General features: G+C 49.2%; 5 protein-coding genes across 8 annotated transcripts; 3 read left to right on the forward strand and 2 right to left on the reverse strand.

Annotated features, from left to right (window-relative positions):
• Positions 1-544: 544 nt before the first annotated feature.
• POLD3 (DNA polymerase delta 3, accessory subunit) lies at positions 545-27,491 on the reverse strand. 2 transcript variants are annotated; one of them, XM_080363436.1, is made up of 11 exons: positions 27,436-27,491; positions 25,686-25,788; positions 23,284-23,323; positions 21,405-21,537; positions 17,590-17,857; positions 16,376-16,448; positions 14,106-14,268; positions 12,738-12,850; positions 6,855-6,949; positions 5,958-6,039; positions 545-1,600 (listed from the first exon to the last, which is right to left on the reverse strand). In XM_080363436.1, exons 2-11 carry the CDS (start codon positions 25,785-25,787, stop codon positions 1,395-1,397), a joined length of 1,275 nt encoding a protein of 424 aa, XP_080219562.1. In that variant the 5' UTR covers position 25,788; positions 27,436-27,491; the 3' UTR covers positions 545-1,394. The 2 variants fall into 2 exon arrangements, with proteins under 2 accessions (XP_080219562.1, XP_080219561.1); XM_080363435.1 differs by having other exon boundaries at positions 6,855-6,952.
• A 19,134-nt stretch (positions 27,492-46,625) lies between these two features.
• LIPT2 (lipoyl(octanoyl) transferase 2) lies at positions 46,626-48,929 on the forward strand (the record flags this gene model as incomplete). Its single annotated transcript, XM_080338727.1, has 2 exons — positions 46,626-47,103; positions 48,634-48,929. The coding sequence occupies 2 exons, from the start codon at positions 46,626-46,628 to the stop codon at positions 48,927-48,929; spliced, it is 774 nt and encodes a 257-aa protein (XP_080194853.1).
• Positions 48,930-51,434: 2,505 nt separating this feature from the next.
• Positions 51,435-51,752, forward strand: KCNE3 (potassium voltage-gated channel subfamily E regulatory subunit 3; the record flags this gene model as incomplete). The annotated part of the gene is made up of 1 exon (XM_080363963.1): positions 51,435-51,752. The coding sequence occupies one exon, from the start codon at positions 51,435-51,437 to the stop codon at positions 51,750-51,752; it is 318 nt and encodes a 105-aa protein (XP_080220089.1).
• An 11,990-nt stretch (positions 51,753-63,742) lies between these two features.
• PGM2L1 (phosphoglucomutase 2 like 1) lies at positions 63,743-109,762 on the forward strand. Of its 3 annotated transcripts, none has more exons than XM_080348088.1 (15): positions 64,001-64,091; positions 76,819-76,952; positions 78,560-78,727; positions 84,821-84,927; positions 86,554-86,638; positions 88,302-88,385; positions 89,744-89,937; positions 90,945-91,134; positions 94,436-94,533; positions 95,297-95,477; positions 97,738-97,831; positions 98,246-98,375; positions 100,676-100,865; positions 101,340-101,473; positions 106,112-109,762. In XM_080348088.1, exons 3-15 carry the CDS (start codon positions 78,674-78,676, stop codon positions 106,212-106,214), a joined length of 1,644 nt encoding a protein of 547 aa, XP_080204214.1. In that variant the 5' UTR covers positions 64,001-64,091; positions 76,819-76,952; positions 78,560-78,673; the 3' UTR covers positions 106,215-109,762. The 3 variants fall into 3 exon arrangements, with proteins under 3 accessions (XP_080204212.1, XP_080204214.1, XP_080204213.1); XM_080348087.1 differs by lacking the exon at positions 64,001-64,091 and adding an exon at positions 66,595-66,626 and having other exon boundaries at positions 76,819-76,966; XM_080348086.1 differs by lacking the exon at positions 76,819-76,952 and having other exon boundaries at positions 63,743-64,091.
• Positions 109,763-118,240: 8,478 nt separating this feature from the next.
• Positions 118,241-119,314, reverse strand: TPBGL (trophoblast glycoprotein like; the record flags this gene model as incomplete). Its single annotated transcript, XM_080351038.1, has 1 exon — positions 118,241-119,314. The coding sequence occupies one exon, from the start codon at positions 119,312-119,314 to the stop codon at positions 118,241-118,243; it is 1,074 nt and encodes a 357-aa protein (XP_080207164.1).
• Between the last annotated feature and the right edge of the window lie 22,531 nt (positions 119,315-141,845).

Here is a 141,845-nt window from a genome sequence, read left to right on the forward strand (position 1 = left end):
GGTCAGAATGATGTGTAAATACACTTGGTTGGTCCTTCAGCCGGTCATGGGTCGGAACGCTTTCAGCAGGGTGCTTGAAGATGTTTGTTTGTTCCTTGGTTCACACTCTTTAGGCTTTATCTACCTTACAAACACTTTATAAACCACTATGTATATACATATCCATACGTACATTGGCCTAACATCAAGCAGAAACAACCAGTGATGGTGCCGGTTGCCCATTTGGGAGCTCTCACCAGGCCAAGCTTCAGAAATGCTCAGCATCTGTCCTCTGGAAAAAAACCAGACCTTTTGTATCTATATATCTACCAAATTTAGCACCAGAACACCAGGAGGAATCCAAAACGATGTCTCATTTCTGATTAACAGGATCTCAGTGCCTTATTAACCTCCAAAACCCAGTTCCCTGCAGCAGGAGGATGACGAGATGTCCTAGAAAACAACTCTTGCCTGCTTTGTGCCTGTAAAAACCAACTTCAGGCAAAGCAAAACCTTCGAAACCAAAAAGCGGCGTGAAATTCATCACAGATAACGACAGCCGGTACCTGACCGGTGTTATCAGAAGTGCTCTCTAATTACCGTTCCCTTTGACTCATTAACTTAAGGATACAGTTGCTTTCCCAATCACGGCAAAGCCTCCCCCCAGTTACACTGGAGCCAACTGTGTGGGAAGCCTCAAAGATGATTTTTTTGCAAAGACAGAGCACCAACAGCGTCCCAATCTATGATTAGGCATCACAGCCATTTACAGAGGATATGTTCAAGGATGAAAAGTGTCAGAGAATTTTATATGCGCTGCTTTGTCCAAAAAAGAGATTATGAAAGGCAGAGTAAAAACTATTTATCGGTCTTTGGGGGAAAATGAAGTTTATTTCATTCAGTTAAAGCTGAAGCAGATGTTCAGTATTTGTGCTTGTGCCTGAAGACCTGCTACATTACAGCTTCGGACCAACCTGAACGTTTGGATCAAGCTGGAGAGCTGGGGTGTAAAAAAGAGGGGAAAATAAAAAGAGGGGGGAAAAAAAAAAGCCACAACTCAACTCCTAATTCAGTTCACCTACTACTTGTGGAACCCTTCAGCGCCAAACAGGTGAAGGTGATATTAAAACTATAAAGATTTGGGTGAATAGATTAACAGTCTGTCAAGAGTTCCTCTAGATTTTGTTTCTAGTTGTCGACTCCCAGACTGTTTAGTAAAGAAAATTGAAATTATTGCAGTAACAAATAAAACTTTTCTCCGATACAAAAAAACTAGTCCAGAGGGCTTACTTACACAGTAAGCAAGATATCTTACGTAACTGAAGGTTGCGTGGTGTTCTCCTCAACGCAGCAGCTTGCAGAAAGCCACACACAACCAGTTAACGCTCCCAAGAGGACTGGGAGAAGGTCTCAGTTCATTTCTTCTGAAAAAAGCCCATGATGGAGACCTGTTTGTTGGCTCTGTTGGCACCGCTCGGTCCTTTCTTCAGGTTCTTCTTTTCTTCCTTCGGTTCTTTCTTCGCAGGCAGCGCGGGTTGTTTCTGTGGAGGTGGTGGCTTGGACTTGGTGAAGTCGTCCTCGCTGTCTGTACAGGATTCGCTCTCGTAAACCTTCTCAGTCACTGGTTAAAAGAGAAGAAGAGAAGAGATGATGATGGTTTACCAAAAATCAGAGACCTCCCCGCTGCAGCCTTCCCTCTGCATTTCTGGAAATGAGCATTTTGGGTTCAAGGAGCACGTGTCACGTACAGGAATTCAGTCCGTTGCTCAAGGTTATGCAGTAGATCCAGATAACTGGACTTGTTTTCCATACACTGAGTCAAACTGCCGCCCCTCTATTTTAAGTGTTAGATGGCAGGTTAATGACTCAGGAGCTTTAATGTCATCCAGTTCTTTCAAAATGGCTTGTTGCCTCCACACATTTGTTTGCACACCTCAATATCATAGAATAACTTTGGCTGGAAAAGATCCTCAAGATCATTGAGTCCATCTCTACCTCATGTTCCTGAGAACCTCATGTCCGTGTGTCCAACCCTCCAGGGATGATGACTCCAGCACTGCCCTGGGCAGCCTGTTCCAATGCCCCACAGCCCTTTGGGGAACAAATTGGTCCCCACATCCAACCTCAACCTCCCCTGGCGCAACTTGAGGCCGTTTCCTCTGCTCCTGGCGCTTGTTCCTGGGGAGCAGAGCCCGAACCCCCTGGCTCCAAGCTCCTTTCAGGCAGTTCAGAGATCAGAAGGTCTCCCCTCAGCTCCTGTTCTCCAGCTGAACCCCCCAGGTCCCTCAGCCGCTCCCATCACACTTGTGCTCCAGCCCCTCACCAGCTCCGTTCCCTTCTCTCCACTCGCTCCAGCACCTCAAGGCCTTTCTTGGTGTGAGGGGCCCAAAACTGCCTCCAGAATTCAAGGTTTGGCCTCCCCAGGTCCCAGCACAGGGACGGTCACTGCCCTGGGCCTGCTGGCCACACCAGTGCTGGTACCAGCCAGGATGCTGGTGGCCTCTTGGCCACCTGGGCACACGCTGGCTCATGTTCAGCCGCTGGCACCAACACCCCCAGCTCCTTTTCCGCCGGGCACTTTCCAGCCGCTCTTCCCCGAGCCTGTAGCGCTGCCTGGGGTTGCTGTGACCCCAGGGCAGGACCCGGCACTTGGCCTTGGTGAACCTCAGACAATTGGCCTCAGCCCATCGATCCAGCCTCAAACATCAGCAGCCCAAGGTTCCCCACTGCAAAGGGCTCCTGAGAGACCAGTTCCTTTTCCAAACCTATTTGAGTGTTGCCTTTTTCTAGAAATAAAGACCCAACTGCGCTGACAACCTTGCAGAGGCTGCCACGCAGCTACCAGAAGGTGATGAATCTGAACAAGATCAGAATCTGCGGTTTAGCATTAGATGCTGGAATGCCTATTTTAAGGTTAAAACCCACCATTCTGACTTGGCCTCATTTCCGCAGGGGTCAAAGTAATCATATTATCCTGAAATCCAGACAAGACAACGCAGAGACAGACCCAGTATTTGCTCACCAGCATCATCAGACAGCGGGGAATGAAGAGGCAAACGAAGCACAGAAATGAGAGAAGGAGCACAAAACCTCAAGGACAGCTTCTTTCTATACAGGTGGGCAAGCAGGGCAAATATAAAGACACCTCTTAAAAACCAAAACTAAAACAATAGCCCAAACCTGCGACTGAAATCAAGGACTGAATGGGATTGCCAGCTCACTGCTGCCAGCGTCCGGTGATGGAAATCTAAGGGATATAAAACAACGCTCACGGAAATTAAACTGGAGTCAGTTCCGCTGATGAAAGCCATCGTTAGATACTAGTAAATGTTGTTGTATCAGCTTTCCCAGCAGCGCTCTGGTATTCTTCTAGTAAGCCATTTTTCTTTAGCAACTTTATTCTTTTAAACAGATGTCCTAACTTCCCGTCTTCTGGGAAATTGGCTTTCGCTTGCATTAATGCATCAAATTAAATAAGGTTTTCCACGTAACCAGAGACAGGGAAGAGGAATGGTATGAAAATCCTGCTCCGCGGATGCTCGACAGGGACTGTAAATCCAAACTAAACTCCCTTCGGAGGCCACTGGCTTTTCAGTCAGCAGCTTTAACAGACCACTGGCAACCTACTGAGCTTCAAAAAGCCATCACCCCTGTCAGGAATTGTTGGTAACGTGCACTTAATCCTCTCCGACTGCAAGATAACGCAGCTTAGATCAGCTTTGTTTTATTCAGATTTCAGCCTAACTTAAAAATTCTGTATTTGCAGCAACTATGGGGATACGGATAGTTACTGATGCTCAGCTCGCAGCCAGACTCAGTCAAGATAGCTTGAATTATGTGAGCTCTAACTTAAACCGGTGCTGCAAGATTAATTTACCAACAATATACAATCTATATTTTAATATACAAGTTCATCTGCATCCCTTCAAGCTCTAGCGCCTTTCTGCCTCGCGTTTTTTAGCTTAAACCTCAGTAATTCCCCTTTGCTATAGATTAAGAGCAGGCACTGATTGAGTCCCAGTTGACACGGGGTGACGTGCCTTGTGCTTAACTCCACCGGTACATTAATTGCTCAATTTCCCTTGGGGCTAATCCCTAAATTAGTTGTGCTTTTTGACACCAATTCCTTGCTATTGCAGCGATTGTGAAAATCAGCGCTTAAAATCACAGCGAAATATAAAGTACAGCCTAATCTTAATGTTAGGATTTAACATCTCTACAACCCAGTCCTTGTTTAAAAAAAACAAAGACAGCAGGGAGAGGGGCGAAAAAAAACCCCCATATTTCAAATAGTAACAACAATTGACGTTAGCTTGGAAGATTTGCAACTTATTTAGCCTAGGAGTGATTGGGCCTGTGCATGGAAAGGGTGGGGAAGGTGGGGAGAGGTGAGAAACTGGACAATAACCAGATATAAAAATCTGTGCAACAGGCTGGTGGGTTTTTAGTATAGAAAGCAGCATCTCCCTGCCCAGTTGCCCAGTATCCCAGCTCCATCCCTCCCCTCTTTCCTAGAAGATCTGTCTCCCAAAGGCACAACACTTCCCTTTTCATAATATGGTGATGGGTATGAATTACAAAACCAAAGGTCTGGGTTTCACAAGAGATTATTAAACCCCTTGAGCACGGGGAGAAGAGAAACAAAGAGGATTTTCCCAGCCCTGGTCCGTTTGGAAAAGGCTGAACAGAAAGAGAAGAGCTGGAAGCTGAACCCGGAACAGTCGTTTCTGAGAGCTCTGGACACAGACCTTGTTCAACTCAACTCCCCAGCTAATGCCTCTTTTTTTGTTCCATTTTCCTTCCAAGTGTTTAATGGCTCTATCTGGGATGGAAGAGAGCAAAACACCCCATAACGTAACCAGCCAAAGCAGTCAATAACTTCGTGCAAGCCCAATTCTTTGACAAAAATCCAGTATTTGAGATTTCAGTGACTAGCGCAGCCAGTTGCTGAGTGCTATTTCTTTAAAGGAGACACACAACGTTAATATGAAACATAAGATAAAACTACGCGGGCAGGTGCAAACAGGCACGAGCTGACTCACGGCCAGGCAGCTCCAAATCTGGGCCAAGCGAACAAACCTGTGTCTATCGACGCTTACAAACCTGCAGAGCGGCAACAGATCTTCTCTGAGAACTGGCTGAGCTCCCTCGACATGACTCAGATCAGCAAGGCTGGAGAGCATTAAGCATCCCGTAACAATTGAGCTGACAACAGCGTTACGAAAAGAAAGCATCCCACCCTCTTAAATTTTTTAAGAACTTCAAGGAAAACAATAAAGAACAATATTCTGAAGGCCTGCAGCTCTACTTCAATGTCAGGACCCAGAGGAGGATACAAGGAAATTGGTGTTATGCAGCTTTCTCCATGTCACAGGAGGAAGCAGCGTCCAGTCAGGCTGGAATTCAAAGCCTCTGGCTCTTGGTCCTTCTGTAGAGACTCTTTTCCCCCCCTGAAAGCAGAGCCGTCCTTATCAAAACCAGAAACCCTCTCAAGGATTTAATCCCCGATTGATTCCTTGTTAATTCAGGCTAAAGTTTATATTAACATATAATCAAGCTCTGCTGCAAAGCTCTGGATTTCTCCCCACAAGAAGAAGGAAACAAACCCACTAAAAACCAACCAAACGGTTAATTCCAGCCAGGATTTCTCTCCAAAACTAGATCTCTCGCTGCATCATCTTTAAAAGCTCCTATCTTTGGAGAGGAGAGAAAAATGAAGGAGGTGCTCATGCTGGCAGGAGGGAAGAGAGAAGATCTGAAAGAAAATCTGTGAATAATCAAAAAACAATAAGGATTCAGCTACAGCCCCACGACTCCCAGGCCGACAAAGGGCAGGAACCTCTATCTGGGAGCACGAGTTGAAGGGGAATAAGAAAGTGAACGTCTTTCTAAGCCTGAGAGAAGTCAGCCTGTAAAAATCTTTAACGCTTTTTCAATGAATTCAGTTCCACTGAGGTGTGGGAGGCAGCCAGTCTTACCCATGCAGCCTTCTTCTTCGTCAATAAACATTTTGGATTTCAGCACGCGCTTCCGTTTCCTCTTCCTCCCTCCAGCTGAAACCTGAAGGACATTGTAGTATTGTAAACCAATCAAGAATTAAGGCCCCGGGCACGTCTGCAGGTCATAAAAGCATCAGCCCCAGGAGTGAAATCTGGTCTGACTAATGAAGCGAAGCACGATTTGATAATTAACGCTGTCCCTCCTCAGGATATCCTAGTCTCGTTTTTCGCTAATGCCACAATTCTCCCCGTTCTACTGGGACAAATCTCAGAGAGATTTACACAACGTAGAGGAGACAGCGCAGGGAGCACGTTTCTTTTCCGCAACATTTTGAAATGCGTTTAAGCGACGTGAGAAGGTGGCACCGGGATCTTCCCGTCGTACTTCTGAAGAACGAGGAAATAACAAGGTGCTTAAGACATCGGAGCTCCCGCTGCGACAAACGGCTGCGCTTTCAGCACAACTACGTGTATTTTCTCAGTTCAGAGGTTAATTCTTGCCAACCACAGCCCACCTCCCTTACGCAGCAGCTTCGCTGCGATGTGAGGTTGAATACCACGGGTCTCTGGTTTCATTTCTGGCCCCGAGGCCGAGATTCAGAGGGAAGAGCACTCAAGTATGAGCCACAGTTCATAAGAACCATTAGAAAGGGAAAAGAGAAGAAAACCGAAAGCGGCGCTACATCGGCAGAAAACCAAGAGTTTAAATAACCATCTAGAAAATGAATGAATTGGTGAATATGGTGGGTTTTTTCAAGCAGGATGACGTGACGGGCTTGAGAGGCAAACAGGACGGGCCCCTTCGCATCTGAAAAGGGGCTGGACGATCCCCATGGAGTCAGATAAAACCAGCTCATCACCCCAATACGCTCTTACCTCTGTGGGTACAGGCTCCAGTTCAGCTTTCAGAGCAGGTACAGAAGGTGGAGATGGAGCTTTTTCTTCTTCAGGTGTGGGAGATGGGGGAATATCTGCTAAAAAGATGAACATCGTGATAGCACGTGGCCTAACACCCCCTTTTCTCTCAAATAATTTCACTTAACTCTGAGCCATTGCTTGTAGCCTGTATTTAGATGAAGGTTTACAAGTTCTCCCTCAGATTTGTTTAATTCAAGCCAGGACAAACCGTCCGAAGCCGTCGGCGTCCAGCCAGCCAGCTCAGCCCATGCTAAGGTGCTATGTGCTGCAGTTCCCGGAGGAAGGAGGTTGGGATAGGATGGGATAAATGCTTTTGGGATCTTTTGGTAAGCCAAAAATCAGTTCCACCAAAGGAAACTTCAAGAATGGGCACAGAAACTGGCACGTTTCAGCCATATATTTCACAGAGAAGGACTGTGATTTGTTTAGAAATTGAAAGAGTTGGAGTTGAAGAGTACATATTCCCCAAAAATAGGATGACCTTGGTTTCTCTACCTCTCTCCCATAGTTTAACAGGTGGTGTCACATATCCCAAACAACCAATGCTATTAGCTTGAAACTACCTTAATCTAATAATTAAGCGCAATATACTCTTACCCACCCTAAAAGATTGTTAATGGACGCTGTGGTGCTTCATTTGAAAAACAAACCACCCCAAAACACTCAGCCCATCATTTATGTTCTCTCTTGGGTGCAACGACATAGACAGCAGAATCATTTCGATGCCAAGCTTGACTGAAACGCTCAAGGCCACCTTCACAAATTTATACAGAGCAAAAATCAGCTCTGGAAACTCTACTGGAGATGTCAAACAGACCAGCGGGGTTTGTAGACGTGAGAGAAGGCCGGGGTTGTTCTTCCTGTGGCAGAAAATCAATGCAGGGCAAGAGGAGAAGGAGCAGCACCTCGCACCGCACAGCAGGCACTGTGACTCATTTAAACGGCTTTAAGGAATCCTCTCCAAGTCCAAGCGAGAAACGCTGCCACGCAAAAGTCCCCAAATGTTGGAGGAGAGCTGGGAATGCAGGAGAAAAACTCCTCGGCTGACCTGTTGCTTAACAATAACAACGATGCCGCCTGCTTGGCTTCTCCTCCCGGCTGCGCTGGCCGCTGCGCCGCGTTCATCCTGTCATTGTAACATGAATTCTGGATCTGTAGCTGTCCCAACCGATTAGGTCAGGATTAAGAGTTATGACTATGCCAGGCATGGGGCCAACTGACCTTCGTAGGTTAAGAAGGGCTCAAGTGAAACAGTGGTTGGCTGCCAAGGCTAAATAATAAATTACATTCTTCAAACAAGGGCTCAGCCTCCTAACTACTTCAGTAAGCGAGGCACAGAAATGCAAACAGAGTGGGGTAACGCGACTCGGTATTTCACCTTGCTCCGAAAAGCTGGGTCTGGCAGCCACGCAGAGATTAAAACCCAACGAAAGACCTGGTCTAAGGTGTTAATTGCCGGGGCAGCCGCGACCGCGACGAACTCAAAGTTCTCAATATTTAACGCGGTCTCGCGGCGAGCGCGGGCTGAAGCGCTCACACATGGCACGGCACTTCGGATTACACAGGCCGCTCACATCCATTTGAAAAGACTTTTAAGATAACACAGGCTCAGCGGGTTGAAAAGCAACCTGGTGAAGAACAGCCGTATTTTCAGCTTGTTTGGGGGAAATCATAGAATCATTTTGGTTGGAAAAGACCTCTAAGATCGTTTCTTCAGCCTTCTTCAAATGAGTTCTCCCGGTTTTTGGCAGGCAGAAAACACCTTCTCCCCACGTCAGAGTGTTTCGGACTAACAGCAAGTTGCATTTCTATTACTTTATTATCCTCTTCAGGCCAACACAGCCCTCTGACATGTGAAACTCCTGAGTCAACCTCTAGTTGCTGCCCACAGTTTACTCAACAGCAACAGCTGCATGAAATGGATACAGGAGTTGGGCAATTGGATGTACCGAAGATGTAAATCCTGGCTTTGTTCGGGTTTGCTCTGACCCTGCCTGGAAAAGAAAACTGTGAGAAGCTTTAGTGCTTCTGCGAAACCGATAGAGGTTTTTAGGTTACAGTGCCACTGAAATCACCCTCCAAAGTGGCTGTAAAACACTTGTCAACACCGTGAAACGCTGCCTGTGTTGGTATAAGTGAAGCTGCCAAAACCTCCTGTCCTCTGTGGACACACTTGTGTAGTTTATTCTGGCACTGGAAGCAAAACAACCTGCAGTGACTAAGGCACCCTCATACCAATATAACTTTTTAATGAAAAATCATTTAAATGGAGAGGATTGTGCCTTATGCCCTCTCTGGATTTTCAGCTCGGTACAATGTGCTGACGCTCATGTAAGAAGAGCTTATTTTGGGCTCACTTCAGTACATTAAGAGCAGACGAATATGGAACGACGCAAAAAGACCCGCCCTGACATAAGAGCGCTCCGCATCGGTCGGACAGACCTAATTTCAAAGCCACAAAATGTCGCTAAGTCTGCTTGAAAACAAATAAAATAAAATCAAAAAAAGGCAGCGGTTTTACCAGCAGCTGCCCAGGTGGAGCCCCGTCTGAACGCCGTTTAATCACAGCGACGGCCGCGGACAAGCGTCCCCTTGTACCTGCGGCTGTGCCCGCAGGGAAGTTTAGCGCCGTGCCTCTTCCAGCACCTTGAGCAGAGGTCAACCGGGTTAGCGTGAGCTGAACCATCAGCCTTTGATACCTGCAGCATCACATATTGCATATTGAAATCTTACCCCTCGATCACCTGAGGGGGAATTATGGTGGTGGATGAGCTGTGCCCTGTCTGGCTGTGATTTCCAAATGCTGGGGAGCACACGGTGCCTTCTTCCCTGCTCCCAAGCGTGGAAAAATGTCACTCCAGGCCCCACTTTGCTCACCGATGCTGATTAAGACTGCCCCTGCTCACCGGAGAAACACCTTTCCAAGGATAAACGCTCTCAAAGTCCAGCTGCTGTACATTCTTGCTAAAATTATTTTCTATATCCAGCTTATATTCTTATACGTCAATATCAATATAACATCGCCAGGTTGAATTTGGTATATTTCAAATAATTCAAATCTACCTTCTTTTATCGGGTTGGATTTTGAAGGGGCAAGCAGCAGAACCAGACAGCTGAACACAGACCTCATCAGGATGGTTTGTACAGCAATTAGCTTAAAAAAGAAGCAGGGAGAAGCTCTCTGGATTCTAATCTTTCCCTTATGGAAGAGGGAATAGAACTAATATACAGATTTGTAGACACAAGCTATAATTTGCAGAAATTTATCATTCTAATACAAAATACAAAGTTCTCAACATGATGGAAAAAACAATGAGGATGCAGGAGGAGCAACAGTGACAAGAAAATTCTCCAAACAGAAAGTCAAGCTTCTGTGTACATCTCCAGTAGGTTAGATAGGGGTAAACCAAAAACCAATCCACCTCACGGACAAGTGGGTAGGTTTTTTCAGTTATTTTTAATGTCTAAAACTACTGAGAATGAGGATAGCAAGACAATTGGGCCCCAACCTGACCAGAGGACCAGACACATGGTTTCTGATTTGAAATCCAGCAAGGCCAAGTGCAAGGGGGTCGGGGCAAACACCGATGTCAATCTAGGCTGGGGATGGAGGGATGGAGAGCAGCCCCCAGGAGGAGGACTCGTGGTGCTGGGGGGTGAAAGATTGGCCATGAGCCGGCAACGTGCGCTTGCAGCCCAGAAATCCACCCGTGTCCTGGGCTGCATCCCCAGCAGCGTGAGCAGCAGGTGCAGGGAGGGGATTCTGCCCCTCTGCTCCGCTCTGGTGAGACCCCCCTGCAGTGCTGGTCCAGCTCTGGGTCCTCAGCACAGGACACACATGGACCTGCTGGAGAGGGGCCAGAGGAGCCCCAGAAATGATGCGAGGCTGGAACAGCTCTGCTGGGGGACAGGCTGAGAGAGTTGGGGTGTTCAGCTGGAGAACAGAAGCTCTGAGGAGACCTTAGTGCAGCCTTTCCAGACTTAAATGGGGCAAGAAGAAAGATGAGGATGAGCAGGGCCTGTTGCGATAGGACAAGGGGTGATAGTGTTAAAGTAAAGGAGGGAGATTCAGGCCAGACATGAGGAAGAAGTTGTTTGTGCTGAGGGTGGTAAGAGCCTGGCCCAGGTTGGCTGGACGGGGCTCTGAGCAACCTGAGCTGGTGAAGATGTCCCTGCTCATGGCAGGGGGGGCACTGGGGGAGCTGAGAAGGTCCCTTCCCACCCAAACCTTCCTGTGATTCTATGACACGCAGCAAGCAGAAGTTTGCACTACTCTCTCTATAGAAAGTGCTCCTCAATTTATCAGTCTTATCACACTGCTCTTAGTCTCAGGAGATTAAAAGGCCTCTAACAGAGATAGAGAAGGAAAACAGACCATGTGGCCACCTCTCGGTTGCTGTGTGCTCAGAGCACTGTCACACACACACGCTTTGGGGTCCGCAAGTCACGGCAGCGCCGGGAAAGCCAGAAGCAAGAAGCCTGAAACACAGGGCTCATTCCTGCCTGCTCTCGTTAGCAGAGAACGGACGAGTCGAGAGATTCCAGCCCAGCAAGGAGCTGTGCTTCAAGTGGCTAAACAGCCTGATTTCAATCTGTCCTCTTCAGAGCAAAACAACGCAGCTTGTCAGTAGGCTGAGTGATGAGCAAATGGAAAGACCTGATAATAGCTTACAAACATTTCACGAAATAAATACCAAAGAGTGTGGGGATATGTATTTTTTTTTTTTATTATGGCCAAACAAGTAGCTGCACACAGGAATGTGATGAAATTAAGGCTGATCATGAAGAACAGCTTCCTGAGAGATTTATCATCCTGGGCAATAGCCTGAGCAGCAGTGATGGATGCCTGATGACAGAGATCACTTGAAATTAAGCTGGGCAGACGAGAAGCTATGAAAATAGGCCCAAGGTGGCATGGCGACTGCGGAGATACCCAACAATATCCGTCTCTCTAATTTGTATTACAGATTCTCTTCAGTTCACGGTTGTTTCTCATGTGCCAGCCGCACTAAACAAGCAAACAGCTCCAGTTGTCCTGCTGGAGTTCACCTCCTCACTAATACATCCCATTTACTGCTTCACCTTTTTTTCACTGGAGCTCTACACCAAACCGGTGGTTTCAATTATCTGTTCATAACCATTTCCAAATTCTTTTCCTGATCAGCTTGTTGGATGGCTGCTCCATCTCGCACATACTCCCTAGCTTGATCCCCACTCATTTTCCAGTTATCTATATTGAACGGCATTTGTCGCCTCAATTATCCAAATTCTTTGGAATCCGGCCCTGCTGTTCCTCATTATAAGCCCGAATCTTGCGACGTTCTGGGCACCCTGCTCCTATCAAAGTCAACAGCCACCGAGGAGACGCAGAGTCGCATCAGATATGTTTTGCCTCCAATTCCTCTATTATTATTATGATTTTTTGGAAGTCTTGCCTCCAATGTTTGTCTTCCAAATCATTTCTATAAACAGACAGAATAAAGATACTAAAAACGACCCTGGGAGGTGGGGGGAGGTCACTTTGCGAGTGTTTACTCACCAAATAAACTGGTTATGACCAGTCCTACAGTTCTGGAAGGCGCGATATCTTTCGTAAGAGATTGGAGAACCTCCTTCCCACACAGCAGTGGGACTTGGCGAGGAGACAGACAGATCTGAGCTGAGACCCACTGACCGAGACATCTCCACTTGCAGCACAAGATAAGCACAACACTCAAGGCATCTGCATGGTCTTTAGGCCTCTAAACTATCCCCTCGATTGTTGACCAACAGCCTTGGATAATAATATTGTCAAAACCAGGCCCCTAAACAATGCCCTTGGGTGTTTAAACATCTTTTTACCTTCCTCGTCGCTGCTGTCAGACTCAAGTTGTCTGATTCGCTTCCTCTTCTTCTTTAGATTTTCAGGTTCTCTTTCTTCCTCGTTATCCGACTTGTCCACCCTCTTCATTTTACTGCCATTAAAAAAAGAGAAGAAAGGGAATGAACACGTATTATCTCTTGTGTGCGTGTGAAAGCATCAGGTACGCTTAGGCAAATATGTTCCTGATAGAAGCACCGCTAGCAAGGAAATAAACTACTACTTAAAAACACGAGAGCATCACGTACACTGACGGACACTCACCTATACAATCGTGCATTTTCAAGCTTCTCATCCGAAACAAGAAGGATTTCTTCAGCCCCTTTGCAGCTCGACATTTTGCCCAGTACCTCACCTAAGCTTGGCCACAGCCACCTGGCAAGAGCCCATTTCTGATCTTGTCTCTATAGCTCAGGCTCCCAAACACTCGTGTCCCCAACAGCATCGCTCAGAAGCTCTTTTGACAGGCTGCTCGCCACTGACTGACTATGAGGTAGTGTCTCAGAATCCTGGAGCCATTTTTTTTTTAAGACTACTGGAAAAATAAAAGAGCTTCTTTCTTTTTCATGTTGGCGAGACGCGGCAGACTAACAAGCCTGGAGGCTAAAGGCCCACGTATCCTCATCGAGCTGGTACAGCCCAAGCGGCCTTCCCAACACCACGCTGCCAACACGCAGCCTCCTTGGCTTTTTGAACGAGACTATCAATAAGACGAGCGACTGCGACGGTGGGCTGGGCGGTGCGCTTACCTATTTAGTTAGAAACAGATTGAGACCACCCAATTAATTACTCACAGGCCACCAGAGAGCCATCAGGCTGTAACGATTTTTTGTCTCTGTCAGTTTGGGTTGGATTAAACACAAAGGATTGAACTTGAAATTTACTCGGAGTCTCAGCCCAAAGTAAACCGGCCGCATTGAAAGCAGTGGTACATGAGTGATGGAAGCAACAAGTAGAACTTTGTGTGCTGGAAGCTGTGTACATATAAGCTGGGGAATATACTACCATCCCTGGAGTATAGGTGCTCCTGCCAGCCCCCACAGATCGCCTGCGGGGTCTACGCTAAGTCTGCTCGCAGCGGGAGGTTGTCTCATGGAAAGCCACCCCCTCTAACCTGGACCGTGTCCCTTCCCCTTTGCAGTGGCACAAATGGCCCCGAGGCACCCACAGCGCTAAATGGGAAAGAAATAGTAGGAAAGAATTCTAAAGAGAGATCATTTTAGCCAGGTTTCATGCAGTTTAGTAGCTAGAAATGGGAGGGGAGCCAGCATGGTGTGACCAGCCAGCTCCACACAGGCCACCACCAACCAGCAGGTTAAGAGACAGGGACCCTGAACGGTGTCACCCACCTTTTTTTGTCCTTTTGTTGACTTTTAACAGGCTCTGTTTTCTTCCCAGGTTTCTCTACTGCAACATTAGAGGATGACTCTGGTTCTGCTACAGGAACTGAAGGCTTGACTGCTTCTTTCTCCTCCTTTGGCTGCTCAGGAACAGAGTTGACTTTGAGTTTATCTGTGAATAAACCATTAAAAAAGAACAAAGCCAGAGACATTCAGTACAACTTACAAAGGAGTCGGCTAAAAACACCATGCACCAAGAATACAGAAAGCACTACAGATGATGTGTAAAAACATGAGGGATCTAGACTGACCAAGGGCATGCTTAAAACACCAAGTCCATCTTAACAGTCAGTTTATCCCTTCTAAATCAAGCATGAAAGAGCTCAGAAACAAAAGAATCAGGACTGAAGAAGAGCAACGTGCAGCCTTCATCCTGTATGATTTTAAAGCCCATGATTAGCGTTTTCATTAACGTAGCAGCTTCTTGTCCCAGCCCAATGTGATCAAGAACCAGCCTCTTTCACCTATACGGTACCACACAGAAGGACAATTCTGCTTCAAATCCTTAATCTAGTGCCATAGAAGAGAGAGCGGGTGGGAGCGTACAGATAAATAGTATGTTTCTCAACCTGATGGATGGTGCTGTTAGCACACACTTAATCACAGCCTGTGAGCTTCATTCAGCACATTCTGTCGCAGAAGAGAGGGACACACAAGTTAGAAACCTGCATCATCCCAAGTACAAGATGCCCCAGTGAAGAAGAAAAATATCCAAGAATGAGATCAACTAACTTGTCAATAGAAACAGAGGCTATTGAGAAGGCTAAAACTTCATACCAACATCTTTCCAGCTTGGAGAACAGGCCAGCTGCTTCGCTGAGCAAGGGAAAACATCTCAGATCTAAGAACGTGATCGACAGCTCTTATTTATGAGCAACAGCAGAGAGCCGAAGGACCTAATTACGGTTAACTGGGGGCTTTGAGGCACTGGTGAAATCCTTGAAGCCAGAAGAGATGTACAACATGTAGGGAATGAATCTGACTCGTGGAATCATCTTTATCTCTTCCATACACGTAACCATTTCCAGTTCTCGGTTTGCTCCTTCCCTGCAGCCACCACACGAGTCTCCTTGAAAAGCTCCTCGACAGGACTCGGCAGAGAAGAGAATCCCACTGGAAATTGTTGAAATCCAACTGCAAAGCTTTCCCCATCACCATGGGGTTAATTTGACCTTCCCCGGGTCTTCAGAATAATAAACTTTAGTCTAGGGCTCTTCTCAGATCTTAAGAATTTTCTTTAATTGTAGTAACTGTGCTTCGGCTTGTGAAGCTTCGGCTCAGTGTGCTCAGCTCCCTCAGTCTCATCAAAACAGGAACTCAAAGCCGTTTTGTGTGCTCGGCGTTGGAACCGTACGCTGCAAACTCCGACAGATGGTTGTTAGAAACTGAATTGTGTTGTTTACTCTCTCCCCGTAACTCTTCTTTGACTCCTCTCGTACTCGCTATTATAAGAAGAGCTTTGAAGAAAGCCCTCCAGTCCTTTTCCAATGTCTGTTTAAAAGCTTCGCTGTATTTTCTTTAGACTTGGCTAATTTAGGTCAGAAGGGACCTCCAGAGGCCACCGACTCCAACCCCCTGCTCAAAGGCGAAGGTCGCCCCTCATTTTTTATCCCTCAATTATTAGCTCTTCAGTTCTCAGTGAAGAAATTAACCCTAAATCTAACTAGAGACTCCTCGGTGATTTGTGATGAAAAGCAAGCATCATTAACACGCTCTGCGTAACGGCTTTTGGCAAACGTTTTCCCAATAAGCTGATCTTCCAGCCAGAAGTACTCACTTGAAATCAGATTTCTTCTGCACTAAAAATCCTTCCTGGGTTAGTCTGCACAAATATGTCATTTTAATTGATCTCCGTCCAGCAAGCTTTTTGTCCGAAAAATTCCACTTACGACTTAATTTTTGCCTTAAGAGCTGCAGAGAGAAACATTAACCCCTTTGAGTCCAAAAGAGGAGAAGAATAGTATAAGAAAAGAGGGGATTTAAGGAAAATCCGAGAAGTTTGGTGGGGCAGGAGTGGGAAGAGTTCTGCTCCTTTCTGTTTATGCCTCTCGCAGCTGTATAAGATACTTGATATCACTGATTTTACTTTAATTGCTACTTACATTTCCAATATTTCCAATCTCCCTTAGGATTTGTATTTATCGTTTGAAAAGCTCCAGCAGGCTGGGCCCTGACCACAATGGTTTTCGCAACACAGACGCGTGTTATAAAGCACTTACTCATGGCAGCTTTGCCAAAGAAGTTGTTCATGATGCTGCTCTTTGCTGGTGGTTTGCTGCTTGCTGCCGACACCTAGAAGCAAACAGAGGAGAAACCACAGGAATTATTCATGCCACGCTGCTTCTAGACAAGTAAAATAACCACAGAGAATCTGTTGACTACTCAATGTCTTAAACTGCAGCGTCTGTTCAGGAGAATTTGAAGATATTAGTACATGCAAAGGGTCGAAATAAGTTAATTCTGCCTTCAAATCTAACTTGGGTCACATTCCCATCTGATGGCTGACAGTGCGACTGAAATAAGTGCTTGGGACTTGGGTTAGTTCCCAGTAAAGAACTGTTCTGGGTTCAACTGTTCAGTGCTTCAATTCACAGTAACCGACAGGGGAAAGAACACAGATCGGCCAAACCATGAGGACTTTATCCAGCTCCTCTGGCACGTACGCTGGGCTGCCGAGCATTTGCAAAACATATCGCTGCGCTATCCCGCTAATGCAGCCACCACCACAGTGAAAAATCACACACACGCAAAAAACACCTACGTTTGGCCTCCTAATCCCATTTATTTTCACGCAAAAAAAAAAAAAACCCAACAGGCAACTAAACCACTAAAGTTCTCAAAACACTCTGACAGGAATATTTCACCAGTTCTAAATTCACTACAAAAATCAGGAAAGTGAACCAAAATGTATTCGGCTGTTGTAAAAAAGCCAAACCACACGCAGGGAATGTTACCATTTTAATACCCATTTACTGGCCGCGTCGCTTTAAAAACAATTATACCAATTAAAATTAAAATGTAATCCTACCCTGGAGAAAAAAAAAGCAGCAGTTGAGAAGATAAACAGTTTAGTCTGCACAGGTCAAGCTCTGAAACTCCCCTCACAGACCAAGTTTAAACACCTTGATACTTTTAAGACCTGGACTTCTCCCATTTCACTTATTGCTCAAAACAAATCCTTTTAAGCACAATGGAGAGAGCAAGATCCTCAACCGGTGTATATATTGGCGTAACCGAAGACAATGGAACAATTGTCTCAATAATGCAGCTATGCCGGTTTGTACTGGAGATCTGGCTCAACGAGGAACGTCGAAGTTATGGCAAACCTGCTTTTTTTGATATATGGAGAGCGTAGCACAATATATTTTTGCCCAAATGACCGACAGAAGCCACGACTGCACTATACGGTTAAATTAACCCAGAGGGAACTTACACCTGGGGCCTCCTTAGACTCCGTTTTAGTCTCTTTATTTGCGTCGTGGCCTTTGGAAGCCGCTTTGGCTGCAAACATCTCCATGATCCCTTTGGGCTGCTGCAAGGTCTGTTTAGCGGCCGAGGGAGCGTGGCCATTGACCACGGGTGCGCTGACAGCGCCGGCGTCACTCGGCGCCTGGGACCCGGCCTGCGCGGACGTGCTCTGCGCTTGAGGGACCTCGGCCGGCGCCCTGGGGACGGCAGCGGCGCACCGGATGGCGCTGAACCTGTGTGAGGAAGCGGAAAATCTCATTAGCCTTTTCACTTAGTTCTCACCTTGGTTTCTACACCTTGATTCTCTCTGGTCTTGTGTTCTCCTGTTATGAACCTGTCAGCGAGAACCAAGAGCATCCAAATGTGAAGCATGCTGTGCAGATTTTGGGGTGGGGGGAGATAGAATAGATGGCATTTTATTCCTAAACGGGTTACGCTCTCTAAAGCGTGCGGCATAAATTCTATGCTGTCTGACGTTCTGAAGCATTTACAACTTTCAGATGCTTTGACAGAATCCGCTGCTGCTGCAATCGCACCAGGCAGGTGAGTAAATCACAGCTGAAACCGAACCACTTAAACGGCTCAGGAAATACCCACAGTATCCAGACTTAACTATATAAAGTCATTTCTATGTAATCACTGGTAGATAAAGATGAATCTCAGCTTGTAACAGTCTGAAACGTGATTGTTTGGGGATACAGAGATATAAGAAACTATGTGCTCACAGTTCCAATACAATTCCCTGACAGTCAGGAATAGCAGGACCCAAAAATAACCGAACTCCGCTCCCCACTGTGCAAATCACAGGCGAGGCTTTCCAGATTTCCTACAGGAATCCCACAGAAGAGCACAGACTCACGCCTTCCAACCCGCCGAGTTACACAGCGTATTTTTATTTGCATCACAAATAAACCAGAAATAAACCAGCCTTCTGCCAATTAATTTCTGCGCCTCGGCATTAGCAGCTCACATGCACAATTCGCTTCTACTCAGATCAGGAACTGTAATGTATGAACAAAACAGCTCTACAGCATTTCTAGGCTGCAGCAGCAATCTCTTGACATTCAAACCTTTAAAGGAAGGAAAGATGTTGAAGATATTCCTGCTTACTTTTCTACTTTTAATCTGTTTTCAGCAGAGCCAACACTGCGCTCTGAACAGCTTTGACTCCGACTCCACACACACCAAGAACCCGCCAGATTACAAATAACGTTGTATCGTCAATGGTTGTATTGATTGTGCAGCAAACATCTGAACCTCACACATCGCAGGCGCTTGAGAAGCTGGCTCGTCTCAAAGCTCCTGTGTGACTATAGCTCGTGGGCTTGATCCAAAATTCACTAAATAATCGCTGAAAAAACAAGCCATGTTTGGACTGTGCTCCGCAAGCAAGGAGCCGCTTCCGCTTGGAAAGCTGACACGAGCAACACGCATTCAATCTGATTATTTAACTTAGTACAACATCTAGCTACCTCCACCATCCTCACTGCATAACAGGTCCTACATGAAGACAGAAGAGAATAAAGATCCTTGCTCCAGAGCTTGTGAGATATATGGACTGCAAAGGAAGCATAAGAAGCCAGTAGGTTCTTTCTGCAATGAAGATGCACGTCTGTCTTTTCTAGGTGCTGCAGGAACCGTGTCTCAAGCATAAAAAAAGATTCACGCCGTTGCAGAGGCAATATGGTCAGTGTGAATTTAGTTCAGCCAGGTCTCAAGTGAAGAAGCTGAATTATTCTTAGCTTGCTTGGGAAATTCTGCTCCAAAGCCAGGCAGGGATTCATACATGGGCTGCAGAAAGCTATGTCAAAAACGGAATTGTCAAAACCTTCTGGATGTACAAGTTGCAAAGGAGACGCCTCTGAGACACAAACATCACCATGCAGGGGTGCCTGAAAGTAAATAGACTGGAACGAGGCAACTGCAGCCAAGCCCAAGGAACGCGTCTTCATCGGGACAGAGTTTTCCAGCACTTCCCAGGCTACTGATATTCACATTTGAAACACACGGCTTCTAGGACATTTATTTTCAACGTTTTGAAGACGGCTACATTTCTACTTGCAAATTCTATACTCTATGACACAACATTCAGGCATGCCACTTCTAAACCAGATTGGTCATGGCACTGTACGTGCTGATTACATCACGCTGAAGCTGTCGCGGTGGAAACACATATAAATGAGAAGCCACAGCTGCCAGGCTCTGTTCAGGAGGAGAGATAGTGACCCCTGGGGACTGAAGGACCTCTGCAGCCCAGAAATCCACCCGTGTCCTGGGCTGCATCCCCAGCAGCGTGAGCAGCAGGTGCAGGGAGGGGATTCTGCCCCTCTGCTCCGCTCTGGTGAGACCCCCCTGCAGTGCTGGTCCAGCTCTGGGTCCTCAGCACAGGACACACATGGACCTGTTGGAGAGGGGCCAGAGGAGCCACAGGAATGATGTGAGACTAGAACAGCTCTGCTGGGGACAGGCTGAGAGAGTTGGGGTGTTCAGCTGGAGAACAGAAGCTCCAAGGAGACCTTAGTGTGGCCTTAAAAGGGGCCAAGAAGAAAGATGGGGACAGACTTCTGAGCAGGGCCTGTTGTGATAGGACAAAGGGCGATGGTTTTAAACTAAAGGAGGGAGATTCAGGTCAGACATGAGGAAGAAATTGTTGCCCTGAGGGTGGTGAGAGCCTGTCCCAGGTTGGCCAGAGAGGTGGTGGATGAACCATCCCTGGAGACATCCCAGGCCAGGCTGGACGGGGCTCTGAGCACCCTGAGCTGGTGAACATGTCCCTGCTCATGGCAGGGGTGGCATTGGGGGAGCTGGGAAGGTCCTTCCAACCCAAACTATTCAATGATTGCACGATTCTATGAACGAACTTGGTTTGCAGGTAAGGCCTGGGGTCAACACAAGGGTGGGAAGAAATAATACATGGGTGAGACAGGAAAGAGGGAAAATTTGCAATATGGAAAGGGAATGGTCCAAGGGGAAAGATCCTGTTAGAAAATAACATGGCTAATTAGTACATGGACAGAATAGGCTAAACTGGCAACCATCATCCTCCCAAACACCTGCAGCTGGTGGTGCCTCAGCTCTGGTTTTGCCACCACCGGAGCTTTCCTGGCTCCCCCCTTCCTCAGCACAGCAATAAATCCAAACTTGCTTTGGACTGGATGAGCTGTGAAGGTCCCTTCCTACCCAAACTATCCTATGATTCTATGAATTCCAGAACAACCTTTCTGTAGTTCAACCAAGAAGGACGCTTCTGCTGCTTGGTCTATTTTGTATGGTTCCCCTACACCTCAGGCTCTCATCTTATATACGGAGAATGAATTCCTCTAGAGGAGGCCAGTGAATAAAGACATGGTCACACAAAGAAAGCAAGCTCACGTTAGTGCTTTACTAGGCATATCACTCATGTTTTTCTAAGTCGGTTTCAATTTAGTCCTCCTGTGTGACTGAGAACCGGATAAAAATGGTTATGATTAAGTGTGGCCTGGAAATGAGAAAAAGGTTTCTAGCCATCAGAAAAGGAAGGTGCTGGAACCGTTTGCTCATTGGTGTAACGGAGCAAGTGAACCAGCCATCAGCTGGAAATAGCTCCGCTTACAAAAGAATCACAAAATGTGCTGTCTGGGGACTGGTCTGGCATGGCTTAGTAGGTATCTTTTCCTAACTTCCTAGAAATCCAGGCATTTCTGGTAACCGTTGACTTCTACTGAAGCGCATTATGTAGCAACATCTCAATCTCAAATCACAAACCTTAAGAATTAAAAAATAAGCCAAAATGCAACTCACTTGCTGCAGTTGTGCAGGTTTGTTTTGACAATGTCATAGTCCGTGTTGTAGAGCGGCGCGCTGTCCTTGAGCAAGGCTTTCTGAACGCTGTAGACGTGCACGCTGGCTATTGTGGCCAGTTTGGACTTCATTGCTGCGGGGGGTGAAAAAAAGGAGGAGAAAAAGTCCTATGTTAGTAGAGCCTTGACAGAATCTGGTGACAATTTTAAGTAGGAGGCTCTGTAAAAAGGATGGAGAAGGACTGACAGACCGCTTGACAGCAAGGACCTGAAAATACTACTAATAAAAAAGTCTAAATCATAGAATCATTTCAGTTGGAAGAGACTCTCAGGATCATCGAGTCCAACCATAACCTCACACTATGAAGTCCATGTCTCTGAGAACCTCATCTCTGCATCTTTTAAACCTCTTCAGGGATGGTGACTCCACCTGGGCAGCCTGTTCCAATGCCCAACAGCCCTTTGGGGAAGAAACTGTTCCCAAGATCCAACTGCACCTTATTCAAGTGCTCACTGATTGTAAATTCAAGGTAACAGACCCCACAAGCCTCTCAAACGTGTTTTCCACTGTACACATTTGAGTCTTACACAAATTAAGAGCAAGTTGTGCGTTTACCTTCAAAATATCTAATGTTTGGGCTCCAGAATATCTATAAAACTACCTAAAACTAAGGAAGAAAATAGACGGTGGTAACTCGGCCCTGCTGGAACCGCTCTCTGCCATTAAGGTAGCGTCCGCTGTACCAGCTACTGTCACAGCATGTTCTCCAGCAGCCTGCTGGAATCAATGTTTTGTCTCTTGGATGCTATTTAGACCATTATCCCCTTGAGATGAGGGCTGGTTTTTTAGGAATTCTTTGTTCATTGCTTATATTGTTCCCTGCACACAGCCCTGGCCTGTGACAGAGCTTCTAGGCACTGTAAAAACACACACAGGAATCATTTCTCAGGGCCAGGCCTGGACTGCGCAGCCCTGCTCCCATCACCAATCTTGGCCTCTTCCAAATGTAAGTCATACCTTTGGCCTGGCTTCTCATCCAAAAAACATGCATGGCTCTTTTCCGCGCAGCAAAACAGAACATTACGCAGCGCACGCAGTCCAACAAACACGACAGATAGTAGTCGCGCTGTTGGGCAATTTACTACCCCGAGGAAGACAACTTGAGCTAGAAATCAAATTCAGATCTCAAAAAGGAAAATATCGCAAATCCTCTGAGCAAAGTCGGATCATTCGGATGGATATTTAAGGCCACAGATGCCACAGTAAGTTTTCAGACACCAAAGGCGTTATTTGAAAGCGATGAAGAGCCTTTAGTTGTGTTTCAATTGCTACGGATCAGATCTCATCAGCAGGACCAGGCGTGGAAAGAGAAGTACATTATAGTTGTGGGGTTTTTCACCTTCACTATCAAAGCAAATACCCCAAACAAAAGCCACAATGTTCTTGTGGGACATTTAACTAAGATTCAAGTCACTCAGAGCAAGCAAAGGCATTTAAAGTTGCATTTAACCAATAACCAGAACGATCTGCTTCAGCATCTGTGGGAGCCTGAGGGCTCACGATTGTTCTAAAAGTTCTAAAGCTACTCAGATATTGTTGCCCTTAAGGAGAAGCCGCGGCAGGGAGGTGGAAAAGAATCGCTGACCGAAATATTCAACAGTAAAAAATCCCAGACGCAAGCTGCAAGTCTCAAGTTAAACAGCCGTTGGCTCAGATATTCAATGTTCTGAGAAAAAGCTGGTACAAAAAGTACACACCTGAGCCCAAGAGCCTGACCGGGCACTTACGTGCAGATGGCAAGTTCTGAGCTTTACTCATTTTGCTGTTATTTCAAAGCAAAAAGAAGTTAGAAACCACATCATTTTCAGGATCTGCTTACCTTCCAGCTTATCCTCTCTCACTACTGCAACCTTGTGGCACTGTAAAAAAGAAATGGCACTCTTAAAATCTGAATCTGTTGCACGCAAGACCAATATTTTCCATTATCTATTGAATAAGAAAGTCTAACGATTCGAACTGCAGCTTTATATTGGTGCCTTTAAACAGTTTTTGAAGCTCTTTTAAACCAGTTTTTAAAGGTCTGTCTTCCTACTTTTCCAATAGACTGTGTCACAGGTCACTACAGCGCTAAAAAAACCCTCTGCCCTCCATTCCTGACACTGGGAGATGAGACATGGATGAAATGAGGATTAAACAGCCATGCAATATAGTGGAAAAAAGCAAAATAAGGCAGCTGATATGGAGAGTAGCCAAAGAAATAGAGTGAATGAAAATCCAGCTATTAATTTAGTGTTTAATTGATACCACAGACAGTAATAGGCAAGAAAATGTAGGCAACCTGAAACTGTAAATGACCATTGAGAGTCTCGGTCCCTCACCGAGGCGGATAAAAAATTGCAATTAAGAGCGTGCAGCACTTAAAACACAATGGGAGTTATTTGTGACCAATTTCTACCCCCATTTCCCTACAGATCAGTCTTGCAGCTGAATACCCAGCCTGTGGCTACATCTACTGACAGCAGCCAGTAGTGCAGGGTTACCGGCAAGCACAGGGTTGTATTAAAAGTACGATATTTAATATGAAAAAATGTAAAAAAGAGTGACCTTTATATGTTTACCTTGGTAGAACTTGTTTTAAAAATATACAAGCTGCTAAGAGTTAAAAAAATTATTATTTGTTCCTATGTAGGAATTCACTTATTTGTTTTAAACACATTCCAGTAAATTTAAATACTACAGGAAGCGTTGACAAACTTCTGAGTGGTTCTAGTGCGTCAAGAGATGTTACTAATACCTTGGGGAAAACCTGTTAAACTCAATGTGACGCTATCTGTACAGCTTTAAATAAATATATTCCATTATACAGAACTAACGCAATAAATTATTACCTTCGATTTCAGGCAGATTTGGAGATTTAAAGAGAATATTGTATGCATGTGAAGCAGTTTATGAGTGAGGAAAGCCAAAAGGTGGTGGGGTTCCCAAGACTGGGGAAGGGACTTGAACACAAGCCCTATGGGGAGAGGCTGAGGGAGCTGGGCTTGTTTAGTCTGGAGAAGAGGAGGCTTAGAGGGGAGCTCAGCACTCTCTAGAACTACCTGAAGGGCAGTTCTAGCCAGGTGGGGATTGGGCTCTTCTCCAGGCAGTCAGCAATAGGAAAAGGGGCCATGGGCTTCAACTCTGCCAGGGGGAAATTTAGGCTGGAGATTAGAAAGCAATTCTGTGCAGAGAGAGTGGTCAGGCATTGGAATGGCTGCCCAGGGAGGTGCTGGACTCACCGGCCCTGGAGGTTTTTAACCTGAGATTGGACATGGCACTTAGTGCCATGATCTAGTCAATGGGCTGGAGTTGGACCAAGGGTTGGACTTGATGATCTCTGAGGTCTTTTCCAACCCAGTCCATTCTGTGACTCTTGTTGGTTGGTTAGTTTTGTTTTTTCGATTTGTGTGTGTGTGTGTTTCCCCAATCTACAAAAAAAAACGCCAGGACATCCTGAAAAGCACTAATTCTAAATTAAGACTGTGGATTGTAATTGGTACTAGGCTATTTGAATCTATGAATAGCTAAATTTGTATCTAGATATTTGTATATAAATATGGATACTTAGTGGAACGTCAAAGGCATTTAGTGCTTGGCTACGAAATTCTTCTGAAAGCAAAGAGAAACGGGCACTCCGTTTGTTCATCTTTTAAAACCCTCTGGGGTGCCCGTCTGAAATTGTCGATTATATTCTCGACAATCTGACAAGGAGCTACGAGAAAAAAATAAATACATTAAGTAGCTATTCCTTTGCTTAATAAGTCGAAGCATTTTAAACATAAAATACTGTTAATAGATGTCTGTTCCTCTTTTATACCAGGATAAACAAGCTGCTTTAATTAACAAGAACTATCCAACTATTTATTATATGTATTACTATTGCAGCTGAATTCCAAGCTCTCTACTCCATGGCAGATCCTTGGAAATGGATTAGCTGATTTCACAAAGGTCCCTCCAGACTGTTGTATTTATTGGTGTCCAATAGTGACAGCATTGAGAGACGACTGGTAAGGGGATTTAAGTTAATTAAATAAAAACCCTGGTGAGTTATTCAGCGCTGTATTATCAAATGATGTCCAACCGCTCTTTCCTCCCCATCATTCATATGCTTATTTTGTACATGTACAGAAGACTTAGCCCACTGGAAAATGAGAGATAGCTCAGCTTTTGACCAAAAGATCACCAAAAAAAAAACAGACAGAAGGCACAAGAACAAAGAGAAAAGAGAAATAAAACACTCACTGTGTGTCCATTCTGGACGAGGCTTCCTGCTACTAAGTAGGTGACGTGAAGCTGAGCTCCCGAGTTCTCCTTTCGTTTCCTTTCTACATAATCGTACAGCATCCTGCACAAAAGAAACCAGCGTTAATCACCTGGAAGGAAATAACCCTTCACCACCCCTTCCGTGAAGCTGACATGAAGAGAGCAAATACAGTCACATTTCACATAGGCACAGTTATCCTAACCAGGATTAATCTTGCCGAGACACCTTTCTCCTCTGCCACTTTGAAGAATCTCAGTCAAATAACTAGAGAAACCACAGGTGGAAAGAACACAAGTCCTCAAAGCTTTAACAGTTGGTTGCAGGTGGTCTCACATCCTCTGAGTGGTTTGTTCCAACGTCTCCGCTCAAGAAAGGCTGTTTCCTCTCATTAAAACCCAGCGTTCTGAAACACCCGAGAGAGGAACTGGTGATTTTGGGCAAATAATCGCGTTGCCAGGTGTATATATACGATCCCAGCTACATCCACTGATGCGGAGATCAGAAATGGGAGGAAAGAGCAGGATTAGGGGTGATGAGATTGAGCTGACACTGCAGCTTTCAGCTCCCACTGATTTATCGCGAGTCTCCCGTGTAACTGCACAGAGACGCTACCGCACACCCCACGAGGATGTTCTCTGCTACAAATACTTGAAGATCCTCATGGTGATGGAGACAGGCAGCGATTACTGTGCTACCCCAGGCAGCACAACTCACTAAACTAATCCATTTGCCTTATCTCCAGCTTCTAGAAGAGAGTTTTAAGCGCAAAGAGGCCATAGGAGTTCTCCATCTCCAGTTTGTGTTTGAAGGGTATGAGAAGGTGCCTCGGTTTCACCTGGGCCACCTTCTTCACAGCTAAAAGGTCTCTGGCTCCTTCTAGTTTGTTGTATGACCAGAATTGTTCCCAGTCAGGTCTACACCATCACTGAAGCACCCTCTGATCTACACAGAGAAAATTTTGGTATTATGGGACATAACACCCTCATAGAGCCTTCAAATCTTATGCTCAACTCTACTTTGTAGTGTAGCAACAGCCCCAGAATCCTTGGGAGCTTGTTGTCTTTAAAAGGCTACAGTAATTTTTATTCTTGAAAATACAGCAAGACACTGTTATACATTTAAACTGTTTGGAGAAATAAAAATGTGACAACACAACTGACCTCCCTGTCATTCAAATATTTACCTGTGCCCATCAAGCCTGGTAAGCAGGTATTAATAAATACGCAGCAGGGTGATCAGAGTGGCTGAGAATTTGCCATGCACATGAGATGTTCTGCATTTTCCTGACTCTGCTCTCAGCAATATCCTCGGATAATGCACGGCATCCTAAGCTGGCCTATGCAGCAACAGATTCTCACAGAGACACAGCTCTGCAGGGCTGGAGCCAAGTTCGGAAGAGACATTCACATTTTAGGAGCTATGGAATAACGCTGAAACATCTACTCTGACCTAAGTACTTAGAGAATCATAGAATAATTTTGTTTGGAAGAGAGCTTTACGATCATTGAGTCTGTATAAAGCAGCACAAGGTGTCGAGCTGAGCGCTGCACAGTCACATCACAGTCAAGGCATGATTTGTCTACACATTGAATAACATAACCAGCTGTACCTGAGGATTTGTAAATATTTCCAGAGAGGTAATTTTAATACAGTAACCACAATAATAAAAGTGGTAATTAACAAGGCTTTGCCGCAAAACAAAAGTTTGTGGGATGCATAAATACCTACTGTTTAGCCTGGTTGACATGAACTCCCAGAGTATAGCTGAGCCATTTGTATGTTACCTGCAACAAGAAAAAAAAGCAAACCAACACTTTAGTAGGAAAACTTTGGTGTTTTGACTTGTTTCACCTTCCATCCTCCGCTTGTTTCATGGGTAAATCAAACTCTTTAGACCCTCAGCAAAACCTATTAGAAGTGAAAGCACACGGACACGCACCCACCTGAGGAGACTGAATTCCTGAAACCTGAACAAATGACCTACCCTGAAAGGTGTGGTTTTGGAAACGCCTTCTTGAAGTGTCATTACATAAATAAAAACCATTCAAAACGCAAACAAACCAGCACAATCTTTAATGGTGAGAAGCTCTTACTGCTCTCCCAAACAACTACCACATATTTACTGGATTTCTGACACTCTTGGCTCTCATGGGGATCTCTGGCTACAACATAAATCCAACAGCATGAGGCTACAGCTCTAAACCCAGCCCTCTTGCTGTATTATTTAGGCAAGGTGTGTGTTTTATACCTGTTTTTCCTCCTGCTCTGCCTTTTCAAACTAACCCTCAGGCCTCTCCTCCCTCATACACAATTAAATTGTCATTAGTCTAACAGCTTACTGAAATAAATTACAACAACGTAGGCAGCGCACATTGATACAACCACTTCGACACGACCAACTTTACTGTATCACTTTCTAGGCAAAAATAATCTTCATTTTGAAAGAAACACAGACACACATGCCTACCGTTTTTCTAAATTGTCCTAAAAAATAGCCAGGCTTTGAGAAGCAACAATCAATAAGTAGTAATTTGAGTTCTAAGCTGAAATAGTGGCACAAACTGCCTCAAACTTTCATGGGGAAGAACTCATTGTTTCATCCACTTTTGTCATTTATGCCTTGAGTTAAAACGCTGCTGTCACTACGGTGGGTTTTGTGGGGTTTTTTGTTTGTTTGGGTATTGGTTTGGGTGTTTTTTTGTTTGTTTTTTTTTAGGAAAAACAGCTCACCTATTGGGGAGTATAAGGAATTTGGGGAGAGCTGTCTTTCCCATCATATAAACAATGCAACCACCAATTCTCTTCAGAGGTATTAAATTAATTTAAAGGCACAGAGCGGGGGAAAAATCCTGACAAGAAAGTCACCTCTTGTCCAGCTTGACAAAAACCTGTATTAACTCTACCTTGCGACCTGTGGAAAAGCAAACGCTGCAAAACCAGCAAGGCACCAAACGTACACCCTGGAGATGAGTAAAACTTGAGTAAACAAGGCGGTTGCAGCTGCGGAAACCTCTTTTACTCTGCGACTGCCGAGGGGGGGCTGAGCACCCACGCGTGTCCCGCAAGTGGGTGACACTGGGGGGGCCTGAACCGGTGTCACCTCAGCCTTGATTCCAGCACCCCCAGAGCCGGGGTTGGGGCCCAGCCTGAGGGGGTCACCCAAAAATACATGTTGGCCCCCCACCCCAACGGCAACCACGCTGGTGGGGAGGGTAGGAAGTGTGTGGGGTCGCTGCCTCACGGAGGGGGCCGCGCAACCGTGGCAGCCTCCCGCCCCCCCCACCCCGCTGGCGGGACTCACGATGCGGTTCTGATCGGTGACGAACTCGTCGATGTTCTCGAGGTAGAGCTCGTCCTCCATGGCGGGGCGGGGCGGGGCGGGCAGGGCCGCGCAGGCCGCGGGCAGGAGGAGCCGCCGCCGTTCCCGCGCAGCTCAAGGCCGCGGCCGCCTCCCCGCTGCCATGGCAACGCGCACACACACGCGGGCGGAGGCTACGGGGGCCGCGCGGGGACAAAAAGGGGCGGGTTGGGGTGAAGAGGAGCCGCGCGGTCCCTGTGCCCGCCCGCTCCGGGCAGGCCACGCCCCGCCCAGGCGGCGCTCGCCGTCACCTCACATGTCCCCACGGGTTGACCTGACATATCCCCACGTTGTTCACTCACAAACAGATGCCATCCCTTCACATGTCCCCACGCCGTTCCCTCACAGACCCATGGCCCCGTGCTGTCACAGAATCACAGGATCCCAGAATGTGAGGGGTCGGAAGGGCCCTGGAAAGCTCATGCAGTGCAATCCCCCCATGGAGCAGGAACACCCAGATGAGGTTACACAGGAAGGTGTCCAGGCGGGTTGGAATGTCTGCACAGAAGGAGACTCCACAACCCCCTGGGCAGCCTGGGCCAGGCTCTGCCACCCTCACCCCAAACAAGTTGCTTCTCACATTTAAGTGGACCCTCTTGTGTTCCAGTTTGTACCCATTGCCCCTTGTCCTACCATTGATTGTCACTGAGAAGAGCCTGGCTCCATCCTCCTGACACTCACCCTTCATATATTTATAACCATTAATGAGGTCACCCCTCAGTGTCCTCTTGTCCAGCTCCAGAGCCCCAGCTCCCTCAGCCTTTCCTCACACGGGAGATGCTCCACTCCCTGCAGCATCTTGGTGGCTGCGCTGGACTCTCTCCAGCAGTTCCCTGTCCTGCTGGAACTGAGGGGCCACAACTGGACACAATACTCCAGATGTGGTCTCTATCCCCTCACATGTCCCCATGCCATCCCCTCAGACACCCACGGCCCCATACTGTCCCCTCACATGTCCCCATGCTGTCCACTCACAGCCCCACGCCATTCCTTCACACAACCCTACACCATCGCTTCACATGTCCCCACTCCCTCACACATCCTGATGCCATCCCTTCATAGACCCACAGCCCCACACCATCCCCTCACAGACAGGCGGCCCCACGCCATTCCCTCATGTCTCCACGCTGTCCCTTCACATGTCCCCACATTGTCCCCTCACACATCCTCACACCATCCCCTCACAGATCTCTGCCTCCATGCCATGCTCTCACATGTCCCCATGCTCTCCTGTCACAGACCCACAGCCCCACGCTGTCCCCTCACATGTCCCCACACCAGCCTGTCACAGACCCATGTCCCCACACTGGACCCTCACAGATCACTGCTGCCATCTATGTCCTCACGTTCTCCTCTTCACCCACAGCCCCATGCCATCCCTCAAATGTCCCTACACCATTCCCCCACAGCCCCATGTCCCCACACTGTTCCATCACACATCCTCATGCCATCCCCACAGACCAATGGCCTCATGCCACCCTCTCAAATGTCTCCATGCCCTTCTCTCACAGACCCACAGCTCCAAGCTGTTCCCTCACATGCCCCCATGTTCTACCTTCACGACTCCACGCTGTTCCCTCACAGACCCATGTCCCCATGCTCTGCTCTCACTGACTCACAGCCCCATGCCATTCCCTCACATGTCCCCATATCATCCCCTCACATCTCCACACCGTCCCTTCAAATTCCCCCCCCATTGTCCCCTCACATGTCCCCATGTTCTACCCTCACATGTCCCCATGCTGTCCCCTCACAGATCGCTGCCCCCATGCCATCCCCTCACTCGTCCCCATGCTCCTCTCACTGACCCACGGCCCCACGCCATTCCCTCACGTGTCCCCACATCATCCCCTCACAGACCCATGTCCCCATGCCCTCCTCTCATACATCTTCATGCTGTTCCCTCACAGACCCCTGTCCCCACACTGTCCCCTCACACATTCTCACACTGCCCCCTCATAGCCCCCTGTCCCCATGCCCTCCTCTCATACATCTTCATGCTGTTCCCTCACAGCCCCCTGTCGCCATGCCCTCCTCTCATACACCTTCATCTTCATGTTGTTCCCTCACAGCCCCATGTCCCCACACTGTCCCCTCACATGTCCCCACGCTGTCCCATCACAGATCCACAGCCTTCCCTCCAATCCTTAATTCCAAGTCCTTAATTCCCAATCCCATCCCATTTGCATCCTTTTTCTAATGCAGCTGAGGACTCCATTGATATATCTATATTGTTTTCTAAATACTTTTCCACTATAAAGTTAATTTAAAATCTATTAGGTGGTTTTGAGGGTGATTTTTTTTCTTGTTTTCCTTCTAGTGTGGATTACACTAAATTTTATCTGCCATGTTTCTCATTTACCTGTCCTGGCTGGGTCCTTGCTGGGAATGGGATATCGAGCATCTCCCACCCTTCCCAGACCTCATCAACCCAAATCCCTCTGTCTCTGGATGACTCGCTTCATTCTACTGGCAGCTTGGTAAAAGCAACACAAAATAAATACGTTTTCTACATCTAACACTGCCACAAAATCCGTTTCTGTGGGAGAGAACTGATGCGTGTTTCCTCTGCTCTCTTCATTTTCAGGTGGGCTGCAGCGCTGAGCTGAAAAATGCACTTGTAGGGTCAGAAGTGGGTTCCTCTGATGAAGAGATCACTGAAACGTTACGTTTATGAGCGTATAGGTGTGTTCCCAATTTATGTATTGTCTCCAGGAGCAATGGCTTTGGGAAACTGAGATCTCTGTAAGCAGGGGCTGAACAACCTGTCAGGAGAATTTAAAGTGAAATTTGGGTGTATGAGATGAATGTGTTCACATATTGGTCCTGTAATGGAGAAGTGGAGAGACAGATTTTGCTGGTTTGCAAGGAAAGATCACAAAATGAGCTTTAATATCTCAAGGGATTGATCTTCCTCTGGGTACCCAAGGTCATGACACCAGCCTTAACGTTAATGATACTGCGAATTACACATTTAATTAGCAAGAGCCTTTCACTCCCTGAAGTCAGAGATACTCTTTCTGGTTTCAAAAGGAGCAGAAGAAAGGTCAAAATCATTACCCGCATACCACAATGATTCTTTTGCAGATTCTGGGACTTGCTGGTTGTTCTTGACGTCTCCGGTTCTGCCCGCAGCTGGTGAAGAGTCATGCAATTTCATCTTTGTGAATCAAGTCCTTGGGCAAAACACGTTCCTGTCCAGCAGCACTTGAAATATAGTGGCTGATAAGTGAAAGAAATGAAAAATCAGCAGGAAAAAAAGGTGCATAATTATCCCTCCACCCCCGTGTGTCACTCCGGGCTAATTGCAAAATTAGAGTCTGGGGTCTCCCCGTTCTTCATCCATCTCTTAATTTTCATCAGGTGGGCCGCCAATTAAAGCTCTGACCTACCGTCGCTGTTTTGCGCCTGCAACTGGAGAAAATAAGTTCTCAGCAAACAAAAATACCCCATTCTTGTTGGAGGCCGTTCTGTTCCTTTCCTTATCTCCAGGGATGCAGCTCCCATTATCTCCCAGCCTGAAGACTCTGAGGTCTTTTTCACTTACCGAAGTACTTACTTCACTTAACTTTATCTTAAAGGAGCAAAAAGTTCGGAGGTTCACAGCTTGCAGAAGTTGCTCCAAGCAAACATTATTCTATACAAGCAGTTTCCAACCAAGTTCTACAAGAAGCAGGACACAACAAGCTCAGGCAGCCTATTCCCTGACACCTTCTCAGCAAGAATACGTACGTTTTAAATTAAATTTGAATAGAAGGAAAAACAGGAACAAGAGAAATAATCTCATTGTAATGCAGCAAACTGACAGACGCTGACAAATACACATCTGGGATTTCTCTTGCACAACTGGAGATATTTGAAGTGCTTCCAGGGGGCAGCTCTTTGAACCTATTTAAGACACCTCTTTGGATATGAATATTAACCCCTGGAGGAGCCTGTTTTTCTTCAATACCTAGAAAATTAGCGTAGCGCAATAATCTTAGCTTTTTAGACATCTAACCTTATACTTGCTTAAAGTAGGGTGTATGAATCCTAACACAGCAACTGAAAATACTGTGAGACAATTCCCTTAAAAGGTCTTAGAATTCTCTTTCTTTTTGGATGTGCAATACTCTCATATGTAGCTCTGAGAAATAGGACATTAAACCTCTGTTCCCCTTTGAAGAAGTAGAGAAATTATGTGATTTGTCCAAGAACCTTTCAATACTCCCAGGTGTAAAGCCCAAGTATCCTGACTCCAAAATGTTAATTTTTTTCAAAGCACTATAAAGGATTCGCTTGTAAGTGACAAAATGTCTTGCATTTAGAGCTGCCCGCAGCCAAAACCATCAGGACCGGCAGAAGCTGAGCCAGAGCACTCACAATAATCCCAGAATCCCAGAATGTCAGGGGTTGAAGGGACCTGGAAAGCTCATGCAGTGCAATCCCCCCATGGAGCAGGAACACCCAGATGAGGTTACACAGGAAGGTGTCCAGGCAGGTTGGAATGTCTGCACAGAAGGAGACTCCACAACCCCCTGGGCAGCCTGGGCCAGGCTCTGCCACCCTCATCAGGAACAAGTTGCTTCTCAGATTTAAGTGGAACCTCCTGTGTTCCAGTTTGAACCCATTACCCCTTGTCCTATCACTGGTTGTCACCGAGAAGAGCCTGGCTCCATCCTCCTGACACTCACCCTTTAGATATCTGTCAACATGAATGAGTCCCCCCTCAGTGTCCTCTTGTCCAGCTCCAGAGCCCCAGCTCCCTCAGCCTTTCCTCACACGGGAGATGCTCCACTCCCTTCAGCATCTTGGTGGCTGCGCTGGACTCTCTGCAGCAGTTCCCTGTCCTGCTGGAACTAAGGGGCCACAACTGGACACAAGATTCCAGGTGTGGTCTCCCCAGGGCAGAGCAGAGGGGCAGGAGAACCTCTCTGACCTACTGACCACCCCCTTCTAACCCACCCCAGGTACCATTGGCTTCCTGGCCACAAGGGCCCAGTGCTGGCTCATGGTCACCCTGCTGTCCCCAGGACCCCCAGGTCCCTTTCCCCTACACTGCTCTCCAACAGCTCGTTCCCCAACTCACACTGGAACCTGGGGTTGTTGCTGCCCAGATCCAAGACTCTACACTTGCCCTTGTTCTAGTTCATTACATTTCTCCCCGCCCAACTCTCAGCCTGTCCAGGTCTCTGATGGCAGCACAGCCTCTGGCGTGTCAGCCACTCCTCCCAGCTTGGTATCACCAGCAAACTTGCTGACAGTCACTCTATTCCCTCATCCAAATCATTGATGAATATATTGAATAACAGCGGCCCCAGCACTGCCCCTGAGGCACTGCACTAGATCCAGGCCTCAACTGGACTCTGCCCCATTGACCACGACTCTCTGGCTTCTTCCCTTCAGCCAGTTCACAGTCACCTCACTACCCGATCGTCCAGACCGCACTCCCTCAGTTCAGCTGTGAGGATGCTGTGGGACACTGTGTCAAATGCCTCACTCAAGTCAAGGCAGACCATGTCCACTGCTCTGCCATCATCCATCCATCTTGTAATGTCCTCATAAAAAGCCATGAGTTTGGTGAAGCCAATATATATGGAGATACGGAGCCTCCCCCTCCGCCTTTCTGCCACCAAGACGAATTACAAATAACAAGGTGGAATTAGCGGCATCTTTTCAGTAGGAAACTTGTCAAGGCAATGACTCCTTCCTTAATTATAGAAAATGAAAAAGCATAGCTGGAAGACCAAACACCATCAGAAAAACAGCGGGAATTAGAATAAGAGAATCATAGAATCATTTATGTTGGAAAAGACCTTTAAAATCACCGAGGAAACCTAAGAAGATAGATTTCCCTATAGGCTTGCAAGGGGCACACTCAGTACAAAGTCCATAAATTGTTATCATGCAGACAACTGCATTTGAGACAGATGCATGTTTTTGCGTGGCTTAATTGGCTTTTCTATTATATTTTCTACGTGTGTTCACAATAAAAATATCTTGAGATGCTCAAGGAATGAGGCAGCAATAATGGCAACAAGGGAGAAGCATTTAAGAAACTACTAAGACAAGTTTCAGTTGGAAGAAGGATATATGAACAGGAACACGTCTCCGCTTGACAACCAGTGTAGAACAGCAGCGTGAGTGTTGACAGCCCGTTGCTGTTGGTCTTAATCAGCCAAATCACCCCCAGCACCGTTTGTTGTGTCTCCACTGTGGACACAGAGAGTTTTAGACACCCAGCAAATGTGGAGGCACCTGAATTTAATGTCTTGATGTGGAGCTGGTTCCCAGTCCGCTCACGTGGTTTGTGGTGTGTCACAGTGCAACGTATCTTCATGACGGGAAATCATAGAACAGAATCATAGAATTAGTTTGATTGGAAGAGACCTTCAAGATCATTGAATCCAACCCACCTCTGGCACTCTGGTATGGAACTTCATCTATGTGTATTTTCAACCCCTCCAGGGATGGTGACTCCAGCACTGCCCTGGGCAGCCTGTTCCAATGCCCCACAGCCCTTTGGGGAAGAAATTGTTCCCCACATCCAACCTCAACCTCCCCTGGCGCAACTTGAGGCCGTTTCCTCTGCTTCTGGCGCTTGTTCCTGGGGAGCAGAGCCCGACCCCCCTGGCTCCAAGCTCCTTTCAGGCAGGTCAGAGATCAGAAGGTCTCCCCTCAGCTCCTGTTCTCCAGCTGAACCCCCCAGGTCCCTCAGCCGCTCCCATCACACTTGTGCTCCAGCCCCTCACCAGCTCCATTCCCTTCTCTCCACTCAGACAGATTCACTTTTATACCCTGCACGGTCCTTTTTGCCCAGATTCCTTGTACTTTTGTATCAAGAATCCATTCTCAAAACCAAAAATGCCAAGTTTAAGCAGTGCATATAGTAGAAAAAGGCATGTGTAGCCATCTGGGAATGCAACAAGCCAGAAGAATTTAATCTCTGCTGCTCCCAATTACATGTTATCACGTCCAAACAAAGATAACTGGCATGAACATCTTTGAAAGCGTCATGACAAATTTCCCGCATTGAGTCACTCTAGTTACTGACATTCCTAACTTCAGCTTATTAACTAACACCCACATCTCATATTCCGAGCATGTTCTCGGGGCTGTTTGCACGGGGAGATTGATGGCATAATTCCCCTATGGACTCCTGTTCTTGATATCTTTTATTTCGCGATAATTAGTGTGCCTCAGTGTGGAGTATTTGACATTTATTCAACAGCAGGACGGGCACAGAAGGAGCTGAGGCAGAACAGCTTGTTTTCTAGCAGCTCTGCGGATCTGTTTCCACAAGCAGATGGGCTATTAAAGAAGATAAACAAGAGTAACCGCTAGGAAATAATGAAAATCCTCTGAAGAATGGCTACTGATAAAGTAGAGATGGGAATGTGCAGGAAAGCATCTCCCCAAAATCGAGGGCAGTGCATGACTACAGCATCCCGGACACAAGACGGGAAGGAGATATTGGGAGAAAAATCCTTAGTGTCAGCTCAACCACGTTACATACAGAGCCCAGGGTGAGAAAATGGGCCCGGAGGAGTGGCTGACACGCCAGAGGCTGTGCTGCCATCAGAGATCTAGACAGGCTGGAGAGCTGGGCGGGGAGAAATGTAATGAACTAGAACAAGGGCAAGTGTAGAGTCTTGGATCTGGGCAGGAACAACTCCAGGTTCCAGTGTAAGTTGGGAACGAGCTGTTGGAGAGCAGTGTAGGGGAAAGGGACCTGGGGGTCCTGGAGACAGCAGGGTGACCATGAGCCAGCACTGGGCCCTTGTGGCCAGGAAGCCAATGGTACCTGGGGTGGGTTAGAAGGGAGTGGTCAGTAGGTCAGAGAGGTTCTCCTGCCCCTCTGCTCTGCCCTGGGGAGACCACACCTGGAATCTTGTGTCCAGTTGTGGCCCCTCAGTTCCAGCAGGACAGGGAACTGCTGGAGAGAGTCCAGCGCAGCCACCAAGATGCTGAAGGGAGTGGAGCATCTCCCGTATGAGGAAAGGCTGAGGGAGCTGGGGCTCTGAAGCTGGACAAGAGGACACTGAGGGGGGACTCATTCCTGGGGATCAATATGGAAAGAGTGAGTGTCAGGAAGATGGAGCCAGGCTCTTCTTGGTGACAACCAATGATAGGACAAGGGGCAATGGGTTCAAACTGGAACACAGGAGGTTCCACTTAAATATGAGAAGCAACTTGTTCCTGGTGAGGGTGTCAGAGCCTGGCCCAGGCTGCCCAGGGGGTTGTGGAGTCTCCTTCTGTGCAGACATTCCAACCCGCCTGGACACCTTCCTGTGTAACCTCATCTGGGTGTTCCTGCTCCATGGGGGGATTGCACTGGATGAGCTTTCCAGGTCCCTTCAAACCCTGACATTCTGGGATTCTGTGATTCCGTTCCTTCCCTCCTCCAAATCTTATAAAACGTTTGACAAATAATAAGGAAATTTAAGCTATCTCTTGCACTACCTGATCTGAGCTCTGGGAACAGGCTGAAGACGGGTTCTTTGATGTCTCCATACTCCTTTACTCAGCTGCTACTGAGATTCACCTTCCAAAAAAGGTTGGTTAGTAAATTTGGGGGAAAACAACCCATAACAGAGTTGAAAAAGAAACAGCAATTCCGAAAAAACACCCACGACAGTCGTGAGAGGGGTGATGTACGCCGACAGAGCTTGCAAATGGCCAAATATCAATGAGAGCCGATGCGGCTTGTGAGCATAATGACCGCCTATGGAGATGTGGGCACCGTATTGCCAAAATCCCCTTTTCTCATGCAATTCCCCATCCGCGTCAGCAGGTGACAGTTGGGCACCGCGCTTGCCTGGCAGCCCTGGAGCTGCACAGCAAAACAAACCAGGTTTTGCTGCTCGTTCCAGCCCGTGTCCCACTGCCCACCGACTCCTCCTCGCCGCCAGCGCCACCATTTGTGCAGCCACACTGTGAACTGCATCCGGAAAACCAAATCACAGAATGATTTTGGTTGGAAAAGCCCCTCAAGATCATCGAGTCCAACCGTTCCCCCACCCCTGGCACTGCCCCATGTCCTGAGAACCTCATGTCCGTCTGTCCAACCCTCCAGGGATGGTGACTCCAGCACTGCCCTGGGCAGCCTGTTCCAATGCCCCACAGCCCTTTGGGGAAGAAATTGTTCCCACATCCAACCTCAACCTCCCCTGGCGCAACTTGAGGCCGTTTCCTCTGCTCCTGGCGCTTGTTCCTGGGGAGCAGAGCCCGACCCCCCTGGCTCCAAGCTCCTTTCAGGCAGTTCAGAGATCACAAGGTCTCCCCTCAGCTCCTGTTCTCCAGCTGAACCCCCCAGCTCCCTCAGCCGCTCCATCACACTTGTGCTCCAGCCCCTCACCAGCTCCGTTCCCTTCTCTCCACTCGCTCCAGCACCTCAAGGCCTTTCTTGTGAGGTGATCCCACCACCCCTCTGGCCGCCATTTTGTGTTTTAAGGTGATTTTGGTCCCCCTGGGGCCGCTGTTTTGAGCCTTGGTGTGAGGGTCCAAAACTGCCCCCAGGATTGGCGGTTTGTCCTCCCCAGGTCCCAGCACAGGGACGGTCACTGCCCTGGGCCTGCTGGCCACACCAGTGCTGGTACCAGCCAGGATGCTGGTGGCCTCTTGGCCACCTGTGCACACGCTGGCTCATGTTCAGCCGCTGGCACCAACACCCCCAGCTCCTTTTCCGCCGGGCACTTTCCAGCCGCTCTTCCCCGAGCCTGTAGCGCTGCCTGGGGTTGCTGTGACCCCAGAGCAGGACCCGGCACTTGGCCTTGCTGAACCTCAGACAGTTAAGCTGAGCAAGCTAAAAAATAACCAATTGTGAAGAAATACCTGAGTTTTGGGTGGACAGACCTGTGTGATCCCAGAAGCAATCGCGCCCTTGCACAGCTCCAACAGGCGTAAAATCCCAAAGCAGAACTGCAGGCTGGGGAGGTCACACAGTGATGCCACCCAACAACAACCACATTTATCAGTTCACCTTCCTCTGGGCGAATTCACTCGCTGCATGAGAACTCCAGGAGGATACAGACCCTCACTTAAATGCAACATCTTTTTACCTGGCAAAGGTTGGGGAAGGAAACAAGTGTTAAACAACTGCAGGTGACGCACGTGGCTGCACGGTCTGCCGGAGTGTTCCCCACGCTCACAACAACCGCGTCACTCTGCTGGCATCGGCTTTGTTTTGCTGGTAACAAAATCATACACATCCTCTTCCTCCTGCAGTTCCATGCACTCTCTTGTCCTCTCTTTTTCTTCCTTTCACTGTAGCTGTTCTCACTCTGCCACTTTTTTGCTCCTGGCTTGACATTTGTGTTGGTTTTATGGAAGGAGTGTGTAGGTCTTAATCCATCACTCATAATTTTAGATCATTCTGAAAGGCTCTTTTCATCTTTTGTTTCTTCCTCCTTCAAGTTTCCTGCTTTGAGATTTCTGAATGATTTCCTTTACACTTTCCATGTTCAGGGTACAGTGTTTGTTTTGGTATTGCAGATTGGCTTGAGGGTAAAAATGAGATTATTGAAGTTCTTAACCAAGGATTTATTTTCTGCTTATGAAAATGCCATGGGATCCGGTTCTGATGTCACCCAAACCTGCTTTGTATTCTGAGGGAACTAGATGGGCATAAATTAGAACAAGAGAGGTTTAGACGGGACATAAGGAGAAGCTTTTTGTCCATGTGGATGGTTGAGCAGCGGGACGGAACCCTGGGCAGGTTGAGCATAGATGTTCTTGGAGGTTTCACAGAATCCCAGAGTGTCAGGGGTTGAAGGGACCTGGAAAGCTCATCCAGTGCAATCCCCCCATGGAGCAGGAACACCCAGATGAGGTTACACAGGAAGGTGTCCAGGCAAGTTGGAATGTCTGCACAGAAGGAGACTCCACAACCCCCTGGGCAGCCTGGGCCAGGCTCTGCCACACTCATTGGGAACAAGTTGCTTCTCAGATTTAAGTGGAACCTCCTGTGTTCCAGTTTGCACCCATTACCCCTTGTCCTACCATTGATTGTCACCGAGAAGAGCCTGGCTCCATCCTCCTGACACTCACCCTTTCCATATTGATCCCCAGGAATGAGTCCCCCCTCAGTGTCCTCTTGTCCAGCTCCAGAGCCCCAGCTCCCTCAGCCTTTCCTCACACGGGAGATGCTCCACTCCCTTCAGCATCTTGGTGGCTGCGCTGGACTCTCTCCAGCAGTTCCCTGTCCTGCTGGAACTGAGGGGCCACAACTGGACACAAGATTCCAGGTGTGGTCTCCCCAGGGCAGAGCAGAGGGGCAGGAGAACCTCTCTGACCTACTGACCACCCCCTTCTAACCCACCCCAGGTCCCATTGGCTTCCTGGCCACAAGGGCCCAGTGCTGGATCATGGTCACCCTGCTGTCCCCAGGACCCCCAGGTCCCTTTCCCCTACTCTGCTCTCTACGCTGACCTCAGAGCTGCTACTGCTTTGAGCAGGAGGTTGGACCCGAATCCTCCCAGTGTCCTTTCTAACCTGAATTATGACCCTACGAACCTCTGTGGTACTCGCTTTGCAGCATGGAAATGAGAGAAGCAGCAGGTATCCAATATGGACAAAAAGAGGAGAAAGGATAGGACCCTCATTAATGCCTGGACATGTATTCTTTTGAGTTTAAAAAGGCTTTAAAGATACCGAGCACTGATAAACAACGTTCTTTCCATTCAGAATCTAAAAGCATTTAACAAATAAACGCAAGCATAATCATTCCCACCTCACACATGAATAAAGGAGACGCACAAAGCTTAATTAATGCCCAAAATCTGTGCAGCAAACGATGTGTAGGGCTAAGAAAATGACTCCTAACTAGTCTCCTGCCTAATCTGGGTCGCAGATTGCCAGAGCTCATACGTCTCCTGGCTACAACTGTCACAAACCGATGTGTGGCATTAAAAAAGGAGAGGATGTCTGAGATGTCATCTCAAACCGGGTTCCCTTATTGCAGCTGCAGCTCCTGGATGGACACATAACGGGTTCATCTCCTTGTCACCGAAAGCAAAAGCACCAGCATCCCTGACAGCGGGAATTAAAGATTTTCCCACTCTGGTGTCTGCAATAAGCCCTTTTAAAAGACACGACGGGTTCAAAGTAGAAATAGCTTCTCTTTGGAGATTAATCGCTGAGAAACATTCTGAACTGGCAGGTTTTTGGCAGCAGAAAGAGAAGACAGAAGGAATAGCGATTTTTACCATCCCAACTGTCACTTTTCACATTTCTTTGCACAGAGCACGAAGAGAACAGGATCAAACCAAAGGCAGCTCAAAATTCATGTTGGATAAAGATAAAAATGAAGATGCTGGGAGTGGGGTGGGAAGAACTTCACCCATCAGGATGGAGGCACCGAGCTCTGGAAAGGCCGTACTAATGTCTCCCTTGAGCTTCTGTTCTCCAGCTGAACACCCCAACTCTCTCACCTGTCCCCCAGCAGAGCTGTTCCAACCTCGTATCATTCCTGTGGCTCCTCTGGCCCCTCTCCAGCAGGTCCATGTGTGTCCTGTGCTGAGGAACCCCAGGATCCTTCTTAAAAACAAGCTGAGATGAGTGTTTAACCCAACCAGGATGGTTTTGGCTGGTCTGTGAAGTTGGGCTGGATGACCAGAGGACAGGGTGACCTCTGGCAGGGTGACTGGCCAGCAGTTGAGGACAAACCAGATACAAGAGCATCTTCAACAGGGCCAGTGAAAGCCAAACGATGCACCCGAGCCTTGTGAGTGGAAACACCAGCTCCCAGCATCACGGGAAGCTCAGAGAAGCAGAGTTGCCCTCTACATCAACTCCGAGATGGGTCAAAAGATGACGACCAGCACCAAGAGCAGCAGAAACTCACACCAGCTCTGACCCCATGGCCTCACACGTGCGTCTCTTTGTTTTTCTTCGCCTTTGTCGCAGTCTTGGGATGGTGTTTCTTGGAGTTGATGAAGAGATCAGGGGAGTCAGGAGAGGTTCTGGCTCTGGGTCTGAGATCCTGCCTGAAAGAACTGGCGATCTCAACCCAACTCGTTCCCTCCCAGCACCATCAGGGACAGATTTATTATGGAATATGATGTCATGGAGATGTTTGCCCTTCCGAAGAACTGCAGGACAGGCAGCTGCTGCTTGGACTGGGGGTCCTGGTGGACAGCAGGATGAGCATGAGCCAGCACTGGGCCCTTGTGGCCAGGAAGGTCAATGGTACCTGGGGTGTATTACAAGGAGGGTGGTTAGTAGATCGAGAGAGGTTCTCCTTCCCCTCTACTCCGCCCTGGGGAGACCACACCTGGAGTATTGTGTCCAGTTTTGGGCCCCTCAGTTCCAGCAGGACAGGGAACTGCTGGAGAGGGTCCAGCGTAAGGCAACAAAGATGATTAAGGGAGTGGAGCATCTACCTTATGAAGAAAGGCTGAGGGAGCTGGGGCTCTTTAGTTTGGAGAAGAGGAGACTGAGAGGTGACCTTATTAATGCTTATGAATATATAAAGGGTGAGTGCCATGAGGATGGAGCAGGCTCTTCTTGGGGGCAAACAATGATAGGACAAGAGGTAATGGGATCAAGCTGGAACACAAGAGGTTCCACTTAAATTTGAGAAGAAACTTGTTCCTGGTGAGGGTGTCAGAGCCTGGCCCAGGCTGCCCAGGGGGGTTGTGGAGTCTCGTTCTTTGGAGACATTCAAAACACACCTGGACATGTTCCTGTGCGACCTCATCTGGGCGTTCCTGCTCCAGCAGGGGGATTGGACTGGATGATCTTCTGAGGTCCCTTCCAATCCCAAACATACTGTGATACTGTGATATTGTGACTTGGGCGATGCCGGTGTCTCGTGTGAAGAGGTTGGTTGCCCATTCCAAGGCATCGCCCAGGAACCTGCGGAAAAAAACATCAAGGAAAAATAAATCAATAACTTAAGGCTTCCCAGCACCACCCCCAGGGAAACCCACAGTACAGTTTGCTTGAATAAAGGAGAAATTACTTTGTCACCTCTCTGTGACACCCCAACCTTGCCAAAACCAACAGGAATTTTGTCCCGGACTTCCCTGCAGCCAAGATATTGCCCTTGGCATCCGTTTGTGGCTCCCTGCGAGCTGTGATGGTCCCTCTTGCCAGGCACCTGTTCCACGGCCGCCACCTTTGTCCTCCCCTCCCCTTCCTGCTATTAAAGCCCTGACTTGCTTCAGCTCCAAAGTTCCCCGAGGGAGCCTCTCGTGCCGGAAAAATGAGGTTTGCAATCAAAGGAATTGGTGAGAATTCAAGAAACTCGGCTAACGTTGAAGGTACCGAAAGGAAAAGGTACGAGGGAACAGTAAATTATCCTACCACGAAGAAAAATAACAACAAAAAGGATATTTAAACACCAACAGAAGGATAAAACATGAGCCATCCGTGGCTTCCGTCCATACAAATTTCCTCCCTGCTTCAAAAGCAGGATATCGACAGTAAATACCCCGACGACGCAACCGCGCTGGTCTCCGCCGGCTTATTGACGAGGATCCCGGGCCTGTTACACACAGCTCTCCCCATCTTACGCAGGCAGCGCCGCCGCCAGCCAAAAAGGAAGAGCGTTTGGCTTTGATCTCCAGCAAGAAGTTGATGTTTAATCATAAAAAAAAGAAAGGAAATAACTTGATATACACACATAATGTTGATGCAAAATATAAGTCTCTCCTGCCAAGGGCAGAGACCCCGAGCAACTTCTCTGGGATGGGTGGTCGAGGTGATGATGGCACCCAAAGTGAGATGGTCCTGCTCCAAATACACCATGACCTCGTGAAGTTTAGGGTGGTTTTTCCCCATTTGTTTTTTCCCCAGGTTGTTATTAACTTTATAAACCATCACAGTACTCGTTCCTGTATATCAAGAAAACGAGTAAACACAGGGAAGCACTTCCCCTCCTTGCAAATACCCGCACAGAGGTCCAGGCCATTGAATGACAGTGGAATGACCTGCAGCGACCGAGGGTAGATTACCAGCGAGCCGTATTTTGGCTAAAAACAAGTTTATTAACACAGTCGATAGCCCTATAAAATCAAAACATACTTTCACACGCTTAATCCGGTCGCTAAGTCGCAAGGACTGCGGGTTGGGAACGGTTTGCTGCGGTTTTAATGGTTGACTCATTAGTGGTGCCACCAGACTGGCGTATTTTTGACATTTGTAATAAAATGTTAAGGTGGGAATGTCTTATCGCTTTCAAAGCCGCAGGGTGACTAATTGCAGCGCAGATCAGCGGTACAATAACTCTTTACAATCCATGACCTTGAGGTGCCACCCTGTGCCTTACACCCCTCTCCAGGCCCTGTCCCCTATCTCTAACCTCTGTCCCCAGGCATGATCCCCTGTCCCCAACCTCCTGTCCCCTGTCTTTTATCCCCCACCACAGACCCCATCCCTGATACCCTGTCTCAGGCCATGTCCCATGTCCCCAGGCACTGTCCTCCATCCCCTGGCCACAACCAACCATCCCCTGTCCCCCTGTTCTCCATCTCTGTCCCCATCCCCTGTCCTCCATCTCTGTTCCCAACGTCCTCCATCTCTGTCCCCACCATCCTCCATCTCTGTCCCCACCATCCTCCATCTCTGTCCCTACTGTCCTCCAACCTCTGTATCTGTCACCTCTCCCCCTGTCCTGCATCTCTGTCCCTATCCCCTGCTCCTCAGTGTTTGGCCCTGTCCTCTACCCTCTGTCCCCATTCCCTATTCCCCCATTTCTGTCCCCTGTCCTCCATCCTCTGTCCCTATCCCTCATCCCTGTCCCCTATCCTCCATCTGTCCTTTGTCCCCATCCCTGTCCCCTCCATCCCTGTCCCTTCTCCCCCAACTCTGTCCCCATCCCCTCATCCCTGTTCCCTATCTCTGCCCCTTGTCCCCATCCCCTGTCCTCCATCTCTGTCCCTTCTCCCCTAACCCTCATCCCTGTCCCCTGTCTGACATCCACCTGTCTCCTATGCCCCTATCCCTGTCTCCATCCCCTTGTCCCCATCCCTTATCTCCCCATCCATGTCCCCTGTTCTCCATCTGTCCCCTTTCCCCATCTCGTCCTCCATCTCTGTCCCCTCTGTCTTCCGTCCTGTTCCTGTCCCCTATCCTCAATCTCTGTCCCCTCTCCCCTGTCTCCTATCCCCCATCCCTGTCCCCATCCCCCACCCCTGTCCCTTCTCCTCCATCTGTCCTGTCTCTATCCCTGTCCCCTCTCGTCCATCTCTGTCCCCATCCCCATGCCTGTCCCCAGCCCCCCATCCCTGTCCTCTCTCTTCCATCTCTGTCCCCATCCTGTGCCTGTCTTGTCCTCCATGTCTGTCCTTCTCCTCTATCCACATCCCCCCATCCCTGTCCCCTGTCCTCCAGCCCCCTGTCCCCATCCACCATGCCTGCCCCTATCCCCTATCTCTGTCCCCACTACCCTGTCCCCTATCTCTATCCTCTGTCCCCCTCTCCCCATTCCTTATCCCCCACATCCCTATCCCCTGTCCTACATTTGTCTCCATCCTCCTCTCCCCATCCTGTCTCCTCCATCCCTGTCCCTTGTCCCCCATCTATGTGCCCAACCCCATCCCCCATTTCTGTCCCCATTCCACATCCCTGTCCCCATCTCTGCCCCCATCCCTGTCCTCCATCTCTATCCTCTGTCCCCTATCTCTGTCTCCATCCCCCTCTCCCGATCCTCTGTCCCCATCCCTGTGCCTTGTCCCAATCTCTGTCCCCATCCCTGCCCCTTGTCCCCATCTCTGTCCCCTGTACCCCATCTCTGTCTCCATCCCCCTCTCCCCGTCCTCTGTCCCCTCTGTCCCTGTCCCTTGTTTCACATCTCTGTCCCCATTCCACATCCCTGTCCCCACTCCACATCCCTGTCCCCATCCCTGTCCCAATTCCACATCCCTGTCCCCATCTCTGTCCACTGTCCTGCATCTCCGTCCCAATTCCACATCCCTGTCCTCTCTCTGTCCTCCATCTCTGCCCCCATTCCACATCCCTGTCCCCATCCCTGTCCACTGTCCCCATCCCTGTCCTCATCTCTGTCCCCATCTCTGTCCCCTGTCCTCAGTCCCCACCTCTGTCCCATTCCACATCCCTGTCCACATCCCTGTCCTCTGTCCCCATCCCTGTCCTCATCTCTGTCCCCATCTCTGTCTCCTGTCCCCATCCCTGTCTCCTGTCCCCATCCCTGTCCCCATCTCTGTCCCCTATCCCTGTCCCCTGTCCCCATCCCTGTCCCCATCTCTGTCCCGTCCCCTGTCCCCATCTCTGTCCCATTCCACATCCCTGTCCACATTCCTGTCCCCATCCCTGTCCCCATCCCTGTCCCCATCTCTGTCTCCCATCCCTGTCCCCTGTCCCCATCTCTGTCCCCATCCCTGTCCCCATCTCTGTCCCCTGTCCCCAGTCCCCATGTCTGTCCCATTCCACATCCCTGTCCCCTGTCCCCTCTCCTCCATCCTGTCCCCCGTACGCGTCCCCTTTTTCCCGCTCCCGCCGCCCCCCCGCCGATCTCCGCCCCGCCCGCTCCCTCCCGGCGGCCCCGGCGGCCGCGGCCTAACCCGCTCCCTTCCCCCTCGTCCCGGTGCCGGCGCCCCGTTCCCCGTTCCCCGCCGCCATGTCCCGGGCGCCGGTGCGGGTGCTGCGCCTGGGGCTGTGTCCGTACCCCGAGGCGCTGCGGGTGCAGGAGCGCTGCGTGGCGGCGGCGCGGGCGGCGCGGCCCGGGCCCGTCCCCGCTGCCCCCCCCGCTGCCACCGCCGGGGAGAGCGTGGTGCTGAGCGAACCGGCGGCGCCCGTGTACGTGTGGGGGCTGCGGGGCGCCCCGGAGGCGGAGGCGGCGGCGCGGCTGCGGGCGCGGGGCGCGGGGCTGCTGGCGGCGCGGCGGGGCGGCCACATCACGTTCCACGGGCCCGGGCAGCTCCTCGCCTTCCCGGTTCTCGACCTGCGGCGCCGCCGCCTCCCGTTGCGGGGCTACGTGGCGGCGCTGGAGGCGCTGGTGGTGCGGATGTGCCGCCGCTTCGGCCTGGCGGCCGCCCGCGCCCTCCCGCCGCCCTTCACCGGCGTCTGGATGGGCGACAGCAAAGTGTGCGCCATCGGTGAGCGCGGCGGGGGGACACGCACCGCGTGGGTGACATGCACCGGGGGGAACATGCACCAGGGGTGCGCACTGGGGGGTGATACACCGCGTGGGTGACATGGACCGGGTGGGCGTGCACCGGGTGGGTGACATGGACCGGGAGGGGAACATGCACCGGACAGGGGGCGGGGACATGCACCAGGGGTGCGCACTGGGGGTCATGCACTGGGCGGTGACATGTACCAGGGGTGTGCACTGGGAGTCATGCACTGGGGGGGGGTGGTATGTACCAGGGTGGGGGGCATGCACTGGGGGAGGAAAGCAGTGGGGGGACATGCACTGGGTGGCAGGGGTGCACCCGGCGAGGGGACATGCACCGTGGAGGTGACATGTACCGGAGTGGGGGGCATGCATTGGGGAAGGAATGCAGTGGGGGGACATGCACCAGGGGTGTGCACTGGGGGGGTGACATGTACCAGGGTGGGGGGCATGCACTGGGTGGGGACACACACACCGGGGATGTGCACTGGGGGGGTCATGCACCATGGAGGTGACATGTACCAGAGTGGGGGGCATGCATTGGGGAAGGAATGCAGTGGGGGGACATGCACCAGGGGTGTGCACTGGGGGTCATGCACTGGGAGGGTGACATGTACCAGAGGAAGCGGGGGACATGCACAGGGGGAAATGCACAGGTGGGAGGGGGGTGCACGGGGGTAACATGCACCGGATGGGGGTGACATGGGTGACATGCAGCAGCGATGTGCACTGGGGGTCATGCACTGGGGTGATATGCACCAGGGGTGACATGCATGGGAGGGACATGCACCGGAGTGGGGATAGCATGCAGCGGGGGGGCATGCAGTGAGGCAGGGCATGCACCGGGGGGAAAGCACCAGGGGATGCTGTGCACCATGGGGGACATGCACTGGAAAAGGTGACACAGTGGTAAGGGGCATGCAGCAGGGGTAGCATGCACCGAGGGATGGCATGCATGAGGGGACATGCACTGGGGACACGTGCACTGGGGGGAGAAATGCATCAAGGAAGGATGTGCCGGGCGGGGAGATGGACCAGGACACATGCAGCATGGGGAAGGTGGGCACCAGGCTGGGTACACATGTCAGGGGATGTGCAGGGAGGAGTATGAGGGCCGGCACAATTTTGGACCCTCGCACCCCAAACCAGGGCACTGCACCTTCTGCAGCTTGGCCCTTGCACCCAGAACTTGGTGCCTGCAACCTGGTCCTCAGCACTGTCCCCTCCCCCCATGTCCCCAGTCTTGTCCCCTTCCCCTTTGTCCCCAGCCCCTGAACTGTTCCCCTGTACCACAGCCCCACATCCTGCACCCCATCCTGGATCCCAGCACCCCCAGTTGGGCTCTGTTGCCTCGTCTCGGGGGCCCTGCAGTCCAGACACAGCCCCCTGTCCAAGCCCACCCGAAACCCCGACAGTGGGATGCGGGGATGGGGTGGAGTGAGCCATCCTTAAATATAATAAACTAATAAAACAAACGGGCGCTGACGGGTGGGCGCTTGGGCCCCCGCAGGGGTGCACTGCGGGAACCACATCACCTCGCACGGGCTGGCGCTGAACTGCTGCACCGACCTCACCTGGTTCGACCACATCGTCCCCTGCGGGCTGGAGGGAAAAGGCGTCACGTCGCTGAGCCGCGAGCTGGGCCGGCCCGTCACCGTCGACCACGTCCTCCAGCCTTTCCTCGACTCCTTCCAGGAGGTGTTCGACTGCACCTTCGTGTTTTCAGAAGATCCTGGGGAGCGGGAGAGCCGCGGCGCCGCGGCTGAGTGTTCCGGCAAACCCTTGGTGCAGCCACCTGGTGCTTAATTGCAGGACAAGTTCTGGTGCCTTCACCTGCAGACAGCGCATGAACGGCAGCAGGTTGTCGCTTAAACAGCCAAAACTCCATCGGGGCCGCTCTCTCCATCTCCACGGGTCTCTGTCCCTCAGCTCAGACCTCCGAGGGCGTCACGTCCCCGTCGCCTGCTGGGGAAATGCCCAAACAAGCACTTTTGTGTGTTTTTTCTGCCTGTCTCCCCACAAAACTCCAAAATTTGGGTGAACGCTCACGAGCCCTTTGGACAAGAGGAGGAGGGACGGGTTGACTGAGCATTTTTCCCTCGCTGCTGCATAAAAAGAGGGAGATTTTCTATGAAAAGACTTGCTGGGAGCTTCGGCTGCTGATCCTTTGTTTATTTGCCACAAGATTTTATGAATAACGACCGTTTTCTTGCACTGTGCTCAGAGAAATCCTCACAAGGCAAAAGTCCTCACTGCAGGGTTGGGGCGGGTGGAAAGATCACTGATAAGAGGTTGTAAATGGTTAATTACAGAGCGATGCTGATGTGGTGGGAGAGCGGGAGGAGGAGGGGATCTAGGAGAGGATCTGTGGCCGTTCCAGATCATGTGGGGCCACACAGTGTGGGATCGAGTGCTGGGGACCTCACTGTGGTCCGTGCAGGTGGTGTTGGCTCCTCCGAAATCGCCGCCCCGGCTGCAGGATCCGCGTGTGCTCGCAGGAGCCGTCCCAGTGAAGCGGTGCAGCCACCCTCAGGTCCTGCCTATGGATGCAAACCTATAGGTAGACACAGATAAAACTGATTTTAATAACTTTTCGTTCAGGAGAAATGGAAAATGGTAAATAACGTTCCCGCACGCCACTCAGAGAGGGAGCTGACCCCCCTCTGCAGCCCCTCACCGCTGCTCCAGGCCTTTGTTCTGCCCCATGAGCTTTGGGGTTTCTCTGCCCTCGCCCTGCAGCCCCCCCCGGGTTTTTGGGTGGGCAAAAGGGACCAATGGGGCTGGGAGGCGCAAGGGGGAGGAAAACCCCATTTTACGGAGGCAGAGGATGGTGAGCGGGGATCAACGTGCCCCGGGCAGGCTCGGTGCCCAGTGCGAGGGCTTGGGGACAGCGAGGACACACGGAGGAGGGACAGGAAAGCGTGACCGGCAGCGTGTGCCGGGAGGGAAACGCAGGGTCTGGCTCTCCCAGCCCTATAAAAGCCTCCGGTATCCGGTTGGGGTGAGAGGGCCGTGGCGGGACCTGTGGGTTGGGGACAAGCTGGTGGCCCGCTGGGGCTTTGGCAGGTGGCTCTGCCCCGGGAAGGGGAGGAGGCTGCGCGGCACTCCCAGCCTGGCCGGCATCCCTGCCCGCGATGCTCCAGTCCCGGCGCAGCCTGGCAGCAGCGAGGGCACCACAGGTGAGTGCGAACCCCCTTCCCACCCCTCCGGTTCCCCCTTTGTCCCCCCAGCCCCTACATCCCTCCCTAATATGGGGTCCCCCCATGCCGCGCCTCCCCTCCTGGGATAAACCCCAATATTGCCCTAAATCTCCCAAATTCAGCCTTGAAGACACTTGGGGCTGAGCCCATCCCTGTGGGCTCGTGGCTGCTTGGCCCCTTCCTCCTCCTCACTGCCTGCAAGCTGGACCCTGAGTTTTGGGGTGACCCTTTATTTTGGGGGGGGTTCATCTGCCTGTGCATGGGGCAGAGCTGCTGGGGTGCTCGGGAGCTTGGGGGGATGGCTCTGGGTGTGCTGTGCCCCAGGGGACAATGGCAGTTTGTGGGGCTGGTGGGTCCCAAAGGATGGCACACGTGGGAGAAAGAGCCTGTGTCCCCAAGTCCCTTCCCATGCGCCCCAACTCAGAGGCTCCAGCCAGGGGTGAAGGTGCATGAGGACACAGAGGGCACATGGGGCTCCAGGGTGGGCTGGCAGTGGGGACCCTGGGGGGTCAAAGGGTGTCTGAGACCTATGGGAAGTCCCCGGGGGGTTTGGGGCAGCGACCCCTCGGGATGGGTCCACTGGGGCACATGGGGAGCTGTGTCCCCCTGCCGGGGCAGTTGTCATTCCTGGCCCTAGGTGGGGACCAACGGGGAAAAAATGGGGGTCTCTGCTCACCCTGGGGGTGAGTGGGGTCAATGCATGGCAGGATTGGTTATTTAGGATTGGGGACCCCAGACATCACGCCCTCAGGGTCACTTGGGTGCTGGCTCTGCACCCTGCAAGCCCACTGTCCCCCCACTTCCCTGGGGGACACAGGCTTTGAACTCAACCATCCCCTAGGACAGCTGTGTCCCTGACTGTCCCCAGCTCTGGGGAGGAGAGGGGGGCAGGCAAGCGCTCCAAAGCTCTTGGTGGAAGGAGTGAAATTTGGGGAGGGAACTGCTGCAAATACGAAGCCCCCAGTCCTACTGTTGCTGTGTGGCAGAGAAGGTGCTTCAAGGACCATTTTGGGGTCATTGTTGGGTCCAGCAGGACATCCCAGGGTCACTGACACCACAGGGACAGCCCTGGCTGAGCCTCCCTGTCCTTCCCCGCAGCCTGGAGGAGGACATGGAGGAGAACAACCAGACAGAGACCTGGAACCAAAGCCTCCAGGTGGTGCTTGATGCCTTGAACCAGACGCTGCAAGGGGTTGTCCTCTGTCCCACCGACCGCCCGGCCACCACCGCCGCTGCCGCCCGCAACGCCAGCACCCGCGCCGCCCGCCCCGGCCGCAACGACAACGCCTACATGTACATCCTCTTCGTCATGACGCTCTTCGCCGCCACGGTGGGGAGTCTCATCCTGGGCTACACCCGCTCCCGCAAAGTGGAGAAGCGCAGCGACCCGTACCACGTCTACATCAAGAACAGGGTCTCCATGATCTGAGCCCAGCCCTGACGCCTTGTCCCCTGCGAGCTGGTGGCTTCGAGGGTCACGTCGCTGCTGCGATGGGGCAGCGCTGCCGGCCAGCCTGGCCCCAAAGCTGCTGCAAACCCCACCCGGTGTCCCCATGGAGTTGCTGAGCCCTGGTGTGAGCAGCGTGGGGACATCCTGGCCGGGCTACGGCTCCTGTCTGGCAGGAGGTGACAGGGTATGACCCATGGGCAGGTCCCGGTCCCGCAGACCCACTTCGGCTGAGCCCCGTGGGGACGGGGATGGCAGGAGCAGCTCCTTTGTCATCGTGGCCCGCTGAGGCTCGCAGTGTCTTCAAAGAGAAAATGTTACCATTTCCCCACTTGGATCAGCCAACGTTGACCTCCGTGGGTGGCCAGCAGCTTCGTGACATGGGCTAGTGGGTTTTTCTGGTGCTAAAACCCTGTAATTTTTGAGTCGGGCTGGGTGCTGCTTTTCTGGTGGGGAATTAAAGGAGGTGGCGGTTTCCAACGCGGTTGCGTTTGCTTCTTCTCCGAGTGAAGTCGGTGTTGGGGGGACCCATGGGACACCTCTCCATGCTGGTGCGTTGCCCTGGCTGCCCAGGGGGTGCTGTATGGGCTAAACCTGCTCCCTGTGTGCTGCCGAGGGGACACCAAGGTCAAACCCTTGGTGGCATCGAAGCCCCAGGACATGAGATGCTTCCTCCCCGCTGTGGAGCATCGCTGGAACTGCGGGCACACGTTGCGGCCGTGGCCCGAGCCCGGCCAGAGGCATCCGGCTTCACACGTTCCCGAAAGTCTCCCCGGGCTCCGGACGGTGATGCTGAAGTTTTTCCTGCTTCCTTCCTGCTGTCGGCTGTAGCTTTGGCCTTTTGTACCGCGGGTCCCAAATGTGTTTTCCACAGGGCGAGGGCGCAGCGGTGGATGGGAAGGGGATGTTCTCGGGTCCTGCTGGGCTCCTTGGCTTTGTCTCCGCTTTTTAAACTGGCCAGGTTTGGGACTGGCCTGTGGAGTGGCCAGTGGCCAGGACAGTAAACGTCCTCATCCTTCAAAACAGGCTGTGGTGCAGCGCAGGTGACCTGGTCTGTCGCATGTCTTAACCTGTTAATAATGGCATAATTAATGTCTTTAATTGCAGCGAGATTAGCTGGCCCATAGGGACCTTTCTGCATTCAGAGGTTAAACACGGCTGCGATGCCTGAGCCCAGACAGTGACGCCAAGCCCCAATCCCCAAAATAATAGTCTGGGGTAGAGCCGGAAATCTTGGCACTGGCAGCACTGGGACGGCAGCGGCTCCACGACCAATTCCTGATCTTCCACACCCTCGTTTTGTGCACAAACCCCAAGGCAGAGGGTTTGGGGGAGCCCTGGGGGGGCTGCTGGCTTTGGGGCTGAGCCCACTGTGGATTCTGAGCCGGGTCTGTGGTGCCGATGGGGTTTTCCAGGGGCGCAGGGACAAATGCCACCAACGTCCCCCGGCACCTGGCCCAAGCGGGAAGTAGCTCAAGAGGCTTTGCTGTGTTTGTCTTGCGGTTGCAGTGCTGGGAAAGGAAAATAAACCCTTTATCTGCAAATAAATCAAGGGAATCGGGCCAGGCGGGGACAGCCGAGACAACAAACCCTCCGCTGGGTTGGTTTGTGCCACACAACACTGCGTGGGGGTTTTCTCCACCTTCATGGAGGTCCCTGTGCTGGGACCGATGACAAAACTCCCAGTGATGTGGTCTGCTTGCCTCTCCTGGTGGCCACTGGCCCTCCTGGGTGAAGGAGGTGGCTGGGATGGATCTGGTGACCGCAGGGTCCCTTCTGCTGCTGTACCTGTGGGGGACAACCCTGTTACAGGGCGGCATGTCATAAAAAAATGAAAACAAAAAGCTGCTTTTCCCTCGTCCAGAAAATCCTAAGGGGGAAAAGCCTTCCTGCAAGAGGGCTCATGTGGGGATCATTATTCACCCGATTTCTGATCCTCCCTTCCGTCCCTGCGATTAAATTCAGACCAGAGCCTGCAGCAGGGCTGGGGGATGCCCTGGGTGTCCCCATTCAGGCCTGGGGCTGGAGGCCAGCGGGCTGGGTGACAAGGTGCCAGTGCCACCTTGTGGCAGCTGCTTCAGGGTCCCTGCGCCACGGGCGCCTGCTCCTTCCCAGAGAACCCTGTGGACTCCGTGGGGCTAGAGCAGCAGGGCTAGTCCCCATGGGACCCATGGCTCTGGGTTGGCTGGTGTCCCCATGGGACCCACCAGGCTGACTGGTGTCCCCATGGGACCCATGGCTCTGGGTTGGCTGGTGTCCCCATGGGACCCACCAGGCTGACTGGTGTCCCCATGGCACCCATGGCTCTGGGTTGGCTGGTGTCCCCATGGGACCCACTGCTCTGGGTTGGCTGGTGTCTCCTTGGGACCCACAGCTTTGGACTGGCTGGTGTCCCCATGGGACCCACTGCTCTGGGTTGGCTGGTGTCCCCATGGGACCCACCAGGCTGACTGGTGTCCCTATGGGACCCACGGCTCTGGGTTGGCTGGTGTCCCCATGGGACCCACCAGGCTGACTAGTGTCCCTATGGGACCCACTGGTCTGGGTTGGCTGGTGTCTCCTTGGGACCCACAGCTCCAGGCTGGCTGGTATCCCCATTGGACCCACAGCTCCAGGCTGGCTGGTGTCCCCTTGGGACCCACCAGGCTGGCTGGTGTCCCCATGAGACCCACAGCTCCGGGCTGGCTGGTGTCCCCATGGGATGCTCAGAGGGGTACGGAAACATGAGGATACAGGGGGTGTGGATGGATTTGGGAGCCTCATGAAATGGGTTTGCTTCAGCTGGCGGAGGAAGGATTTTGGGACTAATTAGGTGCTCATCCCAAAGCTCAAGAGATTCCTCGTCAAAGCCAATTGGGCTCTGGCCTCACTCCCTGTGCTGCAGCCCCAGGAGCAGATTTCGGGGTAACACTCATGCAGTTTGTTTTAACAGCACGGAGATGCACTCAGGCGCACAGAGGGGAGAGCTGGGGCAGCGCTGGCCTTGCCTGAATCACTAAGCAATGCAGCTAGGAAAAAAAAATAGGGCTCATGAGAGGCCAATTTATTTAAGATTTTTTTCCTCAGCACACAGCAATGAATTGCGGATGAGACGATATCTGTAGCGGTTTGCCAGGTACTTAGAAAACGATATCGAAATGTTGTGTGTCTGGGAAATTCAGGCTGACCTTGCATTAGCGAAGCAATGGTGGGATTGTTGGAGCACCGGGAATCGCAGAGGCCTGTTCCTGGGACTGCTTTGATGCTGGGCATTTCGATAAGAAGAGTGTAAGGTGAAATGCTAGCGGTGCAGGGGCTGATAGCGATGGTATCACCAAGCGGCGGCAGCGGGTATCGGTGAACGATTAGCTAACAGCACAAGGTGCCTCCAGCAGTTTGTGTTACACTGGTTTTGGCTGGCGAATACATGGCACGGAGGCACTGAGGTGTGGGAAACATTAAAGAAAATAAAAGGAGGGAAAGGAAAAGTGCTTCATGGAAAATAGTTTGTGTTGAAGGGACCTTCCCAGCTCCCCCAGTGCCCCCCTGCCATGAGCAGGGACATCTTCACCAGCTCAGGTTGCTCAGAGCCCCGTCCAGCCTGGCCTGGGATGTCTCCAGGGATGGTTCATCCACCACCTCTCTGGCCAACCTGGGACAGGCTCTCACCACCCTCAGGGCAACAATTTCTTCCTCATATCCAGCCTCAATCTCCCTCCTTTAGTTTAAAACCATCACCCCTTGTCGTGTCACAACAGGCCCTGCTCAAAAGTCTGTCCCCATCTTTCTTCTCGGCCCCTTTAAGTATGGAAAGGCCGCAATAAGGTGATGTTTATCTGCTAATTCAATAAGTGCTCGCTACTAAGGAGTCCTAACAAGCTCTGTTTGTCCCATGCAACGGGCTACAATTAAATGCTAAGAAGTAGGGATGGAAAAGCTGAGGAGGGGACTAATGGCCGTTCATACATCAGTGGCAATTGCTGCCCATGCAAAAAGGGACATGAAGCTTTAATGGTGTCCTGGCCGCACAGGTACAATGACATGGGGCTCAGTGCTGCGGGTGTCAGATGAAAGCCCCGTGGCACAGCTCCGTGTCCTATGGAAACACGAGTGGTTTCAAGCAGTGACATTAACTATTCATTATCTGCTACCTTCCTCTGGAGGGACAGCAGAGGTGATGTCACACCAGGTAACCACCAGCCCTGCTCCGAGATGAGGGTGACCATTGCCTGCGGTGCCTTAAAAGGATTTTCTGGGAGGTGACAAGGCCATTATAATGGGAAAGGGGCTGCTTCCAGACACACAGGCTCTTCCTTCATGTCAGAAACCCTCAGTACCCAAAACACATCCATTTCTTCTAAAGATATCAGTTCCTCTCGCCAAAGACACAGGCTGTTCCTTGCTGACAGCCCTGTAGCATCACAGCTGGAGTGACACCCTTGTTCACAGAATCCCAGAATGTCAGGGACTGGAAGGGACCTGGAAAGCTCATCCAGTGCAATCCCCCCATGGAGCAGGAACACCCAGATGAGGTTACACAGGAAGGTGTCCAGGCGGGTTGGAATGTCTGCACAGAAGGAGACTCCACAACCTCCCTGGGCAGCTTGGGCCAGGCTCTGCCACCCTCACCACGAACAAGTTTCTTCTCATATTCAAGTGGAACCTCCTGTGTTCCAGTTTGTACCCATTGCCCCTTGTCCTATCACTGGTTGTCACCAGAAGAGCCTGGCTCCATCCTCCTGACACTCCCCCTTTCCATATTGATCCCCATGAATGAGTCCCCCCTCAGTGTCCTCTTGTCCAGCTCCAGAGCCCCAGCTCCCTCAGCCTTTCCTCACACGGGAGATGCTCCACTCCCTCCAGCATCTTGGTGGCTGCGCTGGACTCTCTGCAGCAGTTCCCTGTCCTGCTGGAACTGAGGGGCCACAGCTGGACACAAGATTCCAGGGCAGAGCAGAGGGGCAGGAGAACCTCTCTGACCTACTGACCACCCCCTTCTCATCCACCCCAGGTACCATTGGCTTCCTGGCCACAAGGGCCCAGTGCTGGCTCATGCTCATCCTGCTGTCCCCAGGACCTCCAGGTCCCTTTCCCCTACTCTGCTCTCCAACAGCTCCTTCCCCAACTTACACTGAACCTGGGGTTGTTCCTGCCCAGATCCAAGACTCTACACTTGCCCTTGTTCTATTTCATTAAATCCTTCCCTGCCCAACTCTCCAGCCTGTCCAGGTCTCTGACATGTCCCTAAAGCAGCTCTGATGTTCGCTCATGCAGCGTTTTTCACTCACAGCCCTTCACTGAGCGGTGCTGGGTGCAGCATCCTCTCTCGCCTAAGCCAGATAAGTCATTTTACAATCAGTTTTTTTATGTATTAAAGCACACGATGGAAAAATGCAGCATTCAGGAGACTTTGGCTTTCTGAACCTCTGGGTACCATCTCTCTTCCCTGGCGTCTGGTACCGCGGTGGCCCAGCTGCCTGTGTGCGCTCCCAAATTGACTCCGAGAGGTACCAAATTAATTAGTGGAGGAGCCCTCAGCAGGCAGAGCCAGAATGTGCAGGCTACATCGGGCCCTCTCTACATGACATGCTGCACTCAGATCCTGGCCTCCCTTGCACTGTGGCTGTTCCAACAGCGCAGGTCTGTCTCTCTCCCCTTTCTCTGCCCTTTTTTTTCCCCTTTTCCTCCTCTGTTCTCATCCAGGAGAGGGGAAAGGGAGACCTGGGGTCAGACCAGCTGAAGGATGATATATAGCAGTGTTATCAAAAGTCTGGTCATAAAACTAACTGCTGAGATTGTGCAATGACGGGGCAGTTCAGTTCAGCTTGGCTGCCCTATGGGTACCTATAAAACCTGCACCACATGGTAAGAAAAAGCAGAATTTCTTAATAAAGATCAAGGCATCACTTATTTTATTGACAATCAGGAAATCCCAGACACTCAGGATCTCATGTAATCCCTCTGCAGAATGTTTTCGGCGCAAATTTTCACTTTTCTACACAACTTACCCTGTGCTTTGGGACTGAGAGGATAAATTTGGATAAAAAGCCTGATCCATACTCCTTTCTTGTTCTCTCCAACGGGCCCATCCCGTCTCCTTCCTGCACATGGATGCGGCTGGTGGACAACTGCTCAGCAGAGCACGCGCCGTGGCTATTAATACCTAGAGGAGAGGATTAAAAATAACCAGGTCTGCATTCGGTTGCTGGTTTGGAAAGGACACGCATTGATATACAAGGGGCCTGGTGATCAAAGCGGCTCCTCTAGGGTGCTGAACCCAGAGTAAGCGGGAGGCACCGAAATTTTCCCCCAAAATAACAACCCTGAAAGGAATCTGTGAACCGAGTAGATGATATTGCAGCAGCGGCGAGGAGAGCAAGCTCCATGCCCTCCGTTAGGGCTGAGCAGAGGATCTTCCAGCTGCACATTCAATACTTCATTTAAAGTGTGGGTATTTAGGGTGTTACGCTCCCGAGGAAGCCAATGAGTGTGTTGTCAGCGCCAGAGGGTGCAGGATCAGGCCTTCCCAAGGCTGACAACATTAAGCACAAGGGACAGCTGCAGAATTTAAAAGCCATTTCTTAATCTCAGCAGTCTCCATTTCATCCTTCTCACCTGCCCATCTACTCCCTTTCTTTGTGCTCTGCTTGCAGAGCGCCTGCTCTCCTTCAGGACAAAGCGCTTTGGCTGTTTTGAGCCCAGATAGGATTAAAAACAGTATTCAGGCCCAAAAAATCACTCGCCCCTTCTGGTGCAGCGCGCGGGGATGTCATTACTGCCCGCATTTAGAGCTGTGCTGCCTTTCTGTTGATACTGAGAGAAATGAAAGGATGGGAGTTGCTGTGTTATTAGCAGGTAACCTGAGAAGCAGAGGAGAACAAGGGGTTCAGGATGCATAAATAATAAAACAAAAGATGTTCTGCGGAGCGAGGGTGCGCACGGTGCCTGCTGAGAGGCTCAGAAGGATGCGCTGGGTTTATTCCGCATGACCCTGGCTCGCTGTGGAAACCAGGGGCAGAAAACCAACCCGGGATATGATGAAAGCCCTGGGATGTTTGCAGGCGATCTGGAATAAACAACGTGCGGCAAAATTGCCACGGAAACACTGTACCAGCTGGGTTCAGCCCCGAGGCTCTCGGCGCAGGGCTGGCAGAGCTGAGCGATCGACAGAGCTAATCCGGTTTGCTGTGGGCGAGGATTTGGTCTGCGGTACCAGATTGCTGATGATGCTAACGTGACTGTACAGATGGTTTTTGTGTCTGATACTCGGTGACATCGCTGGGTGCTTAACCAATTTTCTGTGGAAAAAAACAAAATGAAACACGTTGGGAAGAAAAAAACATGTACATCATTGTTTAGGGGTACGATACAGATGCTGGAAACCCAACCCTGCCAGGAAGATGGATACATTTAATCATATAAGCGAGAACAGATATGCTCTTTACCCCTGCATTGCATATCTGGAAATTCCAACAGGAGCTATATGTTATCACTGGGTCTTTATTAACTTCCATTATTATATTTATATTAGAAAAAAAGTCTAAATTTGGGGGCAGAGACTGTTGCAATTTGGGAACTCTGGGTTTCGTAACAGCGGCGCAGAGAGCCGGGACCTTCCCCAAAAGCATGACTGACGCACGCCCACAGTCATATATATGCATATGTGGATGCACACACTCATTTTGGCCAGGAATAAGCTTTACCCAATCCAGCTGAGCCCCGGCACAGTCCCCGCTGGCTTTGGCAGCTCCCAGCACACAAGCAGGCGGCTGTCAGCAGCCTGTCAACCCTTCTCCTCCCCGCCTGCCTCGTACTCATCGCTGGCAACGTGTCCCCTCCTGCATTTTTTAGCCCCTAGACTGTTTGCTGCTGCTCAGTTTGGTCTGAGCACATTGTGCACCAATCGGGCAAAATGATATGTGAGGGTGAAGAATTAAAAATGTTGCCCTTCCTTCGCTCGCCAATAATTTCCTATTTTCTGGCTTTTCCCTATGCTGTAAGGACTGGAAGTTTTGTTGCTAGTAATAGGTGAAAATGGGGATTTCTGCTGGCAATGTGCACAGACAGTGAGTGTAGGGGGCTCGGAAATCATGCCAAAGTGCCCATGAGAACGGCAAAATACCAGCCCCAGCGCAGCGCAGTCCGGAGTCGTGCTGGCTTCTTCGCTATCACTCTCTGCGACAGCACGAAAACAGATGGGACTCAGTTTAACTTTCCTGTAGCGACATAATCAGCTTTAAAAATTCTTCTGGTAGCTGGTTAACCCTCAAATACATCGGACTTAAGTTGTCATCTCCCGTGAGGTCGGTGTTTTCCCAGGTTGACATAACAAATCCATAAGCACGATCTAAGCTGTACCGCCTGTAATCTTTTTAGATGATTTTTGTATGGCTGGAGCTTCTAAGGCTGCCCAGCATTTGCTAAACACATGGTGGATTCTTGGAGCTGCTAACCAAACTTTTCCATAATATTTGGAAGGCAGATCGTCCCTCTCTGATTTTGGATGCATTTGTGAGATCCTGAGAAGTTTCAAATCCCGCTAAAGAAATAACAGGTGAAGAATTTAATCTTCTATGAGGCTGTTTTATCTGCTTTCCAGGGAAATAATCATGGAGGCGCGTTGACATCTGAGAGAATGATAATTATTCTATCTAGATATCTGAAGGGAAAATCCTGCTTTTAATTACGGCTAAATAAACGAGCACTGATAATGGAAAGCGTAGGCACGGCTGCCACTGTCCTGTGCGAAACAACTTGATAAGGTTCAAGGTTTAATGTACAGAAAGAACCTGCCTGCAAAATATCATCATTCAGAACAATGTAAAACTCTCATTAAGCACATAGGGAAAAAAAATGAGGCAAGAATTTAAGCATTTGAAGTATGAAGTTTCATTTTAGCAACATCTCTTACTGCCTTTGTGAATAGTTACAGGGTTTTTGTACGAAACGCTCTTTGGAGAGGTATTTAATATGGCCATTGTCCTTTTTTGGGAGAGGAAAACAAAGGTTTTATGGGCTGGAGCTCCTGTTATGCTGGGCTCTGGGCTTCTTTCCTTGAAGACAAAACACAAAGGAGGAAAAAAGAGCAGGTAAGGTATGAAAAGCAGGTGCTTCACCTCATGCTGACTCTCAGGTGCAAATTCACCACAGGAACCACCCTGAGATCTGGAGAAAAATGTGCCAGCATCTGGCTGTTTGGGACATGGTTTTAAATGGACTGCCAGGCTCAGGATGGCTTCAACACTGCTACAGATGCTGCCTCTTTGTGCAGAGATGTGGGAGAAAGGGAAAAAAACCCCACAAAAATAGGAGAGGAAACAACATGGGGGGTGGGTGGCCATCTATTATCCTGATTTCCTCACCCTAACTTCACCAGTGTCCAAACTCTTCTCCTTTTATGCCAGAAACAATCTCAGGAGAGTCCTTTAGTGATAACAGAACACTTACATGGCCTTCCTTATTTCTCCTATCTTCATCTTCTGTTGACTTCGAACAGTAATTTACTGTAATAGCCCTATTTAAAGGTTCACCTCCCCACACTCGAGTCAGACCTCTGGAATGGAGGATTTGTTTGTGTTTGCAGCCAAGAGGTCTCTTCAGGACACTGACTTGAGAGCTTTGAAGGGAAGAGATTTTAAATTGAGATATCCAGGCTTTCTTAGGTTGGATCGTTCCCTGCTATATTTAGTTTTCACCAACATCTTTTGCTGTGCTGCTTGGGTACCCCAAACCACCTCCCCACCTCTTTGCCACCCCTCTGTTGTGTCGTCTTCTTCCTCCAGTTCCTCTATCCACCTCCTCCAGGAGCCTGGGCCTCTCCCAACCCAGCGTTTTGTACCTCCCTTCACACCCAGCGTCCCCTGGGCACCAGTCCCGCTGCCCTCTGCCCGTCTTCCTGAAGCTTCGCATCCCTCTGCAGTGCCCGCTGTCACTATGGCAACCTCTGAGAGGATGCTCTGCGGGATGAAGAAATGCTGCAGGTTGAGGATGCTCTGTGGGATGAAGATGTTCTGTAGGATGAGGATGCTCTGCGGGATGAGGACACGCTGTGGGATGAAGATACACTGTGGGATGAGGATGCTCTGCGGGATGAGGATGCTCTGTGGGATGAAGACGCTCTGTGGGATGAGGACATGCTGTGGGATGAAGACGCTCTGTGGGATGAGGATGCTCTGCGGGATGAGGATGCTCCGCGGGATGAAGACGCTCTGCGGGATGAGGATGCTCTGAGGGATGAGGATGCTCTGTGGGATGGAGATGCTCTGTGGGATGAGGATGCTCTGAGGGATGAAGATGCTCTGTGGCATGAGGATGCTCTGCGGGATGAGGATGCTCTGCGGGATGAGGATGCTCTGAGGGATGAGGATGCTCTGTGGGATGGAGATGCTCTGTGAGATGAGGATGCTCTGAGGGATGAAGATGCTCTGTGGGATGAGGATGCTCTGAGGGATGAGGATGCTCTGTGGGATGGAGATGCTCTGTGAGATGAGGATGCTCTGTGGCATGAGGATGCTCTGTGGCATGAGGATGCTCTGTGGGATGAGGATGCTTGAGGGATGAGGATACTCTGAGGGATGAGGATGCTCTGCGGGATGAAGATGCTCTGCGAGATGAGGATGCTTGCGAGATGAGGATGCTCTGTGGATGAGGATGCTCTGCGGGATGTGGTCACTGCTGTGGCCTTCTGCTTAGGGACAGGCAATTCAATTAGAACTGAAGAGGCCTGGAAGGCGAAGCAGGGATTATGATTTTCCTCCTAATGGCAGTTTAATTGCTGCTTCTGCAGCCTGTCTGGAAATGATCTGAGCAATGGGCTTGTCCTCCAGCGTAGCACTGTTTCTATTATCCCTTCAGAGGGAACAGACGATGCACTTGATAGTGCTGAATTCTGCCTCAGAGGCTGAAGGAGAAGCACAGTCAGGGAGGTTTTTAGCTTTTCATTGAACCACACAATGGTTTGGTTTGGGACCTTCAAAAGACACCCAGTGCCCCCCCTGCCATGAGCAGGGACATCTTCACCAGCTCAGGTTGCTCAGAGCCCCGTCCAGCCTGGCCTGGGATGTCTCCAGGGATGGTTCATCCACCACCTCTCTGGCCAACCTGGGCCAGGCTCTCACCACCCTCAGGGCAACAATTTCTTCCTCATGTCTGGCCTAAATCTCCCTCCTTTAGTTTCAAACCATCACCCCTTGTCCTATCACAACAGGCCCTGCTCAGAAGTCCGTCCCCATCTTTCTTCTCGGCCTCTTTTCAGTACGGAAATGCCGCACTAAGGTCCCCCCAAAGTTTCTCTTCTCCAGCTGAACACCCCAACTCTCTCAGCCTGTCCCCCAGCAGAGCTGTTCCAGCCTCGCATCATTCCTGGGGCTCCTCTGGCCCCTCTCCAGCAGGTCCATGTGTGTCCTGTGCTGAGGACCCAGAGCGGGACCAGCACTGCAGGGAGGTCTCATGAAGATCACCCAGGAGGCAGAGAGCACAGGTTCGGTGGTGTGGTAAGAGATATACTGTACATTTTTGTGTTTTCATCAAGCAAAAGCAGGGAGCCTCCCCCTGGCCCTTCCCGTCTCCCCCATAACCCTGCGCAAGCCTCCTGAGGGCCAAGCGCTCTGGGACACTGATCGCCAATGGTCGTTATTACCACACTGACAGGACAGGACGGTGCCGAGGCCACTGAAGGGAGGGACACGGCTACTAGAGGGGGTACGGGACGGGAGAAGCCGGGACTCCCTCATCTGGGCCGGCTGAAGGCAGCGAAGCCGCTGCTCCTCAGCCCTGTCCGCTTCCCCTCACCCTCAGGAGAACCGGGCGCGCCGCGGGGGCTGCCGGGAATTGTAGTTCCTTCCCGTCCGCCCGCCCCTCCCTCTGCGGCGTTCGGACTACATTTCCCGTCATGCATTGCCGCACGGCCAGCCAGGCTGACGAGGCGGGATTGGCGGGGCCGCGGCGCGGGGGGCGTGGCGTCGGTTGTTGTCGAGCGGCGGGCGGTGCGTGGGGCGCGCGCCGCTACCGTTACCGGCTGAGGCGGCGACCGCCGTCGGGAGCGTTGGGCTGAGGTAAATAGCGGCCGCCTCCGGGAGCCCCCGGCTCTCCCCGCTTTCCCCGCGTACCGGGGCGCTGGCACCGCCTCCCTCCGCTCTTCCCGTCCCTCAAGCGATGCGCGGTGCCGCGGCGGAGTGAAGAAGCGAAGCAGCGAAGCCTCCGTCGTCCCCTCATCATCCACTCCCCGCAGACATGGGCGACTGTGGAGCCCCCGGGGACGTCAACTCCAACGTGCTGATCTCCTGCAGCACCGGCGATGAGCAGCTGGATAAGGCGGTGTGGCAGTGGCTGAGCTGGGACAAGGTGGGTGTGTGGCTCCTCTTGGGGGGTTGTCCACCCTCCCGGGGTTGTTTTGTCATCGGTCCCATCGCGTGTGGTGTCACCTCATCCCGCCCGGTGCTCTGTTCGGCCCCTTCTCCCTCCGCCCTCCCTCAGGAGGGCCCTTTCCCCCGGGTTTTGGGGTGACAGGTACCTTTTAAAAATAAAAAAACAACTCTGAGCATCTGGCCAAATAAAAAAAATGCTCTTTGTGACTAAAATTCTGTGAGAGGTGGGGGGGAAAAGTGAGGTCATCGAGGGCTGTACCTGAGGAAGGGATGCGATGATGTCATTTTACTGGCACATGGAAGGTGGCACCTGCTTCGTTAAGGCAGAAACGCGCGGCTTGTAAAATCGGCTTGAAGGTTTGTTACGTGGCTTAAAAATGCAGTTACGAGTCGAACGGCATAATTTTGGTTTTCTTAGCTTCCTGAATTTAATGCCCTCCCCAGGAAAGAAACAGCTCCAGAGATCTAAGTTCTCCCATGCTCCTTCCTTTTCTGCTCCAGCAAGGTTTGTTCTGATTACAACCATTTGAGCCTGTAATAATATGGTATTGGATGTTATTTTGCTTAAATCGTTGTTGAAAGGGTTATTTTTTTTCTTTTTTTTTCAGCTGATTTATCAAAACAACATGGCCTGTGCTTTAAAAAATACCTTGGAGATGGGGGAGGGTAAACTACCAGTTCACCAGTGCTTTAGGTTTCTGTCTGTGGCTTTTTTCTTTGTTTTCATTTTTAATGAGAGTGGTTGTCAATGTGTTTATGCCGTTTCCTCTAATTGTGTCCTGTCAGGATCAAAGCAGAAGGGCTCCAATTCTACATGACAGCCCTTAGATGAGCTTTCTGCTACTTGGAAATATCCCCTCTTCTTTCGTTTTTGCAGGAATTAACGCTCGCCATCTGCGCATTCCGCGCTCGGAGCTGCTGTTGTGAAAATATCTGTGAATTGTGGCATGGGGGAGGGAAGGAGTGGAAAAGGGAAATAACATTCCTGATAATACACTTGATAACCCAGACTGAACTCTAGTAAATAGGGTGTTTTTTTAGTTAGAACTTCTGGTTAGTGTATCGGAAGGTTTTTTTAAAAACAGATTAGTATATATTTATCTGAAAAATGTGTGAAGTAGGAGAACTTACACTTTTTAATGTTAAGATTACTGAGGAAGAATATTTTGATTAAAACCAGCAATAGTGAAATATTCTATAGCTCCTTCTAAAGCCAAAATTAACCAGTAAAACACAAACTGAAGAGTCAGTTTGATTGTTCCTGTTTACCCTTCCTTCCCTAGGTGTTAATCATGACCTTTCCTACGACTCGAACTCATTACTCGGAGAGATTTCAAAGAGAGTTCCTGTGAATTTTGAGAACTCAAAATCACCTGGAGAAGGAGGACTTGGCCACGGGGCTGGAGCCATGGGTGGTTCAGAAGCGCTTCCAGTTGCTCTGTAAAGGGTGTAAAAGAAAGAGATGAAGGGATTGTGGGATGGGAAGGCGAAGAGAAACCAGCAAGTACAGGATTATTTGCCCAATACCCTCGTATTTCACCGTAAACCCAAGAAATGAGGTCTCTAGGTTTGCTGTTTGCCAAGCAGCTTGATGAAGAGCTGTTTGTGTCTCACCCCTTCCATGCTCACAGTTTCCTTGGTCATAGGGACTTTTGCTGCCTCTGATCAAGGGAAAATCTATGTGCTATGTTTGCAGCTGTATTTAGCTGTGGGGAGCTTTTGTCCTCTAACTTAATTGAAAATTACTTGCTGTAATTAATTCTTAGAGCGGTGCTCTTCATCTGTTTTCATTTGGGTATACGTGCTAACCTCTTCTATAATAAAACTGTGATTACAGACTGAGATGTGGGTGGATGGAGGAAACCTGACTGTATGATGGTCCTTCTGCTTTCCTCCTTTCTCTCCATCTTCATTAATGCTTCTAGCAACTGGCTTAGAGTAACTCACTAACAAAATCTCTCTCCATTCTCACTCCTTAATTGCTGCGTGTTTACTTTTTTTGCTTTGAGACAGGTATGGATGCATGAGGCACCCACCTCCTTGGTAAACTATCTGAGCAAATATTGTTCTATACTTTTTCCATTTGATTCCTCTTCATCCACCTTCTAGCTTTCCTGTTGTACTTCCACATCTGTCTTACGTCTCCTAAAGGAGTCTGGCTTGTGTAGAAAGCTGTGTCAGAGCAGTTGTCTCCAAGAAGATCACTTCTCTTTAGAACAGGTGTTTGAGTTTTTGACTGTGGTTGTAGTAATGATTTTATGTGCTTGTCTTAGGTGGCTTTATAGACTGGCAAGAATGTGGCACCCGCAGAGTGGCACGAAGATGAGGTGTTCTCAGTACAGTAGCTGAGCGTTTGTTGTATGTAGCAGCAGAGGAGGTTTTGGTGTAAGTCTGAGGTTCAGATATTGGCTCAGCAGCTGATGGGAGAGAACAGTATGATTAAGATCCTGATCTACTTCATCAAAAACACGATCCCAAAGATTCACAGCTTTGCCTGCGAGTCAGATAACAGGTAACCTCTTTCTAACTATCTTTCCTTCAGTAAGTCCTCGCACTGTAAAAATAAGCCTAAACTCCAGCTGTTGGCTGATGGTTTATTAATTAGCCCTGTAGGACTGCAGACAAGACTCGTGTTTCCTGGGCATGCTCAGTGTCATGTGGCTTTTCTCATTTTCAATCGAGATATGGAGGAGTATTTGTACACAAACTGTTCCCAGGCTGTGGTGAGGCCTGTGTGGGAGAATGGGATGTTTTGTGGTTATTACAAGGGCACTGTTAGAACATCACATGGTGGAAAAACTTAAATTAATTCTCCTGGAGCTGTTTGTGCAGACCTTTCTCATTTAATTTTACTGATTCATGGACTTATTGTCAGTGAACAAATGCAGCACGGATAGCTTCTCACTTGCTAACAAGGTGGCTTGGTTGGTTTTAGGGCTTTTTTTGGAATGCCTCTTGATATTATTTTAGGTTTTGTGACTTTTAAGATGCTTTTGAAGAGGAAATGGACTTGGTAGTTAGAGACCAAGAACCTGCTCCTGCCGTTCAACTTGCAGTCTTTTTATTATAAAGACTTCTAGGTGTATTTTTAAGAGTAAAAATGGGAAAATAAAGTCTAGGAATTTGCCACAAACAAGAAGAGGACTTATTTAAATTTACTTGCATGTGTTGCAAGCTCTAACATTGAAACACAGCAGATAAAATTGTGGATTATCCAAATAGTTGATTCTGGGTAGACTGGGGCACAAACCCTATTTTGGTACAACCAAGACTACTGAGAGGATGTAAACAACTCAGTGAAATGGGGGAAGCTCAGATATAAGTGCTGTGCTTTAGTGCCTGTTCTAAGACATTAAACTATAGGAATTCCCTCAGGATACTCTTGAAGCTTATACTTCATGGCATTGCTGTCTGTATTGATAAATAAATCATATTTCTGTCTGTGGTGTCGTCATGGAGGAAAGGATATAGCTGTTTTGTGTTTACACAATTTAACTTCCAAACATCAGAAATAAGATTTGAGCATTAAGATTTGATTGGTATCGTTTGGAACTTGCCTGTGTCAGGCACCTCTGAGTACATAAATGTAAGTATTCTGTATGATGTATGATTTTGTGGTTTTTTCTTTTTTTAACAGCTGGTCTACGTGTATTTGGGTGGTTTAATGATTTTACAATCAGATTATAATGAGAGAATTGCAGAAAGAAGGTAATCCACCCTTCCTTGTTGCTATACTTTCCCCCTCCATACCTGCCTGAGCTGGCACAATATTCATGCAGCTCTTCAGGCTGGCGTGGGGGAAGGGAGTGGGTTTGTTATTGATCCGAGTTGCTGCAGCTGCATAAATGTTTTTCCTGACACAAGAAAAAGGAGCCAGCACATTAGTGGGAGCAGCCTGGGAAGGTGAGAACCGCCTCCTTCAGCAGCAGTGAGCTATAAAGCATTACTACAATAGATTTCAATCCAGTTTATTTAAAAAAGAACATGCGGAAATAGCTGTAAAAAAAAAAAAAGCAGTTATGTAAGGGTTTTTGTTTCTTGTTTTCTATTGGACTGATATTGGTCCTGTACTGCTGGCTCCTGGGGAGCCTCACAGCACCCACATTCCTCCGTGCAGCTCTGATTTATTCATAGTTACACTTTATATATGTATATTTATATATGTGTGCATATCATATATGTATATATGCACATACATATTAATTAATAGGTTCATGATGGGGTATGGAGATGGTTGATGGTGCGCTGCTCCCTTTTTCCTTGACTCTTATGGGCTTCTAGCTGCCTGTAGGACCGCAATGGGTTGTGGAGCTGGAAAGTGGTGTGGAGAAACCTTAATCTATGGCTGTGGGGAGCTTCCACATGTCTGTAGGCCCGTAACTGGGTGTGGAAATGGGGGAATGGGGCAGAAATCCTTTTGTCCTTGGCTGTAGGGAGCTTCCTGCTGCATGTAAGTCTGTTATGGGATATATAGATGATGGTGCAGTGCTGCCTTTGCCCTTGACTTGGAATTATAGAATCATAGAATAGTTTGGGTTGAAGGGACCTTCCCAGCTCCCCCAGTGCCCCCCCTGCCATGAGCAGGGACATCTTCACCAGCTCAGGTTGCTCAGAGCCCCGTCCAGCCTGGCCTGGGATGTCTCCAGGGATGGTTCATCCACCACCTCTCTGGCCAACCTGGGCCAGGCTCTCACCACCCTCAGGGCCAACAATTTCTTCCTCATATCTGACCTGAATCTCCCTCCTTTAGTTTAAAACTGTCACCCCTTGTCCTGTTGCAACAGGCCTGGCTCAAAAGTCTGTCCCTGTCTTTCTCATGGGCATCTTATGGTACTGAAAAAGTAAAAAAAGAAAAGGTACAGAAAAAATACTTAACTACTGAAAAGCCACAACAAGGTCTCCCCAGAGCCTTCTCTTCTCCAGCTGAACACCCCAGCTCTCTCAGCCTGTCCTCCCAGCAGAGCTGTTCCAGCCTCGCATCATTTCTGGGGCTCCTCTGGCCCCTCTCCAGCAGGTCCATGTGTGTCCTGTGCTGAGGACCCAGAGCTGGACCAGCACTGCAGGGGGGTCTCATCAGAGTGGAGCAGAGGGCAGAATCCCCTCCTTCTACCTCCTGCTCATGCTGCTGGGGATGCAGCCCAGGACACGGGTGGATTTCTGGGCTGCAAGCGCATGTTGCCGGCTCATGGCCAATCTTTCACCCCCAGCACCCCCACGTCCTTCTCCTGGGGGCTGCTCTCCATCCCTCCATCCCCAGCCTGGATTGACACCAGGGGTTGCCCTGACCCAGGTGCAGGACCTTGCACTTGGCCTTGCTGAACCTCATGAGGTTTGCATAGACTTGTTGAGCCTGTCCAGGTCGCTCTGGATGGATCCCGTCCCTCAGGCCGGTCACCTGCGCCACTCAGCTTGGGGTCATCTGCAAATCTGCTGAATGTTCGCTCGATCCCACTGTCATATGCAGGGACAGGATTTGGACTCAATGATCCTTGTGGGTGGGTCCCTTCCAACTCAGGATATTCTATGATTCTGTCATCTATGGCTATGGGGAGCTTCCAGCTGCCTGTAGGACCCTGTTGGAGTCCAGAGAAGGTGACTGGTGTGGAGAAACCTTTGTCCTTAGCTGTGGAGAGCTTCCAGCTGCCTGTAGGCCCATGATGGGGTACGCATCATCTCAGTGCCCTAGCAGAAAGGTGCAGTGCTCTACAGCTGAGTAGTGGAGGCTTTGGTCTGGTTATGTGCATATCTAGGGCTGCAGCTGTCAAAATGGGAGAATCAACAACCAAAGCTGTCGCATTCCATCACCTTGGACCTCTCCTGCCTCCTTGCTTGGGAGCTCTCCCAGTCTGCTGTCCATCCCATGTCTCCCTCATGGCCAGGAGACACCTGTCCTGGGCCAACTGTGCCACCCATCTCCCAGTGACATGGACTACCACCAGCGTTGTGGCGATTGTGTCACTAGTGATGGTGCCAGGAGCTCACGTGGGGCCCAGCCCAGAATCACAGAATGGTAGGGGTTGGAAGTGATCTCTGGAGATCATCCAGTCCAACCCACCTGCTAACGCAGGGTCACCAGAGCAGATCACACAGGATCCCAGGGGGTTTGAATGTCTCAGAGAAGGAGACTCCACACCCGCTCTGGGCAGCCTGGGCCAGGCTCTGGCACCTCCCAGCAAAGAAGTTGCTGCTCATGTTCAGATGGAGCCTCCTGTGTTTCAGTCTGTGCCTGTTGCCAGTGTTCTGCCTGCTGTGACATGGCTACTGCATCACCGGGGTAATGCCAAGAGCTGGTGGCTTCTTGCTGTGGTGTGGCCCTGACATCACTGTGACATGGCTCTCTTCCACCATTCAAGCAAGAAGAAACAAATATTAATAGAATTATAATAAGAACTGATGATGCTGGGGAGGGAAACTCAGTAGCTGGAGCAGTAATTTAAAGAACCTCAGCAAAGATTAAAATAGGCCTTGCTGCTTTTAGTTCTATCTACTGCCAAGTTTTAAAGACTTGTGTTGCTGAGATTTGTGGATTTGCATGTTAAATTGTGGAAGAAAAATGCTTGTCAAGTTGATCAAAGGTAATATTTCACACATTTAAGATTAAAGTCATGTCTAGTGCTAAGCCCTGCATCCACAACTTGCTGGGGGCACTGAGGACATCTCAGTGTGAACCACAGGACTCGTGTCTTTCTCTACCTGACATGAACCAGAGATTTTACCAGGGACTGTCCTGTGTTACACACTTCGGTTGGGCACTGGAACAAAATGATTCAATTAGAAGGTCCCTCTGAACACCAGAAAACACTTTTTAATGATGAGGGTTGCCCAGGGAGGTGGTGGAGTCTCCATCCTTGGAGATACTCAGTAGTTGTCTGGACAGGGTCCTGGGCAAATGGAGGAGGGTTGGTGAACTTCACCTCTGGAGGTCCTATTCTGTGAAACAAAAGACTCCTTAAATTTGTTTAGATAAAATGTACAAAATCTTCCACTAAAACAGAAGTAGTGAAATAAATGTCAACAGAAATATGGTTTCTCGTTTCCTGGATGCAATCCTGCCTTGACCCTTGGGAGAAGCAGAGAAGCAAGTGAAATCCGCGTGCTGTGCACTATTTCAGGTGGTTGAACAGCGCAGTGATGTGACCTGCTTTGCCTGTGACTTTGTGTTTTGTACGCTGAGCCACAGAATTAAATTAAAGGACTTGGAGCTCTACTTCTGTTTGCTCCTCTTGCCGTTAGCGTTTGATCTTGTGTTGTCTGTTGTTCTGAAACACAGTTGTGGGCCTCTAATCAGAGAATTGCTATAATAGTTTGGATGTTTTTTACAATGCTTGCAGGTTTCCAGGTTTTAGTGTTCTTGAAAATACATTATGATGTGACTGTCCTTCTAGCACGAGTGGTACAGTCTGTGGATGGGCACTCTTCTTAATAATTCTATATGGTGTGTGGCTGAGGATTGTCTTCTATGGTATGTGCGGCCTCCATGCCTCAGGAACACCTTGATCTTGTTAGTCCGAAGTGCCGGTGGGGTGGTGGTTTTGGTAACGGGAAGACTTGAGTCCCATGTACATGGGTTGTATGACATATGGGGGAGGTATAGGGCCTTTGGGGATAGTATTGGAGGACTGATTTTGATGCATGGAGCAAAACTCTTCCACAGTTCACTCTGGACAGGCAGAATGGCTGTAGACTGTACCTAAAATGTTCTTTCATCCTGGCTTCCTCCACCCTTCTGGGCTACCAGACAGAGCAGACTGTTCCGGAGGTGTCGTTGCTCACTGAGGCACCAAATGTGGGAACAAAATGGAACAAGACAAACTCACAATGTAAATGTACCCCAGTGGGTTGGCAGATACAAGGGATGTTCTGTGTGGAACATTCTGCCTCTCAATACAGTTCCTACAGCAATGTATAGAGGTCGTGATTTGCTCTACCATTCCCTTCCCCTTCCACTGCAGTAACTGGCCTGAGGAACTGCCAGCCTGCAGTTACCCAACTGATTTTCACAGAAGAATGTTGGTGTGACTAGAAAACTAACATTTCTTGCTTAACAAGAGGAAACAAACCCTACAATTTCCAAGAGAAATTGTAAACAAGAATTTCATGCAAGGGCCACTGCCAGTCTTAAGTTGCTTGGATGTATAAGGTGATTAGCTATAATACAAGCAAAGCTCTGTTTCTCTTCATTAGGAGTTCCTACAAATAGATGCTCTGGTGTGTTTGGATCTTAGGGACTGACCCTGATTTAATTTGGGGAAAAGCTTAAAACAATTGCTGGTTAAAAACGAAAGGTATAGCTTGATGCGCTTAATTTCTGGCTGTCAAATTTGCTGAATTATAAGTGAATTTGAGATCTTTCCTCTCCCCCTCTTTCTTCCAGGCTACTTATTCAAAGAGTGTCTGAAAAACAAAGCACAATTGCTATGGGAGTTGTAAACTGCCACTTATTTTGACAGGATATTAGCTTTGAAAGCTAACTCTGGCAATAAGTACACATTATTAACCTGATTGGGAGTGAAAGAACCAGTAAGAAATACTCAGCTAATGCCCTGGTACTTTAATTCTCCAGTTGTTTCAGGTTATGTATCCTGATGAGCTACAAAAAAGTGTGATTCTGTCTCAGTAAGGAATTGTGCGGTACACCAAAAACTGAACATGAAGAAGCGTAACACTGAATTCAGGAGAGAATATATTGGTTTTGTTTAATAAAACTTCAGGCCTTTCTTAGAAGTGTTAATGTTGCAGAGTCTGGACTTTTACCCATGCAGTGCACTGTCTGTCCCTGGTCAGGTTTTTTGTTTCCATTTCTTTGTGTTAATGAACCTGAGACGACTCCCTGAATGTACTTGGTAGAGTCTCCGTGAAATGGGATAGGAAAACATCGCCTGACCTCTGGTTGCTCTTCACTTCCCATGTATCAAATGGTGAGCCTCAAAGCTATTTAAAAATTCAGAATGCTTCACGAATTTCCCTCTTAAAATGGTAGATTAATGTCTCCGAGGCTTTTACATCGCGTTTGTAGGTGCTGCTGGATTCTGAGTAGACGGTTGAGGGCAGAGCTGCTGTTCAGGGAGAAGCAGATGGGCCAGGGGAATGGAGCAGTGGAGACGTTCAGTGACATTCCACGAGGACAGGCGGGAATGCGGAACATGCTGCGAGAAGGAATTATCTCCCTTTACTCAGCGCTTGTCATCCTGCATCCAGATACCGCGTCTGGTTTTGGGCCCCCCAGTACAAGATAGATATGGACAAAGTGGTGCAAGTTCAGCAGAGGGACTGGGTGATGGTTGGAGGCTGGAACACTCGCCCTGTGGGTGACACTGAGGGAACCGGTGCTGTTTTTCTTATTTATCCTCTCCTTTATGAACCAAGTGGAGAGCCACAGTCAGAAACCCAACTCTACCCCAGAGGCACTTCCTTCCTTCCCTGTCCCTTTTCTGTCCCCAACAATGTACGTTCAGGTAGCACCAGCCTCTCCTTCCAGGGCTCTCCTGGCTGCTGTCACCTTATCTGCCGCCCAGAACATGAGCAACAGCATCTGTTGCTTCTTGATTGCTGCTTTGTCCTGCCTCCTGACCTATATGTATATATGTGACTGTAAGGGGTGGGCCCCTATGACGTGATGGCTGCTTGTCTGTTAGATGCATGGAAAACTGTTTGGCTGACAGCAGCAGCTTCTACATGGGATGTAGGTCTTGCCCCCCTCCCCAGTGCTGCCCTCTTCCCTGCTCTCTTTGCTTTTTGGAAGTTGATCCCCGTGGGTTTAAAGACCCTTCCCCTCTGCCAGATGCCTTTTCCACCAGTAACTAATCCTCTGAAAACCAGTAGCAGCGTGGGGCTCAGAGGCTTCGATGGGTCTGTCTCTCCCCTGTTTTTTAGGGGCAGAGTCAGTGCTGCTTCTGCCAGACATCCTACCTGGTGCTGAGCTCGGGCCTGTGCACACGCATTCCTATCAAATCGGACCTCACCACAACCACAGCACTGAAATGGACTCACCCTCTGCTTTTCCCCCATTCCTAGTGTGGGATATCCTAGTTACTGGGATATTCAATGTGCCCTGTGGCCAAGAGGCCAACAGTACCTGGGGTGTGTGAGGAAGAGTGACCAGGAGGCCAAGGGAGGTTGTCGTCCCTCTCTGCTCTGCCCTGCTGGGGCCACATCTGCAGAACTGGGGCCAGTTTAATGACAAGGAATCACTGGAGAGAGTCCAGGGAGGGACACAAAGATGCTGAGGGGTCTGGAGCATCTTTGTGATGAGGAGACACTGAGAGAGCTGGGGCTGCTGAGCTGGAGAAGAGAAGCTGAGAGGGATCTGATCAATGGGATCAATATCTCAGGGTGATTTTATACTATTGATGTCCACATACTGCTTGACTTCAGAAGCAGCATGAAATTCTGTGAGCCCTTCAAATCACTAAATCCATGAGAAGAATTTGAATTGCTTTGTTAGAGCCATTTGGGACACAAGGCTATCTTAGAGTGTTGCTTTTACTAAGGAATGACTATTTTTGTATGAAACAGCCTAGTTTTTACTGCTTGAGAAAAGAAGCTTTAGGGAATCTTGTGGTTTTTCTTTATTTCTCTTTTAAAACATATTTTTATTTCTTTTCTCCCTCTCTTCTCCCTCTCTTCTCCCTCTCTTCTCCCTCTCTTCTCCCTCTCTTCTCCCTCTCTTCTCCCTCTCTTCTCCCTCTCTTCTCCCTCTCTTCTCCCTCTCTTCTCCCTCTCTTCTCCCTCTCTTCTCCCTCTCTTCTCCCTCTCTTCTCCCTCTCTTCTCCCTCTCTTCTCCCTCTCTTCTCCCTCTCTTCTCCCTCTCTTCTCCCTCTCTTCTCCCTCTCTTCTCCCTCTCTTCTCCCTCTCTTCTCCCTCCTGCTCGTTCTTTCTTCTTCTTTCCTTCCTCCCTCCTTCTGCCTTTTCTATTTTATTTTATTTTTAAGAGATATTAAAAATACTTTCTAAACACTGTAGCTGATAATCCCTGGGGAGCCTCTCCTTTGCTTCACCAGGCTTCTGCACCATGATTAACCCAGCTCACTGCCCTACTAATCCAGGCAACAGTTGAGAGCAGGCACTTCAGTGGCTCTGAGTTTGTGTTTCCAAGCTAATTGAGTTTGCTCACACTGTGCTTGGCTTCAGAAGCCTGAGAAATGCTTTTCTAACCGGTGATCGCTTATAGTTATTTTGGAATATATCGATGAACTACTTCAAGCTGTTGGTAAGGCGCTCACCTCAATGTCACATCATTGCATCCATAGGTGGGTATGTTGATATTTTCTTGGAAATTAAGGATATAACGGGATGCTGCATAGCACTCTGTTTTTTGTTTTGAGAGTTTGCAATAGGGTTAAACGTCAAGAGTGGAACCTGTTGTTATCTTTTAGCCCCACCTGACCGCAGCGCCTCTTGAAATTCTGGGTTTAGTACCCACACTGCGAGAAGCTAAACTGGTCCATAGGCTTTGAAGCTCCAAATTGGAAAAAGGAAAAGCAGGAAACAATGAAAAGTGATAAGGAACGTGCCACGGAGGGTTGTGATAACAGCTGTCTTGAGATCAGCCTCTACTGCTATAGAATGTGTAACCCAGAGCGTGAGACCACGTCTTAATTTATACCAAGTCTTGTAAAACTCCTTCTCTCTGTTGCTCCAGGAGTTTCAGGTCGTCTGTGAGAACGTTGAGATTTTCTTCTTTACCTTGTCACTTATTTATTTTCTCCTTTTCTAATAGCAGGAAATTTTAGCTGAGTGCAACCTGAGCAAATGAAAATGTTGGCTGCCTCATTTTGTCTTCCCTAAGAAATAGATAAGGTAGCTTCAATTAAAAATGCAGGTTAATCAATTTGTAAAATTGCTTCAGGAAGGTCTTGCCTCAGTTTTGCAAAACTCCTGCCCATAAACTACATAGTGGACTACACATTATTCTTGCAGGCAAGCAATACAGCGTGTCCTAAAAAGCTATTAAAGACGCTGTGTAATTTAAAAACCTTATTTTAAAATAAAACTATCTATTGAATTATGATAGTGTGAAATGAGGTTTTCGTGTACTCTTGCCTCAGACTCTGCTCACATTAGTCATTTGTTTTCCAGCTGGCTGCCTGTGAACAGCTAAAAGAGAAGCATTCACTTCTGGGATTTAATATTTGTTGCGCCCCGTTGTTTTTGGTTTATTTTTAGGCCTTTTTTGAGCTGCGTTGTGAGTAATGGCTCACTTCGCTCGCCGAGCCATGGGGGAGCTTCAACAAGAACGCTTTGCCATTTTAAGGCACAAAGAAATGAGAATTTCTTTGAAATGCACGTGTCTCGTGTTCAAGATCTGTCTGCAAGCAGCGGGAATAATTTCAGATTTTGATAAGTTTTATTGAATGTTATTTTTTTTCTCTAATGACCGTTTGTGCAGCTCATTATTGTGCTTTTCCTAGCATTTTTCAAATCCTCCCAAAGACCATTTCTGTGTGCAGAATGTGTTTCCCTCCGCGACAGGAGCTGGAGCTGGCTGACCTCTGTTTTAAATGTCAGGGGTGCTTCACCTTTGCCTTTCAGATTCCATTTGCCTTTATTTTTAACCCTTTCTTGGGACTCCCCTTGAAGCAACAGCGTATTCGAGAAGCTCTTGTGCTTCCAGGAGTCGTGGCTTTTTACAGCTGCTGGGTTAATGCTTGGACTCGAGGATCTTCAAGATCTTTTCCAACCAACGTGGTTCTATATGTTTATAGGAGCTGTGAAGTGGATGTCAGTGCACCGGCCGAGTTTCTTGATGACCAAATGAATTTATAAAGCCTTCAAAATCCCCGTGTTATAAAATAATGGTTCTTACTCATCCCCTTCTTTCACAATCGGCATCCTATGGGTAAATTGCTCCATGTTAGTACATTTTGTAAATACAGACATGATATTCTTATATCTTTTGCTTTTGTCAAACAAGACTCATCATCTCACACTTTCCCCCAGGTCTCCCCAGGCATTTCCAGGATAGTGTGGTTGGTATTACCATAACTATCTGATTCTAATCATAGGTAATTAATACGCGAGTTTCCCTCTTTTGTCCCATTGTTTCCTAGCCTCAGTATTAGTTGAGGGCGCAGAATAACTACGAAAAGAACAAATAGTGTGTATACACATGCGTTTTGTACACATGGAAGTTCACAGCTTTGACAGTTACGCAAGTTTAGGAATATACTGAATGAAAAGAGGGAGACTTAAATAATCAGTGTCTCTTATATACCCTTCTACATAACATACTGTGCGCTACAGAGGATTGACTCAGAAACATTCATAGCATCGTAGGTTTTCCCACCTTAAGGTAAATACTTGAATTAAGCCGCCCAGAGATGTATAAATCACTTCCTCAGCTCAGCTATGAACCTGAGTAAATGTATTCTCCATACATGCAGATGACAAACTCGTTTTGCCCATTTGGGGGCAAATCATAAAGCAAACTGCTACTTTTATGTTCTCTAAGACCAACAATACAATGACGTTTCACTGACACCAGCACTGCTTTTGGGAGCAGGTTTTATCTTTGCTTTTGAAAGATATTAGTGCTTAAAGATCCATCCGGTGACTTTGGAGAATTCTTTCTTTACACACGATACGTGATAAAGCCACTAAAGTGCATCATTGCTGAACTGTTAAGTTAATTGAGGAAATTAGTGTTTAATTCTCCATGTTTTACTGGCAAGATTCCTGAGGCTCTCTTAAATAAAGTTAAAAATCTACGTTTGGAGAATAGCGTAAGGTGGCTGAAATAATCATGCATATGCATAATCATGCATATGATACTTATCTCCAGGAGTAGGGTGGTTGTTTTTCTTTCCAACCAGTGTTATAATGACAAGGGAAAGCATCAAAAATGACTGAGATTTTCTGACACAAATACCTACCTTTATTTTAGGGTTTGTGGTAAATAGGGGTTTGACTCTCTTGTACCCACCTCACTAACGCTTAATGTAATTTGAAAAGAAAACCTTTATGTTTTGTTTTACCCTCTGAGCTTTATTTATTGTGCCTGTTTGCAGACCTTTCCTGCGGGTGGGGAGGAATGAACTAGTTCTTTGAAGTGAGTTGTTTTGGTCTGTTTTCCAGCAGATTGAGAAATAATTGGGGCTACCTGCCCCAAAAACCTGTTCTAAAGTCTGTGCTTCTCATTTACAGGTTTTATGTAGCTGGAAGGTGTATTAATGATTGGGCAGACACTTCAGTGTATTGATGGCAGTAAGAGCTCTTGAATCTTGTATAAATAAGCACGCAAGAGCTCGTGAATCTGGTATAAATAAGGATCATACAGAAAAGAGAATACAATAGAAATGAGAGCTACAATGAGGGTTTGTACAGATAGGCATTGTATAAGACAAGAACTTGTTGCACAACAGAACTAGGAATTATTTACAAACAACAAACATACAGTTCAGATCCTGATTTCAAGCACTAAATGAAGACCTTGTTCTTCTTTTGCAGAACCAGAAAACGAAAGAACAGATTGAAAACTTGTTGCAGAATGGAAAGCATAAGGAGTTACGGGATCGGCTCTGCTGCAGGCTGACCTTTGGGACCGCTGGGCTTCGCTCCGCTATGGGAGCGGGTTTTTGCTACATTAACGATCTCACGGTGATCCAGTCAACACAGGTAAGCTGATTAATTCCAGAGGAGACAAGCGAGTGGTTTCCCGGTGAATATTTGGGTCATATGTTGTACCATTGAAATACAAACTGAGCAGGGAAGCAATCAAGCGGTAGCACGAAGTGTTCAGTACTGGAGGAAAATCAAGTCGTTTGAACAGGTTGAACTGGGCGTCCTAGGAGGCAGAATAGAATCGCCGCCCTGGAATTTGGCCAGTGGAGTCTATTAGTCAATGATACTGTTCTCAAGTTGGAAATCATTAGCTGTCCTAAGAACTTTTAGTATTTGTCAAACTGAACAAGCCCCAAAAAACCCCAAACCCAACCAACCAACAACGAAAACCAAACCCCGAAAAACAAACAAGAAACCAAACCAAAATGAAAGCAAACTCATCCCCAACCAAATAAGCCACCTCTTTCATTTTGGGCCAAAATTGTGAATAACTGTACAAAAATAGCAGGTTTTACTAAGAAAATGAACAGGGAGTGAGATGAAAAATCAAATGTAAACTGATAGTGGAGAACATCTGTAAATTGTTGAGCTTCTGGGGAACCCTTCCAGTAACACTGGTTGCGTTACCTGCAGCCGGGTTGGATAGAAAATATCGTGGTTAAGTGCAGTTCTGTAGCTCTTGTCTCTTTTTAAAGTAAAGATGCGAGAAGGTAATTTGAGATACAAACTTAAACTCTCAAACCGCAAATCTTACATTGTGTATTGTATCAGGTTGATGATTTGTGGTTTATCCATATATTAATTTTTGTGTATTTGGGTTAGAGTTGGTTTAGGTTGTTTTCAGTTGTTTTAGGTTCTTTTGACTAGCTGTGTGATTAACAACCAGAAATAGCATTTTCTGGCCTTGTTTCTTCAGTATCTTTTACCCTCCTTTTTTCCTCAGTTGATTTTGGTCTTGCATGCAAGAAGAGGGTGGAAAATGATCAGACTCAGTTTCCCTCCTTGCTTCTCTTTAAAGCAATGTTAATGAGTTGTATGCATGGTGATTGTTCGAATAAACCAACCCATTAATTAATATAAGCCTTAATCATCTCTGCTTTTCTTTGCAGTGCGATTTTGCTCAAGGGCAGACGATACGTTTTTTCTCAAATAACTTAGTCCTCATTTGTCTCATCTCTTTCCCCACCTTTTCAATAAACACCTTTGAAGGACCAGTTGATGTTGATTTAGTTGTTGATCAAAAGTGCTCCATGCTCCTTTTCTATAGTTCTGTCTCATAGCGGCTTTCTTCTTAAATTTGCTTATTGTACAGCACCAGGGTGCTTTGCAGATGGTGTGTTCCTCTATCAGTAGCTTAAATATCATCTCTTCACAACCAAATTTCACAAGAAATTAATTCAGAGTATGTTTGAAATTCATCTGATATTATCCAGATGTTGAACACGTGGAAGAAGTGTTTGAATTTGAACATTCGTCTTCTTAAACTACCATTCCTGCCATCCATAGTCATTCTTGCACATACTTCATTAAGCAAAAAGCAATTGGATTTTTAATCTGCAAAATCCAGCATTTCTTATCCCAGTGGGGGACAAGGAAAGAGAGTTGTTGAATCCTTTTGAAAACGAATAGCAGGGGTCAGAAAATGGATGTTGAATATTTCCTTCCCTTAGGAAGATATACAATGCAAATGGGGTCAGGCTGCACATATTCAATATATTTCAACATCTTATCTTTTCCTACCTTTAGTCTTTATTATTGAAAAAATAATGAGCTGATATATTTGCAACCGTTGCACTTGGAACATCAATAAAAAGTTTTTGGTCTGATAAACGTATTGAATCTTATCTACTTTGTCAAGTACCTCTTTAGAAATGGAGCTTCAGTGTGTGATTAAAGGTGTTTTATTACATGATTGACAAAGGGTTGATTAAAACCTCTCATTTATTCCTGCGTACTTAAACATTTTACAGCAGTTGTCTCTCTACAGGTTAATTCTCTGATACGAGTCCCTCAGCAGACAGCACTGAAATCATTTATTGAAGTGTTGCTAATGACTGACTTGTACAACTGGAGCTGAAACCGAATTCCAATAGCTCTCTTTGAAAAAAGAGAATGAATATGTTGCAGGATTTGAAACCCAGCTGTATATCTGACTATTGCTTCTCTTCTGTATCATCTTGGGTCTAACAAAGAGTTTCCTTTAGGTTTCTACCCTCTAAACTGGGCATATCTTAGAGTGACGCTTCCTTTACCCATCTGAGGATGCTAAACTCATCTCCTACAAATACTGTCACGGTAGGAACAAAACTTACTGATACAAACTGAAGAGAACAAGAAAAAAATCATCTAAAATCAAGTAGTTTGCCAGTGATGGAATTGTTAAGACCAGTGAAGTTGCTTTACCCGAGTCCAGTTCCCTTCGAAGCAGAGTAAACACCTCGACAATGCGCTAGAAGAAGCTGATACCAGTCGCTTTACTTTGTGGCCTGTGCCATGAGTTGATTTTGGAGCTGCTCACGCTCCCGGCGCCTGAGCGTTGCGTGTTGCTTTTGTTTCAGCGCCGTGCGAGCGTGACCCATGGGGAGCGTTCGCCCATGTGCATTCTTGGCAGAAAGTGAGGAAATTCCTTTTTGCTCAGCAGGGAACGTGTTTGCGAGCTCAGTTTCACTGGCTTCCGAAAGTAAGAAACTGGCTTGTATTCATTCCCTTCTATTTTTAGTTGTTTATTAATGCCATATATCAGTGTAGAGAAAGCAATCTCTGGGAAGCTGATTAAAACTTGTTTCTGAAGTAAACGACAGCAGATTTAATTACTCTGAGTACTCTTGTTTCGGAAGCTCATGACAATTGAGCAGTTTTGCTGAACCAAATGTGAAAATGGGAAACCCCGTCTTTCTGTACTTGTTCTTACCTGCTACGGGAATAAATGGCCATTCAAAACATTTCAATGTAATTAAAATACTTCTTTCCGTTAAAATAAACCTAATGAAGTGGATGCTGTGTTCTGTGTTTGCGTTATTATATTGATATCATGAAAAGCCACATCTGGAAAGGTTTAGAATATCCAGAAGTTGCTTTTGTCTCTTGTGAATATTGTAGGTTCATAGATTTGTCCTCCTGAACCAGTTGCTTTTATTAATAGGCAAATAATCAGTCTCTGATCTCCGCAATGACAATAACCACTCATCTTTGCATCGTTGCTGTGAGTTCCCTGTTACTATATAAGCAAATCTTATAACAATAGGTGAAAGATGTAAATAGTGAACTTCATAAAGCTGTTAAAAAGATCCTTCCATCCCATTCTTGATACCATCACTTTCCCCTTCTCTTTTGAAATTGCTCATAACGGGCTGGACGTGCAAGAGGATTATTTAAAACGTGGCTGTAGGAGCAGACTAGATCTGTCTGAATTTTATATATAAATATTTGTAATACTTCACTGTTTTAGGCCCACTCAGGTGGTGCTGCATTCGTATGGTCATTAATAAGTTATTAATAATCCCCAGGTATGTAATGGCAAGGTACAGACTTGGCTATCTTCAATTTAGAAGCAGAAGTGCGGTGGGGACGCTGTCAAAACCTGAGTCTCGCAAAAAGGAAATAGAAATTCTTTAAATTGAGAAACTTAGGAAAGAAAGGTCGTCTTTACATTTGTGAAGAGCATTTTGTGGCTTGTAACGTATTGTCTTTATGCACATAATATTAATCGTTCTATCTGAACTTACTTTGGTTCATGCTGCTTCTAACTAGTTTAGTACCAGTCAGGAGCAGGAAATAGTTTGTCTGAGATGCTCCTGTTGCTTCTGTAAATCTTGTCTTTTTTTATGGTTTCTTGATGTTTGAGGAGCTAGTTCAGATGAAACTCTGCAATGTCCTCACGATACCGCTCACCTAAATAAGAGATCTGTTGTCAGAAATCTGCAGTTCATCTCTTTAAATGTTCTTCAGTCCTTTCTAATCAAGCTCGAGCAAGTTTTACCCGTCTCTCCATCTCATATCTCTCTACCAACTGTGAATAAAAGTCTCCAGGGTGGTGCAAACTTGGTTGTGTGTCAACACATCTCAGTCCAGCCTGCAGGTGACTTCAGCAGAGATCCCACCATGGCAAAGCTTCCACTTCTCTCATTATTCAAAGATTTGCATTGATTTGAAAGTTTTCCTCCCTCTCTGAATCCCCCTGCGGCTGAAATCCTTCTCCAAAGAGATGCCGGTACGCACTTATTCACGTTCGAAGCACATTATTTGGTGGAAAGGGCAATAATCATTATTTAAAAGGCTATGGTAAGATCATGGAGATGTGTTTCTGTTCAAGAAAGCTGCTTTTCGGAGCGAACTGTAGCCTCTGGAATCTTCTACCAACAATAGCGTTTCCACCTCTTTGTCTAAAGCTGCTGATCCATCCTGAGTTGATGGATCTCCAGAAAGGAACAAATGGATGTGGAGCTGGAGCACCATATAATGCACTTATTCAAAATACACCCATCTCCTGATTCAAAAAGAAGGGACAGCCGAAAGGCTGTTGGTTTTATCTCATCTATACATTTACACATATATTTCTCTTCACCCCCACTGTCTTTTAAAAATCTACTTTCTTTTCTCTGCGCGGGGATATCTTGCACTGGAAATGTTCTACCTTGATCTATAGAAGACAGCTTGATTTCTGCTGTTATATCTGCGTAGTATATAAATCAAGGGCTTTAAACTGTCCACCTGGAGCAGGTCACTAGTAACAAACTTTCTTTTGAAAACGTTGGTAAGGATGAAGCTTCCTTTTAATGCAAATTTAGAACTAGCGCTTTGGAAACGGTGCTGAAAAGGTGTCGCACTGTGAACACAAGGATTGATTAGCATAGACTGATACCAAACTTACCTTGGGCATTCAAAAAATGGATTTTTGTCAATGAGATGCTTAAGAAGATGGTTTGGATCCCTAAAAGCACAGTATGGGTTGAAAACAAGCATTGGGGATTGAGACCATCAGCAGCAGATTTGCTGATGACACCAAGTTGGGAGGGAGTGTGGACCTGCTGAAGGCAGGAGGGCTCTGCAGAGGGATCTGGATAGGCTGCAAAAATGGGCTGATTCCAATGGGATGAAGTTCAACAAGGCCAAGTGGCGGGTCCTGCACTTTGGCCACAACAACCCCCTGCAGCTCCAGGCTGGGCACAGAGTGGCTGGAGAGCAGCCAGGCAGAAAGGGACCTGGGGGTGCTAATGGACAGGAAGCTCAACATGAGCCAACAGTGTGCCCAGGTGGCCAAGAAGGCCAATGGTGTCCTGTCCTGTATCCAAAGCAGCGTGGTCAGCAGGACAAGGGCAGTGATCCTTCCCCTGTGCTCTGCATTGGGGAGGCCACACCTGGAGTATTGTGTTCAGTTCTGGGCCCCTCAGCTCAGGAAAGAGATTGAAGTGCTGGAGCGGGTCCAGAGAAGAGCAACAAGACTGGGGAAGGGACTTGAGCACAAGCCCTATGGGGAGAGGCTGAGGGAGCTGGGCTTGTTTAGTCTGGAGAAGAGGAGGCTTAGAGGGGAGCTCAGCACTCTCTAGAACTACCTGAAGGGCAGTTCTAGCCAGGTGGGGATTGGGCTCTTCTCCCAGGCATCAGCAATAGGACAAGGGGCCATGGGCTTCAACTCTGCCAGGGGAAATTGAGGCTGGAGATGAGAAAGCAATTCTGTGCAGAGAGAGTGGTCAGGCATTGGAATGGCTGCCCAGGGAGGTGCTGGACTCACCGGCCCTGGAGGTTTTTAAGCTGAGATTGGCCATGGCACTTAGTGCCATGATCTAGTCAATGGGCTGGAGTTGGACCAAGGGTTGGACTTGATGATCTCTGAGGTCTTTTCCAACCCAGTCGATTCTGCGATTCTGTTTACTGCTTGAGGATTTTACTGCCTCAAACTTTGCTGATGCTATTTGGTCACTTATTATTGTACTGCTTTTATTGCCTGTAATTATTGTTCTGCTTGCTTTCATTCTTTCAATGAAAAAATACAAGGATGCTTTTGTGGGCATCATTATTGATATTTTTGCTGAGCTGTATTTTGACTAGTGACATTCTGTCCTATAGAACAGATCATTTTTAAAGCTTGTGTGTGCTGCACTAAAACTAATCTTTTTTTTTAATCTTTATATTATTTTTTCCTTCCAGGGGATCTACAAGTATCTGGAGAGGTGTTTTTCAGACTTTAAGCAGAGAGGCTTTGTTGTTGGATATGACACACGAGGTCAGGTCACCAGCAACTGCAGCAGTAAGAAGTATGAGTATTGATCACATTTACCAGCCTAGAAATGAAATTGTGTCTTTCAATGCATCACATTTGAATATTTTGTCGTGAACTGCACTGTGTTCTTTCCCCTCCCTTTACTATCTAAATTATAATTAAGAGAGGCATGGACTAAAGCTTTTATAATCCCAGTTGCCAGAAAATGGGGCATGTGAGGCTAGTTGCTTCACCAAAAGAATTTACCAAGAGAAACTTGAATGCGAAGGTAAATTCAGAATAGCTTGAAATCCCTAAATGTTCACGCATTATTGTTAACACCGTTGTTGCTTTGTATAATCCGTCTGATTTAAGCTTGTTTGGGGAGAAGAATTCTACCTGCAGCCCACTGGAACCTGGAATTGTGATACCCGTGCTCTAGATGTGTTTCCATATTGGGAATATTTTACCTGGAATGCTTAAAATGGGAAGTTCTAGTGGTGTCAAGCTGCTCTTTGCAAGGGAAGGGGAGTGAGGATCTGTAAAAGAACCGCTTTCCGATTTCATGAGAAATCCTAATTCCTGGTCATTGGGGGAGCAAAACATCTTGGGAAAAAATAAAGGGAGGGTTATGCGCAGCTTAAAAATGTGCAAGTATAAGAAAAATGTTCCTTTTCAGCCACATAAAGCTTGGAATTTGGACTTGATGACTGAGTTTAACATATCGAAGGAGCAAATCCGTTCTCAGCAACGTTTCTTTTGTCCCCTTGGCTGACGCGCAGTTACAATAGTGCTAAAATGGAATTATACCTCCCCAAAAGAGTGGTTTTGGTTTTATGGGAGATGGCAGATGGTCTATGTCCTGTAATTAAATTGGTGTAAAACATCGTGATACTCCAAGCTGAGCTCTCAAACTCTTTTAAGTGGTTTTGGGTTATAGAGAAATTCTGAGGAACTGAAACTTAAGCTTCCAATACACTCATCGTGGGAGATAAACAAATATTAATGCTTGTTTATAAAAATGAGTGAGCAGAACAAACCCTATTTAATCTCTCATCTGTTTTGACTCTCAGACTTCCCAATAACTGCTGAGCTGAGTAGACCTGACTTGAAAAGAACAGTTTAATATCAGTTACCTGAAAGAGAGTTTCCCTGCTACTTGAAAGGAAACGTTTATAATAAAGGCAAAGTTTAAAAACACAGTTTCTAATCTTTCTAGAATAAGCCCATGCTTGTTTTCAGAAGTATATTTTAGGACTAGATCTGCTTCGTGGATATTTCTGAAGCTGGTGCACGGCTTTGCTGTGTGGGATGCTGAATCCTTTCCCAGACCTGCTGGTGCTGACATCTGGTGCTTGAAACTTTCTGGGAGATCAGTTCTGTCCTTGAATGAAGGACAAGCATCCCACCAATAGGTTCTGTATCTTTGGGTTTGATATCACTGCTTTATTTAGGGGGTTGACCGAAGCACCTTGTGCGCTTCGAGCCACAAATTGAAACACTGTCTTGGATACTATAACATGGAAACTCTTCCATTCACTGTGTAAACTGCAGGATCCTACTTTTAGTGTAATTAAAAAAAAAAAGGATTTAAGAAACAAGTAAAATGAAAGTTATAGTAACGTAAATGGTTATTGTATTGTCCTCTGTTGACTAAATGCTTTCTTTTTGGTGTTGTTAGACTTGCAAAGCTCACTGCCGCCGTCCTGCTGGCTAAAGATGTACCTGTCTACTTCTTTTCCACCTATGTCCCTACACCGTTTGTGGTGAGTCATCTTCTCTTTACTTTTCATGGTTGAACCACACAGCTAAGGGACGATTGGAAAGTTTACCAAAAATGGCAACTAGCAATTTACTTCTCAGAAAAATAAGGGCTGCTTGGTACGCTTGGCTCTTCGAGGCTGTAAAAAGAACGTCGCTGAATTTTTATGTATGCAGATGGGCAACAGAATCCCATTTCGCTCTGGGCTGCTAAGTGAGGGCAATAGTGATTGCAGTCCAGGCTTTGCTTTGTTAGTTACAGATGAAACATTCCTGTATTCTGTGCTTAAAGATCTGTGTGTAATAAGGGTCAAAGATGATATTTATGTGTGTGTGAATATACACACTGTATATTTTTGGATATAAGACCCCTACCGCTTAGAGTGGAAGAAATGAAGGGTTTCCTCTGCTTTTAATTTCCAAAAAAAATAGAGCTTTCTGTTCTCCAGAAGCTTTTTCTTGCAGCATTTTAAATCCCTATTCTGCAAGTTTTCCTAATGTGCTGTGGATATTGTTTGGAGGGGACAACTAGAATGCTCTTTAGCTAGAAATAAGGGCAAGTGTAGAGTCCTGCATCTGGGTAGGAACAGCCCCAGGTTCCAGTATCAGTTGGGGAACAACCTGTTGGAGAGCAGTGTAGGGGAAAGGGACCTGGGGGTCCTGGGGACAGCAGGGTGAGCATGAGCCAGCACTGGGCCCTTGTGGCCAGGAAGCCAATGGTACCTGGGGTGGGTTAGAAGGGGGTGGTCAGTAGGTCAGAGAGGTTCTCCTGCCCCTCTGCTCTGCCCTGGAGAGACCACACCTGGAATCTTGTGTCCAGTTGTGGCCCCTCAGTTCCAGCAGGACAGGGAACTGCTGCAGAGAGTCCAGCGCAGCCACCAAGATGCTGAAGGGAGTGGAGCATCTCCCGTGTGAGGAAAGGCTGAGGGAGCTGGGGCTCTGGAGCTGGACAAGAGGACACTGAGGGGGGACTCATTCATGGTTACAGATATCTAAAGGGTGAGTGTCAGGAGGATGGAGCCAGGCTCTTCTCAGTGACAACCAATGGTAGGCCAAGGGGTAATGGGTACAAACTGGAACACAGGAGGTTCCACTTAAATTTGAGAAGAAACTTGTTCCTGGTGAGGGTGTCAGAGCCTGGCCCAGGCTGCCCAGGGGGGTTGTGGAGTCTCCTTCTGTGCAGACATTCCAACCCGCCTGGACACCTTCCTGTGTAACCTCATCTGGGTGTTCCTGCTCCATGGGGGGATTGCACTGGATGAGCTTTCCAGGTCCCTTCCAACCCCTGACATTCTGGGATTCTGTGAAATACCTGTAGCTTGTTTTTCCAAAAGCCTTTTGGTGAATTCATTCTGTTCCCACCTGTTTTCTGTTCCTCAAATGCTCGTGTAGACTTTCTTTAGTTGGCCAGTTAGCAATTTTGTTTATGTGATTAGGAAACAGAATCATCTTCCTATGCAACAGAATAAAACTACCTTTCCATCTATTATTAGCTACAGAAAAGGGAATGTTACACATTCATGTATACAATTTGCAAATTAACTAGCAAAACATTAAGAGACGCTTCTCCTGCGGCATCCTCTTGCATAACTGTCCTAATAATATAATGTTTTTTACACCAGCTGCAGAACTCTTGGGTAAACTGATATTTCTGCGTTTCCTCCGTAGCCCTACGCTGTTCAGCAGCTCAAAGCTGTGGCTGGTGTGATGATCACCGCGTCCCACAACCGCAAGGAGGACAACGGATACAAGGTAAAGCTTGAACTTGTCTTACGTATTGAGCACAAGTCTGTTTTGACATTCCATAGAGTCTAATCAGCAGCTGAAGAAATGCTTAAGCGATTATCCCACAATCAGACTTAAAAATGAGTTTAAAACTAAGCTAGAGCTTAGGGAAATCAGTCAACGTAGCACGTAACTGCAGAAGATGGTGATGATGTTATAGTTGATTAATAAAACTGTGTGGTAGTTTGTTGCTCCCTTTAAGGTTGTTTTTCTGGGCATTGGGAGAGAGGCGAGCGGCTTCATTTTGAACACTTGGAGCAGCATAACCATCTATAATAGCAAACGTGGCCTATGTATTATTGTAACACAGTTTTTCCTTTCTAAACTTGAGAAGAACCTGAACTAAACTCTAAACTTTAAATGTAGCGTTCTAGAAGCTTAGTAAGAGGTGAGTAATGGCAATGATAGGAAAACCAGTCTGACTCTGCACAGAGATAACTCAGAGAGGTGATTGTACTGTGCTCGTCTTCAGCGGAACAAGCTGTAAAGTACTTCACCAGCCTTTACTTCTGCTTTGCTATTGCAATGAATAAGAAAATAAGTCACATCCGTTTTCCAGGTGCTTCATTTCTCAAGAAGCTATTACGTTTGTGTCTTCTGATACAAAACATTTTACTTTTGTTAAGATCTTGGGTTCTTTTCTAGTCTTTCAGAAGAATTGTTTTATCTTTCACTGTTTCCCCTGCAAATTCAGCAGCTTCAGAAGGTTTTGTCCAATTCTGACCACACTTCACAAACAGTTATGAAGACTCTGAGTACCGATGGGTTTTGTAATAGCCAGAAGAAAAGAGAGACGGATGGGTCTGAGTAGAAAGTCGGTGCTGTGAATTCAACCATCCTGGTGGATACAAACATCTAAATAATTTCTTAACAAAACCTTTTTATAGTTGGACAGCGTTTCTTGCTGAAAGATTATAGTTGTTCAGTTATGGAAAAACATGTACCTTGGCACACTGCTTATCTGGTTTGCTTCCATTTCAAAAGCAAGTTGTGCTTCTTTATCAAAAGGGATGCCAGACTATGTAGAAGGTGTTTTTCTTCTGTTGCTGTTTGCACAACGCTGAGTTTAAGTGCCCAGTTCCTGCTTCTCATGTCTGGGTGATTTCAGACACAATAGTTGAACACCAGTTTTCTTGAAAATAGGTTGTGTTGCTGAGTAACTATTATGACATACATAAAATCATAAACTATCTGATTCCACATGATTTTTGAGAATTGAGCCGGTCCGATGCCAGGAAATACGCAGAATCCTATAGCTGAAGAATTTCTGAAGTTGATAATGTTTGTAGATAAACTCTGTTGTGTTTTCCTTCAACTTCCACCAGGTTTATTGGGAAAATGGAGCCCAGATCACCGCTCCTCATGATAAGGAAATCATCAAATGTATAGAAGAGTGCGTTGAACCGTGGAATGGCTCTTGGAATGAGAATCTAGTAGACACCAGTCCCCTCAGACAGGATCCTCTGAAGAAAATCTGTGACTGCTACATGGAGGATCTGAAAAAGATCTGTTATCACAGGTATTGTATAAAGCAAAGTGTACTTAAATGATGGTTTTTAATCAAGTTCTAGATTACATGTGGAAAATTGAGAGGTGGGAATAATTTTTTGGCCATCTCTCCATTCTGTCTCACCCCATCCCTCTCTGACCTGTCATTAAATTAGATGGTCACCATCATCAGGGCTAAATTGAGAGTGAAACAACCTGCCTTTGGATACTTGTCTGCAATAAAGCACCCTGGTGTGAACCATTTTATGCAAATAAATATGGTCCAAGAGTTCTGAATAAAAGGCAGAAATTCAGGGTAAAGCTAAGGTGTGAATGCATGGAATAGAAGTGGGGAGATTAAAGGTTAAGGGGGGCAGACGACAAAGATAAAAGGAGGAGGATGAACAACGTAGGTAGAGCCAGAGTAAGATCTTCAGGGTGGTAGAAGAGCTTGAGTTGGAGAAATTAATGGTTCGTTCTTGGGAGACTTTCAGGTGATTCAACAGAAGGTAAGGGTTTCATTTTCCAGGAGAAGCAGCTTTAAACCAGCAATTTAATGAACTAGAACAAGGACAAGTGTAGAGTCTTGAATCTGGGCAGGAACAACCCCAGGTTCAGTGTAAGTTGAGGAACGAGCTGTTGGAGAGCAGTGTAGGGGAAAGGGACCTGGGGGTCCTGGGGACAGCAGGGTGACCATGAGCCAGCACTGTGCCCTTGTGGCCAGGAAGCCAATGGTATCTGGGGTGGATGAGAAGGGGGGTGGTCAGTAGGTCTGGGTGTTCCTGCTCCATGGGGGGATTGCACTGGATGAGCTTTCCAGGTCCCTTCAACCCCTGACATTCTGGGATTCTGTTATTCTGTAATTTCCAGTGAAAGTCCAAATGATAAATTTTCCCTCATTCCTTCTTTGAAATCAATGCAGAACTCAGCAGAATAGTACAAAGTGTAACTGCATTTTCTTTTGCTTTTGCTTTCCCACATGAAAGCGGTCTTGTGAAATAACTAAAATCTTACTGAACTTCTTTTTTTCCTTCTCAGGGAGCTAAACGAGCAAACCAGTTTGAAGTTTGTTCATACCTCTTTTCATGGAGTCGGACACGACTATGTGCGGGCGGCTTTCAAAGCGTTTGGCTTTCAACCCCCCATCCCGGTACCTGAACAAAAAGATCCAGATCCAGATTTCTCAACTGTCAAATGCCCAAATCCTGAAGAAGGAGAATCTGTGCTGGTATTTTTATTTCTACTTCATCATATTTTTATGAGCTTTCCTCTGTTTGCATAGGAAGAAAACAGGGAGTACATGGTTTTCAGCTGTGGGCAATTGTCCTGTCCCACTAGGTGGGATGAGGAATGAGTTAACTCTGAATGCAACACGTGCCCTGTCCCAACATTTGAGACAGATGTGAGTTAACTCTGGGTATTTCTGCACGGTAACACAAAGTGAATAACAGACAGAGGTCTAATTCAGTTAGGAATTGACTAAAAGCACGTGGTGGGATACAAATTACAGCGATTAGTGACTTGGTAAAGGTATATTAATATAGCACAAAACTTAAGGCTTTAGCAGCAGAATTTATGATGATGTTACCTTTATATGTTCGAGAAGGAAAACTAAGATATCAGAGAGAGACGAAGATATCAAAGATAGCAACAAGACTGGTGAAGGGACTTGAACACAAGCCCTATGGGGAGAGGCTGAGGGAGCTGGGCTTGTTTAGTCTGGAGAAGAGGAGGCTTAGAGGGGAGCTCAGCACTCCCTAGAACTACCTGAAGGGCAGTTCTAGCCAGGTGGGGATTGGGCTCTTCTCCCAGGCATCAGCAATAGGACAAGGGGCCATGGGCTTCAACTCTGCCAGAGAAAATTGAGGCTGGAGATTAGAAAGCAATTCTGTGCAGAGAGAGTGGTCAGGCACTGGAATGGCTGCCCAGGGAGGTGCTGGACTCGCCGGCCCTGGAGGTTTTTAAGCTGAGATTGGGCATGGCACTTAGTGCCATGATCTAGTCAATGGGCTGGAGTTGGACCAAGGGTTGGACTTGATGATCTCTGAGGTCTTTTCCAACCCAGTCCATTCTGTGATTTTGTGATATTGTTGATCGATCCCATGGTGTCCTCTGGAGCGGGGTTGTCACAAGAGAGTCATTTAGGGTTCTGCTCACTGCAGAACAAATGTTTAGATTTCTTAGAGAGAAGAGCGACTTAAAAGAGTTCGGTGGCGCGTTCACTCTATTACTTACTGCCTGGGGGAAATACACCAAACCGAATGCTGCTGAACTTCTCTCCAGGTGTCTGTCCATTCACCATCAAACTGTCAGGATTCTTCTCTCCCTGATAACCATTTGCTCTGGACTCTATGTTTAAAGCTCCAGAGGCAAATGTTCCGGCGAGGCCTGATAACCCTATGCAGAGCAGACTTTCAGGAGACAAAGTGCATAGGGAAAAGAAAGAAACGAATGGAGTAGACTAGCAGGAGGGCTGGATCCAGCTGGGAACCTGCGCAGAAGCCCAACCGAGCATAGAAAACCATAGACCTTGATATATTTTTATACTTTATATCTTTATGTATAACCATTCACACTATGGTTCAGTCCAATAGCAAAATTTCACTTTGGGGTCTTCTTGCTTCTCATTGGATCTTTTTCTCTGATTCCACGTGGGCCTTTGTTTTGTTCAGCTGTTGACATTGTTTCTGATCCATGGCCTTAAAGGTGCTGTTTTGTCTGGATAAATCCTTTCTTAGCAAAGTCCAAAATAGGCCTTATCTTATAAGTATTCAGTGTAATTTGTAGCTGCTTTCGGTAAATATGAGCACAACTTTACACCTTAAAATTTTAGCAAATCCAGCTTAGCAAGTAACATGAAGCAAAGAGTATATTAAAAATCATACAACCTTATATCTCTAAATAATTCATTGTATTTAGTGTGCATCGACTTAAGCTAAATGATTAATATTAAACTTAAATTGGGCTCATTCATTGGGCTGTGAGTAGTAAAACCATTGCCATGCAGCTCCCTTATTTAGCAGGGGGAGCTCAAAGTGGCTCATCCAGGCTGTCGTATTTGTAGAATGAAGTGGTTGACTCATAGTCAAATCACACAGGTGGTTCATCTCCTCCCTCCGTTTGCTCTTCGTGCTAATTAGGAAGACTCATCTGGAAGTGGGTTTGGGGTCTTCAAACAAGGGGAAATTTCACCGTACTGACCAGAAGTGAGTTGTGTCACCCGTAGCTGTTGGTTCGTGGTTTCTTCTGGTAGTTGGTTTTCCAACAGATGGTTCATCTCCATCATCCCAATTAGGCCATGAGGCCTTCACAGCAACACAGTTAATTGCATGTGTTGCATCACAAAACCTTGGGAAAGATAAACCAAGGTGTCTGGCTCCACAGCCAGCTGTCTTTTCCACCCAGAGCATCAAAAACTAGATGTTTAAGGCATAACATCATCCTTTGTTTCGATTGGGACGGGGGGAGCGCATCGAGGTTGTCACAACAATCCATATGAGCTTTTATATCACTGCATGTTACAGATAAGTAGGAAGACTGGGGTTTTGCCATTGTGACTTTTATATTTTGTCTCTCTTCCTCTTCCCCTTCCTCCTTCCCCTTTCTCTTTCCCCTTCCTCTTCTCCCTTCCCCTTCCTCTTCTCCCTTCCCCTTCCTCTTCTCCCTTCCCCTTCCTCTTCTCCCTTCCTCTTCCCCCTTCCCCTTCCTCATCCGCCTTCCCCTTCCTCATCCGCCTTCCCCTTCCTCATCCGCCTTCCCCTTCCTCATCTGCCTTCCCTTTCCTCTTCCCTCTTCCCCCTTCCTCTTCCCCCTTCCTCTTTCCTCTTCCCCCTTCCTCTTTCCTCTTCCCCCTTCCTCTTTCCTCTTCCCCCTTCCCCTTTCCTCTTCCCCCTTCCCCTTTCCTCTTCCTTTCCCCTTCCCCTTTCCCCTTCCCCTTCCTTTCTCCTTCCCCTTTCCCCTTCCCCTTCCTTTCCCCTTCCCCTTCCTTTCCCTTTCCCCTTCCTCTCCCCTTCCCCTTCCTCTCCCCTTCCCCTTCCTCTCCCCTTCCCCTTCCTCTCCCCTTCCCCTTCCTCTCCCCTTCCCCTCCCTTTCCCCTTCCCCTCCCTTTCCCCTTCCCCTCCCTTTCCCCTTCCCCTTCCTTTCCCCTTCCCCTTCCTTTCCCCTTCCCCTTCCTTTCCCCTTCCCCTTCCCTTCCCCTTCCCTTCCCCTTCCCTTCCCCTTCCCCTCCCCTTCCCCTTTCCCCTTCCCCTTTCCCCTTCCCCTTTCCCCTTCCCCCTTCCCCTTTCCCCTTCCCCTTCCCCTTTCCCCTTCCCCTTTCCCCTTCCCCTTTCCCCTTCCCCTTTCCCCTTCCCCTTCCCCTTTCCCCTTTCCCCTTTCCCTTTCCCCTTCCCCTTTCCCCTTCCCCTTTCCCCCTTCCCCTTTCCCCCTTCCCCTTTCCCCCTTCCCCTTTCCCCCTTCCCCTTTCCCCTTTCCCCTTTCCCCTTTCCCCTTCCCTCTTCCTTTCTTCCCCTTTCCTCTTCCCTTCCCAGGAGTTGTCACTGAGGCTCGCAGAGAAAGAAAGCGCTAAAGTGGTGGTGGCCACTGACCCAGACGCAGACAGACTCGCGGTGGCAGAACAGCAGGAGAAGTAAGTGACGGGACCTTTTCTTTTACCTCTTTGTGCAGAAGAGTTAGTGACAATTGCCGAATATCCCCAAAGCTTTGACAGGCCCGCACCTTCAACACACTTTTCCCCATCAGGACTTAGTTATTTGGGTTATTTTCCTTGCTGGCTTCACCTTTGGGTATAGCTTCACCTAAAATAATGTATTTTAAATAAAATCAGTTAATAACTGATTGATATGATTAAATACTTAGTGTTACAGTAAATGGCCAAATAAAATTGAACTGAAAAGTTACTAAAGACAGTAAAATCTTGTTGTCACCGTGTTTTCACTTCTATTAAGCAAACCAGTTCTGCCTTGGGACAGTCAGCTCTTGGGGGCTATTATATTGTTTTCCTGGCTTATTCATATTGAATGTAAATTGTTTTTCTCCCACTAACAGGCCAAAAATCTGATCGCTGTGTAAGTAACTGTCTATAACGCACAGTTGTGCAGGCATTGCCTGTCTACAATGTATAGACTCATATAGACTCCTTCTGTTTGAGAAATTAAAAAGACTTAAGCTATTTTAAAGCGAGACGGTAAAGATACTTGGTGTCTTTGCTCGCAAATAGAACGCACTGGGCTTGTAAATCATCCAGACGTGATCAATGTGCCGTCCTGTTAGTACGGTGGCTTTGTCTAGAGCAGCTTGTTGTGCTCGGATCCCAGTTGTTCCAGCGGCCGCAGAAAACTCCCCTTGAGATGGCAAACATGACAATACTCTGTTTTCTCTCCTGTCGGCAGCGGACGCTGGAAGGTGTTCACTGGCAATGAACTGGCGGCTTTGTTTGGCTGGTGGATGTTTTCTTGCTGGAAGGAAAACCGCTCCGAAGACGCGGATGTGAAGAACGTTTACATGTTGGCGACCACAGTCTCCTCGAAGATTTTGCGGGCAATTGCTCTTAAGGAGGGATTTCACTTCGAAGTGAGTGCTGGTGTGGCAGAATAAATGATCGCTGTGTTCTTCGTCTTGCCCCCCATCTTAGGGCTTTATGAAATGAAAACCAGATGATTTCCAGTCTTTTGGCTGCGAGTTTTGATGTGTTCCAACTTGAGAATGTTGTCTGATTTCAGCATCTTGCAGCCAATGCAGCTGATGAAATCAGCTTATGCAAAGCTGCAAGGAGGCTGTGACTAGCAGGTGACGCAGATTAAAACCTAAATTACGTGTAAGAGAAATGCCTTTGTCTTGGTTATTTTCCTAGAGATAAACCCTTCTGTGTGAGGGAATCAAAGTGTGTGCAACTTGGTGTGTTTGCTGCAAAAATTGGGTGGGTTTGGATGGATTTGTAGCAAACAGAGGTTGCACAATATTCCTTCACTAGTAGGTTTCAAATTTGGTTTTGCTTCAAATTGTGACCGACAAGGCAACTCTTATGTTCACATCCTTAATGCCGTTTCATTGAGGACTTGCTGAAAAACAAAACTGGGAGCGCCCCTGCAGATGGGCAATTATTATTTTAATTTTGGCATTCAAATTAAGTACTTGCTGTGATTTCTGTTGCATCTTAACCCTGAGAGATGCAAGTGCTCTAAAGCTCAGCACAAACACACAGAGTTCCAGGTCTTGTTTCATACGCCTCTTAATTAAAGCCACGTGCAGTGGGAAAAGATATTTTACCGAATGGCGACAAGTTAAAAACTTCAATTGAAAGCAGCTCTGTAAACAATTTTTAGATATGCTTAATCAGGTTGAATCTCACTGCCTTGTAGTGAATTTTGTTAACTCACTAAATACTGTTCATATATTTTATTTCTGGAAGGGGACACATTTAGCTGGAAAACCCCCAGGAATTTACAGAACCCCTTGATCTCCTTGAAAAGCTTCACCTCTTTGTACCTTCCAAATAACGACCATTTTCTTTTGACTGCTTTTGTATGATTTGAAGGAATCGGGCAGCGCTCTTCCCTCCCAGCACCCAAAGTTGCTTTTTATATCTCTGTAACAACAAAGCCAAGTGCCGGGTCCGGCACTTTGGCCACAACAACCCCCTGCAGCTCCAGGCTGGGCACAGAGTGGCTGGAGAGCAGCCAGGCAGAAAGGGACCTGGGGGGACTAATGGACAGGAAGCTCAACATGAGCCACCAGTGTGCCCAGGTGGCCAAGAAGGCCAATGGTGTCCTGTCCTGTATCCAAACCAGCGTGGTCAGCAGGACAAGGGCAGTGATCCTTCCCCTGTGCTCTGCATTGGGGAGGCCACACCTGGAGTATTGTGTTCAGTTCTGGGCCCCTCAGCTCAAGAAAGAGATTGAAGTGCTGGAGCGGGTCCAGAGAAGAGCAACAAGACTGGTGAAGGGACTTGAACACAAGCCCTATGGGGAGAGGCTGAGGGAGCTGGGCTTGTTCAGTCTGGAGAAGAGGAGGCTTAGAGGGGAGCTCAGCACTCTCTAGAACTACCTGAAGGGCAGTTCTAGCCAGGTGGGGATTGGGCTCTTCTCCCAGGCATCAGCAATAGGACAAGGGGCCATGGGCTTCAACTCTGCCAGGGGAAATTGAGGCTGGAGATTGGAAAGCAATTCTGTGCAGAGAGAGTGGTCAGGCATTGGAATGGCTGCCCAGGGAGGTGCTGGACTCACCGGCCCTGGAGGTTTTTAAGCTGAGATTGGCCATGGCACTTAGTGCCATGATCTAGTCAATGGGCTGGAGTTGGACCAAGGGTTGGACTTGATGATCTCTGAGGTCTTTTCCAACCCAGTCCATTCTGTGATTCTGTGGTTCTATAACTTTTCTTCTTGACTAACTTTGTCCTGTTGTCTCATCTGATAAGCACCATGGAACATGGTATCTAATCAGTGAGAGCACTACAGTGTCTCACTCCTTGATTTTGATGTTCGTATCCTAGTTGAGTATTCCCTAGTAAAATGCTGCCCAGCGATGCTTTGCCTTAGTTTCATAATCTGTACAGAAGATACAACTTGTTCAATGTTTGTCTTTACTATCCCTGTTCTATTGATCGATTGATTAGATGTAAATTCAAGTAAATGATTTGAATAAGAAAAATGTCCTTAGGCTTTGGTGTTTAGATCCTGACGCAATCTCTCCCATTGACCCTAAAATTTCAAATGCGTCATCTTTATTTTTTCCTTTCTTTTTGTTTCTTTTAGTTAATTTTGTTTTCCTGAACTTCTACACCTGAAATGACACAGAAAATGTGTATTTAATGCATATTTTTTTTCTGTTTCAGGAAACGCTCCCCGGTTTTAAATGGATTGGAAGCAGAGTGAAAGATCTCCTGGATAATGGAAAAGAAGTTCTCTTTGCGTTCGAAGAGTCTATTGGTATGTGTGTTAATATCCCTTTATAATACTGAGAATTGTGGGGGAAAAATGCACCTAAAAAGGAGAGGTCTTAGTTATGAAAAGAAACACAAAGGTACTTTATTCTGGGATTCTGTGAATTAATAAGATCTTGCACATATATCCCTTTGGAAAGAAGGCAGCTTGGCCACACTGTGTGTTTAGCACTGGACTATGTGAGCAGATGTTACCAATTAATTGATTATAACACGTATCTTTCCAGCCCTATGACCCCTAACTTTGATTTCACACCAAATAGGAATGTACATGCAGTAATAAAACCAGCTTACATGTATTAATCAAGTTTCTTTTCCAGGAAGAAGGTTAAAACTTTGAAGTACATCACTGTAACAGTATGTCAGCTTATTTTTCCACAATCAATTCTTCTCTTTTTAGGTTTCATGTGTGGCACATCGGTGTTGGATAAAGACGGTGTGAGCGCAGCTGTGGTCATAGCGGAAATGGCAACGTACCTGGAGCACAAGAACCTCACGCTAGCGCAGAAACTCATTGAGATCTACGAAATGTAAGTTGTATTTTTCATGACTATGAAACCTGTAGAACTATTTTGAACTATTTTGGAGCTGACAATAATCTAGAAAGTATTTTTCATACGTCCCTCAGGTGTTTTATCACTCTCAGTTCTTTTTTCTGATGCTGCAGTGTTCAGAATTACTGATACCACTTCAATGCCACATTTCCCAAAAGACTAAAGAGACTCTTTTTATCATGTTTCTGCAATAAATTATGGAAAAAGTAGAATTTTACATATGGATCCTCAAAGGCAAACTTTTCTCTTGTGTTTAATTCACACTGTGTTACTTATCTTTTCCTGGGTAGCTATATCTTAGTGTGCCTCTCTTTAAACACTGAATATTTTCACCGAAACACTGTCTGGGGATTGTTAGAAGATCACATGATGATGGCAGAGCGGTGGACATGATCTACCTTGGCTTGAGTAAGGCATTTGACACAGTGTCCCACAGCATCCTCACAGCTGAACTGAGGGAGTGCGGTCTGGACGATCGGGTAGTGAGGTGACTGTGAACTGGCTGAAGGGAAGAAGCCAGAGAGTTGTGATCAATGGGGCAGAGTCCAGTTGAGGCCTGGATCTAGTGCAGTGCCTCAGGGGCAGTGCTGGGGCCGCTGTTATTCAATATATTCATTAATTAATTGGACGAGGGAATAGAGTGACTGTCAGCAAGTTTGCTGGTGACACCAAGCTGGGAGGAGTGGCTGACACGCCAGAGGCTGTGCTGCCATCAGAGACCTGGACAGGCTGAGAGTTGGGCGGGGAGAAATGTAACGAACTAGAACAAGGGCAAGTGTAGAGTCTTGGATCTGGGCAGGAACAACCCCAGGTTCCAGTGTAAGTTGGGGAACGAGCTGTTGGAGAGCAGTGTAGGGGAAAGGGACCTGGGGGTCCTGGGGACAGCAGGGTGACCATGAGCCAGCATTGGGCCCTTGTGGCCAGGAAGCCAATGGTATCTGGGGTGGATGAGAAGGGGGTGGTCAGTAGGTCAGAGAGGTTCTCCTGCCCCTCTGCTCTGCCCTGGGGAGACCACACCTGGAATCTTGTGTCCAGTTGTGGCCCCTCAGTTCCAGCAGGACAGGGAACTGCTGGAGAGAGTCCAGTGCAGCCACCAAGATGCTGCAGGGAGTGGAGCATCTCCCGTGTGAGGAAAGGCTGAGGGAGCTGGGGCTCTGGAGCTGGACAAGAGGACACTGAGGGGGGACTCATTCATGGGGATCAATATGGAAAGAGTGAGTGTCAGGAGGATGGAGCCAGGCTCTTCTCGGTGACAACCAATGGTAGAACAAGGGGTGATGGATTCAAACTGGAACACAAAAGGTTCCACTTAAATTTGATAAGAAACTTGTTCCTGGTGAGGGTGGCAGAGCCTGGCCCAGGCTGCCCAGGGGGATTGTGGAATCTCCTTCTGTGCAGACATTCCAACCCGCCTGGACACCTTCCTGTGTAACCTCATCTGGGTGTTCCTGCTCCATGGGGGGATTGCACTGGATGAGCTTTCCAGGTCCCTTCAACCCCTGACATTCTGGGATTCTGTGATTCTGGCAGAGATTTGTAACAGAACAGAGGTTAAAGGAACAGCCTCTGTTTGACAGACAGCAATAAAACGAGGAACATATTTATGTCAGAATGAAAAGTCGTACTGTGATAAGCCCAGTTTATAGGGAGAACTTCCTCGGCTGTAATGGGATTATTAGCACAATTACAGCAAATCATAGATGCCATTGATTTTCCTGCCAGCCCAGCAGAAAGACCAATTGTGGAACCTGGAACGAGGAAGCGCAAACACTGATGGGCGTTTGTCTCTTTGTGGCACTTGGGAGTTCGCTGTGTCACAAGCGAACTGCAGCAGAAACAATTCTGCACAACTGGATTAAAAAGCTGTCAGCGATCATGATAACAGATCTTCTAGTCACGATGCAGAGAATGGTCTCTGTAGAACAAGTAATAAGTGGAATATAGTGAAGGACAACTTATATTTCAACATGGTGTAGGAATGATACTGTATATTAATTTACAGAGGGCAATTGAGGCTGCACTTGCCCAAATGGTTGGCTTTTATTTCTTTGGATCTGAAACTTTTGCTTGAATTTACAAATAGCTTAAGATGATCTGAGGAATGCTGTGAAATCGGATTCAGAGCCCGGACGTTTCCCTATAAATATCTATTTCCATGGCTGTGAAAGCTGCATTCTGGTTCTGTTATTGCTTTTCCAAACCGGGACTTTTCTTTACATACCAAATGTACAGAAAACTTCTGAATCTTATAACTGAAAATGTCAATCTGCTTGTAGGTACGGATATCACATATCCAAGACTTCCTATTTCTTGTGCTACGATCCTCCTACGATCAAAAGGATATTTGAGAGACTTCGGAACTTCGATACCCCTCAATGTTATCCAAGCTTTTGTGGGATTTACAATATTTTACACGTACGAGATGTTACCACCGGCTACGACAGCAGCCAGCCGAATAAGAAATCGGTGAGTTACAGAGTATTATTGCAGGAGGGGTTCTCTTTTTGAGGAAATTAAAAGGTAAATGGACCAAGAACTGCGCAGAAAGATGTTCTTTGTCAGCTAAGATGCCAGTATAATTACCATCCTATATTAAGAACACTCAACAACATTTACTGGGAAGAAAACTACTTAAATGTTAAATGGCTTCGCTGTAGTGTTGACTATTTTGATATAACAATGACTAAACTTCTTAAATTAAATAGCTTGAGGCTCCTGCAATTCTTAAGCTGTCTATCGGGCTTCCAGGTGTTGGAATTGCAGTGGGAAGTAGTGCCATTATCCTGAAATATTGAGTCTGATCCAGGCAATAGGCAGCAGGTTTTGGCGTATTTATTTAGCTTTCTATGTGCTGAATGTTGTATTAAAATAAAAATAAGAAACCCCACCACATTTGTGTTCATTGGGGCGGTCCGTAACAAAATATTATTGTTTTTACAGGTGCTGCCGGTGAGTAAAAGCAGCCAGATGATCACTTTTACGTTTCAAAACGGTTGCGTCGCCACCCTTCGGACCAGCGGGACAGAACCAAAGATCAAGTACTACGCGGAGATGTGCGCGCTGCCCGAACAGAGGTCGGTGGCAGGTCTGCTGCAATGTGCTTTTGGGCTGAAAAATGAAATTTGAGGTCTGTTCCCTGCGTGGAGGAGGATTCTTCTGCCTTCTTGTAGACCTGAGCCTCAGCTGACTGTTCCAGATGTTAAACTGGCCAGCGATGCATGTTCCTGCTCATAAGAGACCCCCCTCTCCAGTGAATAAGACAAAAAAGAATTGAATTTTCAGCATCTGGTACTGTAGGAGACTTCTTTAATTAAATTAATTCCCCAAGTTCCAGTATAAGTTGGGGAATGACCTGTTAGAGAGCAGTGTAGGGGAAAGGGACCTGGGGGTCCTGGGGACAGCAGGGTGAGCATGGGCCAGCATTGGGCCCTTGTGGCCAGGAAGCCAATGGTACCTGGGGTGGGTTAGAAGGGGGTGGTCAGTAGGTCAGAGAGGTTCTCCTGCCCCTCTGCTCTGCCCTGGGGAGACCACACCTGGAATCTTGTGTCCAGTTGTGGCCCCTCAGTTCCAGCAGGACAGAGAAGTGCTGGAGAGAGTCCAGCGCAGCCACCAAGATGCTGAAGGGAGTGGAGCATCTCCCGTGTGAGGAAAGGCTGAGGGAGCTGGAGTTCTGGAGCTGGACAAGAGGACACTGAGGGGTGACTCGTTCCTGGGGATCAATATGGAAAGGGGCAGTGTCAGGAGGATGGAGCCAGGCTCTTCTCGGTGACAACCAGTGACAGGACAAGGGGTAATGGGATCAAACTGGAACACAGGAGGTTCCACTTAAATTTGGGAAGAAACTTGTTCCTGGTGAGGGTGGCAGAGCCTGGCCCAGGCTGCCCAGGGGGGTTGTGGAGTCTCCTTCTGTGCAGACATTCCAACCCGCCTGGACACCTTTCTGTGTAACCTCATCTGGGTGTTCCTGCTCCATGGGGGGATTGCACTGGAGGAGCTTTCTAGGGCCCTTCCAGCCCCTCACATTCTGTGATTCTGTGATTATTCTCTTGCAATTATAAATTCATGAAGTTGTGCAAATATCCTTAAACCTAGGTGGATTCCTGTTGTATTTGCGAATTTGCTGTGTTGCTCTGAGTTTCTGGATAGCAAGTAGAGGTCTCTCCCCTTCTGACAGCCGCCTGGATTCAGCTTCTTCCAGTTGAAAAGGAGAAGATAAAAGCATAGAGTGTGTTTACACCATTGAAATCTTTTGAATCACGTTTTTAAACTGTTCTGAACTGACTGTGGAGTAACAGCAGGTCAGAGAAGTGGTAGAAGTTCTACACCTCACTTTTCGGAGTGCCAGCTCTTACCAGAAACTTGTATTTATTTGGTCAGAGAACTTTCTGATTGTCTTGTAGATGAAAGCACTTCTTAGTTTATGTAGGAATGAAGAGTTGTGGTGAATGGAGCCAAATGCAGTTGTTGGCCGGTCACGAGTGGTGTCCCCAGGGCTCCGTGTTGTGGCCAGTTCTGTTTAATCTCTTCATCACTGATTTGGATAAAGGGATCAAGTGCACCCTCAGTGAGTTTGCAGACAGCACCAAGTTGGGTGGAGTGTTGATGTGCTGGAGGGTGGGAAGGCCATACAGAGGGGTCTGGCCCGGCTGGATCCATGGGCTGAGGCCAATTGTCTGAGGTTCACCAAGGCCAAGTGCCGGGTCTTGCCCTGGGGTCACAGCAACCCCAGGCAGCGCTACAGGCTCGGGGAAGAGCGGCTGGAAAGTGCCCGGCGGAAAAGGAGCTGGGGGTGTTGGTGCCAGCGGCTGAACATGAGCCAGCGTGTGCCCAGGTGGCCAAGAGGCCACCAGCATCCTGGCTGGTACCAGCACTGGTGTGGCCAGCAGGCCCAGGGCAGTGACCGTCCCTGTGCTGGGACCTGGGGAGGCCAAACCGCCAATCCTGGGGGCAGTTTTGGGACCCTCATGCCAAGAAAGACCTTGAGGTGCTGGAGTGAGTGGAGAGAAGGGAACGGAGCTGGTGAGGGGCTGGAGCACAAGTGTGACGGGGGTGGCTGAGGGAGCTGGGGGGTTCAGCTGGAGAACAGGAGCTGAGGGGAGACCTTGTGATCTCTGAACTGCCTGAAAGGAGCTTGGAGCCAGGGGAGTCGGGCTCTGCTCCCCAGGAACAAGCGCCAGGAGCAGAGGAAACGGCCTCAAGTTGCGCCAGGGGAGGTTGAGGTTGGATGTGGGGAACAATTTCTTCCCCAAAGGGCTGTGGGGCATTGGAACAGGCTGCCCAGGGCAGTGCTGGAGTCACCATCCCTGGAGGGTTGGACAGACGGACACGAGGTTCTCAGCGACATGGGTTAGTGCCAGAGTTAGGTTAGGGCTGGACTTGATGATCCTCAGGGTCTTTTCTATCCAAAATGATTCTGTGCTTCCATAAACCAGAGAGTGGACATGGTACCATTTGATGTAGACGCTGAAGAAAAGGAAAGATACAGTGGAGCCAAACAGCTGCACCAACGAGGAAGAAATAAATGCTAGAAAAATTGCCCTTAACCTAATTTTAACACAAGTCAAGGCCAGATGCTTTGATGCTTCGTTTGGGCTTCTGCTGTTGTTCATTCTGGCAAGTCAGAAAAATACATCGACCTTGAATTTTAGTAATACCTACGGTTAACGACAATTATTATCTGGAACAGAAAATTGAAAAGCTTTCAAGCTTCCCTGGTTCGAGGCATCAAATGGTCTGTAGGAACCTCAAAAGACACTCTTCTCTGTAATAGCTTTGCGAATAGTTTTATGAGTTGCTGTTTATTGATTATTCTTAAATGCTGAGCATCAGGAAACTCACTTTTATGGCAGCGTTTTTAGGTATTTTCTTTTAAAGGAAGTGGTGGCCTGAAGGGCGGTGATATATTCATTATTGCCGGTTCCACAAATGAACACAGCAAATGTAAAGAAGTCTGGTTTGTATTTTCTCCTTTAAAAACAGCCTGAGTTCCTCTCCCTCCAGTGAGACATTGTGGGTAGGAGAGGGATTATGGAGTTTTAGAGGAGTGCTGCAATATCTTAGTGTTTGTGCGTGTGGATGTTGCCTTTTTACTCGAATAAATGACTGTGTGTTTAAATAAGGAAAGGATCAGTATGTTACAGTGTCCCCTTGTGAGCCGTGACACTTTGCCTGATTACTCAGTCCTCCTAAATTGCACCTTAGTCAAAATAGAGTCAGATACAGAACGCCACGGAGAGAAAATTACGGGGTATCGATATTTGCTATTAGAAGCTCATTCGGACTTTTTAATCCATTTACAGCCTGTGTCTGGCCAGTCGTGGGTTGGTTTTGCAGTCCTTAGTTCTTGTGTCCCCTCTGGAGCGCAGAGCCCTCTTGTGGCCGTTCTTTTTTAATAAAAATAAATTAAAATTGCGATAGTCACTACCACAAAGTAGCTTGTTAAAGCAAATGGTTGGAGGCCATGGTCTACCTTGACTTGAGTGAGGCATTTGGCACAGTGTCCCACAGCATCCTCACAGCTGAACTGAGGGAGTGCGGTCTGGACGATCGGGTAGTGAGGTGACTGTGAACTGGCTGAAGGGAAGAAGCCAGAGAGTCGTGGTCAATGGGGCAGAGTCCAGTTGAGGCCTGGATCTAGTGCAGTGCCTCAGGGGCAGTGCTGGGGCCGCTGTTATTCAATATATTCATCAATGATTTGGATGAGGGAATAGAGTGACTGTCAGCAAGTTTGCTGGTGACACCAAGCTGGGAGGAGTGGCCGACACGCCAGAGGCTGTGCTGCCATCAGAGACCGGGACAGGCTGGAGAGCTGGGCGGGGAGAAATGTAATGAACTAGAACAAGGGCAAGTGTAGAGTCTTGAATCTGGGCAGGAACAACCCCAGGTTCCAGTGTAAGTTGGAATGACCTGTTGGAGAGCAGTGTAGGGGAAAGGGACCTGGGGGTCCTGGGGACAGCAGGGTGAGCATGGGCCAGCACTGGGCCCTTGTGGCCAGGAAGCCCATGGTACCTGGGGTGGGTGAGAAGGGGGTGGTCAGTAGGTCAGAGAGGTTCTCCTGCCCCTCTGCTCTGCCCTGGGGAGACCACACCTGGAATCTTGTGTCCAGCTGTGGCCCCTCAGCTCCAGCAGGACAGGGAACTGCTGCAGAGAGTCCAGCGCAGCCACCAAGATGCTGAAGGGAGTGGAGCATCTCCCGTGTGAGGAAAGGCTGAGGGAGCTGGGGCTCTAGAGCTGGACAAGAGGAGACTGAGGGGTGACTCATTCATGGGGATCAATATGGAAAGGGTGAGTGTCAGGAGGATGGAGCCAGGCTCTTCTCGGTGACAACAAGTGATAGGACAAGGGGTAATGGGTTCAAACTGGAACACAAGAGGTTCCACTTAAATATGGGAAGAAACTTGTTTGTGGTGAGGGTGGCAGAGCCTGGCCCAGGCTGCCCAGGGGGGTTGTGGAGTCTCCTTCTGTGCAGACATTCCAACCCGCCTGGACACCTTCCTGTGTAACCTCATCTGGGTGTTCCTGCTCCATGGGGGGATTGCACTGGATGAGCTTTCCAGGTCCCTTCAACCCCTGACATTCTGTGAGTCTCTGCATGTTGATGCTGGTAGGAAACATAGAGCTACTCCATAACCATCAGATCTTGGTTTTATTTTATTTTTAAATAGAATCTTGGCATTTATCAACCCCCTGACGTGATATTATTCTCTTTCTAGTGACAGAACCGTGCTGGAAGAAGAACTTCAGCAGCTTATTGAAGCTTTGATTGCGAATTTTCTGGAGCCGGATAAGAACGGACTGATCTGGCGCTCTGCTTAGGTCTCCCATCACTTCTGTTCGAAGGAGCGACCGCCGGCCCCGCGGCGTGTGAAACCGAGGAACCAAGAACAGAATTCAGTTTAATACGTGTGTGTATGTGTGTTAATCAAACAGCTCCAGTTGTATTCTCTAAAGAAGAAGCATTCTTTTGTCAGGCTTTTCACCAAAGTCTGGGCTAGAAAATTGGGGTAAGGAGAGGACATGAGAGAAAAGAACAGGATTTATTATTATATTAATATTAAATACTATTTATTGTTACAATTTCCTGTCCTTTTGACCAAATTAACCCGCACCAATGCTAATGAACTGCCGTTTAAGACAGGTGATCTTAGCCACTAGATCTTGTCTTAAGCTCATTTCAGGTATCAATACCTTTTGTGTGGAAAAAGTTGGACATTTGGGCAGCGTTTGAAGGAAACAATCGCTCCAAACTGACACAAAAAAGCCTGCTTCTTCCTAGCTGTGTGCGTGAGTGCTGGTATCATCGTTACAGGTCTTAATTTCCAAAGTAATGCTGAAGTGGAGCTCAGCGCTTGGCGTTTCTCATTTAGGCGACTTGTTCGATATGACATTTTCCAGCTATTTAAGTATCTTCTGTTGGTCAAGGTACTCTTGGTGCAGTGTGTCTTTCCTGTGCGTATCTTCAAATATCAATGGCGAAACAATAGTGGCAACACACGCAGGTCCGTGTTTTGAATTACATTGTGCATTTCTGAGGCTTCCAAAGGAGGAAAAACATACTTATTCCTCAGTTAAATGGCCCATTTTAACTCCTATAGGCCTTGTAACCATTTTTTGTCCCACTATCCCCCATCTTTAAAGGGTTTTGTTGGCTTGAATTCGTGCTGTATATTAAAAAAAGGAAGAAAGTGGAGGTGAGACACTGACATCCTTGATTTGATTTTTCTTGTCACTAAATCATTATTAATTTTTTTGTCACATCTTACAAACTAATTTGTTAGAACAGCAGTTTGTAGATGCTGTTATTCATCATCTTTTAGGGTAAATTATTAACAATTTCCCGTTAGCTGTTTCCTACCTTTGCTTGAGCAGAAAGTGATAAACTGAGAGTGATAGTCGCTACTAAATTTCTAATACATGCCTTCAGAATAAAGTCAGTGATGTTCTGGGCATCTCCCGCTATCACTTTGCAGTAACTACATAAATAGATAAAAACGAACATTTAACCTTTGCATCGAAGGTTAAATTCAAGCCGTTGTTTTGCCGCTATTGTTAAATACATTTGTCCTTATTCTACCCTTGCAGCTTGATGCCGTAGGATGGCGCCGCGTGTTTTGTTTGTACGTGTCGCATCTCGATGGCTTCAAAGAGCACCGAGGTTTCCGTGGCCGCGCGGATATCGGGTATTTCATGCTGACAGCAGCTTTGCACTATAACCGCGGAGAAGTATTTTTGCTGTATATGAATGTACGTGTCCTGCAGAAGCTCCGTGTGTTGCACAAATTCTCCTTTACCGCCCGTATTTATTTATTTTTTATTTGGAGAGAAGGTCTTTCCGAATGGTTCTGCAGCCGAGTGAAATGCATCTAACGCCAAAAAGCTTGTTTGTTATCGATTGTACGTTTTACTGATGCGGCGGGGAAAAGAAGCCGAAAGTATTTACGCTTAGAGCATCCTCATGTTATTGTGCAGCGCTCGGAAGGCGTGAAGACATTTGTGGCTGCCGCTTCGTCTTCAGGTTCACAAAAAGGTGCGAATCGTCATGAATTCGACAGAGGCTTCGCCGTTTGTTCCACCGACATCAGCTTTAAGCTTTTAGGCGTTTGGGATTTTTGCTTTTTAAATTGCTTTCTTAATAGTTTGGAAGAGAACGAGCGACTCGGAACAGAAGTTTGAACAAAGGTGAACACTGTAAAAAGCGTAGCGCGTGTGGTGTATATCGTAGCCGTTAGCGTTAGGAGTAACGTCTTGTGAGTTATTTTTGTGCTCCTAAAAGAGCAGGAATCCACAATTTCCCAGTGAGATCTGCTTTATATCAGTAGGCAAGAGTTAGAAACGCAGGATGGAAGAAAATGGTGGTTACGTTCGCAATCGCCATTCGTAGACATCGGGAACTGTTTGATATGTTTAATTAAAAACACAGGGTTTAAGTATTTGGGATTCTTCTCGTCGATAGATTTGAGCAGTAAGTTCTAGGCGGAGCGGCGCTTTTGGAACGACAGCAACAGGCACAACGTGTTGAATGTATTTTAAGGGTTAGAGTAACTATTGCTGTTTTTAAAGCGCTGCTACCGTTGTTTTCCTCCCCTATTTGAACCGTTTGATATATTTATACTGTTCCATTTCTGGAACTCTTTATCTCCTCCCTCCCATCTCGCTTCCCTGACTTCTGTTACTGTGAAGGACTCTAATTCTTTGGTTTTCTTTGCCCTGGAACTTTGTTATATGTTGTGTTAAGAGTTTGTTTGGCTTGTGCACAACCTTATTTTCAGTTGTCAGCTGCTCTTTACTACTTTACAGATAAGAACAAAAGCTTTGCAGACCCGAGTAGGAAGCAGATACCAGATCAAAGTCCACTGCGGATTTGTTTAATAGGCGCTTCCAGTTCAAATACACCTTTTGAAAGGTTGGTCTACAGCAAGTCATTGGCTTAAACTCTTAATTAGCCAGCCAATGATTTGGTTTTAGCGTTTGATAAAATGAGGAGGGCTTGGTTTGTTTGGCTTTTCCCTTTTTGATGTGACAGGTTTCATCTCCGTCCCTCTCAGATACGTGGTAAACTTGTTTCCGCCAGCCTGGGATGGGACCTTTGTAAGGAGAAGTGGGATCTGCCCCAAGCAGATCTCTCGATTTCCTTCATTTTAACTACTATTTGATTTAAGTAGGGGAGATGCTTCTTCGTGTCACCCACAGCCTAAATTCAGAATTCAAATTCAATGTATTTCTATTCAGACGTTGAGGTGAGTTACAACACGCAGCACCTGGGGCTCCTCCACCCCAATTCGCACCTGATTTCAAGCTGTTGCTGTATCTTTAGTTGAAGGATGTTGACATTTCCAGTGGTATTCCCCGATTTACAGGTACTCAGCACTTTGTGTCCCCTCCTTGGCTCCTGTTTTATTAAAGGGAGCGCATTGTGGGACACTCCGAGAAGCCACCAGGTGGGACGATGGTTTCTGTCGTTCGGAGTGGGGTGGAATGCGTGTTCTGCTAGAAAAAGCACTTGGATATTCTATTTAATTTTAAAACTATTATTGTTACTGCTTCATTTTGTCTCCCCCCCGTTTTTTTGCCACATTTTCTCCCCAATAAGATGCGGGGGGGGGACTCTGTGTGGTGACACCTGGATGGTTCAAGTCCAGCTTGATACCCAGGACATTTTCCATCCTTCTCCACCCTTTGTGTGCTCAAGAGAAACTTTGTACGAGATGATTGAAGTACCTGAAGTTGCTTCGTTCTCCTCATCCGGAATCCTGACGAGTTCTGGATCTGTTCTCCTGTTCACCCGGTGGCTGTTCTGTAAAACTTGGGCATATTACAAATACAGAGTGAGAATTTGCACTTTTCGGAAGTATTTCTGTGTGTATTGCTATGTGGATTTAGCTGGATGAAGTGTTAGAACTAATAAAATATTCTCTTCGTAGTAGCAATCCTTCGCGTTTCTTTGGTCTTTGTTCAAACGCTATTGCCTCAAAAAATGAGCTGGGACACAGTTGTTCCTGAATTGGTGTAGGAGGAATATTGACCGTGTGTTGCTTGGACACCTAAAACCCCCAGAACATCAGTGTTTCCTGAAGATGATGATGCTAAATGTCACCTGTCAAATGGTGACATCGTTTCCAAGAGTCTCGGCACTGAAGTTGGCCCAGGGCAGAGCACCGAGGTTGTGACCCCAAGTCACCACTGATGCCACCAGGTGGGAAGAGTCGGATGTTTGGGGCCGTAGAACAAGCCAAATTTGAGGAGAATTTGGTGTTTTGGGAGTGAAATCGCTTTGGGAAAAGCAACAGCCTAGAAAGGAGCTGGTGGAGGTTGGGGACAAGGGGACTGGAGGAAAGGAGCAGCCACCATCTAGGGTGGGCACTGCAGGGGAGAGATTGACCCAAAGGGGTGGAATTCACCCCAATAAAAGAGGTTTCAGCTCCATAAAAATCCTACCAGGAAAGCTGATGAAGACGAGGGACCATCCTTCACTGCTCCCCCTCTTCTCAGATCACCCCGTGCTGGGGATTTTCTGGGGTGGTTCTGGTTCTGAGACACGAGCTGATTTCAACCCCAGCTCGCCTTTAATATTTTAAAGCAAATTTAAAGCATCGCAGAGGTTGATATCAATATCGGGGCGCAGCAGTGAGTCCAGGAGGGTTCCCGCATCCCTCGGTGATGGCTGTGGGCTTCATCCCAAGGGGATCTGCGTGTTAATTATTATGTTTTAATTTATTTTTACATTTTCTCCTTGCTAAGGCTGAAGACCCCCCCTGCTCCGCATGGGGGCCGCTCTCCTGCCAGCTCGCCAGAATTCGCTCCCAATTTTATCCCGTGCTACGGTGACAACGTAACAGACGGAGAGACTGAACTGTACCCCCGAATCAAGTTTTTAAATGAAAATTGCTGCGGATTGCAGAGGTAGAGGGATTTATTTGGGTTGGGGGTAATGGGAGCAGCAGTGTCACCCCCTGACACAGCCAGGTGGGGACCGGGAGGGACAGGACAGGGACAGGTCAGCGATGGCTGAGCCTCCACGGGCTCCACCGCTCTGTAATTGCAGGAGCTGGCGCTGGATGTCACCGTGAGCCCGTGCAGAGGGACAGAACCCTGGTGGCTACTGCAGATGTGGGGACAAGCAAGGGACAGGCTGGGCCACCCCTGGGGTTTGGAGTTGGGGGGCAGAGCAGCAGTTTGTGCTTCAGGACCCCGGGACAGGTTTTTGCTGTCCTTGTCCCTGTGGAACGGGGACATCTCTTCCAGGAGCCACCACGGGGCATATGGGAGCGGTTTGGGGGACGAGAGTGTCACAATGGAGGTCCCAAGCACCAGGACCAGGGGACAGTCACCAGAGGCTGGTGAGTCCTAGCAGGTGCTGGTGTCTGGCTTCACATTCCAGTCTTGTCAATTTAAATGTTAATTTAGGAATTAAATTAATTACCAACATGCCAAGCCCAGCCCACGTGGCCTGTCTCTTGGGTTCAGCATTCCGGGGGTTCTTGAGTCATCTCTGGAGCCCGTGGCTCATGGTTTAGTCCTGCTGGTTGGGTCCATCTTGCCAATGGAGAACATGGCTGGTGCCCCAGGTGCTTGTGGGGACCACTTTAGCAACAAGAAGCGATGAGGGTTTCTTCCTCCCATCACTAATTAGTCCATTTTATGTGCACAGAGCACCTGGAGCTCATTCAAAGGGCTTGGAATAAGGCCAGCAGCTCCCAAAACTGCTCCTTGGGGCCAAGAGGAGGCCCTCAACTGTTCTGCTACCCGAAAGGGAAACGGAGGCACAGAGCACAGGAGAAACCACCACCCAAAAGCCCAACACTACAGCCAAATTCATCCCACATCCCCCAGCTCTGGTCGATAGGTGATGGACCTGGCTGGTGAGGCACCAGTCAGTGGGACACTGTCCTTGGCAAGGAGGTGACAGCGATGCTGACCCCTCGGTGTCACTGCTGTAGATGTGAGCAGCCTGGCCAGTTCTTGCTCCTTCAAGAGGTAAAGGGCAGGAGGTGAATCCCCAGATCATGGCTGCACCCTTGGGTCCCCCCAGCCTGGAAATGTGTCCCATGGGGTTAATTCTGTGCATGCAAAGCAGCATCTCCATGGGTTGATTGCTCAGGGGTCCATCCTGCCCATGCAGAGCAGCATCTCCATGGGTTAGGAGCTCAGGGGTCCATTATGCTCATGAAGAACAGCATTTCCATGGCTTTGGAAGTTCATCAAGGCCACACAGAGCAGTATCTCCAATGGGTTTGGGACTCATTGTACCCATGCAAAGCAGCATCTCCATGGGTTGGGAGCTCAGGTGTCCATGGTGCCGATGAGGAGCAGCATCTCCATGGGTTGGGAGCTCAGGTGTCCATGGTGCCGATGAGGAGCAGCATCTCCATGGGTTGGGAGCTCAGGTGTCCATGGTGCCCATGAAGAACAGCATCTCCATGGCTTTGGGAGCTCATCCTGCCCATGCAAAGCAGCATCTCCATGGGTTGGGAGCTCAGGGATCCATGGTGCCCATGAAGAACAGCATCTCCATGGCCTTCGAGGCTCATTCTGCCCATGAAGAACAGCATCTCCATGGCTTTCGAGGCTCATTCTGCCCATGGAGAGGAGCATCCCTAGGGGTTTGCGGCTCATTCTGCCCATGCAGAGGAGCATCTCCATGGGTTTGGAGCACAGGTTCTCTCCATTTGCATGTTACAGAGATGATCCTGGCTCCTCTTTGTGAAGAAGATGGAAACCTCCCTAAAAGGACTTCACAGAAAGGTCCTTTCCAGAGACTTCATCTGAAGCAGGAAGGTATGTGCAAATTGTACCACGGTGGGGAGGGAATGGAGCTGGGAGCATTGCTGGGACCAGTCACACCAGTGCAAACCATGGGAGGGGGAAGAACCTGCAGGGAGGGAATTGGCTTTATCTCCATCCAAGCTGAGGATGTGTCCTCTGAGCAGTCTGAACAATTAGAAGTGATGAAGATCATCTAAAAATAGGTATTTGTAAATGTCAGGCTGGTGAGTGCTTGAGAAACGTGCTGGGAGGCTGGAGAAGCTCTGCGGGTTTGGCTGGTGCATCCTTCTGCAGGATGAGGGACCAAAACCCATCTGCCCTGGGTTGATCCTGCTCATCTTGGCTCTCCAAGATACCCCCACACCCCCAAAAACTGGTTGTCATGGATCATCCTGGATATAAGAATAGTGTGGCCAGCAGGCCCAGGGCAGTGACCGTCCCTGTGCTGGGACCTGGGGAGGCCAAACCGCCAATCCTGGGGGCAGTTTTGGGCCCCTCACACCAAGAAAGGCCTTGAGGTGCTGGAGCGAGTGGAGAGAAGGGAACGGAGCTGGGGAGGGGCTGGAGCACAAGTGTGATGGAGCGGCTGAGGGACCTGAGGGGTTCAGCTGGAGAACAGGAGCTGAGGGGAGACCTTGTGATCTCTGAACTGCCTGAAAGGAGCTTGGAGCCAGGGGGGTCGGGCTCTGCTCCCCAGGAACAAGCGCCAGGAGCAGAGGAAACGGCCTCAAGTTGCGCCAGGGGAGGTTGAGGTTGGATGTGGGAACAATTTCTTCCCCAAAGGGCTGTGGGGCATTGGAACAGGCTGCCCAGGGCAGTGCTGGAGTCACCATCCCTGGAGGGTTGGACAGACGGACATGAGGTTCTCAGGACATGGGGCAGGGACAGGGGTGGGGAATGGTTGCACTCGATGTTCTTGAGGGTCTCTTCCAACCAAAATGATTCTGTGATTCTCTCCATGGCCAGAGGCTGTTTCTGTGCCACGTTACCTCAACACGAGCTGCAGAAGATCCCAGCTCTGCTTTGGGTGGGGAGGGATGGGCTTTGGGGCTGTCACCAGTCCTTCAACATATATTATTTCTCAGTGGCTTTTGATAGGGGTTAAGTTCAGCAAAGCCATGACAAGCACCATGGGATGATCCCAGCCCTGCGACTTGGGTGTTATGCTGCCAAAATCCCCTCACAGCTGCTCTGCTCCCCACTTTCCAAGCAAACAACGGGACCCTGGTGACATGGGGACACCCAGCAATCACATTATCCCCTCTACCGCCTCCAGCCCTACCAGCTTCTCCCTCATCCCCACAACCCCGCCTGTCCCCAACATGCCCAAAACTTGTTTAAAACAGCTGCAAAACGGGGTTTATTTGGAAAAATAATCCAGATTGGGGCAGATTAGTAGAAACGTGTCCTTCCCCATCTGCCTGGGCTCTGCTGTGCCAGGTCCTGCGGGGCTGCCCAGAGCCAGATTTGGGTGAAAAACGGAGGATGAGGTGGCCCCATATTGGGGACCCGTGTGACAGGGAGGACACGAGGCCATGGGGGTGTCCTGGGGGGTGAGGGGAGCTGCTAGGGTTCAGATTTGGGGCGTGGGGTTCAGATTTGGGGTGTGGGGAGCTGCCTCCACCCAGCCCAGCTCTGATCATCCTGTGTGTCCTGCCTGGGCATCCCTGCCTGTGCCTGTCACCCCAGGGGGGTCACATCACTGCTCGTGCCGGGACCCCCCCATCCCTCACCATTATCCCAACTGGGCTAATTAGAATCACAAATAAATAAGCAGGATCCTATTTAATCCTAATTTCTTTGGCAGGACACTTGGGCCACTCCTGAGCCGGAGGAAGGACAAACAGAGCGGGGACCGTCTGGGCTTGGACGTCCCCAAACTGCCCAGAGTTTTAAGTGAACCTGCTGAGGTTTGAAATCCATTTCTGTGGGTTTCCTGCCCAAACCCTTCCCCGCTATCAGCAACTTGGCCCCGCTTTGCTTGTGCCTCAGTTTCCCCAATGCATGAGGGTAACAGCTCCTACTTGCTTTTCCTAAGGGAATAAATGAAAAGCAGAGGTTGTTTTTCCCTTTTGTTTCTCCCTCGGTAGGTTTGGGTTAATCTCTGCTAATGGAGGATGGGGATGAAGGAACCTGGCGTGAAGCTGCTCGGGGAGAATGAATTGTTATTAACTCTGTGTATTTTAGGAAGAGGGACGCGGCTGTACCTGATTTTCTCCGCTGCCCCAGTGCTGGGTCATTGCATCTCCATGGTCAGTGGGGAAGAGGATGATGCTCCAGCCCAGTTATTTCCACTCGATAAATTAGGCAGCAATCGAAACGCCGGCATTTTTGGCCTCTCCTGCACTAAACAAAACCACGCTCAGCTCGTCTCTTACGGCTCCGAACGTCACGGAGCAAAAATCCTTCTTGAAACGCTCTTGGGCTGCCCTGGTCCGGCAACACGAACACTTAAACCCCACAAGGATGTGTGCAGGGGGAGGAGGGACGCTGCCCCCATGTCCACCTCCTCAGCTAAATCTTGACCCAAGAAATGGCTGAGAACTTTGGGAAATAAGGGTTGAAAAGCAAATCCGAAAGACCACGCTGGGTTGCAAAGCAGCGACAGCTTATAAGCATTTCTACACAACCCTTTTTGGGTTTTTTCTCCTGTTTTTTGGTGACGAGCCACCACAGAGGGCTCCGAGCATCCTTTGCTTGATTCATATCGCAAATGCTGTGTATATCCTGCAATTTGTTCGGCTTGAGGAGAAGTCAGGGTAACCTTTGTGGAGAGGGACCGCACGGAAACGTGACAGCAACCGTGTCGCTCTGAACACACAGCTGTCCTTGGGAAGCCAAAAAGCACATTTTGGAGTCTTGGCTTGATGACAAGTCTTGGTTTCACTAACCCAGAGGTTCCCAACCGCTGCTGATTTGTCATGTGTGGGATATGCGCTGTGCAGGATAATATTAACATTAACAAGCCGCAAGAATGACGCTCCTGCAGCTGGTTTTCCACCCAAACACCCTGTCCGCACGTCACTTTTGCTGGGCTGATGGGGCTTTGCCTCCCCAAAGACGGTCGGTGCACCCAGCGAGGATGGGGAGCGATGCTTCAAACTTCCCAGTGCTGAAAGAGGAGCATCCTCATCCCTGGGGACCAAAAGCCACCGCATCCCTGTCTTTGAGCTCAGGGAAAGCTGGAGCAACACTGCCCACCCTATTTGGCAAAGGGTTTCGGAAACAGAATGTGTTTGGCCAGTTTATCTGCCTGGAGGTGATTTCCTTCCGTTATCTATCACCAGGCACTGGCGGCATCCTCCTCACTGCAAGATGTTAAATCTCAGCAGGGCTTCCCAGCATCCTCCCAAAAAATTGATGGTGCTCCGGTGGAACCGCGACCCGGGATAACCCGCGATGCTCAGCACCATCTGCTCCTGGCACAGGGTGTGAAATCCACCCCTTGGCACTTTCTCTTGCTCTGGGGATGCGTTTTGGATGCACCGGGGTGGAAAACAGAGGAAGGAGGTGGGAATGTGGATGCGGGTGAGGGACAGGCTGAGATTTCTCCCCCATGAGCCTGCCCGCTAACTTATTGCACGGGGTGGCAAGGTGGGACCGGAGCCCACAAGCTGCTGGGATAGCGAGGAAACCTCAGGGAAAGGTCCCCAAAATGTGACAAGTTTCTGCTGAAACAACTCATCTCCAATGAGCTGAGCTCTGGGGGTCTCTGGGGCTTCCTTGGGGAATGAGAACCAGCTCCCTGCTCAGGAGGACCAGCCCAGAGCACCCAGGAAAATCATTTGGCTCCCAGTGCCCGAACCAAACACAGCTCAGACGAGCGGCTCCGCGCACATCGCAGCTCCTTTTCCCGACCGCCTTGGCCACCTCCACCCTGGGCTTGCAAGGGGAGGAAAAGCAAAGGGGGAAAACGCGAAGGACCCTGCACCAGGTCGCATCCTTCCCGGTGCCTCCAGGGGACGGAAATGTTAATGATAACTGTGCTTTCCCCCCCGCAGAGCTTTCTGCCCAGTGCAAGGGCTGAGCACACACACACACACGCTTAGGGGACCGTAAATCCCCCGAAATCTTATTTATAAACTCAACACGCCGGGTACCCGCTGCCCCCGCATCGAGGATCCCAAAGAATCCGGCAAACACCGACGCCGGCTGTGAGGATGCAGCCCCGTCCTCACCCGTATCAGCTTCCCGGTCCGGAGAAAGGCAAACGCAGATGTATCAAAACGCAAGGCTTAATTTTTCAGCCTGGTACCAAAATTCAGTGTTTTAAGATGCAAGATCTTAAGATGCAAGATCTACAGCTTCATTTTGGGAAACGCTGCGAGTTGCAGCCCCGCGCTGCCTCTCCCTGCATCTGTAGATGCTCCGCACTCCGATAACCTCACAAATTAGGTACCAAAACACCCAGGAGATAAAAGACACTTTAGAAACTTATTACCTGGACAGTTTTCCCTGCTCTGTTTCCAGCCTGAGCTCTGCACAAGCTGTGCAAAACCTGTGATGCTGTGAAAACCTCTTTACATCCCCGGCCACCTACCAGCCAAGGAGCAAAAGTTTCTAAGCACAATTAGAGAGGAGCCCAGAGCTGCCTTACCCAGCAAACCGACCGCAACAACATCATCTCAGCCAGAGGGATATTCAGAAACCATCACAAGCAGCTTTATAGAAAATAGACGATCAGAGCGGATGCAGCTTTCGATATATTTGCTCTAGGATATAGTAACAGGCACGGTTCTAAAGCAAACACGGGCGGATAAACTAGGTCGAGAGCTTTTGCTTGGCTCGTTTTAAATGACAAAGTGCTGAGACAGCCTAGTCTAGGATATATTTTAGAGGCAGAAAAGGGCTGCCCCCGCATGCCCTGGGGAACATGCAGGCTGCCGGCGGGGGCGTTTCCTACACAGCTGCATCGTTTTGTGCCTGGAAAGAGCTGGAAATGTCATCAAACTAAACCAAATGAATTAAACGGGCTCAGAAAAGCATGTCGCTTCTCCGGGGGAGCGGCTGGACGGTGTGTTTTACTCTGTGTTTGGAGCAAAAGGGAAAAAAGAAAAGAAATCGCATTAAGTTTTGCATCTGTCAAATAGAAATCTAATAGGAAAGAGAGCTGTACATGGTCAAAGTCAAGTCCAGGCTCCAGGAACATCCAGGAGGACAGTTTCGGGTATTGCTCGCTGCGTCCTGGGATGTGCCAAGCAAACACAGCATCCCACAGCCACCGAAAAACCGGCCACTGGAGAGGAGACAGGAGAAGCAGCTCATCATCCTCCCGGCAGCACCGGCTGAGCGTTACGGCACCCGGGGGACGAGCCGGATGCGCATCCCCTGCCTGCGGGTGCTGGGATGGGGAAGTGGATCCAGCCTGTGGGAATCAGTGCAATGGGGTTGATTCTGGCATGGTCCAGAGCCCCCAGGGGAGGGTGCACCCCGTTCTGATGCACCCCAGCACCCATCCCCGGGGCCGGCGTGTCCTCAGAAACTGATTTTCGGCGGTGCCGTGGCAAGGGGACGGGGATGTGGATGCCGGGAGCGGAGGCGTCAAGGGGCGGCATGGTGGGTGGATGCCGGGGGTGCCGTCAGAGGCCGGGGGTGTCGATGGCGCTGGCACGGCGGGGGTCGGCGTCCTGCTCATAGCGGTAGTGGTAACCCTCCATCTGGTCGCGGCAAGCCTCGCGCAGGTTGTGGAGCCAGCGCTTGATACCGCGGCGGTTCAGGTAGAGCACCATGAGGAAGACGATGCCGATGAGGGCCAGCACGATGCCGAAGAAGACGTACGAGGCCGTTTCCAGCTGGCCGGGCTCGCCGTCCTCCTCGCCTGTGCACGCCAGCCCCTCGGGCCGCAGCCGCAGCAGGACGGCCCCACGCAGCGCCGGGGGCCCGCTGCAGCGCAGGCTGCGGGCGTCGGGCACGCGGGCGGTGGCGGCGCGTAGCCAGGCGAGGAACGGGCGCAGGGCACAGTCACAACTCAACGGGTTGTTCCCCAACATCAGCCGTAGCCCCCGCAACCCCGGCGCGTCCAGGATCCGCAGCTCGGGGGCCGCCAGCCGCTGCAGCGAGTTGTTGTGCAGGTCCAGCTCCTCCAGGCCGGCAGGCAGCAGGGCGGTCGGCAGCACCCGCAGCGCGTTGCCCGCCAGCTCCAAGCGCCGCAAGCTGAGGTTGCGCAGGGCCAAGGCGAGCTGGTCCTCCAACGGGGTGGCCAGCAGCGCCTGGTTGAGCTGCAGCGTGCGCAGCAGCGGCACACCAGCGAAAGCACCGGTGGCCACCGATTGCAACGGGTTGTGGCTCAGGTCGAGGGTACGTAGGGCGGGCAACCCTTGCAGAGCCATGTCCTCGACGGTTTGGATGTTGTCGTGGTGCAAGCGGAGCAAGCGAAGGTCCGGCAGCGGGCGGGCGGCGAAGGCGGCGCGGTGCAACACGCTCAGGTTGCTCCCGACGATGCTGAGGTTGTGCACGGTGAGCGGCAGCTCGCCCGGGGGTTCCTCCAGCCTCTCGTACCGACACTGCACCAGCTCCGGGGTGGCCACGCAGTAACAGGCGGACGGGCAGCTCCCGGGGGGGGCGCCGGGGGTCACGGCCAAAGGCAGCAAAGCGAACCCCAGCCAGGGCAACCAGCCCCCGCTGCCCGCTGCCCGCACCTGCCTGCGGGCCATGCTCGCTGGCCGGGCATGCAGGGGTGGGGGGGGGTGATGCAGAGGGGGGGTGATGGAGGGGTTGGGGAGTGGGGGGGACGGACCTGCCTCCCTTCAGCCCCCCCCGGGGCTGAGCTGCCTCCGGCGCGGCGCCCGCACACGGTGGCTCTGCGGGGAGCGGCGGCCGCGCCGCTGCCCAAATCGGGCTGGGGGGGGAGAGGGGGGAGGAGGAAAAGGAGGAGGAGGAGGAGGAGGTGGAGGAGGAGGAGGAGGAGGTGGAAGAGAGGGAAGGGGGATGGGTTGGGGCTGCCTGGCGCTGCGGGCTGGGCGGAGGAGCGCGGTGGGCAAGCTGCCGTCGGGGGAGAGGCGCGGCTCGCTGGGCTCGGCTTGGCCGGGCTCGGCTTCTCACGGTTCGGCTTGCCTGGGCTCGGCTCTGCTGGACTCGGCTCGGTTCGGTGTGTCGCGGCTCGGCTCTGCTCGGCTTGGCTGGGCTCGGCTCTGCTGGACTCGGCTCGGTTCGACTTGTCACTGCGCGGCTGGGCTCGTCTCGGTTCGACTCGGCTCGACTGGACTCGGCGCGTCTTGGCCGGGCTCGGCTCGGCTTGGCTCGGCTGGGCTCGGCTTGGCGCCGCTTGGCTTGGCTCGGCTCAGCTCGATTCGGCACCGCTCACAAGCGCCGGTCCCCGCCGCTTTGGGGGGGGGGGCGCTGACGAGGTCGCTTCCATCCCAGGGAGGGGTTGGGGGATGTCGCGGTCCCCATCGCGCCCGGGGAAGCTTTGAGGGGTGTCCCCGTCTCCTTCCATCCCGGGGAGGGGTTGGGGGCTCTCCCGGTCCCTTTTCAACACGGGGAGGATTTGGGGGCTGTCCTGGTCCCCTTCCAACCCGGCGGGGTCAGAGTATGGATGTCCCAGTCCCCCTCCAGCCCTGGAGAAGATCTGGGTGGTGTCCCGGTTCTTTCTCACCATGCGGGGAGCTGGGGGCTGTTGCGGTGCCCTCTACCCCAACCCTGGGGAGGGAATGGGGGCCGTCCCGGTCTCTTCCCAGCCCAGGGAGGATTCGGGAGTTGTCCTGGTCCCCTTCCAGCCCTGGTCCCTATTGCCCAAAAAGCCGGACATCCCACAGCATCCCTGAGGGATGCAGTGCGGGGAGAGGCACAGGCAGGTTTTTCATCGCTGCCTCCAAGTTATCGCTGCTTTGGCTTTTCAGAACTCGGTTGCATCGTCCCTTGTGGGTCCCCATCCCCTCCCAGCCTCGTGGGGAGCCGTGGGGTCCATGCATCGACACGGTCCGTGCTCCTGGGAGAGGGCAATGCCGAGGGATGGAGAGGTCATCGCTTTTATTAGACTGGCTTGGAAATAAATAACCCGACCGGCACCGGGCACGCGGCGCTGGCCCCTTGTGCCCTCCCGGCTTTATTTTCTCTTTATTGTATCCGCCAGGCTAATAGAAGTTATTACCTCTGCTGCAAAGCCTGACTTGGTCTCGCCACCATCCTGGGGGCTGTGGAGGGCCGGTGGGGCACAGGCTGCTGTGACTCTGTGGCCACAAGCCCCTGGCCATGTGGGACGGTGTTTGGGTGGGTGTGAGATTTTTGGATGCACAACCGGGGGCTGGGTGCACTGTGTTCAGTCCGCAGCAGGATTTGGGTGCTGGACCTTCTTTGGGTGCCTAAATACATCTATGAACCTGAGCTGGGGGTTATATTAAATAAACTCCGTCCCGTGTACATTTTCTCCTGGATCTTGATGTTTCACCTCCTCCCCACCATTGTCTCTCATCCCGACCTTTTTCCCAAAGGATTTCCCCCCCACACACCTTGAGGTTCCCCCTCCCTGAAGCTCTCCTGAATTTTGCAGGGACTGGGTGAATTTTGGATGCTGGTGTGATTATTTGGCTTGAGCTTGTGGGAGGTGCAGGGGGAAAAGAACAAACTTGGGAATATATCAACTAATTGGGTGCTGTTCAATATTTAAGCACGGGGCAGCATCAACTCTTGCTCCGAAGGAGAAGGAGTGGGGAGAGCCCGTGGGTCGTGCACCGCAACACTCATGGACAGAGCCTCTTTTCCTCCAAAATAGCACTTTGGGGCCCATTTATCACATTTTAATTGCTACATTTAATGAATCAATAGCACTGTTGAAAACAAGGCGGTCGGTGGGCCAGGTGGAGATCCTGGCAACCTCTTATCTGCTGGGCTGCAAATGTCCCAGCACCTTTTAGTCCTCCTCTGCGGCTCCTTGAAGAAGAAGCACCTGCTGTAAAGAGAATGAGGTTGAGGCAGGGTGTCTTCTCTCCCTCTCCAAAAGCCATAAAACATGCTCAGTGAGTGACGTTAGAGGTGACAGGAGAGCAGAAGCCTGGCTGCAGCTGAAAGGGAGCTGAACCCTTTGACTTTGAAGGGTGGAGATGTTCCAAGATTTGGAGAAGACGTGTGCTGTGGTGCTGTACTGCGCACAGACCCACAGAATCCCAGAATGTCAGGGGTTGGAAGGGCCCTGGAAAGCTCATCCAGTGCAATCCCCCCATGGAGCAGGAACACCCAGATGAGGTTACACAGGAAGGTGTCCAGGCGGGTTGGAATGTCTGCACAGAAGGAGACTCCACAACCCCCCTGGGCAGCCTGGGCCAGGCTCTGCCACCCTCACCACGAACAAGTTGCTTCTCATATTTAAGTGGAACCTCCTGTGTTCCAGTTTGTACCCATTGCCCCTTGTCCTATCACTGGTTGTCACTGAGAAGAGCCTGGCTCCATCCTCCTGACACTCACCCCTTTCCACATTGATCCCCAGGAATGAGTCCCCCCTCAGTGTCCTCTTGTCCAGCTCCAGAGCCCCAGCTCCCTCAGCCTTTCCTCACACGGGAGATGCTCCACTCCCTTCAGCATCTTGGTGGCTCTTTGCAACAGGGTGGCTTTGGGGATGTGAGGACTCTCACCTGGTGGCACCATGGTGCCTTTCTTGCCTGCTGCAAACACCCCAGACTTCCCCAGGCATGGCTGGTGTGGGGTCTGAGGAGGGGGTTGATGAAGTCCCAGAATGGGAGATGGATGCCACCATCATCTCAGCAAAGCTGTGAACCTTCAGGGAGCTGCCGCTCTGCTCCTTGGTTCAGCCTGGTTCAGCCCAGAACCATCTCAGGACCTCCATCCTTTCAGATGCAGGTGTGGAGGACAGAGCTTTTCCCTACTTTCTCCTCACAGCCACTGTTTTCTGGCCTCTCTCCAGTTGGGTCATCACTCTCTTGAAGTGCAGAGCCCCAAACTGAGCCTCCAGTCACCCCACAGAGCAGATGGACACCCCAGTCTTCCTCCATCCTCTAAAGGATGGGTCACTTCTGGGTTTATTGTCTCTTCCCATCCATCCTGTTGGTCCTGCCTGTTCGTATCCTCTCTAGCAACATCCCTGTGTCATTGCTGGTTGGCTTGGGATCTGTTTTCCAGTTCTGACATCTCGACATAGACTCCCCAGGTTGATGCTCTTCATTCCTAGTCGTTAATTGTCACACTAGATTGTGGATCCCTTCAAACACAGGCTCCCCATTGAGCCCTTGTTGGACTTGGATCGGTTTGGGATCCTCCTACACCATCTTCCCCAAACCATAATTCTACCTTTGAAATGATGTTGAAGATGTTTTGCTGTTAAAGGTGAGGAGATCCACATCGCTCCAATGCCACGAGCCCATCACCATGTCACAGGATGAGATTAGGTTGGGTTGATGCGATTTGTTCCTACAAATCCGTACAGACCGCTACTCATCACCTCGTTATCTACTTGAGGTTTTCAAAGGCAATCGATTAATTGCACCATGTCTTCAGTAACTGGTGGAAAGCCACCTGCTCTGTGACAATGCTTCTCCTTCCCCGTCTTTGATGCTGGTCCGTGGTATTTCTGGTTTTTCAGCCCAGGGATGTGCAAACACATCTCTGGTTCAGAGCTGGAGCCTTTTGGTCTTCCCAGCTCCTCTCCCACTGCTTCCCACCTCAGCTTTTTGCCACTAAAGCCATGACCCTTTGTCTCACCTGTCACACAGGTGTGGTGAGAAGGGAAGATCTGAAGACATAATCAAAGAATCATAAAATCATTTTGGTTGGAAAAGACCCTCAAGATCATGGAGTCCAACCATAACCCACCCGTGGCACTGCCCCATGCCCTGAGAACCTCATGTCCGTCTGTCCAACCCTCCAGGGATAGTGACTCCAGCACTGCCCTGGGCAGCCTGTTCCAATGCCCCACAGCCCTTTGGGGAAGAAATTGTTCCCACATCCAACCTCACCCTCCCCTGGCGCAATTTGAGGCCGTTTCCTCTGCTCCTGGCGCTTGTTCCTGGGGAGCAGAGCCCGACCCCCCTGGCTCCAAGCTCCTTTCAGGCAGTTCAGAGATCAAAAATAGGTGATTTAAAAACAACAGGTGGTTTAAAAAACAGATGCAAATATTCTTCTGGCTTTTACACTTCTCCTGGACACATTTTCAAGTCTTACTCCACAAATGTAAAGACCGAATTGCTTTTGTAGGACAATGCTCTTGCACAACCTTGAGTCCTTTTTAGCATCGGTGGTGGGGAAGAGTTGATGTGCCGGTTGCAATATCATCCTGAGATGTGTCGGGACGAAGGGGGAAGGAGCAGAGGAGTGCAGAGTTCATCACATACAGTGTCCCTCTGCCTCCTCTGCCCTCTTGGATGGGGCATTTCTTCTCCTTCTGGCCTGATTTTCCTTTATTTTTCTTTTCCTGAGAGTCCCTTTCAAGTGGTGGTTTTCTGCCCCAGCCATGTGCTTTGGGCCATGTAAGAGTACCCCTTTTGCTGCTAAGAAATCCTATAATCTGTAAATAGTAGCATTTGAACCCAACAATTAACCTTTGCTCAGCAAATGCCGGTGGCAGCCGAGTGCAGCACCCCTTTAAAACTCATGCCTGTGACACTGGAATTGCTCATTTCTTTGTGGGAGAATCCTTGGAAAAACGCTGCAAAATGAGGAATATTTTCTTCTGACATTTTCCACGTGAAACTGTTGGAAACGACAGCTTTTCCTCTTAGAAATGCCCTCCCATCTGTATTTGCAAGGGGTTTGGCACTGAAGTGACAGGTCCTGTTTCAGGTTTTGCTTTGACCCAGGTGGCTTCTTCTCCCTCCCTTGTGTGTACCCACTCAGGTTTTGTAAAAATCTGCTTTTATCCCAACACGGGACAGTCCCCAGGATGCCGGAGAATGGGAGAATATGTCCCAGATTTGGTGTGTTGCTCCAGGGATGGCACAAAGACGCGATGGGCAGTGGGGCTGCGAGTCAGGCTGGGACTCCCTGGTCCCATGGCCAAGCTGGTTCCCCATGACCTGGCAGAAACCACCTTCTCCTCTGCTGTTTGCTCAGCATGAGCAGATAAGAAGTGGAAAATAAGAGGCAAGCCAGGACGGGCAGACAAAACAAGGTGGGGACAGCACGTCCCTGCGGGCTGTGTCTGGTTCGGTTATCACTGCTGTCATGAGTTCATCCCTGCGATCAGTGGTCACCAGCAGCGACCAGTCAGCTGGGTGCTTCGTGCCACCCCCTTTTCTTAGAACCATGGAATCATGTCGGGCATTGGAACAGGCTGCCCAGGGCAGTGCTGGAGTCACCATCCCTGGAGGGTTGGACAGACGGACATGAGGTTCTCAGGACATGGGGCTGGGACAGGGGTGGGGGAACGGTTGGATTCTTGATCTTGAGGGGCTTTTCCAACCAAAATGATTCTATGATTTTGGCTGGAATAGACCATTAAGATCGTTGACTCCAACCATTAACCCAACACTGTCAAGTTCACCATGTCCCTAAGAACCTCGTGTATGCATGGAGCATTTCTTGCTCCACAGCTCCTCTGTCCATATGTCCCAGCTGGTAGCATCCAGATCACAAATGCCACTTGGTCAGAGGATGGTGAGGGACACTTTGTAGTGCAGCCACCGTCCATCCCACTGGGTCCAAGCTTGACACGGTTCTGCTAATTGATTCATTGACATCCAGAAAACCAAGTGGAATTGGTCCTAATTGGTGCATATTTAAAGATGGTATCAAAGATTTTACATTTAAACATTATGGACTTGCAAATGCAGCTGTGGGTGGGCAAGTCTGTTTGGGCTGGTTGTGGTCACCTGGAGCACTGAGCCCAGCTCTGGGTCCTCAGCACAGAACACACATGGAGCTGCTGGAGAGGGGCAGAGGAGCCCCAGAAATGATGCGAGGCTGGAACAGCTCTGCTGGGGGACAGGCTGAGAGAGTTGGGGTGTTCAGCTGGAGAACAGAAGCTCCAAGGAGACCTTAGTGCGGCCTTTCTGGATTAAAAGGGGTCAAGAAGAAAGATGGGGACAGACATTTTAGCAGGGCCTGTTGTGACAGGACAAGGGGTGATGGTTTGAAACTAAAGGAGGAAGATTCAGGCCAGACATGAGGAAGAAATTGTTGCCCTGAGGGTGGTGAGAGCCTGGCCCAGGTTGTCCAGAGAGGTGGTGGCTGAACCATCCCTGGAGACATCCCAGGCCAGGCTGGACGGGGCTCTGAGCAACCTGAGCTGGTGAAGATGTCCCTGCTCATGGCAGGGGGGGCACTGGGGGAGCTTTAAGGTCCCTTCAACCCAAACCCTTCTGTGATTCTATGTGGTCACTGTGTTACGTGTTGGGTTGCAGAGATGATTCCTGATGAACTGTGAGGGAAGATGCAGGGACAAGTGAAGGCACTGAGTCAGGACCCCCGGCCATGGGACCTGAAGTCATCAGGATGATTTTTCACCCCAAATAAATGAAACCCTGCAGCCCTGGACTGTGATGTCCAGTTTCCTTTGCTGTGTTGCAGTCCCTGGGTTGAGAACAAAGGTGCAGATTAATGTGTGTCAGGGAGCGGGTGCTTTAGGTGCCCGCAGACAGGCCTGGCTTTGCTGTGTATCCCGGACCAAACAGATGCGCAGAGCAAATGCTACAGGAAAAGAAAACACCCATGGAGAAGCAACAAGACCCAGGAGGGGAGAGATGGACCCTCCACCTCATCAGAGCTCGGGTACAAAGGCAAAGGTTCAGCAGAGCCCGGGTTGTGTTAAACCACTCTATTTATACCACGATATCCAAAGGAGAGAGGACCTTTTCCCCAAATGTCTGCAAAGCACCGTGCGTGCTAGTAATGCGCTATAAATACATTAGCAATAAATAATGAATAACCTGGATGGGCATTAAAGTGTAAACAGGAGGTGAAGGGCTCTCTCCCATTACCGGTCCCCCGAGACCCATGTGCAACCCTCTCTGCAACTCTGGTTTGATGCAATTCCAACTACAGAGTCACAGCAATGACAATATCATAGATCAGTGGCTCCATAGTTAAGAAAAACAAGCCAAAAATAGTCCAGAGGGCACAGCCTTCCTCCCGATGGATTTGCTTGCATCAGCAGTTTTGCCTGCGGTGCTCCTCCGCCCGCATGGGCTGTCCCTTCCCAAGGAGTCGGAGTCCTCTCCATGGCATTCTCCATCCCAGAAAAGCATGGGAGACCCCTACTCTGGGAGGTTTTATCCCTCTTGGATGTAGGAGAAGCGGGGAGCTGAGCCAGCTGGACCTGGTCCCCAAAAGTCACTGCCCTGTGACTCAGGGTGGTCCCATCCCCAGCATGGTGGGGGAACGTGTCCCCATTGTGATGGGGTTGAATGGGATCATTCCTGCAGCAATGGCACAGACACCTACCCAGGGTGCAAAGAGAAAAGGAGGTTAAAATAGTTTATGGATGGGACATGGGGTCATTTGGGGAGGGGACACTTGTGCTATTGTGGTTACAGGATGATCATGGGCTGGGGCTGATCAGAGGCATCCAGCCCATGTTTGCACATGAGGGGGTCCCATGCTTCTTCAAAAGGGTCCTTGCAACCCAAATAAAAGCAAAACCTCTTGCTACCAGCTGCAAATGATTCATCAGGACAATGAAGCCCTTGAGGTGCTGGAGCGAGTTGAGAGAAGAGAACGGAGCTGGTGAGGGGCTGGAGCACAAGTGTGATGGAGCGGCTGAGGGACCTGAGGGGTTCAGCTGGAGAACAGGAGCTGAGGGGAGACCTTCTGATCTCTGAACTGCCTGAAAGGAGCTTGGAGCCAGGGGGGTCGGGCTCTGCTCCCCAGGAACAAGCGCCAGGAGCAGAGGAATCCACATCGCACTTGTGCTCCAGCCCCTTCACCAGCTCCATTGTCCTTCTCTGAACTCTCTGGGCAGCCTGTTCCAAGGCTCTGTCACCCTCAGTTTCTCCTCATATTCAGAAGGAACCTCTTGTGTTTCAGTCTGTGCCCGTTGCCCCTCACCCTGGCATTGGGCACCACTGAACAGAGTCTGGTCCATCCTCTGACACGTCCCCTGAGATACTGATCCATTGATCACATCCCTCTCAGCTTCTCTTCTCCAGCTCAGCAGCCCCAGCTCTCTCAGTGTCTCCTCATCACAAAGATGCTCCAGACCCCTCAGCATCTTTATGTCCCTCCCTGGACTCTCTCCAGTGATTCCTTGTCCTTCTTCTACTGGGGAGCCCAGGACTGGCCCCAGTTCTGCAGATGTGGCCTCACCAGGGCAGCAGAGGGGGAGGAACAACCTCCCTGACCTGCTGCCCACATTCTTCCTCACACACCCCAGGTACCATTGTCCTCTTGGCCACAAGGGCACCTTGTCAGACTAGGTGACCTCTAGAGGTCCCTTCCAACGCTAACCATTTTGTGAGTCTGTGAACTCGCTCCTATAATAAACTGGATTTCTAGACTCCATTCATCAGCAATTCCCCCTCTCCTGTTTAATTATCTGCCTGACACTTTCTGGCAGCTGTGGGGTGGGTAAGAAATCAAAGGGCTCTGGTGTGATCTTCAGTTGTGTGATCTCTCTTCTCATTGCAGAAACTCCTCCTGGAGCCCTTCAGGCCCATTTATCTTCTTTTTCTGTTGCTTTGGAGAATTGTTATTTCATGCTTTTCAGGGTGTCAAATCCATCTCCAGAGTTTAATGAGTGGGTTCCAAACCACATTAATGACGTGGTTTGCTGGCGAGGACGAGTGGGATGGTGATGGAGCAAACATCCCAACCTCCAGCCGACCCCGCGCCGCACTGGGCTGAGCTTTATACCCAGGTGATGGCTGACATGAAGCTGCTTGTAGCATCCTGAATTATCAACTCCAGTGGAAGCCAAGGCAGCGATGCAATTAGAGAACAGGCAGCTGATGGTCCACTGAGCACTCCCTCCACTGCTCCAGCATATGCTTCTCCTGGATATTTTTCATTGCCAGCTGGTTGAGCTCTTGCTACTACACCAAGAAAGTAAAAAGCTATAAATTTTCCTCAGTGTGGGACTTGGGGAGGGAGAGGAGGGGGAGGAGGGCACAATTACTCATATTTGAGCTGATAATTAATAATGGAGACATGACAAATTACACACTCACCCATGATAGCATACGGCACTTTGAGAATATTTAATTAAAGATCAGCACTGTGGCTCCTGCACACCCTGAACGTGGAGACGTGAAATCTGGGTTTTGATTCAGACCACACATGAGGGAAAAGTGTTTTACACTGAGGGTGGTGAGAGCCTGGCCCAGGTTGGCCAGAGAGGTGGTGGCTGAACCATCCCTGGAGACATCCCAGGCCAGGCTGGACGGGGCTCTGAGCACCCTGAGCTGGTGAAGATGTCCCTGCTCATGGCAGGGGGGGCACTGGGGGAGCTGGGAAGGTCCATTCAACCCAAACTATTCTGTGGTTCTATGATGCCTGACAGCAGAGCTGAACTCAAAGATCCTCCTTTGGGCATGGCCAGGGCAGAACAGAGGAACAAGGATCCTTAGGGACAGGGCTGTCACCTGGGGACACTGATGTGGGGACACCCACTTGGAGCAACCTACTCCAATACAACCTCAACCTCCCCTGGCGCAACTTGAGGCCGTTTCCTCTGTTCCTGGCGCTTGTTCCTGGGGAGCAGAGCCTGACACCCCTGGCTCCAAGCTCCTTTCAGGCAGTTCAGAGATCAGAAGGTCTCCCCTCAGCTCCTGTTCTCCAGCTGAACCCCCCAGGTCCCTCAACCGCTCCATCACACTTGTGCTCCAGCCCCTTCTCAAGCTCTGTTGCCCTTCTCGGAACTCAAGCATTTCCCTGTCTGCCCCGTGTTGCATCCCACAACACGGATGGGAATATAAGTCCTACCTGGATCTGCCCTGAGGGGGATCAGCTCTAGGGGAGCTCTTGGAGAAGGTTCTAGGGGCTTCTCCCATCCAGCAAGCTGGTGGCCAGCCCCAAAATTTAGTGCAATGAGTTGGGGAGGTCTCTGCCCCCTGCCACCTCAGGGTATTTCTGCCTTCCAGCTGCTGAAATGCTGTGATAGGACCTGGGTTTGCATTATTCAGAAGTGGTCTCCTGAGTCTAAATGAAAACGAAAGGCAGCATAAAAGTACTCAGGTGGCGCGGCTATGCCAGGACTTGCTCTTAGAGAAGGTGGCCAGGGGTCACTCTCAGCAGTGACAGTCCTGCTCTGGAGGGGACCGGGCAAGTGTGGCCTCCTCAGAGACCTCTGCAAAGAAAAGCATGAGACCAAAGTGTCCTGTAGTCCCTACAATGTCCCTAGAATGACATCACAGAATCACGGGGTGGCTGGGTTGAAGGGACCTCTGGAGATCATCCAGTCCAACCCACCTGCTCACGCAGGGTCACAGAGCAGATCACACAGGATCCCAGGGGGTTTGAATGTCTCAGAGAAGGAGACTCCACACCCGCTCTGGGCAGCCTGGGCCAGGCTCTGGCACCTCCCAGCACACAAGTTGCTGCTCATGTTCAGATGGAGCCTCCTGTATTTCAGTCTGTGCCCGTTGCCCCTCACCCTGGCGTTGGGCACCACTGAACAGAGTCTGGTCCATCCTCTGACACCCACCCTGACATATTGATCCATTGATCACATCCCTCTCAGCTTCTCTTCTCCAGCTCAGCAGCCCCAGCTCTCTCAATGTCTCCTCATCACAAAGATGCTCCAGACCCCTCAGCATCTTTGTATCTCAGACTTTGTTCCTCATCTCCCACGGGCAACCGTATTTTCATAGTATTTGGAGCTACTTTGAATCTGGGAAGGATGATGGGTGTGTAGCATCCAGCATCTCACCTGTGGTGAACCTGGGCTCAGCACATGAGCTTTATGGTGAATTCTTCCTAAGGGAGATGTGATGGTGATTTCTGAGTAAGGAGCGACAACAGAGATCATTGCAATGTTTATAACATCCTGCCTGCAGAGGGGATGCTCGGGGGGAAAAGCAGAGGCTAGCGATCAGCAGGGTTATAAATATCTTCCCGTGGGGACCTTCCACCTTCTCTCCTGTGGCACGGTCATAAATAGTTTGCTTTGGGAAGCACCGGTGCATTAGTGGGAGCTGTAAAACATCAAGGGCTTTGGCTTGGCGCTGCTGACTGAAACCCCAGCAAAAACCCAGGGAGAAAAACGAATCCCATTTTCTTTTATGAACCACAGTCATCTGCCAGTTTAAAATCCATTTTAAGAGACTCACAATGTAAAGCCCAGCAAGGAAAGAGCTATTCCTGAGTTTAACCCAGGGGATAAGTTGTTCAAGTGAAGGTCATGCAAAACCTGTCCCAGCAGAGCAGTCATAAAATCATAGAATGTCCTGAGCTGGAAGGACCCACAAGGATCATCGAGTCCAACTCCTGTCCCTGCACAGGACAACCTTAAAATTCACCCCGTGTGTCTGAGGATGTTGTCCAGTCTCTTGTTGAACACTGTCAGGTTGGGGCTGTGACACCTCCCTGGGGAGCCTGTTCAGTGTCCAGCACCTCTGGGGAAGAACCTTTTCCTCATGTCCCACTGACCCTCCCTGGCACGTCTTCTGCCGTTCCCTCGGGTCCTATCACTGGTTGCCAGAGAGAAGATCGGTCCATGAAGCTACCCCAGGTGTTGTCCTATGTTGCAAGGTGACACAAGGAGGGACCTTCTGATGATGCTGTGGCCTTGGACACTCTGTCCTTGGCTGCATTGTGAGGAAAAGAAGGGTTCAGAAAGGCAACGGGTTGGTTTTGTGGATGCTATTGGGAAGCTCCTCCCTGAGGGGAAACTTGGGAGAAATGCATGATGTGCAAGTGGAAAGAGATGTTGGACTTGCATGGAGCCAGCCCAGCAATGCCAGCTCTTTCAGCGGGAGAAATGCTGCCCCAAAAGGGTGGCTGAGGGCTGGGTGAGTCACCAAGTGGTTGCAGCACATCTCTAGGTGGGTGTGGGATGGACAAGTCACCCTGACACCCAGCATGGAAAGGTCTCATGGCACCATGCCTAGAGTAGGCAACACCTGCTAGAGGTCTGCAAGATGTGGGTGGTAGGGCTGGGGCTGTACACCATCCACACTCGGAGAACTTTCCTACCTCTTCCCATCCATGGTGATGTCTCCAAGTCTCCTCCAAGTCTTTCCCTGACCTCCCTGCACCATCAGGGCCTGTTGCGATAGGACAAGAGGTGATGGTTTTAAACTGAAGGAGGGAGATTTGGGACAGACATAAGGAAGAAATTGTTGGCCCTGAGGGTGGTGAGAGCCTGGCCCAGGTTGTCCAGAGAGGTGGTGGATGAACCATCCCTGGAGACATCCCAGGCCAGGCTGGACGGGGCTCTGAGCAACTTGAGCTGGTGAAGATGTCCCTGCTCATGGCAGGGGGGGCACTGGGGAGCTGGGAAGGTCCCTTCAACCCAAACTATTCTGTGATTCTGTGATTTTATGTATTTGTCCTTCAGACCAAATTGCACCAAGAGACAGCATTCATGAGGTCTTAAGGAAAGTGTGGTGGCATCTGGCAGGCATGAGAGCCCTGACTGATCTGCTGGGCCCTTGATAGCTACCACCCTTGTCCATGTACAGTAAAAATCAGTGGGGTAGGAGGTGTTGTTGGACAGAAGGCTCCCAGCCAGGTGGGGAAGGTGTTTTCAGGGAGGTATCACTGTGGAGAGCAGCGGTGTGACTCAGCAGAGCTGACAACCAGATATTTCCCGCAGAAGCATCTCTAGCACCATGAATCAAAGTCGTGAATGACTCGTAATGCAACCGCTTTCCAAAACTTCCCGAGCCTGGGCTGGGGCAGGTCCTTGGTTATTCTCCTTCTGCTGCTCCTCATGCCTTGGACCCAAGCAGGGTGGGCTTTTCTCTGCCACTGGAGAGACTTGTGCCACCACGGGCAGGTCAACAGAGGTGGTACCTGAGCAAAATGATGCAGCCAGAATATTTTGCAGGAGAAAATGCAGACAAAGGAGATGATAACATCTGGTAAATGATCCTGCTGTTATTGCTGTTTTATTGTTGTTTAATGGTTGGTGTATAAAAACCCAAAGAGCTTCATCAAGGTTGCAATGGAGCCTTCTGAGAATCAAAGCACAGGCTGTTCCGAAACTGCTGCGTGGGAGGAGGAGCATGGAGAGCCCCCATCTTTTGACTTCTCAAAGACATTTTCTGAGTCATTTCCCCGCAGGACCCCTCTGCTGATGATGTGGGAGCTGGGGGAGATGTTATCTCTGCAGGGTCCCTACAGCAGGAAGGGCAGATACCTCTCAGCAGCCCCCAATAACTTTTATGCTGGGCTTAGAATAGAGATTTGTTTTGTTTTGTTTTAACCTGCGACATGGAGAAGATTTTAGGGATGAGCAAGCCCGATGTGATCTCTCCAGAGTTATTATTAACTTCAGAGCTGTGAGAGTTGTTCGACTCTGGTGATGCACCAAGGGCGTGGGACCAGCTGGCCTGGGAGCAGAGCCAGCTCCCATTGCCAGTGCCTGTCCTCACCTGGAGGTTGGTGCACACGGGGAATGGGAGCAGGGAAGGCCTGTGCTGACCTTTAGGGACATGTGCCTGTCCCTGGTGGCTTGTTCTGGGCAGGGGGAATTATTTAGTCTTTGGCAGACTTGCTCCTCTCCCAGCCATGATCAGCTGTCCAGAAATCACAGAATCACACAGAATCCCAGAACGTCAGGGGTTGGAAGGGACCTGGAAAGCTCATCCAGTGCAATCCCCCCATGGAGCAGGAACACCCAGATGAGGTTACACAGGAAGGTGTCCAGGCGGGTTGGAATGTCTGCACAGAAGGAGACTCCACAACCCCCTGGGCAGCCTGAGCCAGGCTCTGACACCCTCACCAGGAACAAGTTTCTTCTTATATTTAAGTGGAACCTCCTGTGTTCCAGTTTGTACCCATTGCCCCTTGTCCTATCACTGGTTGTCACCGAGAAGAGCCTGGCTCCATCCTCCTGACACTCCTCCTTTAGATATCTGTAAACATTAATGAGGTCCCCCCTCAATGTCCTCTTGTCCAGCTCCAGAGCCCCAGCTCCCTCAGCCTTTCCTCACACGGGAGATGCTCCACTCCCTGCAGCATCTTGGTGGCTGTGCTGGACTCTCTCCAGCAGTTCCCTGTCCTGCTGGAACTGAGGGGCCACAACTGGACACAAGATTCCAGGTGTGGTCTCCCCAGGGCAGAGCAGAGGGGCAGGAGAACCTCTCTGACCCACTGACCACCCCCTTCTAACCCACCCCAGGTACCATTGGCCTTCCTGGCCACAAGGGCCCAGTGCTGGCTCATGCTCACCCTGCTGTCCCCAGGACCCCCAGGTCCCTTTCCCCTACACTGCTCTCTAATAGGTTATTCCCCAACTTACACTGGAACCTGGGGTTGTTCCCACCCAGATGCAAGACTCTACACCTGCCCTTGTTATATACTCCTTGGTGTCTTCTCCTTGGGATGCTGTAAGGAGGGATGTGCGAAACAGCTATTTCTGCAAGAGAAATCTATCCATTCCTCTTTGTCTGGGGTGCTCCAATCCATCTACTCTTTAAGGATCTTTTTCCAGGTACCATCAAGATGTAGGGTCCTGCTCAAAGCAACCACCTCCGTTGTCTCTGTCGAGAAAACATCTCCGTTCTCTCCAGCACTGATCCATGTTTGTCCTTTCTGTCTCCCCAGAGCAACCTACCTGCACCTCCCCATGGTCACCTCTGACTCCAGGAGGAGAAGAAGCCATTCATCTAGACATGAGGAAGGAATTGTTGGCCCTGAGGGTGGTGAGAGCCTGTCCCAGGTTGGCCAGAGAGGTGGTGGATGAACCATCCCTGGAGACATCCCAGGCCAGGCTGGACGGGGCTCTGAGCAACCTGAGCTGGTGAAGATGTCCCTGCTCATGGCAGGGGTGGCACTGGGGGAGCTTTAAGGTCCCTTCAACCCAAACCCTTCTGCAGTTCTATGATTCTATGATCCCTGAAGACACCAGGACATGGTCCCTGGAGACAGCGCCCCTCAGAGAACCGTTGGGTTGTTTGTAACTGGCAGAAGTGATTGTCCAGCCATGGTGGTTCTTGTTTGCTGATCTGAAGCCTGCAAAAGATTAGGAGAAAACAGATGGCTCCTAATTGGCAGCTCCAGCTTACTTCCTGCTCTCCGAATAAACCATTAAATTAAGGCTTAAATCAAACTTTGTACAAGTTGGGAGGCTGCTTGTAATTATTTCGAAATCTAGACAGACTTAAAGGCCTGGATTAAGGCTCTGTTTACTGTAAAGGATGAAAAACACCAGCTCTTTTCTGTAAGGCTGAAGGGGTTTACGTGCTGGAGATGGGACTAGCAAACTCCTCAGCCTCTGAGACCCAAGGGAGAAGAGCAAGAGGTCATGGACCTTGGCCATGCTTTTACGTGGTAATAGACATGTGGGACCACCTGTTATGTGGCTACTGGGGACCATGCAGCTTGCTATGGGACACGCCAACACAAGCGGTAGACTGGAGACCCATGGGGAGCGAGAGCTTGGTGGCAGCAAGGGAGCGTTGCGGAGCTGATCAGAGATGAAGGATGTTTTTAACTGAAGCTGACTGCAATCATATGCAGCTCAATTAAGATAAACAAAAATAAATGAGCTAGCCATCATCTGAGGATGCTTAAATGGAGCGATGCCTCTGGAGCATCCATGAGCATCTCTCGTGGGAGCAGCACGTGTTTGCGGCTGGTCTGAGGATGCGCAAGTGCGTAATCCACATGTTTGAGAAGGACCTATGTCGCTTATGTCCCTGTGCAAAGGCAGAGGCATTTCTACTGGGCCATTTCCACATTTCCAGCATTTCCAAATTTCCATGGTGCATGAAGGATGCTTCCTGGCCTGATTTCAGCTCACTGAAAAACACCAATCTTCAAAATAAGTCTCTAGGAGGTGAGATTTTTGTTGTTTGTCCTAGAAAATCCAACATGCCTGCCACTCTGACCAAGCAATGTCTGAAACTTCTACTTTTCTCAGCCCACCAGAGCAGGGAAAATGCCCTCAATTCTACCATAAATCCATTGAGGAGCTGCTATTTTTGCCTATGATTTTGTTTGGATGCCAAAATTTAACCTCTGCAGGGACTTTCTTGGCTTGTAACCACTATGAGCAAGGCACAAACCTTGAAATACCTGGAGAACGTTGAGACTCATGAAGAATAAGGACCCATCCTTGAGGTGTTAAGGCAACCAGCTCACCCCAAGTCAAGGTGATGCTTTTTGAGTCCTGGATCCAAAAACCTTGTCCAGGATCACACTGGGAGTTTGTGGCCCAGCCTCTTATCCAGTGTCAGTGATAAAGCACAGGAGACATTGAGCACAGGAAGTTACGGGAAATAAACACTACCCCTTCCTTACTTTAAGTTCTGCAGCTTGTGGTTAAATGACAAGGTTAATCGGAGGCTTTTGCAAATGTAAAAGCTTTATTTTTGGGGGGAAAAAGTGGTTTGTTTGAGTACGGCATGAAATTTTAACCTTGTTTGTTACACGCTTGGCTACGTCTGTTACCCAACAGCATTAAAAAAGCTACAGATGCTGTGATTTGTGCACCACAGCCTCCTCATCCCTCTGGCCATGCAGGATTAGCTGCCTCTCCTGCCATGTGTTTTACTGTCTGTAATGCCCATTAATAAAGTTTCCTTTAATCCCAGATATTTCACAGGCAGAGGGGAGATGCAAGGGGCAGAGAAGTGGAGATGGAGCCTCATGCACAGCTGAGGTCAGTGTGGTGGCTCAAGAGGCGATGCGCCCCAGGGCTGTTTTTCCTTTCCCCCTAACTGGGTTTAGGGAAATGCTAAACCTCATCTGAATCCATAATGCTGTTTAGTACGGGATGGAGAGAGGTTGGGATGATCCTGCACCACCCCCAGGAGAGGTTTCCCACGGGAGGTGACACCATGGGCAAAGGCCACCCAACCCTGTGGCATCTCGCACCTCCCCTGCTCTTCTTAGCTGCTCCGTCCTTCCTCCCCTCTTGCTCCCTTGTGAACTTTCCTTTGCTGAGCCCTGTTTATTTGGCATCCCCGGCTGACAGCTTGCTGCAGCACTAATCACCACTCCGAAATGGCAATTAGATTTGTTGTTCACGCTCACGGTACAAGCAGTCAGATTTACCACCCTCTGCAGCTTCGCACGCAGACACTGCTGCTCTGTTCAATCTTCATTACCAGCACCGTGTGCCACACAGTGTGGGGAAAAAAGTGCAATTACAATAAAATTTAAAGGTGTTTTCCCCAGGAAAGGTAAGACCCCCTGGGTTTTCTTGCAAAAGGATGTCCTTGGCTCCCCTCGTCTGCTGCATCCATCAGCTCGGGAGGAGGCGGAGAGCTCAGATGGGAATCTCGGGAGTGCTAGCCCAAAACCCAAGTGCTGATTTACTATTTACTGGGCTACACAGTGAAAACATGAATAATACAATAGGTGATGTTAGGGTGTCACTTTGGTGCCTATCCATGATGTGGTGGCAGCAGCAGGAGTTCCTGTGCCACCACCATAGAACTTGGATCCTATAGGTTCCTTTTCTTGTAGAAAGGGACAAATTCAGTTTCTGTGTCCAGTGAGGTCCCAGCTTTTCCTCCAGCAGTGAAAGGACACAATGCTGCATTTCCATGGCTCGAGGGGACACCTGTTGTCAACTGCATTCCTGTCTGTGTACCTTGCTGAAGGTAGAGCAGGGTATTTTACCCTCAGCCTAGATTTGGCATCCCCCACCAAGGGCTGTAGGGGCTCACCAAGGGATGTAGGGTCTCACTAAGGGATGTAGGGACTCAGCAAGAGATGGAGGGGCTCACCAGGAGATGGAGGGGCTCAACAGGAGATGGAGAGACTCACCAAGGGTTGTAGGGTCTCACCAAGGGCTGTAGAGCCTTACCAAGAGATGTAGGGACTCACCAAAGGCTGTAGGGTCTCACCAAGGGCTGTAGGGTCTCACCAAGGGTTGTAGGGACTCACCAGGAGATGTAGGGACTCATCAAGGGCTGTGGGGGCACACCAAAGGGTGTAGGGACTCACCTAGGGCTGTAGGGGCTAACCAAGAGATGTAGGGGCTCACTAAGGGCTGTAGGGACTCACCAAAGGCTGTAGGGACTCACCAAAGGCTGTAGAGACTCATTGCAGCTCAGCACGGTGCTCTGGGTTTGGCCAAGAGACCCGTGGTGATGCTAGTGCTGCAATGAGGCTTTGCAGCATTGGTGGCTGCTGTGTGGGTGATGCAAGGCTGCAGGGAGGATGGAGAGCTGCAGGAACCAGTTTGGGCTTGTTCCAATCTATTGGGATTGATCACAGGGAAGGACAAAGACAGGGTGTTCCCATGATGCACGTTGTCACCTAGATCTTTGCTTGTGCTTTACTTTCAGTAACTCAAGTTTGGAGCTGGGTTTGGGGATTCCTTTTGATCCAGGGATCCACTTGTGACCATCCCTGGGTTTTGAGACCGCACTTTTGAGTGGGTAAATGGGTTCATCACCCAGTTTGGATCCAGCCATGGGGCTCAGGAACCAGAGGGCTTGCGATGGGTCAGGGCTTTTGCTGGACCTTAGGTTCTCCATCAAAGTACAGCTTGCTCTTGACAAGAAGGGCTTGTTCCATTCCCCTGGACTGGGCACTGGTGAGGCTGCACCTTGAATCCTGGGGTCATTTTTGGGCCCCTCACGACAAGAAAGCCCTTGAGGTGCTGGAGTAAGTTGAGAGAAGGGAAGGGAGCTGGTGAGGGGCTGGAGCACTAGTGTGATGGGAGCGGCTGGAGAAAATGGGAATCATGGTAGTGCTCATCTGGGAGAGAGGATGCGGGACATGGGAATTGCCTGTGGAGAGGGATTGCAGTTTGGCTCAGGTCCTAAAGGCCATGTGTCCTTCAGGGAGCACAGAACAGGGGCTTCTTTGGCCATCACAAATTACTCTGAAGTCCTGTGCCACCCCTCGAACCATCCAGTCTCTCCAACCATCACTAATCTTAGCTCAGGCTGAGCTGAAAATAAAATTAAAAAAGAGAAGGTTTTGATGGAAGTGACTCTAAAATCTCATGAATAACCCATAGAGGGACTATATTAACCTCTCAGCATGAACAATGACTATTGCTAATTAAATCTTTTTTTAGAGCAAAAGGGCAAGTGCCACACCATGCACCCGGCCTCCTCTGAGGTGGTTTCCAAGACTCTCAGAGCCGTGGTTAGCCAGCTGAGCATCCTTCGATGGACGTGGGAGGGAAAGATGTTGCAAGCCCCATACAGCAATTTATCAGTGATCATAGGTGTCGGTCTCTTCTCCCAAGGAATAAGTGCCAGAACAAGATGAAATGGCCTCAAGTTGCACAAGGTGAGGCTGAGGTTGGATCTTGGGAAGAATTTCTTCCTGGAAAGAGCTGTCGGGCATTGGAACAGGCTGCCTAGGGGGGTTGTGGATTCTCCTTCTGTGCAGACATTCCGACCCACCTGGACACCTTCCTGTGTAACCTCATCTGGGTGTTCCTGCTCCATGGGGGGATTGCACTGGATGAGCTTTCCAGGTCCCTTCCAATCCCTGACATTCTGTGATTCTCCTGCTATAACATATGCAAAGTCCTGGGTCTGGGTGAAGAACCCGCTCAGCTCAGAGGGACACCATGTGCTTAAAAGCCCTTCAGAGACATTAAGTTCTTGGGACAGTGGTTGTCCAGAGCTGGAGCATCCCTTGGTGATCCCAGCATCACAGAGTCACAAACTAGGTGAGGTTAGCAGGGATCTCTGATTATCGCTGATTATCTCATATTTAAGTGGAACCTCCTATGTTCCAGTTTGTATCCGTTACCCCTTGTCTTATCATTGGTTGTCACCGAGAAGAGATGCTCCACTCCCTTCAGCATCTTCATGGCTCTGCACTGGACTCTCTCCAGCAGTTCCCTGTCCTGCTGGAACTGAGAGGCCACAACTGGACACAAGATTCCAGGTGTGGTCTCCCCAGGGCAGAGCAGAGGGGCAGAAGAACCTCTCTGACCTACTGACCACCCCGCTTCTAACCAGCTCCAGGTACCATTGGCCTTCCTGGCCACAAGGAGCTTGCTCTGAGCTGTGCTGTGCTGGGACTGATGTGACGGTTGCCATGGTGGTACATGTGATGGTGGCCATAGTGGTACAACTGGTGGGGCAGGTTCTGCTGCTGCTTTTGCCTCAAGAAGGGGGAGATTTGTCCCATACAGTTGGGGTTCCCTGGAGGTGCCTTACACAAACCTACCCCTGTTTTGTTTTTGAGGTTTCCTAGACCTACAGAAGAGTGGGGCAGGCTGATCAGGGCTTACTCTGCTCCACATGATATGGAGGAGTTGATGCTGCTGTGCCAGGTGATAAAATATTGACCCGGCTTGGCCAGAGAGGTGGTGGATGCCCCATCCCTGGAGACATCCCAGGCCAGGCTGGATGAGGTTCTGGGTGAAGATGTCCCTGCTCATGGCAGGGGTTGGACTGCATGAGCTTGGAACCATTCTACGATAGACTGACTCTGTGATCACCAGGCTCGGGGTCCTGGTGGAACCATTGTCCATGTCTGAGTGACAGCAGAAATGCCCTTGGGAAGCAGCTGCCCTCCTCCCCACCTCCCCCTGCATTGAGGTGCATCATTGCAAGCACCAAGGCATCACTGAGATGGCTGCACTAATGATTCTTGATGTTTTTCTTTGTGCTGGGGGCTGTGGAGAGGGGAGTGTGTTCAAAGCAAGTTTTGATTTATTGTTGTGCTGAGGAAGGGGGGAGCCAGGAAAGCTCCGGTGGTGGCAAAACCAGAGCTGAGGCACCGCTAGTTGCAGGTGTTTGGGAGGATGCTGGTTGCAAGTTTAGCCTATTAGATCCACGTACTAATTAAATATATTCTTTTGTAACAGGATCTTTCCCCTTGGAACATTCCCTTTCCATATCACAAATTTTCCTTTTTATTCTATCTCTCCCATTTATTATTTATTCTCTCGTTTGTATTGACCCCTAGGCTTTAACTGCGAACTGAGGGAGTTCATAGAATCACAGAATGGTTTGGGTTGAAGGGACCTCCCCAGCTCCCCCAGTGCCCCCCCTGCCATGAGCAAGGACATCTTCACCAGCTCAGGTTGCTCAGAGCCCCGTCCAGCCTGGCCTGGGATGTCTCCAGGGATGGTTCATCCACCACCTCTCTGGCCAACCTGGGACAGGCTCTCACCACCCTCAGCGTACAATCTATTTAGAGGTTCAAGATGGTCCCTTATAAGGACCCTAAACCACTGAGTTTTCAATGCCACAAGCAAATTATGATCACAGAAAATCCATGTAGTAAGTGTTATGAAACATTTGCATATGATCCTTGTATAGAAACTGCAGGGAAGTGATGAATAAATGTAAGAAGAAGGAAAAGATGCTTTTAATTGAAAATATTATTGCAAAGAGGCCTGACAAGGAGTTAGCCCACTAGGAAGTGAAATCTGGACATCGAGTGATGGGAGCCTCTGCTTGAACTCAGGCTCAGAGCTGCGGGAAGGCTAAATCCTCCTTCCTCCTAATCTCTATTATAACAATCCTAAATCTTACAGGGCAACCAGATATCACTGTACATCCCATCTCCATCTCAGCAAATTAAAAATTATCCCTAATATGTGATCAACCTGCTTCTCTGACTGGCTGCCTCTCACTTAAAATGTTGCCCAGTTTCTTAATTTCCCATTAAGCTAATGAAAACTAATTTGACTGCAGTACATCTTGAGGGCACATCTCTGGGAAGGACAAGAGTCTCGCTGGGGCTGGCGCAGCAAATGCAAAGATGTTGTTGCTGGTGTGGAAGTGTCCAATTTTATCCCCAGCCTGTTTCCCATGCTGAACCATGGGTGCTTCACCGCAGAGAAAGAGTTTATATAGTATATTTCTGCATATGGTCCAGGAGAGGACCCACACATGGGTTCTATAGCCCCAACAATTTCCTAGCAATCTAGAAAAGTATTGATTGCACCAAACAGCATATTCATGCTTCGTCTCAGGGTGAAAAATTTGGTCCTGTCATGCAGTAAATTCAGCAAAGCATTCACAATTAATGCGCAGTTCCTGGCCGTGCCTTTTGGATCTGCTGCCACAGACTGATTGATAGTAGGAATTTCGCTAACTGCTTTAAGGAGTGAATTAAGGAACAAGTTAAAATATCTGTGCTTTGGGCACTGGAAAACAGCCTCAATAAGTAATCTTTAAGTCGCATTAGTCTAGATGAGCTTTTCAGCTGTCTCCGTAGGATCTGCCTCTTCATCCATCCTTGTCGGCCCCACTGAAAATGAAC

This window comes from Nesoenas mayeri (assembly GCF_963082525.1).
Source record: "Nesoenas mayeri genome assembly, chromosome: 1".
NCBI lineage: Eukaryota > Metazoa > Chordata > Aves > Columbiformes > Columbidae > Nesoenas > Nesoenas mayeri.

Coding starts and splice junctions, on each gene's coding strand:
- POLD3 (XM_080363435.1), bottom strand. CDS start 25,787: ATGCTGTACGATTATGTAGAAAGGAAACGAAAGGAGAACTCGGGAGCT. Junction 14,269..16,375: donor CTTTGGCAAAGCTGCCATGA/GTAAGTGCTTTA, acceptor GTTTATTCACAG/ATAAACTCAAAGTCAACTCT. Junction 12,851..14,105: donor CAACAAAAGGACAAAAAAAG/GTGGGTGACACC, acceptor TTTTAATGGCAG/TAAAATGAAGAGGGTGGACA.
- PGM2L1 (XM_080348086.1), top strand. CDS start 63,981: ATGGGCGACTGTGGAGCCCCCGGGGACGTCAACTCCAACGTGCTGATC. Junction 88,386..89,743: donor AGGAGGACAACGGATACAAG/GTAAAGCTTGAA, acceptor AACTTCCACCAG/GTTTATTGGGAAAATGGAGC. Junction 91,135..94,435: donor AAGAAGGAGAATCTGTGCTG/GTATTTTTATTT, acceptor TTCCCTTCCCAG/GAGTTGTCACTGAGGCTCGC.